At 42.6% G+C, this 144,179-nt stretch overlaps 2 protein-coding genes across 5 annotated transcripts in view; both read right to left on the bottom strand.

Moving 5' to 3' along the window:
- LOC112217359 (tyrosine-protein phosphatase non-receptor type 14-like) overlaps positions 1 to 52,120 on the bottom strand; it is a 103,162-nt gene extending 51,042 nt beyond the window's left edge. The window contains exons 1-3 of one of the 3 annotated variants that reach the window (XM_042300831.1): positions 51,653 to 52,120; positions 23,247 to 23,629; positions 9,271 to 9,446 (exon numbers count right to left, since the gene is read on the bottom strand). In XM_042300831.1, coding sequence (XP_042156765.1) covers positions 9,271 to 9,446; positions 23,247 to 23,420 — 350 coding nt within the window. In that variant the 5' untranslated portion in view covers positions 23,421 to 23,629; positions 51,653 to 52,120. Of the gene's footprint in view, positions 1 to 9,270; positions 9,447 to 23,246; positions 23,630 to 25,259; positions 25,705 to 51,652 lie in introns of those variants that run through there. The other 2 variants (XM_042300832.1, XM_042300833.1) reach the window with 2 other exon arrangements.
- Positions 52,121 to 56,235: 4,115 nt separating this feature from the next.
- Positions 56,236 to 117,713, bottom strand: LOC112218095 (spermatogenesis-associated protein 7). Of its 2 annotated transcripts, XM_024378694.1 has the most exons (11): positions 117,648 to 117,713; positions 117,453 to 117,528; positions 93,246 to 93,326; positions 93,098 to 93,145; positions 92,286 to 92,386; positions 86,082 to 86,317; positions 84,969 to 85,026; positions 84,718 to 84,779; positions 84,322 to 84,429; positions 80,898 to 80,952; positions 56,236 to 56,671 (listed from the first exon to the last, which is right to left on the bottom strand). In XM_024378694.1, the coding sequence occupies exons 2-11, from the start codon at positions 117,475 to 117,477 to the stop codon at positions 56,621 to 56,623; spliced, it is 825 nt and encodes a 274-aa protein (XP_024234462.1). In that variant the 5' UTR covers positions 117,478 to 117,528; positions 117,648 to 117,713; the 3' UTR covers positions 56,236 to 56,620. The 2 variants fall into 2 exon arrangements, with proteins under 2 accessions (XP_024234462.1, XP_024234463.1); XM_024378695.1 differs by lacking the exon at positions 117,648 to 117,713 and having other exon boundaries at positions 117,453 to 117,637.
- Positions 117,714 to 144,179: the final 26,466 nt, after the last annotated feature.

Raw genomic sequence — 144,179 nt, 5'->3', positions numbered from 1 at the left:
TGCAGTGTACTGCGGCGCAGCTAGCATGGTGCCGCAGAATTCTATGCCATGTTATTTAAGCGTGAACCTCTGGTACCAATAATGCTAATTAGTGCTACTTTGACCACCAGAGGGCATCTTTGAAAAGCATTTGATAGCCTTCAATAGTGGCTGTACTAGAGAATGCAGGCACGCGGTAGACCAGGGTTCAATTCCCCGATGGGGAGGAAGGAGTAGACTGTCCTTGTAAATAAGAATTTGTTCTTAACTGATTCCATGGGTGTTATTTCATAGTTGTGATGTCTTCACTATTATTCTACAATGTAGAAAATAGTAAAAATAAAGAAAAACCCTGGAATGAGTAGGTGTGTTATGGATCCATAACTAAATAAACATCGTCATTTTGAAAGAGTATTTGTATCATTATTTTATTAATGAAAGCATAAAGATGCCATTATTAGTTACATTGTTTTAGTTTGAACGTGCAGCCTGGCACTAAGAACAGCGGGAACGTTTCCCTAGTCAGCTCCATTATTAGTGCAATGCCCCTTACAGTGTTGCCAGCAATGCCCCTCCCCCTTTCTCCTCCTCCCTTCCCCATGGGCTAGGTCGGTCTTCTGTGCGCGGCTCTGTGGTCCATCCCGTGCCCCCTGCTCTCATGCCTTGAACCTCACGCACTTTCAGTGGATACAGCTGGAGAACGGCAAGGCAATCCCATTGTGCGCCACTCGGGAGCCATGTACAATATAACCAATATATATTGTCCTGCTAATAATAGGGTTAATAATATATCTGTGAGAATATCCAACATGATTTTTTTATCATTCTAAATTAATAATAATAATAATCGCTTTGTTTAAAAAATAACAATATTTTGGAGATGATTTTGTTTTCAAAAAAGGTAAAATTAGTGATAAAAAGACCATTCTTGAACATGGGGTAAGACATTGTTACTAATTTGTAAATAAAGCCAGTTTGATATTTAGAATAATTTGTTTTTGTTTTTAGAGGATGAGAAACCAAAAACCTACAATCATCTCATGGGTCTCCCAGTCGAGGGCAGCACGGTATTGAACCAGCATCTGTAGCAACCATTGCGCCACTCAGGCGCTGTATAACGTGACCGGTTGGGAGTGGCCTACAGTACTACAGTAAGACCAAAATAATCCTAACAAAATAAAATAATAACAACCTTAGTGTAACAGCAGTTTTAGTAAGTAATACTGAAGTCGTGCACAATTATCAGTTTCTATTTTGGTTTATGTCACCCATTCATTGTCAGTTAGAGACACAGTAGGACCCAAAAGCATAATCAGTGCTCTAACTCCCCCTTGTGGTGGTCTGGAGCAATGAAGAGATGACGCAGGGTACCGTACTAAACCACAAATGACCTCTATGTGCCGCAGCATAATCACAAAACATTTAGTTGACCAACCACTGTAGTTTCTTCTTCTTTTTGTTCTGTTTAAGTCACATGATTTCTCAATATGCAGTAGGTTTGCAAATCAGTTATGCAGCCAGGTTTGCCATTCCTTTAGCCACATCCCTCTCAACCATACAATTTGTCAATCAATCCACAAGGAATATAACAGTTTTTACAGTCATTTTCTGAATGCTTATAAGTAACTGGAGTACGCAATTTCGGAAATGTGTCAAGTGCAGCATCTGGTTTGAAGTGCAGCATCAGCCTTGAAATGCGTGGACAGAGTCCAGGAGCCAAGATGATTTGGATGGACTCTGTCATTCCCGTAAAGCATCTACTGTTTCCAGAAAGTTATATATAAAAGTTTTGCCAACAGAGCTACAGTAATCTTACAGTAATGCCAGTAGCCTGCTGAATCTTTCACAGCTGTGGCCCAACAATGGAACAGGGCCTGAAAACTTTCAGCGATAGTATCAGTTTTTTTACACTCCATTTACAGCAGTTCCGAGCTAGCCATCCAAATGTAGTTAGACCCCACATGGACTACAACAACATCAGCCCCCAGCATCTGTCGCAGAATGGTAGGAAGCAGGCTTGTAATGTCCTGTACTTGTGCACCAGGATAGCACAGGTATTTCCCGCCAAAACTGGAAGAGTCTTTCAAAAGCATATAAATACACTGAGTGTACAAAACACTAAGGACACCTTCCTATTATTGAGTTGCACACGCCCCTTTTGCTCTCAGAACAGCCTCAATTCGTCCAGCATGGGATCTAATGTTGAAAGCATTCCACAGGGATGCTGGCACATGTTGACTCCAATGCTTCCCAAAGTTGTGTCGATTTAGCTGTACCCTGTAGATCCCATCCTGGATGAATGTTGAGCATGAAAAACCCAGCGGCGTTGCAGTTCTTGAAACAAACCGGTGCGCCTGGCACCTACTACCATACCCTGTTCAAAGGCACTTAAATCTTGTGGGGCTCCCGAGCGGAGCAGCAGTCTAAGGCACTTCATCTCAGTGCTAGAGGCGTCACTACAGACCCTGGTTCGGTTCCAGGCTGTATCACAACCGGCTGTGATTTGGAGTACCATAATTGGCCCACCGTCATTATAGGGTTTGTCTGGGGTAGGCCGTCATTGTAAATAAGAATTTGTTCTTAACTGACTTGCCTAGTTAAATATATATATATTTAAATTGTGTCTTGCACATTCACTCTCTGAATGGTACACATACACAATCACTGTCTCAATTCTCTCAAGGCTTAAAAATCCTTATTTAATCTGTCTACTCCCCAATCTACACTGATTGAAGTGGATTTAACAAGTGACATCAATAAGGATCATAGCTTTTACCTGAATTCACCTGGTCAGTCTATGACAGCGATTTCCAACCCTAGTCCTCCAGTACCCCCAACAAGTACACATTTTCATTGTAACTGTCATGGCAGACTAGGTGTGTAGATAGGAATCAGGCGCAGAGAGCAGAGAGGTCCATCAAAGCCCTGTTGTTCCACCCCGCTCCTGCGGCCAAGGTCCCGGAACTCCAGGGCAAAGTCCTGCGCGCTCCTCGTCTCCTGTCTCAGGTGGAACAGCCGTTCAAACTCGGGGTAGTGATCCCTCGCCAAGTCTGGGCCATTCCACACTGCATTTGCCCACTTCAGGGCTCGCCCCGTCAGACAGGAGATGAGGACGCTCACGCTCTCCTCCCCTGAGGGAGTCGGACGGACGGTAGCTAGGTATATTTCCAGTTGGAGGAGAAACCCCTGACACCCAGCCACCGTCCCATCATACTCCCTGGGGAGTGCCAGACGCAGGGCCCTGGAGCCGGATGCTGAAGCAGGGGTAGGTGGTGCTGATGGAGGGGGCCCTCTCCCATCGGACCATCCTCTCCATCATTTGATCCATGGCGGACCCAATCCGGTGAAGAACGGTGGTGTGATGGAGGACCCTCTCCTCCATTGATGGGTGTTTTTGTAATCTATTCTGTAATTCTATTTTGGATGCAATCTGAATGGAATTGATGGAGAGAGAGAATGACTGGGAGAGAGTGCTCACGTATGCACTAATTTAAACTGGGCGGTTGGATTTAAAGCAAGACATTAGAGTGATAGGCTGTTTTAAAACTCTGCAGCTTCAATTTAAAAAGACGTTATCTTTACAAAAGTGACCTGGTCACGTTAGTTCATCTTTACAATTAAAAAATAAGGTTACCCCCAAAAGCCAGATGGAGATGTGTAAATTAGATGGAAAGTCAGATGGATATGTGTAAATTAGATGGAAAGCCAGATGGATATGTGTAAATTAGATGGAAAGTCAGATGGATATGTGTAAATTAGATGGAAAGTCAGATGGATATGTGTAAATTAGATGGAAAGCCAGATGGATATGTGTAAATTAGATGGAAAGCCAGATGGATATGTGTAAATTAGATGGAAAGCCAGATAGGTGGGTAAATTAGATGCACATTCAGTCATTATATTAATGTAGCATAGGCTGTGCTGCAGCAAATGTAGGTCTACCTGTTACAAGACAAAAAGTTCCCATGATGAGATATGTCTACATGCATTGTGAACTGCATTCCACACTGAGATGGGCTGTCTGTCCCCACTCTGAGCGTTGATGATTGATCACGCAGAAAGCAGAGAGAAGGCTGTAGAGAAGCCAGATTTAGACATCACATATCATTTAGCAGTTACATTTCATGTCATGCCGTTCATATAAATAATTTATTAGAATTTACTGGATTCCCACAGTTATTTATCACAGGAAATGGGAGTGGGTTTGGGTGGGAAATTTCTGTGAATCTCAGTAAACCGGTTCCTGCTATTCAACCCTAGTCTGTGCTGTCTGGGGTGTGTGGACTAGCTCTCTGAGCTCCACCATCTCTCTCTCCAGCTCTGTGGATTTATCTCTCTCAACAATAGAGGTGCAGTGCAGTAGTGGGTCTATTCAGTGCTATAGGTTGATTCTCCTTTTGGGGCTGCACGTCTGCGGGGCAATTTGCAGTGGGGGTGTGATTAGACTCGCTCAGGATGGGGGAGTCGTCACCAAGAGTGAGCTTCTCCTGCTGCGCTCCCTCTTTGATCCCATAAAAGTCCTGCTGAAACTGTTTGAGTTTGCCATGCACCATCCCTGTTCAAGCCTTGTACACGTTGGCAGAGGTTGTTTCAGTTTCATGGTCCTCAATGTCTAGTATTCTGAGTTTCCACCATGGAAATCTGTAGCATCTGTTGGATTATAGCTTAAAATATACTTATTCATGTTCAGAATTCATTGAGTACTTTACATGTATAAGAAATGTATATGTTGGAGTCAATGAAGGGTGAATAGGAACTTGCTGTATGGAAAGTTACTGAGTGAGACAAGGGGAAGTGTAGAAAGTTAATATTCTGTTCAAATGGAATATTTGGAAGGAGGCAAAGAGCAACAGTCTAGTTTCAGTTCCTGATAAGGCAGGTCAGTTGCTGAGGATCTAGGACCATGTGGGATGTGGAAATCAACTCGAGATAAGGTCAAGTTAAAGAGAGAAGACACTGCTCGGAGGGGGGCCACACACACATCTAAACCCATGAGGGTCCTATACTTAGGCAGGGCCATGACAATACCAGTAAGATGAACCTAACAACAGAGAAGGAGTGTCTATCTTAGACATGCAAGGAGATGACTGCCTAGTTGGAAGGTATACAGATGTACTTGTGTGACTGAGCTTTTCATAGGTTCTGAACAAACTGTGTAAAATCTAACACCTCTCTCTTGACAGAGGGGGAGTGTGCTCTTTTAGCACTGTGCCACGCCAGGGGAAAGGGTGGAAAATTAAGCTGCATATTTTCCCCTCTTTCTAACAATCAGCAAATAGTGTCTCTGAATTGTCCTTGAGGAGCTTCTTTATACACTTATTCCATGCAGTGTTCTTTTTTTTATATCTAAGGGGTACTGTACTGTGATGACCTCTGCAAGGGAGGAAGGTATGGAGCAGAGGTCATCAGAGGCCTCTGCATTTGGGTGGAGGAGGCTGTGATGCTCTGCTGCCTTTGTTGGGTTCAAGGGTTTCACACCTCTCACTTCACACCTCAGAGCAAATTGAAGTTGCAGCCGGGACGTCTGTGCTGTCCTAGCAAGCTTTGTAGCTTAGTAGCCTACAATTAGCATCAAGTCATTATATATAACAAAATATCTAGAGAGGTACAGAGGCCCATTATCAGCAACCATCACTCCTGTGTTCCAATTGCATTTTGTGTTAGCTAATCCAAGTTCATAATTTTAAAAGTCAACTGATCATTAGAAAACCCTTTTGCAAATATGTTAGCACAGCTGACAACTGTTGTTCTGATTAAAGAAGCAATAAAACTGGCCTTCTTTAGACTAGTTGAGTATCTGGAGCATCAGCATTTGTGGGTTCGATTACAGGCTCAAAATGACTAGAAACAAAGACCTTTCTTCTGAAACTCATCAGTCTATTCTTGTTCTGAGAAATGAAGGCTATTCCATGCGAGAAATTGCCAAGAAACTGAAGATCTCGTACAACGCAGTGTACTACTCCTTTCAAAGAACAGCACAAACCAGAATAGAAAGAGGAGTGGGAGGCTCCGGTGCACAACTGAGCAAGAGGACAAGTACATTAGAGTGTCTAATTTGAGAAACAAGTCCTCAACTGGCAGCCTCATTAAATAGTACCCACAAAACACCAGTCTCAACGTCAACAGTGAAGAGGCGACTCTGGGATGCTGGCCAGTTTCCCACAGCATGATGCTGCCACCACCATGCTTCATTCACTGTGGGGATGTTTTTCATCGGCAGGGACTGGGAAACTGGTCAGAATTGAACAAATGATGGATCGCGCTAAATACAGGGAAATCCTTGAGGGAAACCTGATTCAGTCTTCCAGAGATTTAGACTGGGACAGAGGTTCACCTTCCAGCAGGACAATGACCCTAAGCATACTGCTAAATCAACACTCGAGTGGTTTAAGGGGAAACATTTAAATGTTTTGGAATTGCCTAGTCAAAGCCCAGACCTCAATCCAATTGAGAATCAGTGGTGTGACTCAAAGATTGCTGTACACCAGCGGAACCCATCCAACTTGAAGGAGCTGGAGCAGTTTTGTCTTGAAGAATGGGCTAAAATCCCAGTGGCTAGATGTGCCAAGCTTATAGAGACATACCCCAATATACTTGCAGCTGTAATTGCTGCAGAAGGTGTCTCTACAAAGTATTGACTTTGGGGGGTGAATAGTTATGCACGCTCAAGTTTTCTGTTTTTTTTGTCTCATTTCTTGTTTGTTTTACAATAAACAATATTTTGCATCTTTAAAGTGGTAGGCATGTTGTGTAAATCAAACCCCCCCAAAAATATATTTTAATTCCAGGTTTTAAAGCAACAAAATAGGAAAAATGCCACGGGGAGTGAATACTTTCGCAGGCCACTGTACAGTTTTGTAATGATGTGCAAATAGTTCAAGTACAAAAGGGAAAATAAATAAACATAAATATAGGTTGTATTTACAGTGGTGTTTGTTCTTCACTGGTTGCCCTTTTTCTTGTGGCAACAGGTCACAAATCTTGTTGGGTCTAATTGTGTTGCTGTCCTGGGGCTGTAGGTTTATTTGGTGTTTTACGTTGTACACTGAGGATATTTTTGCAGAATTTTGCATGCAGAGTCTCAATTTGGTGTTTGTCCCATTTTGTGAATTCTTGGTTGGTGAGCGGACCCTAGACATCATAAGCATAAAGGGAAATGGGTTCTATAACTTATTCAAGTATTTTTTGCCAGATCCTAATTGGTATGTCAAATTTTATGTTCCTTTTGATGGCATAGAAGTCCCTTCTTGCCTTGTCTCTCAGGTCGTTCACACACACAAACACTCCTTCTCCGTCTCTTTCTCTCTCTTTCAATTCAATTAAATTATATTTATTGGCATGGGAAACATGTTTACATTGCCAAAGCAAGTGAAATAGATAATCAACAAACCCCACCTCTCTTTCTCACACACACACAAACCCCTCAATCTCACTCAAGCGCTGGTGTCCACTTCCACCACTGTCTGACACTGTTTTTCTTAGCTGAAGTTGCTTTGGACAAGATTCTCACACACACACACACACACACACACACAATCCCCCCTCCCTACCTTCCCTACACACACCTCTTGATGTTTTGATGGTAAGTTGAAAATGGCCTGTGGTGATATAGACCCATCTGTATCTGACCCCGAGAAATTCTACACAGAGGTCAAGTCCACTACGGCAACATCAGAGGGACACATTTCACCGACATCACAAGTCTGTCTGCCCCCTGCCAATTAACCTCCAGGCCTGGCTTTAGCGAGCTCAACAGAACATCTTTAAAAAGCCATGCAGCTTTTTACATATACAGGAATTTGGTCTAGTTTCCAGTCCAACTCTTCAAAGAGCCAGGCAGCTACTCTACTGTGCCTAAATCTAGACAAGCTCAATCTGCTCATCCAGAGCCACACACATCGAATGTCATTTCATAATGCCCCCAGGCGGATTCTAAAGCCTTTAGTGAAATGGTTGATCTTCTGCTATGCCTCTGTAGCATAAGATTCAATGAAACCACTCACAGAGAAAACATTTTTCTCTCAAATAGGGAGCAAACCACTTGCTACTGCAGCAGACAATACGCTAGACAAATTAGATTGCGGTTTCATGTCTCGTAGTAAACAGAGGGAGGAATGTGTGGTGTGTGTGTCAGTATGTGTTCCTATAACTAGGATCTGAGGCCTGTTTTAATAAGCATTCTCTCTCTGTCTGTCTAGACATTGTTATGATACCCACTGCCTGCCCTGCCACTCCAAACTAACAGTCAGTCCTCTGAAGCAGGCTCAACAACAAGCCTGGGTTATAGAGGAAACACAATAACACTACTTAACCAGTGTCTAGGGTGTGATACAACACCATCTAATAGAGGGTGTGGTATGGTACTGTCCTGTGGCCTGTCATGAGGCATGTGAGGCCTTGGAACAGGGACAGATAATCCGTATGGTATTGGGCCATGATAGAGGATAGAGGTAGAGTGTAAGGTATTAAGGTATAGGGTGTAGTGTATGTTACCTGGTGACCTACTCCAGGTGGGACACATTGAGCACATACAAAAAGGTACAGACCAGGGACAGTGGATGGGTATGGTATGGAGCCATGGTAGAGTGTTTGGTTGAGGGTGTAGGGTTTAGTGTGTAGGGTTTAGGCTGTAGTGTCACCTGGTGAACCAGAGTTCGATACTGCGACCAAAACAGCCACATTTGCGACCGTTTGACTTGGCAGTGCGACACACATTTTTAACTGGTCTCAAGGACGCCAGTGAAAGAATGACCTGGTCACGTTAGTCTTTGGTTCACAATTTTATTCAAACTGTAATACGCAATTGACCAAAAATAAACGGCATGGGAATGCCATGGGATGGCATGGGAATGCCCCTGTCTGTGTGTGTCAAGGTTCGATATCCGGGCCAGTCAATCATCCCCGTCAGTGGCCCATTTGTACCAGCGAAAAAAATATTGTAATAATGCTATTTTTTATCTAGGCTATATCATTGATTTTAAAAAACTGATTGATTCCAAAGCTGTTCGTTATGTCGATTATTTATCACACGCGCACAGCACACATACAGTATAGCCAAGATAATCTGTGAGGCAGAGAGAGCGCACAGATCTCGAACAGCTGGTTGATGCATGGAGCAAAGAACGACAGCAGTAGGAAAGACGTTCCAAGTTATGATATCTACCAGTAGATGCTAAGGCAAGAATGGGTTTCGGTTGCAGCGTTACCTGGTCACCTGCTCAGGCAGGAAACGTTGGGGTGAAGGGTTTAGTGTGTAGGATGTAGGGTTTAGGCTGTAGTACATAATGTTACCTGGTGACCTCCTGCTCAAGGCGTGAAACATTGGGGACGTAGAACATGACCCCGAAGAAGAGCAGTGGCTCGTTGCCAAACTTATCCAGCTGTTTCTTCAGAGGTTTCTCCAGCTCAACCCAGCGTTGGGACTGGGGCTGGGCCTTCCCCTGGAACCACAGGCCAAAATAATGGGTCTGGGGGGGGAGACAGAGGAAGAAAGTAATGATTACACATTACAGACATACATATCATTATTGCATCTGAAAGAGGGTTACCACAGAGACAGCAGCAGCATGTCGAGAAAGGTATGGTGGTCCTGCTTGAGATACAGTGCATTTGGGAAAGTATTTTTCTACATTTTGTTACGTTACAGCCTTATTCTAACATTTATTCAATCGTTTTTTCCTCATCAATCTACACACAATACCCCATAATGACAAAACAAAATCAGGTTATTACAAATTTTAGCAAATGTATATAAAAAAACAACTTAAATATCACCTTTACGTAAGTATTCAGACCCTTTACTCAGTACTTTGTTGAAGCACCTCTGGCAGCGATTACAGCCTTGAGTCTTCTTGGGTATGACGCTACAATCAATCAAATGTTTTTATAAAGCCCTTTTTACATCAGGCGATGTCACAAAGTGCTTTACAGAAACTCAGCCTAAAACCCCAAACAGCAAGCAATGCAAATGTAGAAGCACGGAGGCTAGGAACAATTTCCTAGAAAGGCAGGACCCTAGGAAGAAACCTAGAGAGGAACCAGGCTCTGAGGGGTGGCCAGTACTCTTCTGGCTGTGCCGGGATGAGATTATAACAGTACATGGCCAAGATGTTCAAACGTTCATAGATGACCAGCAGGGTCAAATAATAATAATAATCACAGTGGTTGTAGAGTGTGCAACAGGTCAGCACCTCAGGAGTAAATGTCAGTTGGCTTTTCAAAGCCGAGCATTCAGAGTCGAAAACAGCAGGTCTGGGACAAGGTAGCACGTCCGGTGAACAGGTCAGGGATCCATAGCCGCAGGCAGACCAGTTGAAACTGGAGCAGCAGCACGACAGGGTGGACTGGGGACAGCAAGGAGTCATAGACAGAGGCATAGTCCCAGGGCTCAGGTCCTCCGGAAGGGGAGGGAGAGGGAGAGAGAAGTAGAGGGAGCATACTTAAATTCACACAGGATACCGGATAAGACAGGAGAAATACTCCAGATATAATAGACTGTACCTACCCCCGACACAAACTATTGCAGCATAAATACTGGAGGCTGAGACAGGAGGGGTCGGGAGACACTGTGGCCCCGTCCGACGATACCCCAGGAAAGGGCCAACCAGGCAGGATACAAGCTTGGCACAGCTGTATTTGGGGAGTTTCACCCATTCTTCTCTGCAGATCCTCTCAAGCTCTGTCATGTTGGATAGGGAGCATCTCTGCACAGCTATTTTCAGGTCTCTCCAGATATGTTAGATCAGGTTCAAGTCCGGGCTCTGGCGGTGCCACTCAAGGACATTCAGAGACTTGTCCTCAAGCCACTCCTGCATTGTCTTGGCTGTGTGCTTAGGGTCGTTGTCCTGTTGGAAGGTGAACTTTCGCCCAAGCCTGAGGTCCTGAGTGCTCTGGAGTAGATTTTCATCAAGGATCTCTCTGTACTTTGCCCAGTTATTATTTCCCTTGATCATAACGAGACTCCCTGTAACTGAAAGACATTCCCACAGAATGATGCTGTCACTACTAGAGGTCGACCGATTATGGTTTTTCAATGCCGATACCGATTATTGGAGGACCAAAAAACCAGATAACGATTAAACGGCCGATTTTTGTGTTTTATTTGTAATAATGACAATTACAACAATACTGAATGAACACTAATTTAACTTAGTATAATACATCAATAAAATCAATTTAGCCTCAAGTAAATAATGAAACATGTTCAATTTGGTTTAAATAATGCAAAAACAAAGTGGTGGAGAAGAAAGTAAAAGTGCAATATGTGCTATGTAAGAAAGCTAACGTTTCAGTGCTCAGAACATATGGTGGTTTCTTTTAACATGAGTCTTCAATATTCCCAGGTAAGAAGTTTTAGGTTGTAGTTATTATAGGAATTATAGGACTATTTCCCTCTATACCATTTGTCTTTCATTAACCTTTGACTATTTGATGTTCTTATAGGCACTTTAGTATTGCCAGTGTAACAGCATAGCTTCCGTCCCTCTAGTTAGCGCGCGCTAACTAGCTAGTCATTTCACTTCAGTTACACCAGCCTCATCTCGGGAGTTGATAGGCTTGAAGTCATAAACAGTGCAATGCTTGACGCACAACGAAGAGCTGTTGGCAATGGCAAAACGCACTAAAGTGCTGTTTGAATGTTTACGCGCCTGCTTCTGCCTACCACCGCTCAGTCAGATACTTGTATGCTTGTATGCTCAGTCAGATTATATGCAACGCAGGACACGCTAGATGATATCATCAACCATGTGTAGTTAACTAGTGATTATGATTGATTGTTTTTTATAAGATAAGTTTAATACTAGCTAGCAACTTACCTTGGCTTACTGCATTCACGTAACAGGCAGTCTCCTTGTGGAGTGCAACGAGAGAGAGGGAGGTCGTTATTGCGTTGGACTAGTTAACTGTAAGGTTGCAAGATTGGATCCCCTGAGCTGACAAGGTGAAAATCTGTTGTTCTGCCCCTGAACAAGGCAGTTAACCCACCGTTCCTAGGCCGTCATTGAAAATAAGAATGTGTTCTTAACTGACTTGCCTAGTTATATAAAAATATTTAAAAATATATTTAAAAAAAAAAAAATTAAATTGGCAAATCGGGGCCCAAAAATACAGATTTCCGATTGTTATGAAAACTTGAAATCGGCCCTAATTAATTGGCCATTCCGATTAATCGGTCGACCTCTAGTCACCACCATGCATCACCGTAGCAATGGTGCCAGGTTCCCTCCAGACGTGACGCTTGGCATTCAGGCCAAAGACTTCATCTAGGTTTCATCAAACCAGGCTTGCGTTTGGTCGCTCTACAATAAAGGCCTGATTGGTGGAGTGCTGCAGAGATGGTTCTCCTTCTGGAAGGTTCTCCCATCTCCACAGCGGCAGTCCGGAGCTCAGTCAGAGTGACCATCGGGTTCTTGGTCACCTCCCTGACCAAGATTCTTCTCCCCAATTGCTCATTATGGCTGGGCATCTAGCTCTAGGAAGAGTCTTGGTGGTTCCAAACTTCTTCCATTTAAGAATGATGGAGGCAACTTTGTTCCAGGGAACCTTCAATGATGCATACATTTTTTGGTACCCTTCCCCAAATCTGTGCCTCGACCCAATCCTGTCTCGGAGCACTTCTTTCGATCTCATGGCTTAGTTTTTGCTCTGACATGCACTGTCAACTGTTGGACCCTATATAGACAGGTGTGTGTCTTTCCAAATCATGTCAAAATCAATTGATTTGACCACAGGTGGACTCCAATCAAATTGTAGAAACATCTCTTGGATGATCAATGGGAACAGGATGCACCTGAGCTCAATTTAGAGTCTCATAGCAAAGGGTCTGAATACTTATGTAAATAAGGTATTTCAAATCAAATACAAATACTCTCAGTACTCATTTTATTAGCTGTTCAGGAGTCTTGGGGGTAGAAGCTATTCAGGAGCCACTTGGACCTAGACTTGGCGCTCCGTTACCGCTTGCTGTGCGGTAGCAGAGAGAACAGTCTATGACTAGGGTGGCTGAAGTCTTTGACAATTTTTAGGGCCTTCCTCTGACAGTGCCTGGTATAGAGGTCCTGGATGGCAGGAAGCTTGGCCCCGGTGATGTACTGGGCCGTACGCACTACCCTGTGTAGTGTCTTGTGGTCGGAGGCCGAGCAGTTGCCATACCAGGCAGTGATGCAACCAGTCATGCTCTTGATGGTGCAGCTGTAAAACCTTTTGAGGATCTGAGGACTCATGCCAAATCTTTTCAGTCTCCTGAGGGGGAATAGGCTTTGTCGTGCCCTCTACACGACTGTCTTGGTGTGCTTGGACCATGTTAGTTTTTTGGTGATGTGGACACCAAGGAATTTTGGAGCTCTCAACCTGCTCCACTGTAGCCTCGCCGATGAGAATGGGGGCGTGCTCGGTCCTCCTTTTCCTGTAGTCCACAAACATCTCCTTTGTCTTGATCACGTTGAGGGAGAGGTTGTTGTCCTGGCACCACACGGCCAAGTCTCTGACCTCCTCCCTATAGGCTGTGTCATCGTTGTTGGTGATCAGGCCTACCGCTGTGTCATCGGCAACCTTGATGATGGTGTTGGAGTCGTGCCTTGCCATGCAGTCATGAGTGAACAGGGAGTACAAGAGGGGACTGAGCACACACCCCTGAGGGGCCCCGGTGTTGAGGATCAGCGTGGCAGATGTGTTGTTACCTACCTTTACCACCTGGGGGCGGCCCATCAGGAAGTCCAGGATCCAGTTTAAATCAAATCAAATCAAATCAAATTTTATTTGTCACATACACATGGTTAGCAGATGTTAATGCGAGTGTAGCGAAATGCTTGTGCTTCTAGTTCCGACAATGCAGTAATAACGAGCAAGTAATCTAACTAACAATTCCAAAAAAACTACTGTCATACACAGTGTAAGGGGATAAAGAATATGTACATAAGGATATATGAATGAGTGATGGTACAGAGCAGCATAGGCAAGATACAGTAGATGATATTGAGTACAGTATATACATATGAGATAAGTATGTAAACCAAGTGGCATAGTTAAAGTGGCTAGTGATACATGTATTACATAAGGATGCAGTCGATGATATAGAGTACAGTATCAACGTATGCATATGAGATGAACAATGTAGGGTAAGTAACATTATATAAGGTAGCATTGTTTAAAGTGGCTAGTGATATATTTACATCATTTCCCATCAATTCCCATGATTAAAGTGGCTGGAGTAGAGTCAGTGTCATTGACAGTGTGTTGGCAGTAGCCACTCAATGTTAGTGGTGGCTGTTTAACAGTCTGATGGCCTTGAGATAGAAGCTGTTTTTCAGTCTCTCGGTCCCAGCTTTGATGCACCTGTACTGACCTCGCCTTCTGGATGGCAGCGGGGTGAACAGGCAGTGGCTCGGGTGGTTGATGTCCTTGATGATCTTTATGGCCTTCCTGTAGCATCGGGTGGTGTAGGTGTCCTGGAGGGCAGGTAGTTTGCCCCTGGTGATGCGTTGTGCAGACCTCACTACCCTCTGGAGAGCCTTACGGTTGAGGGCGGTGCAGTTGCCATACCAGGCGGTGATACAGCCCGCCAGGATGCTCTCGATTGTGCATCTGTAGAAGTTTGTGAGTGCTTTTGGTGACAAGCCGAATTTCTTCAGCCTCCTGAGGTTGAAGAGGCGCTGCTGCGCCTTCCTCACGATGCTGTCTGTGTGAGTGGACCAATTCAGTTTGTCTGTGATGTGTATGCCGAGGAACTTAAAACTTGCTACCCTCTCCACTACTGTTCCATCGATGTGGATGGGGGTGTTCCCTCTGCTGTTTCCTGAAGTCCACAATCATCTCCTTAGTTTTGTTGACGTTGAGTGTGAGGTTATTTTCCTGACACCACACTCCGAGGGCCCTCACCTCCTCCCTGTAGGCCGTCTCGTCGTTGTTGGTAATCAAGCCTACCACTGTTGTGTCGTCCGCAAACTTGATGATTGAGTTGGAGGCGTGCATGGCCACGCAGTCGTGGGTGAACAGGGAGTACAGGAGAGGGCTCAGAACGCACCCTTGTGGGGCCCCAGTGTTGAGGATCAGCGGGGAGGAGATGTTGTTGCCTACCCTCACCACCTGGGGGCGGCCCGTCAGGAAGTCCAGTACCCAGTTGCACAGGGCGGGGTCGAGACCCAGGGTCTCAAGCTTGATGACGAGCTTGGAGGGTACTATGGTGTTGAATGCCGAGCTGTAGTCGATGAACAGCATTCTCACATAGGTATTCCTCTTGTCCAGATGGGTTAGGGCAGTGTGCAGTGTGGTTGAGATTGCATCGTCTGTGGACCTATTTGGGCGGTAAGCAAATTGGAGTGGGTCAAGGGTGTCAGGTAGGGTGGAGGTGATATGGTCCTTGACTAGTCTCTCAAAGCACTTCATGATGACGGATGTGAGTGCTACGGGGCGGTAGTCGTTTAGCTCAGTTACCTTAGTTAGGGAAGTGTTTAGTCCCAGGGTCCTTAGCTTAGTGATGAGCTTTGAGGGTACTATGTTGTTGAATGCTGAGCTGTAGTCAATGAATAGCATTCTCACATAAGTGTTCCTTTTTCCAGGTGTGAAATAGCAGTGTGGAGTGCAATAGAGATTGCATCATCTGTGGATCTGTTGGTGTGGTATGCAAATTGGAGTGGGTCTAGGGTTTATGGGATACTGGTGTTGATGTGAGCCATGACCAGCCTTTCAAAGTATTTCATTTCTACAGACGTGAGTGCTACGGGTCGGTAGTCATTTAGGCATTTTACCTTAGTGTTCTTGGGCACAGGGACTATGGTGGTCTGCTTGAAACATTTTGGTATTACAAACAGGGAGAGGTGGAAAAATGTCTGTGAAGACACTTACCAGTTGATCAGAGCATGCTCGGAGTACACGTCCTGGTAATCCGTCTGGCCCTGCGGCCTTGTGAATGTTGACCTGTTTAAAGGTCTTACTCACATCGGCTGCGGAGAGCGTGATCACACAGTCGTCTGAAACAGCTGATGCTCTCATGCATGGTTCAGTGTTACTTGCCTTGAAGCGAGCATAGAAGTTATTTAGCTTGTCTGGTAGGCTAGGATCACTGGGCAGCTCTCGGCTGTGCTTCCCTTTGTAGTTTGTAATAGTTTGCAGGCCCTGCCACACCGACGAGAGTCGGAGCCGGGGTAGTACGATTCGAAGCCAGTATAGTTCGATATCTGTTTTTTATATTTGATTAATTTGCACTATTTTTTTAAAAACTTGTTTTCGCATTGTCAGTTGGGGAATTGTGTGTAGATTGATGAGGAAAACATTATTTTAATCCATTTTAGAATAAGGCTGTAATGTAACAAAATGTGGAAAAAGTGTAGGGGTCTGAATACTTTCCGAATGCACTGCATCTGTTGTCTTGGGATGTTGTTGTGATTTGTTCTGGACAATGATAAGTAGAGGTCAGGTCATTTATCAATATTGTGTAGAAACTATTCTACAATACTACTTAAAAATCAGAATTTTAAATGTTTGTAAAAAATAACAATTTGTGGTTTATCAAACAATCCTATCCACGTCATGCGCACACCGGTAGGAGGTAAATGTTAATAAATATCCAAATGTTCTCAGCCTCAGTGCTCGTGAACGACCTTGGCTATTTGCATTTCAAAATGCCCCTAATTAACCATGAGTGAACAGGGAGTTAAAACCATCCCTTTAAAGACGGTGGGAAAATACAACGCCATGAAATAGCCTACAACGGCGCAACCAAAAAAACGAGGTGTCAGTGTAAGAAAAAAATTACGAGGTGCTAGTGTAACTGAATACAACCACAAGGTTTTATTAGGATTCAGTTGAGGTCAACCCCCCAAAAAAGAAATAATAAGCCATCCATCATTTAGGCCAACGTTGCTGTTCTGCAGAATGAACGAGTTGTGCATTCCACCTTGCCACCACATTGAGCAGTGTTTTTTGCGCATCACATAACCTATCACCAGCACCTCAAGAGTGGAAGCCTTTTCTGTTCACATATTTGAACTCTTTTTGGTATGGTGCTTTTATGGCTGTGTGTGTGCAGTCTATGGCTCCGTTCGCATTTCTGAACCAATTGATGGTAAAACAAACATCAATTGGTTCCCAAATTGATGTGCACTGGAATGTCGTGTGTTCTCTCTTTCGAAAGTAGGAAATAAATCCTCGCAAAGATCCTATATGATTGGTTTTGTGAAACAATATCTGATGAGCCAATCTGTACTTTCTGGAAAAAAAGTCCTACCGATCTTTAAAAAACGCACTGTGCAAAAAGCATTGTGTGACAAATCTGCCAACACAGCAAGATCAGCCATCTCTCTTTCCATTTCCATTATCTCAGTCTTTTATAGTATTTCAACAAAAGTTTCACTTTCACACGTGCCTCTAATTCAACAAATTACTGTACTTTATATGGATTATTATCGTAACAAATGCACTGACGTGGACAAAATATATCTAGCCTTTCAAGATGTTTCACGAATTCAAAGTGGATATACGATTAAATAGAAAAATAATTTCATCAAAACTCTCCCAATTTCAACATATATTTCCCAATGCTTGACAAGCAGCTTCTACCACTTGGCACTGTGCCTCTGCATGCTCATGGCAGTGCATACATTTCCGTTCATATTGATACATTTCACACTTTGTATTGAAATAACCCCACACATGGTTCACGCACAGATGTGTGTATACACATGGTTAATAAATGAGGCCCCAGGGGTGTCTAGTTGGACTTCAGTTGGATTGAGAATAGAATGTTCCAAATCCAACAGTACTGCTGTTGAAATAAATAAAAATACCTCTATGTGTGTGTGTGTGTGTGTGTGTGTGTGTTTAGCACACCTGTTTCTAAAGGCCAGGACCAGGTGCAAAGTAATTATTTGTTATGTGCGTCAGAGTGTGACCTTAAAGTAATTGTATGTGTGGAGTGTGTATGTGTCACCTGGAATCCTCAACTTTGCTGTATCGCTTTAGGTGATACACACACACTCACACACTTCACACGGAACACACAAGTCCACCCACTTCCACACAGCCTATTGAATTGAAATAAATTACATTCCAGATCCACGCAAAAGTATGTGACTACACCTTCAAATTAGTGGATTTGCCTATTTTAGCCACACCTGTTGCTGACATGAGTATAAAATCGAGCACACAACCATGCAATATCCATAGACAAACATTGGCAGTAGAATGGACTAACTGAAGAGCTGAGTGACTTTCAACGTGGCACCGTCATAGGATGCCACCTTTCCAACAAGTCAGTTCGTAAAATTTGGCTCAGCCGTTAGGAGCGACAATGGCTCATCCGCAAAGTAGAAGGGTACACAAGCTCACAGAACGGGACCGCTGAGTGTGCGCAGCGCGTAAAAATTGTATGTCCTCGGTTGCACCACTCACTTCAGAGTTCCAAACTGCCTCTGGAAGCAACTTCAGCAAAATAACTGTTCGTCGGGAGCTTCGAGAAATGAGTTTCCATGGCTGGAGCCGGTAAAGCTCCAGCCAATTGGACTCTGGAGCAATGGAAACGTGTTCTCTGGAGTGTTCTCTGGAGTGATGATTCACACTTCACCATCTGGCAGTCCGATGGACGAATCTGGGTTTGGCGAATGCCAGGAGAACGCTAACTGCCCCAATGCATGGTGCCAACTGAAAAGTTTAGTGGAGGAGGCATAACGGTCTGGGGCTGTTTTTCATGGTTCAGGCTAGGCACCTTAGCTCCAGTGAAGGAAATCTGTGCTTCCAACTGTGTAGCAACAGTTTGGTAAAGGCCCTTTCCTGTTTCAGCATGCACTCATGCACAAAGTGAGGTCCACACAGAAATTGTTTGTCGAGTTCGGTGTGGTAGAACTTGAATGGCCTGCACAGAGCCCTGACCTCAAACCCATCAAACACCTCTGGGATGAAATGGAAAGCTGACTGCAAGCCAGCCCTAATCGCCCAACATAAGTGCCCGACCTCAATAATGATTTTGTGGCTGAATGGAAGCAAGTCCCTGCAGCAATGTTCCAACATCTAGTGGAAAGCCTTCCCAGAAGAATGGAGGCTTTTATAGCAGTAAAGGGGGGACCAACTCCATATTAATATTCATGATTTTGGAATGAGATGTTCAACGAGCAGGTCCACATACTTTTGGTAATGTGGTGTACATACAGTTGAAGTCGGAAGTTTACGTACACCTTAGCCAAATACATTTAAACTCAGTTCTTCACAATTCCTGACATTTAATCGTTGTAAAAATTCCCTGTCTTAGGTCAGTTAGGATTACCACTTTATTTTAAGAATGTCAAAATAATAGTAGAGAGAATGATTTATTTCAGCTCTTATTTCTTTCATCACATTCCCAGTGGGTCAGAAGTTTACATGCACTGAATTAGTATTTGGTAGCATTGCCTTTAAATTGTTTAACTTGGGTCAAACATTTAACGTAGCCTTCCACAAGCTACCCACAATAAGTTGGGTGAATTTTGGCCCATTTCTCCTGACAGAGCTGGTGTAACTGAGTCAGGTTTGTAGGCCTTCTTGCTCGCACACGCTTTTTCAGTTCTTTCCACAAATTTTCCATAGGATTGAGGTCAGAGCTTTGTGATGGCCACTTCAATACCTTGACTTTGTTGTCATTAAGCCATTTTGCCACAACTTTGAAAGTATGCCTTGTGTCATTGTCCATTTGGAAGACCCATTTGCGACCAAGCTTTAACTTCCTGACTGATGTCTTGAGATGTTGCTTATTTTGTGAAGTGCTCCACCCTCCTGCAGCAAAGCACCCCCACAACATGATGCTTTCACCCCCGTGCGTCACGGTTGGGATGTTCTTCTTCGGCTTGCAAGCCTCCCCCTTTTTACCTCCAAACATAACGATGGTCATTATGGCCAAACAGTACCCTTTTTGTTTCATCAGACCAGAGGATATTTCTCCAAAAAGTACAATCTTTGTTCCCATGTGCAGTTGCAAACCGTAGTCTGTTTTTTTACGGCAGGTTTGGAGCAGTGGCTTCTTCCTCAGCAGTGGCTGAGTGGCCTTTCAGGTTATGTTGATATTGGACTCGTTTTACTGTGGATATAGATACTTTTGTACCTGTTTCCGCCACCATCTTCACAGGGTCCTTTGCTGTTGTTCTGGGATTGAATTGCACTTTTCGCCCAAAGTACATTCATCTCTAGGAGACAGAACGCGTCTCCTTCCTGAGCGGTATGACAGCTGCCTGGTCCCATGGTGTTTATACTTGCGTACTATTATTTGTACAGATGAACATGGCACCTTCAGGCATTTGGAAATTGCTCCCAAGGATGAACCAGACTTGTGGAGGTCTACAATTTTTTTTCTGAGGTCTTGGCTGATTTCTTTTGATTTTCCCATGATGTCAAGCAAAGAGGCACTGAGTTTGAAGGTAGGCCTTGAAATACACCCACAGGTACACCTCCAATTGACTCAAATTATGCCAATTAGCCTATCAGAAGCTTCTAAAGCCATGACATCATTTTCTGGACTTTTCCAAGCTGTTTAAAGGCACAGTCAACTTAGTGTATGTAAACTTATGACCCACTGGAATTGTGATACAGTGAATTAAAAGTGAAATAATTGTTGGAAAATTACTTGTGTCATGCACAAAGTAGATGTCCGAACCGACTTGCCAAAACTATAGTTTGTTAACAAGAAATTTGTGGAGTGGTCGAAAAACGAGTTTTAATGACTCCAACCTAAGTGTATGTAAACTTCAGACTTCAACTGTACATACACACACATACACACAGTCTCAGACACCCATCAATCACATACTCCTGGCGCTGTCAGGATGAGCTGTGGTGAAAGACGAGACACATCAGCAATGAAAGGAGAGAGAAAGAGAGCGAAAGAGAGAAAGATAGTTATTTTTTGACCATAGTCAAGCCTGCCGTGTAGGTGTAGTGTTTGGGTAGGTGGGGAAGAGAGGGGGTTAGATAGAGGTAGGGGGATAAATGGAGGGGAAAGGGGGTTAGACAGAGGCCGAAGCGGGGGTGTGACTGTACCCTGTATTTATGACATATCCGATGCCTGGGAAATATCACAACATTGTGTGAGTACGCACTACATTGCCTCTCTCACATACATGCATGCACAACGCAGGCATTCACACTTACACACACACACACACACACAGGTTCACACAGGCATACACATACATCTGTGTTTACAACAGTGAACAAACAAACATACACATACTTAACACTGCAGACCAAGCCCAAGTCTGTCTAAAATGGGTTAGAAGCTTTAACAAGCATTGTTAACTCTGAACTGGGCTGTAATGAGGAAAACCTCCATATAGGCCAGAACAGTCAAACAGGATGAGGAGGGGGAGAGAGTGAGAAGAAATTAGATAGTGTGAAAAGGAGGAAAGGAGGAGAGAGGAGAGAGAGAGAAAAGTTGCCGGGGTCAAAGAAAAGGAATAAAAAAAGAGAGTGAGAAAAGGAGGGAGGAAGGAGAGAACAAGAAAGGAAGGGAATGACAATAAAAACACAAGTTCAATCTCTAAACCAACAGATATTTATCATCGAATGACGAGGAGGAGGTGAGAGTTAGAGAGAGGGGGATGGAAGGGGGGAGGTGGGGGTAGTGGGTCTTGGGACGGGTATCTCTTTCTTCTGCAGTGGAGGACAAAGGGATGCTATGCTTCGTTAGAGAAAGACAAGAGCCCCTATGGAGAGACGGAGCGGAGGGCAGAGAAAAATACACAGGGCCTGCAGAGAGACGCGTGGCAGAGTTACACACACACAGTCCTCTGTCTCTGTCAAACACACACAACACCTACAGTGCCTTCAGAAATTATTCCCACCCCTTGACTTTGTCCACATTTTGTTGTGTTACAGCCTGAATTTAAAATGGATTCAATTGAGATTTTGTGTCACTAGCCTACACACAATACCCCATAATGTCAAAGTGTAATTATGTTTGATACATTTTTACAAATTAATAAAATATGAAAAGCTGAAATGTCTTGAGTCAATAAGTATTCAACACCTTTATTATGGCAAGCCTAAATAAGTTCAGGAGTAAAAATATGCTTAATTATTTGCATGGCCTCTGTGTGCAATAATAGTGGTTAACATGATTTTTGAATGACTACCCCATCTCTGTACCCCACACAATTATATGTCGAGCAGTGAATTTCAAACACAGATTCAACCTCAAAGACCAGGTAGGTTTTCCAATGCCTCGCAAAGAAGGACACCTATTGGTAGATGGGTTTAAAAAAAGCAGATATTGAATATCCCTTTGAGCCTGGTGAAGTTATTAATTACACTTTGGATGGTGTATCAATACACCTTGCACTACACAGATACAGGAGTCCTTCCTTACTCAGTTGCCAGAGAGGAAGGAAACCGCTCAGGGATTTCACCATGGTGACTTTAAAACAGTTACAGAGTTTAATGTGATAGGAGAAAACTGAGGATAGATCGACAACATTGTAGTTACTCCACAATACTAACCTAAATGATAGAGTGGAAAGAAAGAATCCTGTACAGAATAAAAATATTCCCAAACATGCATCATGTTTGCAATAAGGCACTAAAGTAAAACGGAATATAATGTGGCCAAGGAATAGGGAGTTTTTAGGGGGATACAAATAAACAGAATACAGCTTTAAGCACAGGAAACTTGGTTGTCTGCTTTCCAACAGACACTGGGAGACGAATGTACCTTTCAGCAGGACAATAACCTAAAACACTAGCTGAAATCTACAGTGGAGTTGCTTACCAAGATGACATTGAATGTCCCTGAGTGGCTGTATGGCAATGATCAACAATCAACTTAACACACCTTGAATATTTTTTTGAAAGAATAATGGACAAATGTTGTACAATCCAGGTGTGGAAAGCTCTTAGAGACTTACACAGAAAGACTCACAGCTGTAATCACTACCAAAGGTGATTCTAACATGTATTGACTCAGGGGTGTGAATACTTATGTCAATGAGACATTTCTGCATTTCGTATCCAATAATGGGGTATTATGTCATTATGGGGTATTATGTGTAGATGGGTGAGAAAAAATATTTAAATATATTGAATTCATTTTGAATTCATGCTGTAACACAACAAAATGTTGAACAAGTCAAGGTGTGCGAACACTTTCTGATCTTCAGCGTTGCGGATTGTGGACAGTATTGTGTGTGTGCTTGTGTACGCATATCTTTCTGTTTATGTGGAATCAACATAATGTACTGTAAGCTGTGGGAGAGGTGTGCTAGGGATAGAGAGATGAATGTAGTTGCAGAGCTAGTGTGTGTTTTTCCCCCCACCTCTCGTAGTTCCAGTCTCTGGGCCACGGCCTCCAGACATTCCTGCCCCGTACTCTCCACAGACAGAGTACACTCGATCACATTGTTGTCCAGCAGACGAATCCGCGTCACAAAGTAGTTCTTGCTTAGCACGTTGTAGCGCCGTGTCCGACGCAGCATCAGCCTAAACGGCATGGCTCAGAGGTCACAGTACGGTGAGAGGTGAAAGGTCACGAGAGAATGAGGGGGTGGGGCTTTAGGACGTTGATGCTGCTCTTCCCACCCTCGCGTGGCAGCCACACCCCAGGGTGAAGCAGTGCTCTCTGGGAAGGCGCTGGCCCATTCCCTGAGACGTCCGGAAGAGGAGAAAGAGGAGAGGTGGACTGGAGGAAGATCACTGGGAGCTGCAGGGAGAGATGGGAAAGAAGAAAGATTTAATATCAGAAAAAATATACCAGCTAAAATAACAATACAGGACAGTGCAGTACATGTGAGTGATTGAGCAGTTATAGATTCCCCTAGATGTCTTTTGATGTAACTCAAAAGCCCTGAACCAAAAGAACCCAAAATCTTTTAGGTGAGGGTAAGCTGCCTAAATAATTTAACACAAGTGAATGAATTTAAAGGACAGAACAGTAGATTGTCAAATAAAATCACTGAAATGGCACAACCAACTAGTAGAAGTACTGGTGCTTCAAGCCACGCAGCTGGCTTCTTTAAACCTCCATTTGAGAGTTGTTTGTGTCTGGGGGAAGATGTGAAGACATGGATGGATCAAGTTCAAACAGTAGAAAGAGGAATTCATGCGAGGCAGCAGCTGGCTTTGGAGGAACTAATGGAGCTTCTCTTCTCATATCTCCTGAGTGGGAGTCCTTTCCTTTTTATCTGGCTCAGCCAAAGAGGACAGCACACCAGACATTATACAGTGTAGCATTACATTATAGACACACGCGATCTCTACTCCAAATATAACTCTCATACACTAACAAACAATTCCTACAGCTTAGAAGTACATGTAGACTCCCTAACATGTGAATATTTTAGACAGAGTAGACACACACGTGCACACACACTTACACACACTTACACACTCAGTGTGTGGTTAAGTAGGGTTCAGAGAGTACTAGAATGGGAACCGTTTGAACAGTATGCCTGGATTAATGATCAGGTCTGGGCTTTCATGTTCTGTAGAAGAGCCTACCATCAGGAGAGAAAAAGGGCTTTGAAGTTGTTCAACACACACACAGACAGACAGACACACCAAGGTCTCCGTTATGAAAATGTGGTGCTGGACATTTGACCAGCAGAATTTTCATTTGAGAAATTTACCGGACCCACAGGCCTTTGCATAGGGTGCGTAACCTGATTAGGACGTTCCCTCGCGGTGCTCAGAATGACAGAAATCACTTCAGATGATGGTAATTATTCTTCACAGAACATGCACGTCGAGTACGCAATAATTGGTGTCCTTCTTACAGCGCACTTTGAAGATGTTAGAACAACTTTCCACATTTACTTTACCTCAGCCAACAAGACGAGTAACAAACAGCAAAATGACTAGCCCATGCATAAGCGGCACATGAGTTTAAAGTTTTGGGAAGCTAATATTCACCATCCACCTTTTTATAGAGCATCATCGCATTTGCTGACTTATGTAAAATCTCATATCCTGATAAAGGTCATTTTCTGTAAATTCAATGAATAAATAGTTTATATAAAATTACCACATGTAAAGGCCTATTTCTTATTACATTTTGAAATATACTCAACAAATAAAAAGGTACTTACTCATATTTGATTATTTCTCCTTTTATTTAGAACCTTGGCGCAAATGTTCAATTAAGCATGTAACAAAATATAAAATATGAATGTATAAAATCTAAAAAGGTAAATAGAAATCACTTCAACTATAGGTGAAAAACAAAATCAATATAGGCCGAAAATATATATATATATATATATTTTGGGGGGCTTGCCTGTTTTGCATGTTATTTTGGCATTAATACGTGTCACATATCAATTTGCATTTGGTACCTCGGGTCGAGTGTTATCACCAACTCATGAAACCCCAGTTTCTCGACCGTATAAATTGGGGCCATGTCTTTGCAGATGTAAGTTGTAACGGCAGCTGTTATCTCCTTCCATCTTTGTGATTCTTTGCCATATGGTGTGTTGCGGGCAAAAGCCTCTTGCAACGTCTGAGGTTTGTTTTGAGCACTCGACTGTACTTTTTTGGGTCTCATCCGTAGACTCTCTCTGTACTGTTTCACATGATTTTTGCGTAGGTGGTAAGAGGTTAGTGGTCTTTGAGCCTGTTGTCAGGACCGGCCTGCGGCAGAGGACGGTTTTCTGGTCCGTGTCAGACGTTTCATACCCTAACCACGTCCATGCGACTGAAGTAGCCCCTCTTTTAGGTACGAGCTCAGTGTCTCTGTGCACTGTGTCAAGTTCACTCTCCTCCATGTTTGTTTGTGTTGTAAATTTCCTTCCACACGGCAAAGCGTCGTCCAATTGGCGAAAAAAATTGCCGTAAAGAGTGATTTGCGACACAACGAAATAAACGATAGAGCATAATATGAAATGATAAATCAAATCAAATCAAATCAAATTTTATTTGTCACATACACATGGTTAGCAGATGTTAATGCGAGTGTAGCGAAATGCTTGTGCTTCTAGTTCCGACAATGCAGTAATAACGAGCAAGTAATCTAACTAACAATTCCAAAAAAAAACTACTGTCTTATACACAGTGTAAGGGGATAAAGAATATGTACATAAGGATATATGAATGAGTGATGGTACAGAGCAGCATAGGCAAGATACAGTAGATGATATCGAGTACAGTATATACATATGAGATAAGTATGTAAACCAAGTGGCATAGTTAAAGTGGCTAGTGATACATGTATTACATAAGGATGCAGTCGATGATATAGAGTACAGTATCAACGTATGCATATGAGATGAACAATGTAGGGTAAGTAACATTATATAAGGTAGCATTGTTTAAAGTGGCTAGTGATATATTTACATAATTTCCCATCAATTCCCATGATTAAAGTGGCTGGAGTAGAGTCAGTGTCATTGACAGTGTGTTGGCAGTAGCCACTCAATGTTAGTGGTGGCTGTTTAACAGTCTGATGGCCTTGAGATAGAAGCTGTTTTTCAGTCTCTCGGTCCCAGCTTTGATGCACCTGTACTGACCTCGCCTTCTGGATGACAGCGGGGTGAACAGGCAGTGGCTCGGGTGGTTGATGTCCTTGATGATCTTTATGGCCTTCCTGTAGCATCGGGTGGTGTAGGTGTCCTGGAGGGCAGGTAGTTTGCCCCCGGTGATGCGTTGTGCAGACCTCACTACCCTCTGGAGAGCCTTACGGTTGAGGGCGGTGCAGTTGCCATACCAGGCGGTGATACAGCCCGCCAGGATGCTCTCGATTGTGCATCTGTAGAAGTTTGTGAGTGCTTTTGGTGACAAGCCGAATTTCTTCAGCCTCCTGAGGTTGAAGAGGCGCTGCTGCGCCTTCCTCACGATGCTGTCTGTGTGAGTGGACCAATTCAGTTTGTCTGTGATGTGTATGCCGAGGAACTTAAAACTTGCTACCCTCTCCACTACTGTTCCATCGATGTGGATGGGGGTGTTCCCTCTGCTGTTTCCTGAAGTCCACAATCATCTCCTTAGTTTTGTTGACGTTGAGTGTGAGGTTATTTTCCTGACACCACACTCCGAGGGCCCTCACCTCCTCCCTGTAGGCCGTCTCGTCGTTGTTGGTAATCAAGCCTACCACTGTTGTGTCGTCCGCAAACTTGATGATTGAGTTGGAGGCGTGCATGGCCACGCAGTCGTGGGTGAACAGGGAGTACAGGAGGGGGCTCAGAACGCACCCTTGTGGGGCCCCAGTGTTGAGGATCAGCGGGGAGGAGATGTTGTTGCCTACCCTCACCACCTGATAGACAAACATCTATCGGCATAAGATATAAACTCATGTCAACTGCGTTTATTTTCAGCAAACTTAACCTATGTAAATATTTGTATGCACATAACAAGATTCAACCACTGAGATATAAACTGAACAAGTTCCACAGACATGTGACTAACAGAAATGGAATAATATGTCCCTGAACAAAGGGGGTCGAAATCAAAAGTAACAGACGGTATCTGGTGTGGCCACCAGCTACATTAAGTACTGCAGTGCATCTCCTCCTCATGGAAGGCACCAGATTTGCCAGTTCTTGCTGTGAGATATTACCCCACTCATCCACCAAGGTACCGACAAGTTCCCGAACATTTCTGGGGGGAATGGCCCTAGCCCTCACCCTCCGATCCAACAGGTCCCAGATGTGCTCAAAGGGATTGAGTTCCGGCCTCTTCGCTGGCCATTGCAGAACACTGACATTTCTGTCCTGTAGGAAATCACGCACAGAATGAGCAGTAGGGCTGGTGGCATGGTCATGCTGGAGGGTCATGTCAAGATGAGCCTGCGGGAAGGTTACCACATGAGGGAGGAGGATGTCTACCCTGTAATGCACAGCATTGAGATTTCCTGCAATGACAACAAGCTCAGTCCGATGATGCTGTGACACACCGCCCCAAACCATGACAGATCCTCCACCTCCAAATCGATCCCGCTCCAGAGTACAGGCCTCGGTGTAACGCTCATTCCTTCGGCGATAAACGCGAATCCGATCATCACCCCCGGTGAGACAAAACCGCGTCTTGTCAGAGAAGATCACTTTTTGCCAGTCTGGTCCAGCGATGGTGGGTTTGTGCCCATAGGCGACGTTGTTGCCAGTGATGTCTGGTGAGGACCTGCCTTACAACAGGCCTACAAGTCCTCAGTCCAGCCCCTCTCAGCCTATTGCGGACAGTCTGAGCACTGATGGAGGGATTGTGCGTTCCTGGTGTAACTCGGGCAGTTGTTGTTGCCATTCTATACCTGTCCCGCAGGTGTGATGTTCGGATGTACCGATCCTGTGAGGGTGTTGTTATACGTGGTCTGCCACTGCGAGGACGATCAGCTGTCCATCCTGTCTCCCTGTAGCGCTGTCTTAAGCATCTCAGGGACATTGCAATTTATTGCTCTGGCCACATGTTCAGTCCTCATGCCTCATGCCTCCTTATAAACACATTTCATGCAATTCTACTACACTTTATATGACTGCAGACATTAGAATAATCTTTTTAATACGACAAATTACAGGGTAGCCTACTCTTCTGACACTGACAATAAAAATGACGTATGTATAATAAGCCTACGAGAAGGGGAGACACAAATAGAATATGATGCCCATCTAAACTGGAGGAGGAAATTAATGTCCAAAAACAAACTTTTCAGGGGCACTGACCCAACAATGGACGTGCCGCCTATGAGCCTATGTCAATCTACCCTCTAACATAGTAGAAAAGTTGACATGTTCTATTGGTCAGCTTGTCGAGAAAGAAATAGCACAAACAGACTCTAGGACATTTGTGGGACGATAGATCCCAGATTCATACAAAGTACGTTGCAACAGATCAGCACATTTAGCTTAAAATATTGATAAACTATTCATTCTAAACCTTATTAGCGCACCAACAAGGCAGTAGGGTACGCGGAAATGTGCATTTGGCTACCAGACAATGAAAGAAAGCTGATAGAGAAATAGGCTAATGGTTTCAATGGCATATGGAAGTCTTTATAAAATAATTGCCTCCACAGATATGGTCAGATTTTGCTTGGGCTACTTTGAAGCAAGGTAAAACATGCCTCGTAAAATCTAGTAAAGCGTTCAGGTTTCAAACAATGAAGTCGCTATATGTTTTTAAAATACATACTGCCTCCAGCACATTGCACAGTGGTGTGTGATGTGTTGCTGAAGCCTGCCTTCCATTGCCTATGCATTTGAATGGCGAATGGGAAGCACACTTCAATTACCAGTTGAGAAATAAAAATATGATGTATTTTTAATCGTGGTCCAAAAACAATTTTTAACACCCGATTGCATTTAGAATTGTTGTACAATGATTGGGCTTATAAAGCCCAACCACTTTGCTACTTGGGGTGGCAGGTAGCCTAGTGGTTAGAGCGTTGGGCCAGTAACCGAAAGGTCGGTGGATTGAATCCCTGAGCGGACAAGTTAAAATCTGTCGTTCTGCCCCTGAACAAGGCAGTTAATCCACTGTTCTTAGGCTGTCATTGTAAATAAGAATTTGTTCTTAAGTGACTTGCCTGGTTAAATAAAAGAGCTGTCTGACAGATTCTCTGCTCAAAGGCTCTGTATCTGTATGCTGTGCATAAATAAATATAAATAACATACATAACCAATATACACAGGCACCAATTTAATTCCACTAAATTAGGCAAATTGAACAATAGACTGATACGCATGACCGGTCAAATGTCAAATGTATTTACATCAACTGGTATTTACAACCATGAATAGCCTAAAAATTATTATTTTGCAATGGGATTTTTTTCCTTCTTCCGGACAATTTTTTTGAATCCGTCAAAAGCCGGCTAACAGAAACCCTAAAAACACACACACATACCCCAGCTAGCACATTTGGTTTCTTGGAAGTTGTGGGAACATATGTTTTTGGTTTCACATTGGTTGTGGGAACAAAGCCATACATTTCCTGACCGGTAGAAGCGAACATTTTGTTGGTCTGGGAACAGAAATGATTGGTTATTTGGAGGTTTTTGAACGACTTCCTTAAACGTTTCAGTGAATGTTTCGATAAGACTTTTAATAACACTCCTAGCCTATTTTGGGTCAACTCTTTGAACAACAAACACTGATAGGACACTTGGAAAGGAATTTCCTTAAGCATTAATCATACAAACACAAGTATTATTTATTGTGAAACAGCATCAGTGAGATTCTAACCTGTCTTCTGTTCTCTGTCCATAGAATTTGTCCGCTGTGCCACCAGGATGGAGCTACAAGTCCATGTTTTTTTACTCATACAAAGCTGTTCATTTGAGTCTAGTCAAACAGACCCCATTTAAAAGGAAATAAGTACTCATTAAGATCAGGTGTGTAGAATTAATGGGAACGGCCAAAACACTTGAACATGATTAACTAATTCTACTGTGTTACTTTTTATGTTTACTTTATTTTGCAATTATTTTCTTAACTCTATTTCTTGAACTGCGCTGTTGGTTAAGGGCTTGTAAGTACGCATTTCACGGTATTGTGTGACAAATGTGACAAATACAATTTGATTTGAAGATAGAGGATAGAGGTATATGTATATGTTTTTAAATAACATCATTAGAACATTCTCTGAATGTTATTACAGTTTTCTTGTGTTTTTATGTAAAGTTTTCTTAATATTCTTGGAGCAATTTGAGAACATGACTTGAAATAAAACCATGAGGAAACGTTATGCTGAAGTACTGAAAGACCCACAGCAGGGAATTGTTTCTTACTGTAACGTTCTCTGAACTATTTGAGAACATTCCCAATGTCAAACCAGTTGGAGAATGTTTCTTACCAGCATTTGTATTAAATGCAACCATGTTTGAACTTTTAGGAAATTATATGTTAAAGTGTTGATATACGAAGTTCCTTCAATATGCTGAGAATGTTCCAAAGCCAAGCAACTATCTTGCAGCATTCCCAGTAAGATGTGGGAATGTTGAATGCAAAATAACCCTAGGACAAGCACACTCTCACCAATTTCGCTCTCCTCTATTTCATAAACAACACTGAAAGCATACTGGTAATGATTAAGTTAAGAGTTATTACATAGTTACCGCCTAGAGGTAATATCATATAGCTTAACACTTGGAGAGCCAGAATTACATGACTACTAGAATGGCCATGATATTCATTCTGACCTTTGATATTTCAATTGTGTAAATATTCCATAATAAATAATAAATTGTCAAATTAATGCATTTATTATGTTAAAATAGGTCATAAGAAACCTCAGGACACCAAATGTTAATTTAATGAGAAAGAAAATCTATTGATTGATCCAGAAGCGCATAGGCTGTAGATACTAAAATAAGACGATACTGTATTTTCTGACTATAAGACAACAGTTGCCTGCCCAACTAATGGCCCATCCAAACTACACCTAAACTATATTTAAACACATATAATCACACATGTATTAAGACAAGATTAAATTGACAACAGTCTGATGGGTGACAATAATGTCAATTGTCAAATTGAGAATGAAGAGACCAGCGAGTGTGCATTGGCATAGAAGTGAACAGATTGCGCCAGGTCGCAATTGTAAATGAGAACTTGTTCTCAACTTGCCTACCTGGTTAAATAAAGGTAAAATAAATAAATAAACGGAGCTTACCAAAAAGCACTTTTTCAAATAAACTTTTACAGGTCCATGCAGGCCAGATGTTTTGATAGCTATACCCTATCTAAGGTTTCTAATGAACTATCAAAATTGCTCAGCTGGGCTCTGTTTCAAAATATAACTTTCTGAGTACTGGCGACAATCAGCAACAGTCATTTGGGTTTAAATATCCTTTCTATTTTATTCTGTTATATTCCATTATATTATTACTGTAAAATATGTGTGTGTTGACTGTGGTAAGGCAGGGGAATACAAACATGTGATGTCTGCTAAATGACAAGTTGATTTCATTGGCATGGCGAAGCCATTTAGCCTCGGCTACTAAGCACAGATAAAAAAAACTAAAAACATGCTATTCTGTTCTTTTGAAATAAATTCTTAGTATCATGTTTTTAATTACCTATGCATATATGCATATTTATCTCAAAGTTCTGCTAGTGTAAAATACACAAATTTAGGAAAAGTCCATTACAAACCGTCCTAGTGTTACAAACCTAGAGTGTTAATGCTCCATGATGTAGACGGGCACTGAGATAACAACAACATAAGCATCACTAACAGTAGTGGGGAGCTGAGCTAGCATTAACATTAGCACCACTAACAGTAGTGGGGAGCTAGCATTAACATTAGCACCACTAACAGTAGTCGGGAGCTAGCATTAACATTAGCACCACTAATAGTAGTGGGGAGCTAGCATTAACATTAGCACCACTAACAGTAGTGGGGAGCTAGCATTAACATTAGCATCACTAACAGTAGTGGGGAGCTGAGCTAGCATTAACATTAGCACCACTAACAGTAGTGGGGAGCTGAGCTAGCATTAACATTAGCACCACTAACCGTAGTGGGGAGCTAGCATTAACATTAGCACCACTAACAGTAGTGGGGAGCTAGCATTAACATTAGCACCACTAACAGTAGTGGGGAGCTAGCATTAACATTAGCATCACTAACAGTACTGTTAAAGGCAGAGGCTGCGGTTCCAAAGGTAACCACCCTGTTCCGACCCCCTGGAAGTCTTTACCCCAGAGCTAAAAACATGTATCACATTCTGCACATGTGCTTCTTTAGCTGTACTTTACACACACACATTTTTGTGTTCACTGTTTTACTGGAAACGTCCATGCAGCATCTGCATACCAACCATTTGATCTCAATCAGTTTCATGGGGATATGCATTTAGATCTTCTTGTGTTATACAGTGTTGATTAGAAGTAGCCCAGTGTTGTTTTGAATAATGTAAAAGCAGATGGTGTTAACAAACTGTAGCATACCTGTGTTTTGTTTCAATCAAAGCACATATTCTGCCTAGAGGCGGGCTGTGGAGTTTTGGCATGATCATCCTAAAATGAGGTGTTTTTTGTCTTGCAGTATGTAACGTTATACTATGCTATTATCGGTTCTGTTATGTAGAATACCATCATTATGTGATCTTGCAGACATGTTTTTTATTTTATTAAACTAGCACCATTCTCTATTCATCACTGAAACTTGACAGTAGCCTGTTCTATGGGCAGACGAAGGAGTAGAGAAGAGACTGTGCATAAAATATAGAATCCTGCACATTTTTTTTCCAATTGTGAAGAGGCTTCCAGATAATTGGGAACTGCAACCAGTCAGTGGAATGAACTGGCCTCATGCAGGATTGATAGTCTAAAGGGCCCACAACACCAATCAAAATCCCCCAAACCTCCTGTAGAGAACTACAACCTCCCCTCCAGCCCAAAACAAAACATGCTGAGAAGTAGTGTCAACCAAGATCTCAGAGAGAGATGGAGAGGGAGACGGAGAGACAAAAAGGGACGAGAGAGACGAAAAGACAGAGAGTGAGAGAGAGAGACAGGGGGGGAGAGGGAGAGAGACAGAGAGGGAGAGTGCGAGACAGAGGGAAGAGGGAGAGAGACAGAAGAAAGAGAGGGAAGAGGGGGAGAGAGAGAGAGACAGAGAGACAGAGGGGGAGAGAGAGAGAGACGGAGAGACAGAGGGGGAGAGAGAGAGACAGAGAGGGAGAGAAGCGGAGAGACAGAGAGGGAGAGAGAGACAGTGAGGGAAGAGGGGGATAGAGAGAGTGAAGAGGGAGAGAGAGAGCGAGAGAGACAGAGGGAAGAGGGGGAGAGAGAGAGATGGAGAGACAGAGGGAAGAGAGGGAGAGAGATGGAGAGACAGAGAGGGAGAGAGAGAGAGTGAAGAGGGGGAGAGAGAGAGAGAGAGAGAGAGAGAGGGAAGAGGGGGAGAGAGAGCGAGAGAGACAGAGGGAAGAGGGGGATAGAGAGAGATGGAGAGACAGAGGGAAGAGAGGGAGAGAGATGGAGAGACAGAGAGGGAAGAGGGGGAGAGAGATGGAGAGACAGAGAGGGAGAGAGAGAGAGAGACAGAGAGGGAAGAGGGGGATAGAGAGAGTGAAGAGGGGGAGAGAGAGCGAGAGAGACAGAGGGAAGAGGGGGATAGAGAGAGATGGAGAGACAGAGGGAAGAGAGGGAGAGAGATGGAGAGAGAGAGAGAGAGAGACAGAGAGGGAAGAGGGGGAGAAGATGTGGGCTAGGAATTAAAAGGAGTGTAAAAAAGGCTCAAGTGAGCAAGGAAGAGAGAGAAGAAGGAGAGGAGGAAAGGGGGAGGAGGAGGAGAGACAGTGGGAATGTGTTGCTTCTTGTCTGGTCTCTGGCAGTGTGGTGCTGATACTCAGTTTGGATCCAAGCCCAGATTCCTCTCTACTCTGACTAGAAAAACAGAGCACACCTGACAGAAGTATGCGGAGGGATGGTGTGTGTGTGCGTGTGTGTAAGAGATAAAGAGAGAGATTGGAGGAGGTGGCTATATGGCCAATAGGTGCAGTATGAACTTCTGAACAATACATTTTAGATTTTTTTATGCTCTTTTGCACACCAGTATTTCTACTTGCACATCCTCATCTGCACATCTATCACTCCAGTGTCAATTGCTAAATTGTAATTACTTCACCACTATGGCCTATTTATTGCCTTACCTCCTTACTTCCTTTGCACACACTGTATATAGATTTTTTTCTATTGTGTTATTGACCGTACGTTTGTTTATCCCATGTGTAACTCAGTGTTGTTGTTTGTGTTGCACTGCTTTGCTTTATCTTGACCAGGTCGCAGTTGTAAATGAGAACTTGTTCTCAACTGGCCTACCTGGTTAAATAAAGGTGAATAAAAATATATATATTTAATCCAATAATGGGTTGGTATCACAACAACAAGCCCAACCTGACTGGGCAAAATGGATGGGGCGTTACACATTCCTTATCCTGGAATCCTGAATCTCACTGAGAAAACAAACACTTGCTATTGTAGCTTCTTGTTCATGTGTTTTTCACTATAATTAGTTAACAATGGGTGACTAAATCGGCCTTGTTTTCTGATTGGTGGACTTTGGTCTGTTAAGCACTGTGGTCACCGGACCTGAGCCACAGTCCTTCTGACCCTGACTGTGGCATGAGATTGGGGGAAGTGACATCAACAGCTGACAGTAAACCCCACTTAACCCAAACCACCATAGAAATGTTCTCACGCACACAGACCAGCTAAATCACTAGGGGATGGCAACTGATTAAGCAAACAAGCAAACACACATGTGCGCAGGCACGCACACACACACACACACACACACACACACACACACAGTAAACACACCCTTCAGAGGTTAGCCAAGGGGCCAGACAGCAGTTATTGCAATATAAAACTAGCAATCAACTGCATCATTTTGTCTGTGGTTGAAGATACACAGACAGACAATAGATTGAGACCAAACCTTCCCACTTCAGGCACAGCGTTACATAAACGCAGCCACACCATCCCCCTGCCAGCGGGTTTATCTTCGGCTCACATAAACAGCCTATACATTTATGAATTTGCACGTTGTAATTTTGCGGTGCCCAAAATGCAAGGGGTAGCAGAGGAAGACACAGAGAGAGCGAGAGTGAGTTGTTTTTTTGTTTCCAATATAGCAGTGTTTACTATGAAACCCTTCCAGAGTTTTTCCCTCTCTCTCTCTCTCTTTTTCCCGCTCCCACTCTCTGTGCTGGCTGGGAGACAGCTGTTCCTCTGTCAGTTTGATGAGAACCGCGAGGTGCCACTGTGGGGTGTCGCTCCAATGTAATAAAAGAGAGTAAAATCCTAATAAAAACAGGATGGGTGGGAGTTATCTCTTTCTCAGCTTGTTGTCTATCTGACCTCATGTTTAGAAAGATACACGAGAGTCATATACACATAGTCTTATCATTGACTCCTCTGCTGTTTAGTTTTCTGGAATTGAATGAGTCACAAACTAACCAAACTACAGTGAAAGGGGACATCCCAACCAGGAGCTACCATGATGCAAACCAAAAAGGCCCCAAAAAGATGCTAACAACTCTTTCCACTGGTTTAAATGTCCAGTATCGTCAAAATGTTGTATCATATTGTACAACAGCTGATGAAACTAACACTGTAAAAGTGTGAAAGAAATTGATCAGTGTTATTTCCTAAAAACGTTGCTGGTTGAATTTGCATGGGTGGCATGGTGACATCACCACAAGGTACATTAGTTAATAGACCAACAGCAACGAGTGTTCCAAACCTCTCTACCAATAACAGCTCATTTTCAGTTAGGGCCTATGGAGATGACCCTAACCAAAACATGCTCTTACAGAGTCACGTTAGCCTACACACCAGAGCAGACTAATATTACACAACCAAAACACCGGCCTGCTACACACTCAAACCTGCTTACATAGCACAACCAAAACACAGTATTACTGTCTCACTACACACCCAAACCTGCTTACATAGCACAACCAAAACACAGTATTACTGTCTCACTACACACCCAAACCTGCTTACATAGCACAACCAAAACACAGTATTACTGTCTCACTACACACCCAAACCTGCTTACATAGCACAACCAAAACACAGTATTACTGTCTCACTACACACCCAAACCTGCTTACATAGCACAACCAAAACACAGTATTACTGTCTCACTACACACCCAAACCTGCTTACATAGCACAACCAAAACACAGTATTACTGTCTCACTACACACCCAAACCTGCTTACATAGCACAACCAAAACACAGTATTACTGTCTCACTACACACCTAAACCTGCTTACATAGCACAACCAAAACACAGTATTACTGTCTCACTACACACCTAAATATTCTAGTCATACTGACACGCTGTCTACAGAATACTGCAAATAACAATCCTTTAATATTGGAAAACCAAAGCAGTGTCTTAAATGGTTATGATACAGACCAAACCCTGTACACTGGTTCTCTACAAGCAGCGAGGACAATTCATATTATCGTGTTTCACTGAACTTTGAAAAACAGGCAGACTCTGGGCAGCCCCCACGCATACTGATCTGTGGTGTGTGTGTGTTGGAAAATCAAGTCTGCAGAACAGAGACCATCTTGTCTAGGGCATATTTTTTTCTCCCCACTACTAGAGGCACACAGAGAAAGGCAGCAACAGCTTTTTGATGTTTGGCTTCCAGCGTAGCGTAACAGTGTAAAACACTGTGTAAAACACTCCCCCAACACCCACATATCAATCTACTGACCATAAATCATACTATCTGTCTGACAGACATCTTACAGCTGTGTAGAATACAATACAACTTTCTCTCCACCCGCAAGACAAAGACCGCCTGGAACGTCAACAAAGAACAACACTGTCCTATACCATGCTCATACTCAATCTAGTGACAGCACAAGTCTTTAGTAACTCCCATTACATGACAACACTTCAGTGTCAAATGAACAACACACTCACACACACATACACACTGTGAACTTACTACTGAACAATGTGTCCATACACACCAGTCGGCTATAACCTTATACACCAGAAAAAGTAAGGTAAACAGACCTATGATAATTGGACGGTCAACCATGTCAACTCCTTCAGGAATTAAACGCATCTTATCGGACTCTTTTTTTGTCTCCTCTCCAGATCTGTAACCTAATGCCACACACAGGGGCAGAGGTTATGATTTCTGTAGTCGCCAGCTATCAGGTTACCAGTAGTAAAACAACCCTATCATACACAGTGAAGAAAACTAGTGATCTTGTGTGGCTATTCAAAAACTCTGTTTGATGTATCATGATGGAAAACGCTAGTCACCCCAAAGTAAACAACACATCTTCCAAAGACCTCAATTCAGACACGTAATGTGGGTGTTCTGTCAAAGCAGGGCTCCTTTGACAATTCTTCTCTATTCATGCTCACACAAAAGAGGGAACAAAACAGCACTTTGTCACCTACTGTTAAAACCATTAGACGCAGGGCATTTGGAGTGAGGACGTAAATGTATCATGTGTAATTTAATCAATCTGATCTCTTGCGCTTCTCTTTCTCTCTCTCTCCCCGAGTCTCTCTCTGAGTCTCTCATTGTCTCTCTCTCTCTGAGTCACTCTCTCACTGAGTCTCTCTGTCTCTCTCTCTCTCTCTCTTTGAGTCTCTGTATCAATTCAATTCAATTCAAGGGGTTTATTGGCATGGGAAACGTGTTAACATTGCCAAAGCAAGTGAGGTAGATAATATATAAAGTGAATATATAAAGTGAAATAAACAATAAAAATTAACAGTAAACATTACACATCTCTCTCTGAGTCTTTCTCTCTCTCTGAGTCTCTCTCTGAGTCTCCCTCTCTCTCTCTCTCTCTTAGTCTCTGTCTGAGTCTCTCTCTGTCCCACGCTACACACGAGCACTTTAGCAAAACAAACAGGTTTAGTGCTTAAGTGCCCGTAGCTGGTCTGTCACTAGTTTAGTTTTCACGATGTGTTCTGCAACCCAACACACACACAGATGCTACGGTACCTCTGAGGACTACTGTTAACCACACATACAGACAGACAACCACAAGCCACCTCACTCAGATAAAGAACCTTCACTATTTCAGGTTCCAGTTTCTGCTGATTGTTCGTCAAAGGGTTGTGTTGAATCTGTCTGGATGCTCATTGCTGGTTGAAGTGCTCAAAAACCTCCTGAGAGAAATATGACTTCAACAAGTAAGGGGAAAGTTTAAGGACACATCACACACACACATTCCAGCAGACACGTGTGGACTCATACACACACACACTGTGTAACGGTTTTCTAGTGGTGATGAAAGAGAGTCGGACCAAACTGCAGCGTGTCGATTGCGATCCATGTTTAATATAACAAAAAACACGAACTTACAAAAACAATAAACGAAACCGAAACAGCCTATCTGGTGCAAACTAACAACGAGTACACATAGGACACTAAGGACAATCACCCACGACAAACTCAAAGAATATGGCTGCCTAAATATGGTTCCCAATCAGAGACAACGATAAGCATCTGCCTCTGATTGAGAACCACTCCAGACAGCCATAGACTTTGCTAGACAACCCACTAAGCTACAATCCCAATACCACCACCAAAACCCCAAGACAAACACACCACAATTACAAAAACCCCATGCCACACCCTGGCCTGACCAAATACATAAAGATGAACACAAAATACTTTGACCAGGGCGTGACAGAACCCCCCTAAGGTGCGGACTCCCGAGCACCTCAAAACAATAGGGAGGGTCCGGGTGGGCGTCTGTCCATGGTGGCGGCTCCGGCGCGGGACGTGGACCCCACTCCTTTAATGTCTTAGTCCCCTCTCCCTTCGTCCCTGGATAGTCCACCCTCGCCGCCGACCATGGCCTAGTAGTCCTCACCCAGAAACCCACTGGACTGAGGAGCAGATCGGGACTGAAGGACAGCTCGGGACCGAGGCAGCTCGGGACTGAGGGGAATTAATAGTTTAGCGGGAGTGAGAGAAAGCTCAGGAGTGAGAGAAAGCTCAGGAGTGAGAGGAAGCTCAGGAGTGAGAGGAAGCTCAGGAGTGAGAGGAAGCTCAGGAGTGAGAGGAAGCTCAGGAGTGAGAGGAAGCTCAGGAGTGAGAGGAAGCTCAGGCCGGTAAATAGATCTACCAGCTCCTGGCTGGCTGGTGGTCTCAGCAGATCCTGGCTGACTGGCAGATCCTGGCTGACTGGCAGATCCTGGCTGACTGGCAGATCTGGAAGAGTCTGGCTGACTGGCAGATCTGGAAGAGTCTGGTTGACTGGCAGATCTGGAAGAGTCTGGCTGACTGGCAGATCTGGCGGCGCTGGGCAGACTGGCAGATCTGGCGGCGCTGGGCAGACTGGCGGCGCTGGGCAGACTGGCGATGCTGGGCAGACTGGCGGCGCTGGGCAGACTGGCGGCGCTGGGCAGACTGGCGGCGCTGGGCAGACTGACGACGCTGGGCAGACTGGCGGCGCTGGGCAGACTGGCGGTGCTGGGCAGACTGGCGGTGCTGGGCAGACTGGCGACGCTGGGCAGACTGGCGACGCTGGGCAGACTGGCGACGCTGGGCAGACTGGCGACGCTGGACAGACTGGCGGCGCTGGGCAGACTGGGGGCACTGGCGGCGCTGGGCAGACTGGCGGCACTAGCTGCCCCATATAGGCTGACAGCTCTGGCGGCTTCTTACAGACTGACCGCTCTGGCGGCTCCGTGCTGACTGGCAGCTCCTTGCAGACTGGCAGCTCCTTACAGACTGACAGCTCCGTGCAGACTGACAGCTCCGTGCAGACTGACAGCTCCGTGCAGACTGGCAGCTCCGTGCAGACTGGCAGCTCCATGCAGACTGGCAGCTCCATGCAGACTGGCTGCTCCATGCAGACTGGCTGCTCTATGCAGACTGACATCTCTGGCTGCTTCATGCAGACTGACAGCTCTGGCTGCTCCATGTAGACTGGCTGCTTCATGCAGACTGGCAGCTCGGGCTGCTTCATGTAGACTGACAGCTCTGGCTGCTCCATGCGGACTGACAGCTCTGGCTGCTCCATGTAGACTGACTGCTTCATGCAGACTGGCAGCTCGGGCTGCTTCATGTAGACTGACAGCTCTGGCTGCTCCATGCGGACTGACAGCTCTGGCTGCTCCATGCGGACTGACAGCTCTGGCTGCTCCATGCGGACTGACAGCTCTGGCTGCTCCATGCGGACTGACAGCTCTGGCTGCTCCATGCGGACTGACAGCTCTGGCTGCTCCATGCAGACTGACAGCTCTGGCTGCTCCATGTAGACTGGCTGCTTCATGCAGACTGGCAGCGCGGGCTGCTTCATGTAGACTGACAGCTCTGGCTGCTTCATGCAGACTGGCAGCTCTGGCTGCGCTGAACAGGCGGGAGACTCCGGCAGCGCAGGAGAGGAGAAAGGCTCCGACAGCGCTGGAGAGGCGAGGCGCACTGTAGGCCTGATGCGTGGTGCTGGTACTGGTGGTACTGGACCGAGGACACGCACAGGAAGCCTGGTGCGGGGAGCTGCTACCGGAGGGCTGGGGTGTGGAGGTGGTACTGGATAGACCGGACCGTGCAGGCGCACTGGAGCTCTTGAGCACCGAGCCTGCCCAACCTTACCTGGTTGAATGCTCCCGGTTGCCCTGCCAGTGCGGCGAGGTGGAATAGCCTGCACTGGGCTATGCAGGCGAACCGGAGACACCGAGCGCAAGGCTGGTGCCATGTAAGCCGGCCCAAGGAGACGCACTGGGGACCAGATGCGTAGAGCCGGCTTCATGGCATTTGGCTCGACGCTCAATCTAGCCCGGCCGATACGCGGAGCTGGAATATACCGAACCGGGCTGTGCACCCGCACTGGAGACACCGTGCGCTCCACAGCATAACACGGTGCCTGCCCGGTCTCTCCAGCCCCCGGTAAGCACAGGGAGTTTGCGCAGGTCTCCTACCTGGCATAGCCATACTCCCTGTAAGCCCCCCCAAGAAATTTTGGGGCTGACTCTCGGGCTTCCATCCGCTCTGCCGTGCTAGCTCCTCATAATGCCGCCTCTCTGCTTTTGCTGCCTCCAGCTCGGCTTTGGGGCGACAATAATCTCCAGGCTCATTCCAGGGTCCTTTACCGTCCAATTCCTCCTCCCATGTCCATAACTCCAGGTGGTGCAACCTCTCCCACTGTAGCTGCTGCTGCTCCTGCTGCTGCTGCCTCTGTTGCCTCTTCTCCTTTTTCGGCTGCTCCTGCCTGTTGACACGCCGCTTGGTCCGTTGGTGGTGGGTGATTCTGTAACGGTTTTCTAGTGGTGATGAAAGAGAGTCGGACCAAACTGCAGCGTGTCGATTGCGATCCATGTTTAATATAACAAAAAAACACGAACTTACAAAAAACAATAAACGAAACCGAAACAGCCTATCTGGTGCAAACTAACAACGAGTACACATAGGACACTAAGGACAATCACCCACGACAAACTCAAAGAATATGGCTGCCTAAATATGGTTCCCAATCAGAGACAACGATAAGCATCTGCCTCTGATTGAGAACCACTCCAGACAGCCATAGACTTTGCTAGACAACCCACTAAGCTACAATCCCAATACCACCACCAAAACCCCAAGACAAACACACCACAATTACAAAAACCCCATGCCACACCCTGGCCTGACCAAATACATAAAGATGAACACAAAATACTTTGACCAGGGCGTGACACACTGTGGTTCCGGCATCTCAGATTCCCCAGACTGCCTGAGGGGCAATGAAGGAAGGAGTTGTGTTGGGATGGGATGCCTCACTGGACGATGCAACACACCCCTGGGTGCCCCTTTGTTACCTGACACACTAGCCATGTGTGTTTCTGTCTGCCTCGGAAAACCCACTCAGAAACGCTCTGTTAATAGTTTAGCCGTATCATGTTGCTCAGTTAGGACAATAGCTTTACCTCTCCTCATCTGTGCAAATGATCACACACACAAACACGCACAAACATACACACCACACACACACACAGATACAAGCAGCTGCAAGCAGATTGTAGAGCCAGACAGTCAGGGTCCTTGTTAGAAACGCATCTGCTGTTTCACTCTTCATTTGGTCTCTCTCTCTCTCTCTCTCTCTCTCTCCCTCTCTCGCTCTGGTGTGTGAGAACACTGAGACACTGACAAACACAGTGTTGAGCATTCACACTGAGGTGAGACTCAGACAGGGAGGGAGCAGGGAGCCACCTCAGCCTTGTTAATGTATGAGAGGGTCAAGTTAAGGGTTGACAGAGCTCTGTTAAAGATAAAGGAATGTGTTTATAGTGATCTATAGTGCACTGCATAGCAGATATAACTTACAAGAATGCACAATAATATGATACATACTGCTACTGTAGTTAGGCCTTGCTTAATGATAAAGTAGGTGTGCCCAATAATGTTTGTACCATGTTTTGTGCTGCTGCCATATTGTGTGGCTACCGTGTTGTTGTTAGGTTGTGTTGCTACCATGCTGTGTTGTCATGTGTTGGTGCCTTGCTATGTTGTTGTCTTAGGTCTCTCTTTATGTAGTGTTGTGTTGCCTCTCTTGTTGTGATGTGTGTTTTGTCCTATATTTATATTGTATTCATTTATTATTTCTAATCCCAGACCCCCGTCCCCGCAGGAGGCCTTTTGCATTTTGGTAGGCCGTCATTGTAAATTAAAAATTGTTCTTAACTGACTTGCCTAGTTAAATAAAGGTCCAAATTTAAAAAATAAACCAATAACAATGTGTGACAATGCGATTTCATGAAAAACACTTCAAGACTGGATATTCAAAAGAACCATTGGTGCCAGCGGTGATTAAGTAGCTAGCCATTAGGGACCATGGTAGTGGTGACCATTGGTGCCAGTGGTGGATTAAGTAGCTAGCCATTAGGGACCATGGTAGTGGTGGCCATTGGTGCCAGCGGTGGATTAATTTCAAACAAATGAAAATACAATTATTAGATAATGATCATGTAGTTACCCATTTGATTTGAATTCTACCTAATCCAAGAAAATAAGTGAACTGTAAAATTAAATAAACCCTAAACATAGACTTTGTGTGTGTGTGTGTGTGTATTTGCGTCAGGGTTTCTGTTAGCCGGAAATAGCCGTCTTTTGGCCGATGAAAAATTAGAAATGCCCTATAAATAGGCCAATTTTCCGGGAGAAGAAGAAAAAATCCCATTGCGAAATAATACTTCTTAGCCTATTCGTTGATGGACATACCAGTTGATGGAAATACATTTGACGAGTCATGCTTACTGGTCTGTAGGTTCATTTGCATCATTTTGTGGAATGAAATTGGCGTGTGTACAGTATACAGTATATTAGTTGTGTATCTTATTTATCACACCCGTAAAGCATGCAGACACAGAGACTTTGAGCAGATAAAAACGGTCAGGCTGCTGCTACAGCATCTTAAACAGCAAACATAGGCAACGGAAGGCCGGATTCATCAGCGCGGCACACACCACTTTGCAATGAGCTGGAGCCAGTAAGTAAGCCAGTAAGACTATTATTATTATTTTAAATATACTTAATTGTTTGAAACCAATGCAATGAATCAATGCAATATTAGCCCCTTTCAATGTAATATACCGAAAGAAAGCCAACTATGCAAGATTTAGAATGCAGAACTAACTGTGCACAAAATGTTCCTGTAGGCAGAGCGTATTGGAGTAGGATTCTATTGCATTGACAGGCATGACTCAGGCAGTACTCTACACAGACCGGTGCGCCATAACCAATCATAGCTGCAGTAGGCCTAAATGCAAATAGCCTTTGCCATATATGGATCTGTGCCATTCACTTTGAACTGGACTGTGTTTAGGCTACCACGGTCATGAGTAGATGCACTTGTTTTGAGATCTGCATGTAGCCACAAATGCAACTTTGGTTCATATTCTTCACTAGTTAGTGAGTTATTAGCCCAGTTATAGCTCATTTCTAGTCAACAATGGAGGAGTAGTTGCTTCCAACAAGAGCACAAAAACAACATTTTCAGCCACCTCCTCATCTGAAGAACAAGTGGATAAACAGGTTCACGTCAGGCCCTGCATGTTTTTTTCTAAAGTCTCATGGAATGTAGGCCTACATTGAACACCACACATTGACTGCTACTGTAGGCTGAACAATAGAGCAGCTATTTCCATGTTCAAAATATTATGGGATGTGTTTTAACATTTTTTTTGATGGAAGCCAATTTAGCAGACCTACATTATGATCAAATAGCCACAGCAGCCTACTTGGCCACTGTTAAAACTGTAACTTAAAGCGGGTACAGCCTCAGTGTTCACAGTAAACACGAGCCGGAAGTTGCACATCATTTTCACAATGTTCAAGTTTGCACTCAGCAGACCAGAAATTTGCTCAGTGCCACTGAACATTTGAGGGAACAACCCATGCTAGTTGTTGCGTATTAGAACTCCCCTCTTTCTACATTTCTAAGGGATATTTTAATCTCTGTCACATGAAACCGCTCGCATGTGCAGTGTGCTTTGACAAAGGTGTTTTCCATTACTGCCTTCTGTGCTTATAATGTGAATAAATAACAGTTTATCAACATTTTAAGCGAAACGTTCTGACCTGTTGCATCACTCATTGCCATATGAGTAAATGTGGAACGTTCTGACCTGTTGCATCACTCATTGCTATATGAGTAAATGTGGAACGTTCTGACCTGTTGCATCACTCATTGCTATATGAGTAAATGTGGACCGTTCTGACCTGTTGCATCACTCATTGCTATATGAGTAAATGTGGACCGTTCTGACCTGTTGCATCACTCATTGCTATATGAGTAAATGTGGACCGTTCTGACCTGTTGCATCAGACTCATTGCTCTATGAGTAAATGTGGACCGTTCTGACCTGTTGCATCAGACTCATTGCTCTATGAGTAAATGTGGACCGTTCTGACCTGTTGCATCACTCATTGCTATATGAGTAAATGTGGACCGTTCTGACCTGTTGCATCACTCATTGCTATATGAGTAAATGTGGACCATTCTGACCTGTTGCATCAGACTCATTGCTCTATGAGTAAATGTGGACCGTTCTGACCTGTTGCATCAGACTCATTGCTCTATGAGTAAATGTGGACCGTTCTGACCTGTTGCATCAGACTCATTGCTCTATGAGTAAATGTGGACCGTTCTGACCTGTTGCATCAGACTCATTGCTCTATGAGTAAATGTGGACCGTTCTGACCTGTTGCATCACTCATTGCTATATGAGTAAATGTGGACCGTTCTGACCTGTTGCATCACTCATTGCTATATGAGTAAATGTGGACCGTTCTGACCTGTTGCATCAGACTCATTGCTATATGAGTAAATGTGGACCGTTCTGACCTGTTGCATCACTCATTGCTATATGAGTAAATGTGGACCGTTCTGACCTGTTGCATCACTCATTGCTATATGAGTAAATGTGGACCGTTCTGACCTGTTGCATCAGACTCATTGCTCTATGAGTAAATGTGGACCGTTCTGACCTGTTGCATCAGACTCATTGCTCTATGAGTAAATGTGGACCGTTCTGACCTGTTGCATCAGACTCATTGCTATATGAGTAAATGTGGACCGTTCTGACCTGTTGCATCAGACTCATTGCTATATGAGTAAATGTGGACCGTTCTGACCTGTTGCATCACTCATTGCTATATGAGTAAATGTGGACCGTTCTGACCTGTTGCATCACTCATTGCTATATGAGTAAATGTGGACCGTTCTGACCTGTTGCATCACTCATTGCTATATGAGTAAATGTGGACCGTTCTGACCTGTTGCATCAGACTCATTGCTATATGAGTAAATGTGGACCGTTCTGACCTGTTGCATCACTCATTGCTCTATGAGTAAATGTGGAACGTTCTTCTAGCATCTTCAAAGTGCGCGTCAGAATTCAGCAAGAAGAACCGCACATTGTTGCATCCTCGACATACAAGTGCTGTTAATATGAATGACCATCATCTAAATGTGATTTCTGTCATTCTGAGCACCGTGCGTGGACGCCCTAATCAGGTTACACACCCAATGCATATGGGTCCGGTAAATTTCTCATATGTCTGGGAAATTAAAATGCTGCCGGTCAAATGTCCGGCCCCATATTTTCCTAACAGAAACCTGTGTGTATATTGGCATCAGTGCCCTGGTGTTCTGGACTGGAATGAACTGGTCATGTTCAGCGTTCCTGACTGCAGTTCCCATGTAAACAGAGCTGTCACCCTGACATGGACAGGAGGAGGAGGATCAAAGAGGATAAGTCTCAGTGACACTCGGCAGAGACGTTTTTCCGAACCTGGACCGCCGCACCACGACTCATCCTGTGCCACAGGAAACGGTCGCTGATGTCATGGAGAGAGTAGGGAGCGGATGAGAGGGAGAGATAAAGAGAGAGAAAAGGGGGGAGGCCAAGTGAGAAAGTGTGTCTGTGTATGTGAGAGAGAGAGAGTTGGAGAAGAGAGAAAGTTAACCCAACCGACACTACCACTACCTTCTTTCTAATGAGAGGATGAGAAAATGGAGAGAATGATAGAGGGACAGAGAACAGAGAGAGGGGGGCTGGTGAAACCCCTGTCACCCCTATCCCAGGCTCTTATCATGTTAGTCCAGTTGGTTGAGGGAGTGTTGGGGACAGAGGGAGGGAGGGAGCATCAACATGGAACCGTATCTGAGCAACTACCTCCAACACAACAGTATGGGACAGGCTGTGTCTACTGAAATTCAGCAGCCAACACTTTACAGCTAGATTTTCCATGCCCCCCCCCAACCACATCACACACACAAAAGCAGCATGTAGGCCACACATACGCACACACAAATGCAATAACCCACAAACACACACAGAAACATACTTGCACATTCATACACACACCCAACACAAAATAACTCACTCACCAAAAACCACTAAGTGTGCTTTCTCATGCCAAACCCTCAGTCAACATTCAACCTCCGAGGGGCTTCCCAACACAACACTATACAACTTTGCTGTGCCGCTTTCTCTCCTGTCTACTATTTCTCTCTGCAATACAGAGATACCTGTAGCAAGAAATGAGAATGATGACAGAAGAGGCTTTTGTGTGTGTGTGTGTGTGTGTGTGTGTGTGTGTGTGTGTGTGTGTGTGTGTGTGTGTGCGCATGTGTGTGTGAATGTATGTGAGTGAGTGTGTGTGTTGTGTACCTGACTGGCCAGAAGGGCGGGCTGTAGAGTGACTGACAGCTTCTATGCAGCAACAGGTGAGTGAAATGAGTACCTGGGATACAGAGGGACGGGTTGGGACATGTCTGCCTCTGTTATTGTCTGAGGTGAGGTGCTGCTGTAGAGCTGCCTTACACAACTCACAAACACAGCAGTACTATCCTCTCTGTACACTTCCCAAAGAATAAAATATAACAGGATAGAATGAAATCGAATAGCGCAGAGTGGTGCAGCAGTCTAAGGGACTGCATCACAGTGCTAGAGGTGTTACTACAGACCCGGGCTATGTCACAACCGGCCGTGAGAGGAGTCCCATAGGGCGGCGCACAATTGGCCCAGCATCGTCTGGGTTTGGCCGGGGGGGCTTGACAAGTAGGCCATCATTGTAAATAAGAATTTGTTCTTAACTGACTTGCCTGGTTAAATAAAAATAAATAAAGAATATGGCTGCACAGAAGTAGGTAACCCAAGCATACAGATATAGCTGCCTACTAGCAACATTCTTAAAGAGATTCTCCTGTGCTTTTAAAAAATACTTTTAAGCCAATAGTTTTGAATGTAGCGGTCACGAGAGCCAAAAGTGGTCCCCAAAAATTGCATACTACGCCACATACTCTGCTGTGTGTGCATCCTGCTAGCTGTCAATCAAATTGTGAGGGGCTGTGCTTCATTGGTTGAAACTCTAATTGCTAGGGGGCTGGCCCACGTGGGGCGTAGCACAGCTTTTAGTAAACAGTAGCTTTCAAAATAGGGATTTTGTGGCTAATTGAAGTAAAACAGTTATTCTGCTCATAGATTATGCATGTACAGTATGAAGGACATATTGACACATCCAGCCCAAAGCGGGAGGTTTAAAAAATACTTGCTAGTCACCAATGTTCTGGTGCATGTCTTTAAAGCCACTGACAGTCCAGCTCTTCAGCTCCTCTACCAGTGTTTAAAAAGCTGCTGTTGTGTATTCCCAGTCCACTTGTGCTAGCACCATATAATTTGCTCAGCATGCCATTGAGGTTATAAAGGCGACCAGATGTGTGTGTGGGGGGCACGCCTCCTGCAGCTATGCTATATATGCCATTACTGTACTCTCCTACTTTACGGTGGTAGTAATTCTAGGTGCATGTCCAAACAGATTGCTCTCACTCGCACACACCATTTTGAACACAGTGCTGGAGCCTTACTTTTTCCCAGCAATGTGCTAATGCTAATGTCATCACCATCACTAAAGAGTGGGAGACAGTGCTGGAGGCCCAGTCCCTTCTAGACAATTTCCTGGACAAAATGTTTAAACTTGGTGTAAACTTGGCAGTAGAAAACCTAAACAGTATATTTGACCTCTCAGCTTCCCTATCAAATCTAAAAATGTCAAGCAGACAACCTAAGAAAATGAGTAACAATGATTGTTTGATGAATAATGAAAAAATAATTTAAAAACCTAAGAAAGAAATTGAGAAACCTATCCAACCAAAAACATAGAGACCCAGAAAACCTGAGCCTACGCCTTCACTATGGTGAATCATTAAAACAAGACAGAAATACACTACGGAAAAAGAAGGAACAGCACGTCAGAAATCAGCTCAATGCAATTGAAGAATCTAACCAATTCTGGGGAAATTGGGGAACTCAAAACAAACAACGACACAAAGAGTTATTTATCCAAAACAGAGATATATCGATAAAACACTTCTCCAATCTTTTGGGCTCTATAACAAAGAACAAACAGAAAAACATACACATAACCTAATAAAAATTGTAGAATCAACTATTAAAGACTACTCGAACCCACGGGATTCTCCAAATACATTGAAGGAACTACAGGACAAAATACAAACCCTCCAACCCAAAAAGGCCTGTGGGGTTGATGGTAGCCTAAACGAAATGATCAAATATACAGACCACAAATTCCAATTGGCTGTACTTAAACTCTTTAACATCTTCCTCAGCTGGCATATTCCCCAATGTTGACTTGCCTAGTTAAATAAAGATAAAATAAAATAAAAAATACAATGTTTGGAACCAAGGACTGATCACCCCAATCCACAAAAGTGGAGCCAAATTTGACCCCAATAACTACCGTGGGATATGCGTCAACAGAAACCTTGGAAAAATCCTCTGCTTTATCATTAACAGCAGGCTTGTACATTTCCTCAGCAGAAACAATGTACTGAGCAAATGTCAAAATTGGCTTTTTACCAAATGACTGTACGACAGACAGTCGTATTCGCCCTGCACACCCTAAATGACAAACAAACAAACCAAAACAAAGGCAAAGTCTTCTCATGCTTTGTTGATTTCAGGGGCCTGCTATAGAAATTGATGGACAGTGGTGTTGGGGTAAAAACATACGACATTATAAAATCCATGTACACAAACAACAAGTGTGCGGTTCAAATTGGCCAAAAACACACATTTCTTTCCACAGGGCCAGGGGGTGAGACAGGGATGCCGCTTAAGCCCCACCTCTTCAACATATATATCAACGAATCAGCACCCGGCCTCACCCTACTAGAATCCGAAGTCAAATGTCCACCGTTTGCTGATGATCTGGTGCTTCTATCCCCAACCAAGGAGGGCCTAGAGCAGCACCTAGATCTTCTGCACAGATTCTGTCAGACCTGGGTCCTGACAGTACATCTCAGGAGGACAAACTAAACTAGAATGCTATTTGGCCCTAAACAGAGAGTACACAGTACCAGGATACCTGACCACTGTGACTGACCCAAAATTAAGGAAATGTTTGACTATGTACAGACTCAGTTAGCATAGCCTTGCTATTGAGAAAGGCCACCAAAGGTAGACCTGGCTCCATGAGAAGACAGGCTATGTGCACACTGCCCACAAAATTAGTTGGAATCTGAGCTGCACTTCCTAACCTCTTGCCAAATGTATGACCATATTAGAGACACATATTTCCCTCAGATTACACAGACCCACAAAGAATTTGAAAAAAATCCAATTTTGATAAACTCCCATATCTATTGGGTGAAATACCACAGTGTGCAATCACAGCTGCAACATTTGTGACCTGTTGTCACAAGAAAAGGGCAACACGTGAAGAACAAACACCGCTGTAAATACAACCTATATTTATGTTTATTTATGTTCCCTTTTGTACTTTAACTATTTGCACATCATTACAACACTGTATATAGACATAATATGTGGAACTTTTGTTAGTGTAATGTTTACTGTACATTTTTATTGTTTATTTCACTTTTGTCTATTATCTATTTCACTTGCTTTGGCAATGTTTCCTATGCCAATAAACACCCTTAATTTGAAATTGACAGAGACTGAGGTAGACATGTTTAAACAAACACACTTGCATACCCACACACACACACACACATGCAAACACACATGCATACAAACGCTTTTTCACATGCATCAACACTTGCGTGCACACAGTATTGGTTTCTTCATTATGTTATCTTCTTTTCAGAGGTCAGTAATGTGACATGCCATAGGCAGACAGTGATGTTGCCACCATGGAGCTGGCTTGTATTTCTATATGACGCTTGCATAGACCTTGGACTCGACACTTTCGTGGCCTTGCCTTGCCTGTTTCATCATCTGAATTCTCCACTTCTCTGAAAATGTGCTCTCTGGTAACTGCTATATGCATGGTATAACACAGCTATTGCAGCCTACATGGAGAGAAAACCAGACACACAATACGTTCTAAGCCTATTTCTAGCCTAGGCCTACCCAAGACAGCAGATGTTTTTGATGAGTTTTCGTTTTTGGAAGCAAACACAAAAGCGCATTGAACAGATGAACCCTTTCCCAATGCAGGTCGCGGCTTGCCCTGAAACCCCGCCGCGAGACCCCCTGGAATGTTCCCGTTTGGCTGACGAAAAAAAGTTGCTCTACGTGGACAGGCAGGCGAGGCGAACGCATATGGCCTTCACTTTGCCTGCACCCTGTATAAAACTACTATTTACATGGGTTAGCCTACCAAGCAAGCTTTTGACTTGGCTGAATGAAGAATAACCCATAAAATAGTATTGCGATTTTAACATGGTAACAAAGCGCCGTTATTTTATTGCACTAAAAGCGTTCCATTGAAAGGAAACAAATCAACAAAAAGCAGCCAATCGCTGGTAGAGACACCCACCGTATTTCCTTTGCTTACATGCCGAAATTGTGTCTGCGCTGAGGAAATTCTGCGAGCTCGACGGAGTGGAACGGCCTCCTCAAATCCGCAAAATTGAGTTAATCCTCAAAACAGTTTTATTCTCCATTTCCATTTGTCAAAATTCTGTCTGAAATTTTTAAAATTAAGTATTTTATTCCCGAATACACAAAATCTGTCGAAAAGGAGAATAAAGAAAAAACTCCAAAGGAACTTTACCCCTCAAGATGCGAGTCGTAGGCTATATCCTAGTCTTCAACTGAGTGAAGTTCATGAGCCCCAAAAGCAAAACAACATTCGGAAAAGTTATCCAAGTTGTGCCAAAAATATAAAAAAGTAGGTGTTCGACTTTCCCTTAGACCCTGGGTTTTGTGATATAACGTCGACTCCACAACTCCGGAGCAGCCGAGAGCAGCGCATAGGTTTAGATACGTAGCCTATGTCCCGTCCCTTCTGACATCACATCAAGGAATTTCAGGAATGCAAGGCTAACGGAGAAGTGGCGGCTCCTCGTTTAATGGTTTTAGGCGAGAGATGACTAAACAGGGAACAAAGGGGACCCGCTTATATATTTATGTCCTTTCGCCTTTGTTAGTAGTCTAGCCTATATAAAAAGCCTTTCTCCCGAACAATTCCTGCTACTTTTTCTCCTTCAATTCAACAAAGAAATGTATCTTAGGAAATGTAGTAAACTATAATTTATTTGGAACTTCTCTATTTTTTTATTTAATATTTCATAGGCATTAGCATTTTTTTCTAATCAACACATGTCCCAACATAATCTGATGAGAAATGGGTCGGATGCTTTAGTATCACCATTAACTAAAACTGACTTTTGGCGACTGTTAGTTTGAATTAGTAACCAAACTGCATCCTCTGGTGGCCATATCCTTTCTGGTTCAGATTGACTTTGAGGAAAGCAATAATATGATGGAAAACAAATCCTGATCATTGCCTTACCAAGCATATTCACTCAGTTTCAGTCATATAAACTACCTAGACTCTATTCATTGAGAATCAATTGAATTAATATATATATTTAAGTGCATTAAACAGCATTAGGTCTGTACATGCAGGCCAGACGCCAGAACGAATCAGTTGGACTTTATTTAATTTTTATAGGCGGGCCCGTTTTTATTCACGGGCCTCCTGTGTGCATGCACTTTACGATATGGACACATTGATAACTAACACCATGACCTTTGGTCATGTAGTGTAAATGAATGTAACCAAATGACGGTTAAAGAAGTAGGCCTACTGGTTACACATGTAATGTGAAATTGATCAAGCAATCAAAGTGCAAACAATTCAATGAAACAATGAATGTGCAAGAATTGATGGGAGACAGTGGAGCACATTCTGGAGAGCTGAATGCATGCATTCTGAAGAGAGACACCCATACCTTTGCCACACAACATTTGTAGTAATACTCAAAAGGAACCTTATCTTCACACATTTTAGATGCTTTTCACTGACTACCGCAACTCAATAATCAAGCCCTATATTGCCATGTGCGCTGCTCAAATTGCTGGCTTCCCAAATGGACATAGGCCAACGCATAAGCTTATGATCCTGTGTGGTAAACTCAAGCTCTCTGATAAAGTATTCTGAATGACTTTACTTAGACAGGAGTAATTATATAATTTTGGCAAAACATCAATTTACTTTAAGGGAAGCCAGCATCAGAACAGTGCACTATGCACCCGCCAACTTTCCTTTCTAAATTGCAAGTGGCTGAAACCAGAGATCTCAATATAATGACGAGATTATCATGTCTCTGCCCTAACAATGCGAATCGTTCCAAAGGCGGGAATGCAGGCGACAAGCTGAAGTTGGCATAGAAACGCATTGGGTTATTCAGGACAGATTTAGGCGAGAGTGATGCCTCTCGCTTTGCCTCTTCCTCTCTTCTGAAACTAGCAAGCGAAACAAGCGCGGCTCTTTCTTACTTTTTTTGTAGCCCATGTATCTGATGCTGTCTGGCCGTACTCCTTTTGTCCAGACAGCATCAGATACGGTCTACACATACGGATACGAAGGGGCGTTGTTTCGCTCGCTCGGATGCTTTATGTGAGATTGATGCGCCTCTGTTGGCGAGCACCTCGGTCAAACAAATGATCAATATTTCAATATTTTATTTGGACGGGCAAGGAGGTACGATAGGGAGGTCCTGCCCCCTAAGGCCCACCCATAATGCCATCAGTGACTACAATGAACATAAAACAACACACAGCTAACATTCACATTTTTTTTTCTAAAGATCAATTTCCATTGTTTTAGGTGGCAATTCATTTTGTGTGACATGCTGGTCATGTAGGCAACTTAAAGGTCCATTGCAGCCATTTTATCTCAATATCATATAATTTCTGGGTAACAACTAAGTACCTTATTGTGATTGTTTTAAATTATAATGGTAAAAAATAAACCAAAACTGCTTCTTAGCAAATAGCAGTTTTGCTGGGACTGGCTGGGAGTGGTCTGGGTTGGGTGGGGAAACTGAAAACTGAAAACAAACTGTTATTGGTAGAGAGGTTTAAAACTCTCTTTGTAATTGGTCTATTAACTAATTTACCACCTGGTGATGCCACCAGACAGGCCAGAACACCATCCCACCAAAACAGGTTGAAATTTCAGGTGGTCTTTTCAAACAGCTCTTACACTAAAAGGGCACTATCCTCATTTTCACAATTTCACAGGATTATTCCAACCTCATAATGTGGAAATATATATAAAACATAGGACATTTTATTTTTTAGGTGCACTGGGCCTTTAAGTAAGCATGGACATTTGGAACTAATACCCTGCCCTGAACTTCAGTCACTGTTACTAGCCGGCTACCACCCGGTACTCAACCCTGCACCTGTATTGTATATAGTCATTGAACACTGGTCACTTTAATAATGTTTACATACTGTTTTACCCACTTTATATCGATATACTGTATTCTAGTCAAGGCTCATCCTATATAACTACTGCTGTATTCACCTTTTCTATTCATGTACTGCCATACTTTCTATGCACACCATCATATACATATATATTTATATTCCGGACTCTGACATTGCGTGTTCTAATATTTCTACCTTTCTTAATTCCTTTCTTTTTCTTTTTTGGGTTTGCGTGTATTGTTTTGTGTTGTTTAGTATTGCTGCACTGTATGTGTACTTGACAAAAACAATTTGATTTGATCACACCCATGTACCTGCAGAGGGAGACAAAGCACTTATTTTCACTAGCTAGAAGACAAAAGAATGGTCTACCTCTGCTAACTACAGTCTATTTTGGTGTTAGGAGATAATTGCACATTTAGTTGGGAAGGTATAAAACTACTATGTGGAGTCCCAATCTGTATAATGTTTTGTAAATTCAACCAAAGTAGTACAGCAGTAGCCTATAGTTTATTGATCTCTACATGTCTTTGTGTGGTTAATCAAATTAAAGTATAGGCTATTTGTCATATGTACAAGATAATAATATAAACATATACCATGTGTTATTTACTCTCATTATTATTATAAACATGAAAAACGAACACATTGTCTGTTTATTATTTTGATTAGTAAATTAAGTTGGCCAACTCATCTCCTCAGCTTCCCAATGGAATATTTCTCCACATATTTCCCAGGTGTGTATACTGGGGATCTATACTGAGGTCTGGTTCCCCCTGGTTCATTTGGATCATTACTGAGTGCATAATTCTTGCCCCATTACGTGCAATGGTAATGGTTGACTCAACGCTTTAGAATGCTGGTCCTCTGTAGCTCAGTTGGTAGAGAATGGCATTTGCAATGCCAGAATAATTTGTTTGATTCCCGGGACCACCCTTACGTAAAATGTATGCACTTATGACTCTAAGTTGCTTTGGATAAAAGCATCTGCTAAATGGCATATATTATATTACTAAACAGAGGAAAAGAGAGGAGGAAAAAGAGGAGTGGAGAGGGCAGAGTTGAGGACAGGATAAAGGGGTTAAAAATGTCCTCTCACCACCCAGTAGACAGACAAGCCTCTGAGCCCTGAGAGCTAAGGGCAGTCCTCAGTGCCTGATTAAAACTCAAGAGAGAAGAGGATGTGTGGAGATGTGTCAAATACAGCTGGCAGGATGTTTCTTATTTCTCTCGCTCTTTCTCACTGTTGCTCTCGCTCTGTCTCTGTCTCTCTCTGTCTCTCTCTCAATTCAATTCAATTCAATTCAAGGGCTTTATTGGCATGGGAAACATGTGTTAACATTGCCAATGCAAGTGAGGTAGATAATATATAATAATATATCTCTCTCTCTCTCTCTTTGTCTCTGTCTCTTACTCTCTCTATATTTCTCCCTCTCCCTCTTTAAGTAAAGTTGAAGTGATGGAGTGACTCCAATCAAATACCATCTTACCTGTCAAGACCAAATAATTTGAATCACCGATTTTCAACTTTCTACTTTATTTTCATAATAAATGATTCAGAAATGATTCAGATATAAATCATTGAAATGTTTTGTTTTAGCTTCACATACTCCAATATTTCACACACATTAAGTACAAAGAATCAAAGATCATTCTTTAATGATTTTTTATTGTGCAGCAAGGGGTAAAATGCAGACATTTAGGCTTTATAGCCTTTGTACTTTCTGTGCGTTCAAACTGTTCTAAATAGCTGTTGAACACCTATTAGAAAGGAAATCTAGATAGCAATTTGGCTGAGCTCCAAAATAGTTTTATTAATGAAATTTGACTGAAGTATCATACAATAACAGACAACTCCACCCTGGTTTTAAACCCTGCAATCCAAAGGTCATTATTTCCATCCTCCAGTAGGCAGACATTCTCCCGATACAGGGTCAGATATTTGTCTTCTCTACTGCACTACATGCATTGTGTTAGCTGCTGATCCATGTTTAACTATGAGCCAAAAGGGCCGTCAAAAACACTGGTTTCTCTGCTCTGCCCGACGACAAGCCAGGGTGACTCAGGAGTTCAGGGAAGCTCTCAGTTCCTCAGTAAGCCTCCTCATCTTTACCTGTTAAGCAAGAAGATAAGAATATAAAAAGTATTCAGGATAAAAGGATAATTGAGAATAATGTGTTGAAATACCACCACAACATACAGGAAATAATCGATTTGGCTCTGAAGACATTAGTAATAACATGAATATCTCAGGATATTCCGAATTCTCTTTAATAAAAGCCAACTAGCCCACCGCCTCTGTCTAGCCTCTGGCAAATCCATCTGCACAGCTGGATTTGATTTGAGTATTTCAAAAACGTGAAACTCTGTCACATGCTAAACACTTATATTAAAGTGAGATTTGATTCAACTATAGTTGGCCAAAAACTCTTCAATCTGATTTAGAGTACATGCTTATACAGGTGAGTGTTTTGATGTAGTACACTAGTATCAAGGTATCACCTACACCCGTATCATGTGTACCGTCTAAAGAGCTATTATGGAGAGGCAGGTGCCACTTTGAGATCATCTGAGGCAGGAGGAATAGTGCCGATTGAAAAAAACGTGTGTGAAGCCACTAATCTATGTATCATCCTACATTCTTGGAAAAAAGGTGCTATCTAGAACCTAAAATGGTTATTCTGCTGTCCCCATAGGAGAACCCTTTGAAGAACCCTTTTTTGGTTCCAAGTACAATCCTTTTGGTTCCCGTTAGAACCCTTTTGGGTTCCATGAAGAACCATTTACACAGAGTGTTCTACATGGAAACCAAAAGTATTCTACCTGAAACCAAAAGCCGAAGAACCCCTTTGGAACCTGTGTAGTGAGAACATTAGTGTAGTCTGCCATACAGTGACTATTATCTGCCTTCTAAAAAGCGTGCAGTACCATGATACAGCTAAACCTGAAAAGCACCAGTTATGCTCAGAGGCTGTATATATCCAAGGCCTTTCCAAACCGAGAAACTGGCCATAAAATTACAACCAAAGGCATAGTTTTTCCCAGAAAATCTATAAAGTTCTAGTAAATAGTCTCACTGTTTCCTCTATTCACTGTTCATCCACTTTTGCAACACTCTGATGCACACACACACACACACGCACGCACGCACGCACGCACGCACGCACGCACGCACGCACGCACGCACACGCACACACACACACACACACACACACACACACACACACACACACACACACACACACACACACACACACACACACACACACACACACACACACACACACACACACACACACACACACACACACACACACACACACACACACACACACACACACACACACACACAGGGCTGTCTGTTTTAAGGACAATAAAAGCTAGGTTTCAGTTTTCCCTTCCCCACTCAGACCACTCCCAGACAGTCCTAGCTACATTATTGCTTTATAAATTGCTATTTACTAAGAAGACATTTTTGTAAATTTTTTATAATTTTAATTGGTAACAATCACTTTAAGGTACTTAATTTGAACCAGAAATGATTTGATATTGAGATAAAAATGTCTGCATTGGACCTTGAAATACAGATCAATCCAAACAGGAGAGAGAGAACACCATTATTACTGAAGGGGTCCAATCTCATTTTAGGGGTCCACACACACACATATGCACGCATGCGCGCACGCACACACACACACTCCCCCCTCTCTCTCTCTACTTTTCCCAGTTCCCCTTTTAATGTCAACCAAAACAACTTCGAAAATAGCCTTTTGTTCATTGCTATCTAATTAGTCTACAGCCGTGAACAGACCCAGTTGAACAGGCAACACATAGCAGCTTATAAAACAGCCTGTTGCACACAACAAAGCATCAACAGCTATTCCCTGCATGCAGACTAACTTAACAGTTACAATTGACTAATAACACGCTCATAAAATCAAAAAGAGATACTTAATTCACCCATAGGCCCTGGGCGGTTTGTGTGCTCATGTTTGATCTGATAAAGAGTTGGGAGAAGGGGTTTGAGTCATCCAAATAGACCATAATAGTGACTGGCTGGTCTGGAGTCCTCTCATCTCCTAGCACCGCTAACTGCTAATAATGGCTAACCACAGACACATGCCCCCAAGGTACAGTTAATACGTAAACCAGCGCTGGGCTACACACTAGATTAAAGTGTTCTGAATTAAATGAAACAGCTCCACTGGAGCTCCTGTTGCCTGATGTGACCTACTAAAACAGTTACAACAGTGTGCTTCCCTCCTGGTACCAAGGAGAGCTACAGTGTGGCCAGGGGTTTGTCCCAGCCTTGCCCTTTACCACCTGATTGAACTAGTCAACAAATCATCAACACTTTCATTAAGCTGAATAGCATCAGGTGTGTTAGACTGGGCTGGAACAAATGCCACCCACATCGGGCCGGCAGGGTAGCCAAGTGGTTCGAGTGTAGGACTAGTAACCGCAAGGTTGCAAATTCAAACCCCCAAGCTGACAAGGTACAAATCTGTCATTCTGCCCCTGAACAGGCAGTTAACCCACTGTTCCTAGGAAATAATAAGTTCTTAAACTGACTTGCCTAGTTAAATAAAGGTAAAATAAACCAAATAAAATTGGGGACCCAGCATGGAGAACAACATAGAGAGGTCTGTCTGTGTGATTTGAGTCTTTACCATCAACCATCAATCCCAAACATCACAACTCTAATGTATGTATTTTTCTCAAATAGAAGTTCCATGCGTCTTAGTGCCAGAGCATTTTTTAAATTAAATATGACGCTGAGTATCAGCCCCCTGTCAAGCTGTCACCCTGTGAAGCCAGTGTACAGACATCATGATCCATGGTGACAGGGCTAGAAGCTAAACTAGTGTACAGACATTATGGTCCATGGTGACAGGGCTAGAAGCTAAACTAGTGTAGAGACATTATGGTCCATGGTGACAGGGCTAGAAGCTAAGCTAGTGTACAGACCACAGGAGGTTGGTGGCACCTTAATTGGGGAGGACGGGCTTGTGGTAAAGGCTGGAGCGGAATCAGTGGAACTGTATCAAATACATCAAACACATGGTTTCCATGGTTTCCATGTGTTTGATGCCCTTCCATTTGCTCCTTTCCAACCATTATTATGAGCCGTTCTCCCCTCAGCAGCCTCCACTGGTACAGACATAATGCACCATGGTGACAGGGCTGGAAGCTAAGTCAGTGTGATGTGGTCCGAGTGATAGATGAGGCAGATGAAGCTCAAGGGTCTGAAGAGGAGCTGATTATCTCCCTCTCGTGCCAACAGTCACACCGATGCATTATGATGGGGGCCCATAGATAAGGGCCACATACTAGTCTCTAAGGGCCAAATGGTTGGAGATAAGGGTCTAATCCCCATCGTTAAAGGTCAAATACCTGTATCTGGTCAGTTGATGGATTTTATTCATTGTTCATGTTTTTAAAATGACAAAACTGTTCCATCTCCTGGTTTCATGCTTAACAGCGCTCTGAGCTATACAACTGACCTCCAGCGAGTATGTGTGTGTGAGTGCATATGCATGTTTTTGATTGGCGTGTGTTGGGTGTAGTTCATCCTCTGTCTGTGCATGAGTGGGTGTGTGCCTGTGTGTTTGTGTGTATGTGTGTGCGTGCGTGGACTAACACCATGCTGTGTCTGTCAGTTAGACAGGCTCCTTAGGATACATGTAGGTCACAGGAAACGCTGGGAAACGCTCTGAGCTGCCACCCACATAACCCTCAACCAGCGACAAACTCTCTCTCACACACCACACACACACACACACACACACACACACACACACACACACACACACACACACACACACACACACACACACACACACACACACACACACACACAGAGAGAGTCAGCTAACCGAAGATGGAGGTGAGAAAGGAGGGAGAGAGCTAGGAAAGGGGTGATGAGAGGAAAACAGTAGTAAAAGAGAGGAAGGGTTGAGTTTGGGAAACCCTGATATAGTACACTGTAAAACATGCAACTAAGAAAAAAATCCATGTACTGTAGCTTAAAGATGGAATCCTTATGAGGGGAAACAGCGGCACTGCCTGCCCCAGCACCTTAGTTATTGTTTTTATTTTGTGGATGAAACGGAGTTGGCTGGACTTAACTTGGTAAATTGGTGAGGTGACATGCAATTCTCCTCTAACGCAATGATTTGGCATAATGTGAGTAATGTAAATAATGACGTTTGCAACACATATTGCGGGCGTGATCACACAAGAGAATTTAGTTTGCTGAGACCCGCAACTTAAAATGTGTTGGCTTAAAATACATGTGCCTCATTAACATAATTCCCAGAGTGCCTTTCAGCCAGTTGTATTCAGAGGCTGAAATATGATGCATTACACGAGATATACCAAAAAAAGAAGTGAATTTGTTTTAACCATTAGTAAGATTGTTGTACCTGTTTATCTGGTCTGTGGTTAGTCAGGATATATACAGAACCAGTCAAAAGTTCGAACACACCTGCTCATTCAAAGGTTTTTCTTTATTTTTTTACTATTTTCTACATTGTAGAATAATAGTGAAGACATCAAAACTATGAAATAACACATGGAATCATGTAGTATCCAAAAAAGTGTTAAACAAATCAAAATATATTTTAGATTCTTCAAAGTAGCCACCCTTTGCCGTGATGACAGCTTTGCACACTCTTGGCATTCTCTCAACCAGCTTCATGAGGTAGTTACCTGGAATGCATTTCAATTATCAGGTGTGACTTGTTAAAAATTCATTTGTGGAATTTATTTCCTTCTTAATGCGTTTGAGCTAATCAGTTGTGTTGTGACAAGGTAATGGTGGTATACATAAGACAGCCCTATTTGGTAAAATACCAAGTCCATATTATGGCAAGAACAGCTCAAATAAGCAAAGAGAAACAACAGTCCATCATTACTTTAAGACATGAAGGTCAGACAATCTGGAAAGTGCAGTCACAAAAACCATCAAGTGCTATGATGAAACTGGCTCTCATGAGGACTGCCACAGGAAAGGAAGACCCAGAGTTACCTCTGCTGCAGAGGATAAGTTCATTAGAGTTACCAGTCTCAGAAATTCCAGTCCAAAGAATTGCTTAACTTCTTGGATATAGGGGGCGCTCTTTTAATTTTTGGATAAAAAAATGTTCCTGTTTTAAACAAGATATTTTGTCACGAAAAGATGCTCGACTATGCATATAATTGACAGCTTTGGAAAGAAAACACTCTGACGTTTCCAAAACTGCAAAGATATTGTCTGTGAGTGCCACAGAACTGATGCTACAGGCGAAACCAAGATGACATTTCAAACAGGAAGTGCCCCAGATTTTGAAGGCGCTGTGTTCCAATGTCTCCTTATATGGCTGTGAATGGGCCAGGAATGAGCTTACACTTTCTGTCGTTTCCCCAAGGTGTCTGCAGCATTGTGACGTATTTGTAGGCATATCATTGGAAGATTGACCATTTTACACTACATCTACCAGGTGCTCGCTTGGTGTCCTCCGTCGCAATTATTGCGTGTATTTTTTGCTTCCGAGGAGAAACCCAACTGCCACGAATGATTTATCATCGAATAGATATGTGAAAAGCACCTTGAGGATTGATTCTAAACAACGTTTGCCATTTTTCTGTCGATATTATGGAGTTAATTTGGAAAAAAGTTCGGCGTTGTAATGACTGAATTTTTTTTTCTTAGCCAAACGTGATGAACAAAAGGGAGCGATTTCTCCTACACAAATAATATTTTTGGAAAAAATGAACATTTGCTATCTAACTGAGAGTCTCCTCATTGAAAACATCCGAAGTTCTTCAAAGGTAAATGATTTTATTTGAATGCTTTTCTTGTTTTTGTGAAAATGTTGCCTGCTGAATGCTAGGTTTAATGCTATGCTAGCTATCAATACTCTTACACAAATGCTTGTGTAGCTATGGTTGAAAAGCATATTTTGAAAATCTGAGATGACAGTGTTGTTAACAAAAGGCTAAGCTTGTGAGTGAATATATTTCTTTCATTTCATTTGCGATTGTCATGAATAGTTAATGTTGCGTTATGGTAATGAGCTTGAGGCTATGATTACGCTCCCGGATACGGGATTGCTCGACGAAAGAAGTTAAAACCTCTTAAGCCTACCCCCTACTTTTTCGAACATTCTGTTAAAAATCGCGCAACATTTTGGCGTCCTGCTACTCATGCCAGGAATATAGTATATGCATATGATTAGTATGTGTGTATAGAAAACACTCTAACGTTTCTAAAACTGGTTAAATCACGGCTGTGACTATAACAGAACGTCTGTTTCATCGAAAAGCGCAGGAAAATCTGATCACTGAAAATGGAAAAAAATATCCATGTGCCACTTCAACCCATTGTTAAAGGTGAACCGTATTAAATGAGGCCGAGGTTGCAGTACCTACAGCTTCCACAGGATGTATAGAGTCTTCTCATTTGATTCGGATTTGATTCTTGGTAGAACCGACCAAAGGGAACCGATTCCCTCCGACCTCCAACTTGATGTATTGGCCCGGTGTTTTTCCGGACATTTTTTCCAGACGACCAGCTATCGAATTTACATCGCCTCCTGATGATTTTTATCGCTTATTAACGTGTACTAATACCTAAAGTTGCATTAGAAAAGTATTTCGAAGTGTTTTGTGAAAGTTTATCGTCGACTTTTTAACTTTTAAAAAATGACGTTACGTTATGAAACGCTATTTTTTTCCGTTTATCACACAGTCTTCATAGATCGATATCTAGGCTATATATGGACCGATTTAATCGAAAAAAAGACCCAGTATTGATTATGGGACATCAAGGAGTGCCAACAAAGAAGATGGTCAAAGGTAATGAACGTTTTATATTTTATTGTGCGGTTTGTGTAGCGCCGACTATGCTAATTATTTTGTTTACATCCCCTACGGGTCTTTTGGGGTGTTACATGCTATCAGATAATAGCTTCTCATGCTTTCGCCGAAAAGCATTTTAAAAATCTGACTTGGTGCCTGGATTCACAACGAGTGTAGCTTTAATTCAATACCAAGCATGTGTATTTTAATGAACGTTTGCGTTTTAACTAATACTATTAGCGTTTAGCGTAGGGCATTTGCATTTCCAGAGCTCTAGTTGGGACGTCTGCGTCTCAAGTAGGAGCAAGAGGTCAGACTTCTTTATACTACCCATCCCGCATGCGGGAGTGTAATCATCGCCTCAAACTAATTAGCATAACGCAGCGGACATAAATCTTCCTAGAAAATCTTCCTATTCATGAAAATCACAAATGAAATATATTGAGACACAGCTTAGCCTTTTGTTAATCACACTGTCATCTCAGATTTTCAAAATATGCTTTACAGCCAACGCTAGACAAGCATCTGTGTAAGTTTATCATGGCATAATGCTATGGCTAGGCTCTGCTAACATCAGGCAATATTTTCACGAAAATAAGAAAAGCAATCAACTTAAATCATTTACCTTTGAAGAACTTCGGATGTTTTCACTCAGGAGACTCCTAGTTAGATAGCAAATTTTCCTTTTTTCCAAAAACATTATTTTTGTCGGCGAAATAGCTCCGTTTGTTCTTCACGTTTGGCTGAGAAATCGACCGGAAAATGCAGTCACTACAACGCCAAACTTTTTTCCAAATTAGCGCCATAATATCGACAGAAACATGGCAAACGTTGTTTAGAATCAATCCTCAAGGTGTTTTTCACATATATATTCAATAATATATCCGTCGGGACAATTGGTTTCTCATAAGAAGCGATTGGAAAAATGGCTACTTGTGAACTTTACGCAAGATTTTCTGCCGGAGCCATCATGTGACCACTTGCTAAATGTGGTCCCTTACAGAGTTCAAATAACAGACACATCTTAACATCAACTGTTCAGAGGAGATTGCGTGAATCAGGCCTTCATGGTCGAATTGCTGCTAAGAAAGAACTACTGAAGGACACCAATAAGAAGAAGAGACTTGCTAAGAATCACGAGCATTGGACATTAGACCATTGGAAATCTGTCCTCTGGTCTGATGAGTCCAAATTTGAGATTTTTGGTTCCAACGGCCATGTCTTTGTGAGACGCAGAGTAGGTAAACCGATGATCTCCGCATCTGTGGTTCTCACTGTGATGGATGAGGAATTGTGATGGTGTGGGGGTGCTTTGCTGGTGACACTGTCTCTGATTTATTTTGAATTCAAGGCACACTAAACCAGCATGGCTACAACAACATTCTGCAGCGATACGCCATCCCATCCGGTTTGTGCTTAGTGGGACTATCATTTGTTTTTCAACTGGACAGTGACCCACAACATACATCCAGGCTGTGTAAGGGCTATTTGACCAAGAAGGAGAGTGATGGAGTGCTGCATCAGATGACCTGGCCACAATCACCCGACCTCAACCCAATTGAGATGTTTTGGGATGAGTTTGACCGCAGAGTGAAGGAAAAGTGCTCAGCATATGTGGGAACTCCTTCAAGACTTTTGGAAAAGCATTCCTCATGAAACTGGTTGAGAGTATGCCAAGAGTGTGCAAAGCTGTCACCAAGGCAATGGGTGGTTACTTTGAAGAATCTGAAATATAAAATATCTTTTGATTTGTTTAACACTTTTTTTGGTTACTACATGATTCCATATGCGTTATTTCATAGTTTTGATGTCTTCACTATGATTCTACAAAACATGTATTTAAAAAACTCTGGTCCATTAATTTAATCATGTCTGAATCTGGAAAGGAGTCAAATGGGACTCTAAGTGCACAATTGACATACATGTTTGAATTTTTATTTTTTTAAACAGTCGATAACAAAATAATTTCCATAGTTGAGCAATCATTTACAGTACAGTTTATCCAACTTACTCTGTATAGTTCAGCTGATGATATCCTTACATCCAAGTAGGGACGACGTAATCAAAAGTTGAGTCAAGGCATCCAGCTGCAATACGCTTTCTAGTTTACTTTGCAAATGTGTTGAGACAACTCAGGAATGCATGTTATTAACAGAACTTTCTTGACCTAAAGTTGAAAAAACTAGAAATTGTGTTGCAGCTGGTTACAATGATTTTTCAAGTTGACTCAACTTATTTGTATTTATTTTTACAGTGGCAGCCATCTTCTGCTTCCTATCCTTTAATTGGGTGAAAGAGAGGACAAGGGTAGGCATTTTGTCAGTAACCCTGAAGAAAAGGTTTTCACAGCAGGGCACTATATAGCCGAAGGTTTAAAATATAAATTAACAGAGAGACTAATAGGTCAACAACAAAAAAGAGCTCTGAGATGGATTGAGTTGTCCTGTGTGGTCTGAGTAGGTCACCAGGGGAGTGAGGCCTCCAGACCTTAGTTACTGATTTCCGATAGCAGAATAAAAGACAGATGTCTTCCTACACTGAGGTGATGGATAACTGTGACGTCATTTGTATGTGATGCATACACATTGAATATAGAGAGGGGGTAGACAGCATACCTAATGTCCAGCACTTCCTAGAGGCAGGCACGCACGCACACACGCACACACACGCACACACACACACACACACACACACACACACACACACACACACACACACACACACACACACACACACACACACACACACACACACACACACACACACACACACACACACACACACACACACACACACACACACACACACAGAGAGAGAGTACACAGTGGCAGAATACCTGTGACTGACCCAAAATGAAGGAAAGCTTTGAATATGTACAGACTCAGTGAGCATAGCTTTGCTATTGAGAAAGGTCGCCATAGGCAGACCAGGCTCTCAAGGGAAGACTGGCCAGGTGCACACTGTCCACAAAATGAGGTGGGAACTGAGCTGCACTTCCTAACCTCCTACCAAATGTGTGACCATATTAGAGACACATATTTCCCTGAGATTACACAAACCCACAAAGAATTAAAATCTAATTTGGTAAACTCCCATATCTATTGGGTGAAATAACACAGTGTGCAATCACAGAAGTACGATTTGTGACCTGTTGCCACAAGAAAAGGGCAACCAGTGAAGAACAAACACCACTGTAAATACAACCCGTATTTACGTTGATTTATTTTTTACTTTTTTACTTTAACTATTTGCACATCGTTACAACTCTGTATAGAGACATAATATGACATTTGTAATGTCTTTATTGTTTTGGAACTTTTGTTAGTGTAATGTTTACTGTTAACCTTTTATTGTTCATTTCACTTTTGTTTATCCATTTCACTTGCTTTGGCAAGGTTAAGGTATGTTTCCCATGCCAATAAAGCCCCTTGAATTGAACTGAATTGAATTGAGAGATTAGTTGTTAGACTGCCTCACCCTCCGCTGAGTATAATGAAAGGTTAGTAGAACCACCATCCTCAGGATACACTCTAAAAAATGGGTTTTCGGCCATCCCCATACGAAAAGCCTGTTTGTGTCCAGGTAGGATGCTTTTGGTTGCAGGTAGAATCCTCGATGAAAAGGGTCCTACATGGAACCCAAAAACGTTCTACCTGGAACCAAAAAGGGTACTTCAAAGGCTTTTTTTCTAAGAGTGTAGCCTAGAGCTGCAGAGTCAATCTTCCCAGGCTAGGTTAGAAACACGGAACCATTCAAATGGCTTCATGCCTCCTCCAGCTCCACAGCTTAACACAACGCTGTTGGGAAAAACAACCGGTGACAAGCAGAGGAGGGCCAGCATTATAAATCTGTAACAGCTGGAGAGGAGGGATAAGAATGTAGATTTATCCCAGTTTATAAACCTCAACGTTAATCCTTACTCTTAATAACATACGCATGATCTAATTTCTTTCTATAATAGAGGGATGTGAGTTTACTTGGCATCTGTACCTCGTTAGCCTGATTTCCCCATTTTTGCACCCATTTCAGGGAGGTAGAATATATAGAGAGCTTTCACTGTGGACTCCATGGAGTTGTATGACTGTTATTACTGACAGTGTGTGGTGTGTGTGTGTGTGTGTGTGTGCGTGTGTGTGTGTGTGTGTGTATGTGTGTGCGTGTGTGTGTGAGTGTGAGGGGTGTTATTGAAGTGCAGTGTCCTTTCCCTATCACATGCTGGCATCCTAAGGGGTGGGTAGGTGGTGTGAGAACGAGATAAGATCAGGTAACATATCCCCTTGGGTTTCTGAATGAGGGTTCATCTTGATGTCTCTATCTCTATATATGTGTGTGCGTGATTCCACTGAAACTATTTGTTAGCCAGACCCATCACGCTTGCACAGCAACAAAATAAATTACACCTCATTCCCTCCAGGCCTACTGTGTCCACATGTCTGTGTGTTTCTGAGATTGAACCCCTTCAGCAACAAAGGTGTTCTCTCTCCTGTTATGACATATCTGTATTTAAGAACATGGAGAACTCAATATAATCTTCCCCACTCCCATTCACTTGCTTCGTTAAGTAAACGGACAGCCCAGGGTATCGTGTGTGTCTGTGTAGGTCAGAGGGTTACCGAAGGATAGAAAGATAGAGTTGAGTGAGAAGCAACAGACAAGCCAGGGTGTGTTCATTCCTGTCTAAACAGAATTCAATCAAAAGCACCGTTGTTAAGAAGTGGATTTCACTGTCGACAATGTGTCTTGTAAATTTCCCTGATGTTCTTCGAGATCGCATTCATTAAGGCGCATTCATCAAGGCGCAAGTGTAAATTAGACTCCCCTCTCTCTCTCTTTCTCTCTCTGCCTACACTCTTAGAAAAAATTTGCTATCTAGAACTCTCTCTCTATATATATCTCAAACACACACACACACACACACACACACACACACACACACACACACACACACACACACACACACACACACACACACACACACTCTAAAATGTTACTCTCAGGAATAAGAGTAATGTTGCCTGAGCCCCAACATCCCACAGATAAAGTACCATAGCAAATATTGGTCTCTTAAATAATATTCCCAGAACAATCCCTGATTATGGATGCGTGGTAGTGTAGGATCAGCACAAACGCAGTCGACACCTCATCTATTTCAAATACAATTTTATTTGTCACATGCACCGAATACAACCATGAAATGCTTACTTATGAGCCCTTAACCAACAATGCAACGTTGTAAAAAAGAAGTACAAAATATTTGCTAAATAAACAGAAAAAACTATCAACAAAATAATGTACAGTAACAAAAACGAGTCTATATACAGTGGGGCAAAAAAGTATTTAGTCAGCCACCAATTGTGCAAGTTCTCCCACTTAAAAAGATGAGAGAGGCCTGTAATTTTCATCATAGGTACACTCCAACTATGACAGACAAAATGAGAAAGAAAATCCAGAAAATCACATTGTAGGATTTTTTATGAATTTATTTGCTCCACTGTTGAAGGAGTACCCGGTACCGAATCAATGTGCACTGGTACGGGTTTATCGAGGTAATTGAGGTAATATATACATGTATGCATGAGTAAAGTGCTCTGCCTTCCTTTTCCTGTAGTCCACAGTCATCTTCTTTGTCTTGCTCACGTTGAGGGAGAGATTGTTGTCCTGGCACCACACTGTCAGGTCTCTGATCTCCTCCATATAGGCTGTCTCATTGTCGTCATTGATCAGGCCTACCATCGTTGAAGGTCAGCGTGGCGGATGTGTTGTTGACCACCCTCACCACCTGGGGCAGCCCGTCAGGAAGTCCAGGATCCAGTTGCAGAGGGAAGTGTTCAGTCCCAGGGTCCTTAGCTTAGCGATGAGCTTTGAGGGCACAATGGTGTTGATTGCTGAGCTGTAGTCAAAGAACAGCATTCACACATACAGTTGAAGTTGGACATTTACATACACCTTAGCCAAATACATTTAAACTCAGTTTTTCACAATTCATGACATTTAATCCTAGTAACAATTCCCTGTCTTTGGTCGGTTAGGATTACCACTTCATTTTAAGAATGTGAAATGTCAGAATAATAGTAGAGAGAATGATTTATTTCAGCTTTTATTTATTTCATCACATTCTCAGTGGGTCAGAAGGTTACATACACTCAATTAGTATTTGGTAGCATTGCCTTTAAATTGTTTAACTTGGATCAAACATTTCGGGTAGCCTTCCACAAGCTACCCACAATAAGTTGAGGGAATTTTGGCCCATTTCTCCTGACAGAGTCAGGTTTGCAGGCCTCCTTGTTAACACACGTTTTCAGTTCTGCCCACAAATGTTCTGTAGGATTGAGGTCAGGGCTTTGTGATGGCCACTCCAATACCTTGACTTTGTTGTCGTTAAGCCATTTTGCCACAACTTTGGAAGTATGCTTGGGGTCATTGTCCATTTAGAAGACCCATTTTGCGACCAAGCTTTAACTTCCTGACTGATGTCTTGAGATGTTGCTTCAATATATCTACATAATTTTCCTCCATTTGTGAAGTGCGGCAGTCCCTCCAGCAGCAAAGAACACCCACAACATGATGCTGCCACCCCCGTGCTTCACGGTTGGGATGGTGCTCTTCAGCTTGCAAGCATCCCCTTCTTTCCAGCAAACATAACGATGGTCATTATGGCCAAACAGTTCTATTCCTGTTTCATCAGACCAGAGGACATTTCTTCAAAAAGTACGATCTTTGTCCCCATGTGCAGTTGCAATCCGTAGTCTGGCTTTTTATGGCGGTTTTCTTCCTAGCTGAGCGGCCTTTCATGTTATGTCGATATAGGACTTGTTTTACTGTGGATATAGATACTTTTGTACCTGTTTCCTCCAGCATCTTCACCATGTTCCTTGCTGTTGTTCTGGGATTGATTTGCACTATTCACACCAAAATACATGAATCTCTGGGAGACAGAAAGCGTCTCCTTTCTGAGCGGTATGACGGCTGCGTGGTCCCATGGTATTTATACTTGCGTACTATTGTTTGTACAGATGAACGTGGCACCTTCAGGCGTTTGGAAATTGCTCCCAAGGATGAACCATACTTGTGGAGTTCCACAATTTTTTTTCTGAGTTCTTGGCTGATTTCTTTTGATTTTCCCATGATGTCAAGCAAAGAGGCACTGAATTTGAAGGTAGGCCTTGAAATACATTCACAGGTACACCTCCAATTGACTCAAATTATGTCAATTAGCCTATCAGAAGCTTCTAAAGCCATGACATAATTTTCTGGAATTTTCCAAGCTGTTTAAAGGCACAGTCAACTTAGTGTATGTAACTTCTGATCCATTGGAATTGTGATACAGTGAATTGTAAGTGAAATAATCTGTCTGTAAACAATTGTTGGAAAAATGACTTGTTTCATGCACAAAGTAGATGTCCTAACCGACTTGCCAAAACTATAGTTTGTTAACAAAAAATAGGTGGAGTGGTTGAAAAACGAGCTTAAGTGTATGTAAGCTTCCGACTTCAACTGTATGTGTTCCTTTTGTCCAGGTAGGAAAGGACAGTGTGGAATGCAATAGAGATTGCGTCATCTGTGGATCTGCGGTATGCGAATTGGAGTGGGTCCAGGGTTTCTGGGACGATGGTGTTGACGTGAGCCAAGACCAGCCTTTCAAAGCATTTCATGGCTACAGATTGGAGTGCTACGGGGCGGTAATCACTTAGGCAGGTTACCTTGGTGTTCTTGGACCCTGGGACTATTCTGGTCTGCTTGAAACATTTAGGTATTACAGACTGGGTCAGGGAGAGGGTGAAAATGATAGACACTTGCCATCTGGTCAGTGCATGCTCTGAGTACGCATCCTGGTAATCCATCTGGCCCTGTGGCATTGTGAATGGTAACCTGTTTAAGGGCTTACTCACATCAACTATGGAGAATGTGATCACACAGTCGTTCGGAAAAGCTGGTACTCTCATGCATGATTCCGTGTTGCTTGCCTCGAAGTGAACTTCAAATGCTTTTAGCTCGTATGGTTAGCTCGCGTCACTTGTCAGCTCGTGGCTGGGGTTCCCTTTGTAATCCGTGATAGTTTACAAGCCCTGCCACATCTGAGCGTCAGAGTCGAGTAGAATGATTCACGTCTCTGTGTGTGGAGTAAAGGTGTTCTAGAGGTTTTTTTTCTCTAGTTGCACATGTTGGTAGAAATTAGTTAAAACGGATTTCAGTTTTCCTGTATTAAACCTCTTAAAGATCTCTACAGATCGGCGTCTCACCCTCGGGATGTTTGAGCTAATGTGCGCTAATGTGATTAGCATGACGTTGTAAGTAACAAGGACATTTCCCAGGACATAGACATATCTTTATGCGCAGAAAGCTTAACCTGTTGAGTGTAGGGGCAGTTGATGTTTGGATGAAAAACGTACCCAGATGAAACTGCCTATTTCTCAGGCCCAGAATCTAGAATATGCATATAATTGTCAGATTAGGATAGAAAACACTCTAAAGTTTCCAAAACTGTCAAAATATTGTCTGTGAGTATAACAGAACTGATATTGCAGGCGAAAACCTAAGGAAAATCCAACAAGGAAGTGCCTAAGAGAAACGAATCTCCCTGTTCCATTGCATGCCTCCATTTAAAGGGATATCAACCAGATTCCGTTCCCTATGGCTTCCACATGGTGTGAACAGTCTTTAGACATAGTTTCAGGCTTTTATTCTGAAAAATGAGCATGAAGGATCACATCGTGTCAGTGGATGGCTGGGTGCCAGCAGAGTTTTGCATGCACAACAGCTTGGAGCAGACATTTTCTCTCTGATTTGATTTGATTTGATTTTCTCTCTCTCTCCTATTGAAAAAGCTATGGTCCGGTTTAAATATTATTGATTATTTATTGTAAAAACAACCTGAGGATTGATTATAAAAAACGTTTGACATGTTTCTATGAACTTTACGGATACTATTTGGAAATTTAGTCTGCCCGTCATGACCTGCACGAGTCTGTGTATTTCTGAACAAAACGCGCCAACCAAATGGAGGTTTTTGGAGATAAATCTTTATCGAACAAAAGGAACATTTATTGTGTAACTGGGTGTCTCGTGAGTGAAAACATCTGAAGATCATCAAAGGTAAGTGATTCATTTGATTGCTTTTCTGACTTTCGTGACCAATCTACTTTGCTGCTAGCTGTTTGTAATGTTTTGTCTGCTGAGAGAGATGTCCTAACGTAAACGCTTGGATAGCTTTTGCTGTAAAGCTTTAAAAAAAAAAATGATCAGACACGCCAGGTTGATTAACAACAAGCTAAGCTGTGTTTTGCTATATTGCACCTGTGATTTCATGAAAATTAAATATTTTTTGTAATTTAATTTGAATTTGGCGCTCTGCAATTCAGCGAATGTTGACGAAAATGATCCCGCTAATGGGATGGGTGCGCCAAGAAGTTAAATTCTTGTTAATCTATCTGCACTGTCCAATTTACAGTTGCTATTACAGTGAAAACATGCTATTGTTTGAGAAGAGTGCACAGTTATGTACACTCCCGTTTAAAAGTTTTTGAAAGAAAGGCCATTTTTTTGTCCATTTAAATAACATCAAATTGATCATTGTAGTCATTGTTAATGTTAATGCAAGAGAAAGGCCATTATCTGACTTAGGACTATAGGCGCAATTTAGAATTTGGCCACTAGATGGCTGAAACTTAACACAATGTGGAAAAAGTGAAGGGGTCTGACTACTTTCCGAAGGCACTGTATATAGACTCTGCATAAGTGTTATTCACCAAGGTCAAAAAGCCAGATGTCTGTTGAGAATGCGTCGACGAGTGGAAAATCCACCTTTACCCTCTGTTCTAATGGCGAACGTGCCATCACTGCATAATAAACTGGATGAGCTCTGTTCAAGACTATCCTATCAATGGGACATGAACAACTGTAATATCTGATTTTTTTACAGAGTCATTGTTAAACAAGGACATTGATAATACACAGTTAGCTGTATTTTCTGTGCATTGGCAAGACAGAACGGCAGCCTCCGATAAGATCCGCTGATGCGTGGTCTGTAATATTAAGGAAGCCTCAAGGTTTTGCTCTCCTGAGTTAGTGTACCTCAAGCTGTAGACCACGCTATTTACCAAGATGTTTTATTTTTTAAATTCTACGTAGCAGTCTATTTGCCACCACAAACCGATGCTGGCACTAAGACCGCACTCAATGAGCTGTATAAGGCCATAAGCAAACAAGAATATGCTCATCCAGAGGCGGCACTGCTAGTGGCCGGGGACTTTAACTTAAGGATCAATTTTCGCCTAAAATGACATACCCAAATCTTATAGGCCTGTAGCTCAGGAGCTGAAGTAAGAATATGCATATTCTTGATACCATTTTAAAGGAAACACGTTGAAGTATGTGGAAATGTGAAATTATTGTAGGAGAATATAACACATTCGATCTGGTAAAATATAATACATTTCTGTTCAAAATGTTGTATCAAGTCTGCCCAAATATGCCTAATTGTTCAGTATATACACTACTGTTCAAAAGTTTGGGGTCACTTAGAAATGTCCTTGTTTTTGGAAGAAAAGTACATATTTTGTCCATTAAAATAACATCAAATAGATCAGAAATACAGTTTAGACACTGTTAATGTTGTAAATGACTATTGTAGCTGGAAATGACTGATTTTTAATGGAAAATCTACATAGGTGTAAAGAGGCCCATTATCAGCAACCATCACTCCTGTGTTCCAAGGGCACATTGTGTTAGCCAATCCAAGTTTATCATTTTAAAAGGCTAATTTATAATTAGAAAACCCTTTTGCAAATATGTTGGCCGAGCTGAAAACTGTTGTTCTGATTAAAGAAGCAATAAAACTGGCCTTCTTTAGACTAGTTGAGTATCTGGAGCATCAGCATTTGGGGGTTCGATGACAGGCTCCAAATGCCCAGAAACAAAGAACTTTCTTCTGAAACTCGTCTGTCTATTATTTTTCTGAGAAATGAAGGTTATTCCATGCAAAAAATTGCCAAGAAACTGAAGATCTCATACAATGCTGTGTACTACTCCCTTCATAGAACAGCGCAAACTGGCTCTAACCAGAATAGAAAGAGGAGTGGGAGGCCCCGGTGCACAACTAAGCAAGAGGACAAGTACATTAGAGTTTGGAAAGGCACACACATGTCTATATAAGGTCCCACAATTGACAGTGCATGGCAAAAACTAAGCAAAAACTAAGCCACGAGGTCAAAGGAATTGTCCATAGAGTGCCAAGACAGGACTGTGTTGATGTACAGATCTGGGGAAGGGTACCAAAACATTTCTGCAGCATTGAAGGTCCCCAAGAACACAGTGGCCTCCATCATTCTTAAATGGAAGAACCACCAAGTGGTGGTTGGAACCACCAAGTCTCTTCCTAGAGCTCTGACAGAGGTCTAGAGTTCCTCTGTGGAGATGGGAGAACCTTCCAGAAGGACAAACATCTCTGCAGCACTCCAAAAATCAGGCCTTTATTGTAGAGTGCCCAAACGGAAGCCACTCCTCAGTAAAAGGCACATGACAGCCCACTTGGAGTATGCCAAAAGGCAACTAAAGACTGTCAGACTATGAGAAATAGGATTCTCTGGTCTGCTGAACCCAAGATTGAACTCTTTGGTCTGAATGCCAAGCGTCACGTCTGAAGGAAACTTGGCACCATTCCTACGGTGAAGCATGGTGGTGGCAGCATCATGCTGTGGGGATGTTTATCAGAGGCAAGGACTGTGAAACTAGTCAGGATTGAGGGAAAGATGAACAGAGCAAAGTACAGAGAGATCCTAAGCACACAGCCAATACAATGCAGGAGTGGCTTCGGGACAAGTCTCTGAATGTCCTTAGGTGGCCCAGACAGAGCCCAGACATGAACATCTCTGGAGAGAACTGAAAATAGCTCTGCAGCAACGCTCCCCATCCACCCTGACAGAGCTTGAGAGGATCTGCAGAGAAGAATGGGAGAAACTCCCCAAATACAGGTGTGCCAAGCTTGTAGCATCATACCCAAAATGACTCTATGCTCTAATTGCAGCCAAAGGTGCGTCAACAAAGTACTGAGTAAAGGGTCTGAATACTTATGTAAATGTAATATTTAATTTTTATTTAAAAAATATGTTTTTTTTTGCAAAAATGTCTAAAAACCTGTTTCTGCTTTGTCATTATGGGGTATTGTGTGTAGAATGATGAGGGGCGGGAAAACGATTTAATCCATTTTAGAATAAGGCTGTAATGTAACAATATTAAATGACGTGGAATAGACATTTGATTTGACGTCTGTCCCAAGTGGGAAGCCCCCATGGAAGTTGTAAAAAGGAGAAATATGCCAATAGGAAGCAATTCTAGGAAGGTAAAAAAATAAAATAATGGATAGAGTTCCTGTTGGCAACATCTTGACAAATTGAAAACTTTTTTTCTCTCCCTTTTTCCCTGTGATAAAATGGATTTCAAATGAGTGAATTTGAATAAATTTAAACCTGTTCTACTGGTGGCATGGAAGCATTTCGGATCAATTTCATTTCAGTTTTTCAGTTTTTTAAAAAAAGTTTGGAGACTTTTCCTCCCTTCCCTGACAGCTAAAACATCCCATTCAAAGAAAAGGTATTTAGGGATGTCAGGGGTGTGACCAATCATGATGGCCATGACTTTAAAGCTATGCTTCTAATTGAGGGCTGAGTAATTGATTTTGTGACTTATTAGTTGTTCAGTTGAATTAGTTTGGATGTCCTTTCTGAACCTGCTGTTTTCACTCTGATGTGGTCGCACAGGGGATGTATGATAAACTGGATGTTCTGTTATCATAGAAAAATGACAGACTGACTTTGGATACATTGGTTTTGTATGTGAAGTACAATCTCCATTAACATTTTTTAGGACAAGGAGTTTTTACACACACCTTTACTCCCTACCCCTACCCCCAACCTCAACAAACACACTCACACAGAGTTAAGACCGTGCACTAAATTAGATCAAGGCTGCTGATTGAATCAGATGGCTGCTATTTCTGTCCTAGTCAATGATCCTGTACTCATACACACCCTCAGGTCAACGGCACCTCAGGGACACCGTGACCCAGAGGGACACACTCACACGGACACACGCACACACACAGACACACACTCTGACCCCAAAAAGACCCTGAACCACAGGTTCACTGGGCAGGATTTCTAAGACAGGGACAAATGATCAGCAATATGTTTCCCCAGGACCAGTAAAGCCTCAAGTACTGAATTGTCTGGAAAATAGTTATTCATTTTCTGCAGGAAGACTATGGCTATTTGAAGACAACATGTTGATGCACAACCTATAACATTTGATGTTGTTGGTTTGGTTGGTAAACAGCTCAATACAAAATCCAGGGTAATAATGTAGGATAAAACTGTGGGAGGTTTGCTCGCATAAATCATTAAAGAATGTAATAGTGCACCATATGGAAAAACAAATACAACTCATAAAAACACAAATCCCATGAGACTGGCACAGGCAGCACAAATAAACACACCTCCCCATCTTAAAGTGAACACACCTCCCCATCTTACAATAATCTCTCGTGGATAGATTCTCGGAGGCATGTAGAATTATGTGATTACGAGCAGAAATAGTTCCTGTTTTAGGGTTTTCAGCTTTGATTATTTGGACAAATCAGGATTGGGCAAAGATGGTGCTTAAACTGGTGCGTGATTTTCAAATCCTTGTGAGGATGATAAACGGTGTCCACTAGATTCCACAGCCACAAAGTAAAAATGGCCTATATCATAAAAATTCAGGAAAACAAGAATTGTACTTTTGGGTAACTAAGATTAGGGGTACAGTAAGGCTGTGTATATAGGGATAAATGCTATAGCTCCCATCCACCAGACAGAAGTGCTGAATAAATGTTTTATGAACACAGCATTCCCGTTTTCTCTCTCTACCGCTGACGTAAGTGTTGCACATGTTCTTCTCCCGGCTTTCCACTGGAATTGATGTATTATCCATACAGGGTCATTCATTTATCTTTCTCTGGGACCGACTGTCTTCCCTTGTCTTCTCTGTATGATTACGGAGGAGAGATAAGACATGGTCGTCAGCGAGAGAGAGAGAAAGAGAGGGAGAAAGAGCAATGGGGAGAGAGAGAGGGAGAGGGGGAGAGAGAGAGACTAACACAGGGCAAATGGGGTGAGTTCTTTACTACACTCTTAGAAAAAGTGTTCCAAAGTTCCAGGGTTCTACCTGGAACCAAAAGGGTTCTTCAAAGGGTTCTCCTATGGGGACAGCTAAATAACCTTTTTAGGTTCTAAAAAGCACCTTTTCTTTCTGAGTGTACTGACAAGCAACAGGAGCCAACCAGGACCAAGTAGCTCACTCTCTGTCACAAAACATGGGGCCAAGCTGGGCCAAGTGTTACAGTGGACTATTTATCACAAAGAACACAGAGAGGGATGACGGGCAAGGCAAAATAGAAGGAAGTGATGCAGTCCAGTAATATACTACTGACACGTGTAATACGACCAAACAGGGCCGCGTATCTCTTACACTCTGGCTCAAAGAATAAGGCCAACTAGCGCATTGTCAAACAAGTATCTCGCGTTCTGACTACAAATAGGTCTATCTAGACATCTAATTTCTAACTGGAAGAATGGGCAAACACAGAGCCAAGCGCGTTAGCTCAATATTTATCACAAACATGTTTAGAACAGGGTCAAGTGGCTTTCTTTCTCTCCTTCAGGGCTAAAAAGGCCTTGTAGCTCACTGTTTGTTTGCTGCCAACTTCGAACAGGTATCCCACGTAGAAGAGATTTCCAGTCAGTGGGATCAACTAATAATAAAATAACGAATAAAGAATGAGTCAACAACAAAGTACATGCCTAAACAGGGCAGTAGCTTGCTGTCATATGATCACACAGAAAATTGTGTGTGTGTGTGTGTGTGTGTGTTGATGCTGACTTGGCTCTGTCACGCAGAGAAAAGTAAACAGTATTAGCATCGGAGACAAGACAGGTGCCCTGGCAAGTGTGGCACAGCATGGGACAACAGTGACACAGTGAAGAAACTGTCCCTGTTAAAAAAAAAAAAAGATAGGATCTCTGCCTGCTCGCTAATTAACCCTGTCTACTCACGCACAACACGCAGGCACGCATAACCACTTCCATCTGTTTCAAACTAGCCATTCCAAATCAATTCTCCAGTTTTAGTTTTGTTTGGTTTTATTTACTCCCTGCGTGTTTCACACTGAAGACAGGGATAATTATTGATTTGAAACAGTGGCAGATAGTGCAGATGTTTCACTGTTCCTGAGGGACTCATGTGGAGCCAAACCAACTGTTCTGGTCAGACGGCTCACAACACATTTAATCTAACTCACAAAACACACACACACACACACACACACACACACACACACACACACACACACACACACACACACACACACACACACACACACACACACACACACACACACACACACAGACAGACAGACGGGCTGGTAAAACAATAAGTAAAGTCTGCATATACTACCATGTTAGGCTCTGACTCCTAACCTTAGATAAGCATGCACAACGTTCATGTAAGTTATTGGTAGAGACAATAAATTCCACATACAGTTCCAGTCAAAAGTTTGAACATACCTACTCATTCAAGGGTTTTTCTTTATTTTGACTATTTTCTACATTGTAGAATAATAGTGAAGACATCAAAACTATAAAATAACATATGGAATCATGCACTAACCAAAAAAGTGTTAAACAAATCAAAACATGTTTTAGATTTTAGATTATTCAAAGTAGCCTTGATGACAGCTTTGCACGCTCTTGGCATTCTCTCAATCAGCTTCACCTGGAATGCTTTTCCAACAGTCTTGAAGGAGTTCCCACATGTGCTGAGTACTTGCTGGCTGCTTTTCTTTCACTTTGCAGTCTAACTCATCCCAAACTATCTCAATTGGGTTGAGGTCGGGTGATTGTGGAGGCCAGGTCATCTGATGCAGAGCTCCATCACTCTCCTTCTTGGTCAAATAGCCCTTACACAGCCTGGATGTGTGTTGGATCATTGTTCTGTTGAAAAACAATGATAGCCCCACTAAGCGCAAACCAGATGGAATGGCATGTTGCTGCAGAATGCTGTGGTAGCCATGCTGGTTAAGTGTGTTTTGAATTCTAAATAAATCACCGACCTTGTCATCAGCAAAGCACCCCCACACCTCTTCCTCCATGCTTCACAGTAGGAACCACATATGCATAGGAACCACACAGGAACCTCACAAAGACACAGCTGGGACAGATTTCCACTGGTCTAATGTCCATTGCTTGTGTTTCTTGGCCCAAGCAAGTCTCTTCTTATTATTAGTATCCTTTAGTGGTGGTTTCTTTGCAGCAATTTGACCATGAAGGCCTGATTCACACAGTCTCCTCTGAACAGTTGATGTTGAGATGCGTCTGTTACTTGAACTCTGTGAAGCATTTATTTGGGCTGCATCTTCTGAGGCTGGTAACTCTAATGAACTTATCCTCTGTAGCAGAGGTAACTCTGGGTCTTCCTTTCCTGTGGCAGTCCTCATGAGAGCCAGTTTCATCATAGCACTGTTTTTGCGACAGCACTTGAAGAAACTTTAAAAGTTCTTGAAATGTTCCAGATTGACTGACCTCCATGTCTTAAAGGATTGATGGACTGTTATTTCTCTTTGCTTATTTGAGCTGTTCTTGCCATAATATGGACTTGGTATTTTACCAAATAGGGCTATCTTCTGTATACCTTATCAAAACACAATTGATTGGCTAAAACGCATAAAGAAGGAAAGAAATTCCACAAATTAACCTTTAACAAGGAACACCTCTTATTTGAAATGCATTCCAAGTGGCTACCTAACGAAGCTGGTTGAGAGAATGCCAAGAGTGTGCAAAAGCTGTCATCAAGGCAAAGGGTGGCTACTTTGATGAATCTGAAGTAATAATTACATTTTGATTCATTGAAAACATTTTTGATTACTACATGATTCCATATGTATTATTTCATATTTTTGTTGTCTTCACTATTATTATCGTAAAAACAAATAAAAACCCTTGAATGAGTAGGTGTGTCTGAACTTTTGACTGGTACTGTATGTATCTCAAGTTAGCCTAGTCTGAAACAGATTTTGATACTGCACTGGCATACAAAATGAGAGTAAGCAAATGAGAGTAAGCACTAAATTACACAGCAAAGATGTGAGGAGTTTGTAAGACAGGTGTTTGATAGAGTTGTGTGTGTGTGCGTGCGTGCGTGCATGTGTGTGTGTGTGTGTGCGTGCGCGCGCGCGTGTGTGTGTGTGTGCATGCAGTGCTTAGGCAGGAGCTCACTGGAGCTGAGTACCGGCACCTAAAATGTTCTACTGTTTGAGCTCCTGTTCCTCTTATAGAATATAAGCTCATAAGTATTGCTGAGCTCCTGCACCTAAATATAAACAGTACCAACACCCAAAATGAGTACCGGGAACCTATTTCAGTCCCAGTCAAGCTCTGTGTGTGTGTGTGTGTGTGTGTCTTTGCACTAACCTGACTCAGGTCGTGTCTCCATGTCATCTGCCAGCTGAAGACGGACTCCAGAACACTTTGGGAAAAGAGAGAGCATCACTTTTGACACTTATAGTTACCTATTTGACAGTCATACTCAGTGGCCTACTTTGGAATTTACAACACAATCTCAAATTCAATTCAAATGTAACACTTCAATAAGTAAAAAGTCTGAGCAGTAGCATAGCGTATTTTCACGGGGCCCCCCGCAGGGTGACAGCGGGGACTGCGAGGCACTGGTGGGACGCCTTGAATGAAGAGTGAACTGTGCTGCCTGCATGCCAGCAGATGAACTGCTAAACCCCCCCCCCCTGTTGACAAACCCCTTCCTCTGCTCCAACAGAGTTCCTCTGTGGAGAAACTTCCCGAAGGACAACCATCTCTGCAGCACTCTACCAATCAGGCCTTTATGGTAGAGTGGCCAGACAGAAGACACTCCTCATTAAAAGGCACATGACAGCCCGCTTGAAGTTTGCCAAAAGGCACATAAAGACTCTCAGACCATGAGGAACAAGATTCTCTGGTCTGATAAAACCAAGATCGAACTCTTTTAGCCTGAATGCCAAGCGTCATGTCTGGCGGAAGCCTGTCACCATCCCTAAGGTGAAGCATGGTGGTGGCAGCATCATGCTGTGGTGATGTTTTTCAGCAGCAAGGACTGGGAGACTAATCAGGATCGAGGCAAAGATGAATGGAGCAAAGTACAGAGAGATCCTTAATGAAAACCTGCTCCAGACCACTCAGGACCTCAGACTGGAGTGAAGGTTCACTTTCCAACAGGACAACAACCCTAAACACACAGCCAAGACAATGCAGGAGTGCCTTCGGGACAAGTCTCTGAACGTCCTTGAGTGGCCCAGCCAGAGCCCGGACTTGAACCCGATAAAATATCTCTGGAGAGACCTGAAAATAGCTGTGCAGCAACCTGACAGAGCTTGAGAGGATCTGCAGAGACGAATGGGAGAAACTCCCCAAATACAGGTGTGCCAAGCTGCTTGTAGAGTCTTCTTGGGTATGATGCTATGTTGTAACCGCTGCCAAAGGTGTTTCAACAAAGTACTGACTAAAGGGTCTGAATACTTATGTAAATGTTATATTTCCATTTTTTTTTTAATTACATTTGCAAAAAATTCAAAAAACCTATTTTTGCTTTGTCATTAGAAGGTATTAATGTGTAGATTAATGAGAAATATGTGGAATAAGACAAAGGGTCTGAACTTTTCGAAGGCACTGTATATACAGTATCAGTCAAAAGTTTGGACACACCTACAACTTCAAGAGTTTGTCTTCATTTTTACTATTTTCTACATTGTAGAATAATAGTGAAGACATCACAACTATGAAATAACACATATGGAATCATGTAGTAACCAAAAAAGTGTTAAACAAATCAAAATATATTTTCTATTTCAGATTCTTCAAAGTAGCCACCCTTTGCCTTGATGACAACTTTCACACTATTGTCATTCTCTCAACCAGCTTCATGAGGGTGTCACTTGGAATGCATTTCAATTAACAGGGCTGCCTTGTTAAAAGTTAATTTGTGGATTTTCTTTCCTTCTTAATGCGTTTGAGCCAATCAGTTGTGATGTGACAAGGCAGGGATAGTATACAGAAGATAACCCTTTTTGGTAAAAGACCAAGTCCATATTATGGCAAGAACAGCTCAAATAAGCAAAGAGAAACAACAGTCATTAATTTGATTTAATTTAATTTAATTTAAGACGTGAAGGTCAGTCAATTCGGAAAATCCATAAGTTCATTAGTTACCAGCCTCAAAAATTGCAGCCCAGATGAATGCTTCACAGAGTCCAAGTAACAGACACATCTCAACATCAGCTGTTCAGAGGAGACTGCATGAATCAGGCCTTCATGGTCAAATTGCTGCAAAGAAACAACCACTAAAGGATACTAATAATAAGAAGAGACTTGCTTGGGCCAAGAAACACAAGCAATGGACATTAGACCAGTGGAAATCTGATCACTACTAAAGGATATTTGGGAACTCCTTCAAGACTGTTGGAAAATCATTCCAGGTGAAGCTGGTTGAGAGAATGCCAAGAGTGTGCAAAGCTATCATTATTGCAAAGGGTGGCTACTTTGAAGAATCTGAAATCTGAAATATATTTGATTTGTCGAACACTTTTTGGTTACTACATGATTCCTTATGTGTATGTCATAGTTTTGATGTCTTCACTATTATTCTACAATGTAGAAAATAGTACAAATGAAGAAAAGCCCTTGAATGAGTCGGCGTGTCCAAACTTTTGACTAGTACTGTAAGCTTCAATTTCCTCAGAGTACACATCACTGACGAACTGAAATGGTCCACCCACACAGACAGTGTGGTGAAGAAGGCGCAACAGAGCCTCTTCAAACTCAGGAGGCTGAAGAAATTTGGCTTGGCACCTAAAACCCTCACACACTTTTACTGATGCACAATTGAGAGCATCCTGTCGGGCTGTATCACCGCCTGGTACAGCAACTGCACCGCCCGCAACTGCAGGGCTCTCCAAAGGGTGGTACAGTCTGCCCAACGCATCACTGGGGGTGGGGGGGGGCAAACTAACTGCCCTCCAGGACACAGGAAGGCCAAAAATATCTTTAAGTACAACAACTACCCGAGCCACTACTTCTTCACCCCGCTATCATCCAGAAGACGAGGTCAGTATATGTGCATCAAAGCTGGGACCTATAGACTGAAAAACAGCTTCTATCTAAAGTTCACCAGACTGTTAAATAGTGAACAGTAACATCTTAGAGGCTGCTGCCCTATATACATAGACTTGAAGTCACTGGCCACTTTAACAATGGAACATTAATAATGTTTGCATATTTTGCATTACTCATCTCAAATGTATATACTGTATTCTATTCTATTCTACTGTATTTTAGTCTATGCCGCTCCGACATTGCTCGTCCAAATATGTTTACATTCTTAGTTCCATTCCTTTACTTTAGATTTGTGTGTATTGTGTGTATTGTTGTGAAATTGTTTGATATTGTTTGAAATTGTTAGATATTATTGCACAGGCACAAGCATTTCACTACACCCACAATAACATCTGCTAAACACGTGTATGTGACCAATGCAATTTGATTTGATATACAGTATATTTTTTATTAGTATTCTTTTAATGCTTGTTTATTTTTCTTTTCAAGAGGTTTTGAGATTCTTTCTGTAATGAAAAGAGCTATAGAAGCTGAACAAATTATTATTATTATGAGGTTGAGGAAGAAATTTGAGTTTCAAAACTTATGTCCTGTCATAAAAAATACGGCATATGACCTGTACATACTGTTTGCCATCTGGGAGGCCCGCTCTCCGAGGAGACTCCAAAGCTTGTCGGCCCTCCCACCTTACATTCATGGAAATGTAATGGAAAACATGAATGTAACGTTTCACCTGTCAGAGTAGAACCCGTAGCGTAAAATATCATTGGTCACATCTTCCAAGAACTGTAGATATTTCCCCTCCTCTTCCTCCTCATCGCCCTCTTTCTCCTCTCCCTCCCTAGGGAATATGAATAGAATTCCACACAATCAATACAGTGGATTGGAAATCTGTACATTTTCAGTATTCATGTATATTGATATCAGCTTAATGTAACGGGATACAACTCAGTGTCTTCTACTGTCTTTCAGGTGTCTTAACTTCAATACTCCATATACAGATGGACCTCTTTCTGCTATGGGCATTAGCAGCTCTTCCATGCATGTCTGGGCTACATACACTATTACATTACATAACTGTGTAAATTATTCATGTAAATTATTCATTACTTATTACTTATTATCTAACCTGCCACCTTGATCGGCTCCTGTGTTTGCCGCACTGTATTTCATAGACCACTGTGCAGGATACTAGAAAGGGTAGAAGGGGTAAACACCTTAATGATGATGGTGCTATGCAGGTACGCCACAATGCTATGTCTGGATCATTGACCTTATATCAACATGGGGTCAATCAAGCTCTTGTAGATATAAGGTGGTGTGTGTGGTTATGTAACGCAACGGTAACATAAAACACAGGTGCTTCCTGGTTGACCTGACCTTGTGACCATGGCAACTACCCCCAGAGGTATTCTGTGATGAAGAGGGATGCTTCTTCCTGTCAAGAGGGAGAGGAGGAAATAGACAGATGGAAAACAGATGGAGATAATGAAGATGACGGGGGGGCTAATCATCATTGTCAGGAGAGTCAGGACAGATTCCTGCACAGGAATAGTGATGAGCCATTGAGAAAACCAACAGGTACCAACAAGTTCCGTCTGTTTATGTGTTTATGATTGAAAGTGAGTGTGTGTTTCCTTAATCCCTCACATTTAAAAAAAAATCCTCTGGGTCTGTGTGAAGGAGTGGCCTTCACTAAAGACATTTCAACGCGTATTTATTCCAAGTATTTTTTAGAGCAAGATATGTTTGTGTATGTCCTTATTTCATTGTCATTTATTAAACATTCCATTTACTAAATATTTTCCATCGTTTTCAACCAATTGCGATCAGGTGTTCATTGTTAAGTTTCTTGTTTTCTATTGGTCCAGCAAATGGAAGTGGTTAATTGACAAAGGTGTTTCCGTACAGTAATTGGGTCACCTGCCATCTTAAAGAAGTTTTGCCAGATTGTTTGTCAGTGGAATGTCTTTTAACTATGGTGAGCCATGTCTGTGTTAGGTGCCAGTTTCATGTGGTTTTTAACTTGCTCTGCTACTGCAGTTCTAAATAAAGGACTTTGAACTGTTTTTATTCTCAGTCCTTTTTATTAATTTTAAGTGTTTAGCAGCTAGCTCTCTCTGTCTGTTTAGCATGAAGCTTATCGCCCACTGCATGTAGATGATGGGCCTAATAACGACAACACGCTGCAAGCATTCTGGACTGGCGTTTGCATTATGATAATAATTGTGCATGCATTTGTCTTTATCTCTTTTTCTCCCTCGCTCTTTCTTTTCACTCTGTAATTAATGCATTCTACTGCCTCTAACTATTAGGATTACGGAACAATGTGTTTTTATTAGATATATTTTAACGCTGCTGCAAGCGTTCAATACCTCTATAATTCAATGGACTCAGAGGTGTAAGGCATATGCTTGTTCTCTTTTATAATCATGGCTTATGTACATTTATATTTTACAGCAGCAATGGTCTCCTAAAAGCAGTTAGCATCACCTCTCAGTCTGTCCCTTCTTCTGGCCTGGTGGTGGGGTGTAGTAGCGATACTGAGACAGGAAGGAGTCATGCTGGTTCCTGTGGGTCCTGGGGGTGAAAGGTTGCTGGCCGACCCTGTGGAACACCCCTGGGTGTCTGTCCAGGACGTCCCCGCTGTAGGTCCTTTGAGCTGGGCTCTGGTAGGGCCCCTGGGCCTGTTGATGATCCCTAGAGGTGAGGTGGCCAGGCTGGGGTGCCTACAGGGAGAAGAGGAGCGTCACTTTGTCTTGGAATAACTCATACCTGAAATGTCACGACGAGTTGTTTCATTTTATTTCATTACTGTATGTCATACCACTCTTTTTATATGGGGAAGGTCAAGGTGAAGTAGTTCCAGTCAGACAGGTTCTCATGGGTTTGTCTGGTCTGAGACATTTGTCAATTATGATGGTTTCATTCTATAGTAGGCTATAAATGAAATGATGTATACTGTACAGTAACACTTTAAAGGACACACCAAGGGTGGCCCGAGGGTGAGCTTTGAAGTGAACTAAAGTCGTTCTGTATAATCCTCACTATGGGGGTGGCAGCTTCCTCATCTATGTGGCCTGATACACAGGCAGAAAGATACTCACTCATTCTCTCCCTCTCTCTCTCACTCACTCACACACACACACACACACACACACACACACACACACACACACACACACACACACACACACACACACACACACACACACACACACACACTCAGCAGAAGGTTTGTAGCGTGGAGCTATCTATGGATATCGATGCACGATAACCACAACCGTGCTCAATCAACGTGTTCAGCGTGGTCACCTATCATACCGTCAAACACTCGCTTGCATGGTTGAACGGTCACTGTCATCTGGTCAGCTCTGTTTGCACGGAACGCTGTATGGTCATTACATAGCACACTCAATTTGTCATGCTGAGTGTAAAGATGGCTACTAAGGTTGGATTCCAGTATGATGGTGACGACATTTTCTGAGCCTTTCTGACCCTAGAATGTCTGAAAGGACTAGTATGGCTGGCTACAAGTCATTGTTGTAAATGAGAATGTGTTCTCAACCGATATATAAAAATGAATTTCATTCAGGGAGGAAAATGATGGCAAGTATTCTCTCAGATCTGCAAGGGCGTAAGGACATCAAGGAAAGCAAGTTATCAGAACAGAATCAAGCCGACTCTCACAGTTGAGTCACTAAATCCCTTCAATCTAGTGGATGAGCTAACAGTCCCACAGGAAGACATAGAGAGAGAGAGGGAGAGATGGATTGAGGGTGAGTAAGTGTGAGAGAGAAACACCAGACCACTGCACAATCACAGCATTATCAAACTATAAAGTGATCCTATTTGATTCAACACAGCTAACAGAGGAACTTCTTGATATGGTCTCTAAAAGACTAATAACAAAGAAAGCGGATTGTTAGTCAGAACGAATAACAAGGATGATACCAGGAGAGAGGAGGCGAGAACTGCATCGCTTTTACGTCTTTAATTTAAATTTTAACCTGCAACATTGAGCACTTCCCCTTCCATTCTGCATCGTCTGCATGGGACTTCAAGACGCTACCGTACTATAGGGAGATGATTGTGCAGGACACGTAATGATGCTGTTGCATGTTTTAATGTTGACCTCAGCGTACTGATGTGTGCTCAGGGACTTGGAAAGGGTTTGTGTGTGTGTGTGCGTGCGTGCGTGTGTGCGGGGACTTCGGCTTAAGAACAGTGAGCATATATAGAGTGGGGAGAACAAGTATTTGATACACTGTTGATTTTGCAGGTTTTCCTACTTACAAAGCATGTAGAGGTCTGTAAATTTTATCATAGGTACACTTCAACTGTGTGAGACGGAATCTAAAACAAAAATCCAGAAAATCACATTGTATGATTTTTAAGTAATTCATTTGCATTTTATTGCATGATAAGTATTTGATACTTCAGAAAAGCAGAACTTAATATTTGACACAGAAACCTTTGTTTGCAATTACAAAGATCATAAGTTTCCTGTAGTTCTTGACCAGGTTTGCACACACTGCAGCAGGGATTTTGGTCCACTCCTCCATACAGACCTTCTCCAGATCATTCAGGTTTCGGGGCTGTCGCTGGGCAATACGGACTTTCAGCTCCCTCCAAAGATGTTCTATTGGGTTCGGGTCTGGAGACTGGCTAGGCCACTCCAGGACCTTGAGATGCTTCTTACGGAGCCACTCCTTAGTTGCCCTGGCTGTGTGTTTCGGGTCGTTGTCATGCTGGAAGACCCATCCACGACCCATCTTCAATGCTCTTACTGAGGGAAGGAGGTTGTTGGCCAAGATCTTGCGATACATGGCCCCATCCATCCTCCCCTCAATACAGTGCAGTCGTCCTTTCCCCTTTGCAGAAAAGCATCCCCAAAGAATGATGTTTCCACCTCCATGCTTCACGGTTGGAATGTGTTCTTGGGGTTGTACTCATCCTTCTTCTTCCTCCAAACACGGCGAGTGGAGTTTAGACCAAAAAGCTCTATTTTTGTCTCATCAGACCACATGATCTTCTCCCATTCCTCCTCTGGATCATCCAGATGGTCATTGGCAAACTTTAGACGGGCCTGGACATGCGCTGGCTTGAGCAGGGGGACCTTGCGTGCGCTGCAGGATTTTAATCCATGGCGGCGTAGTGTGTTACGAATGGTTTTCTTTGAGACTGTGGTCCCAGCTCTCTTCAGGTCATTGACCAGGTCCTGTGGTGTAGTTCTGGGCTGATCCCTCACCTTCCTCATGATCATTGATGCCCCACGAGGTGAGATCTTGCATGGAGCCCCAGACCGAGGGTGATTCACCATCATCTGGAACTTCTTCCATTTTCTAATAATTGTGCCAACAGTTGTTGCCTTCTCACCAAGCTGCTTGCCTATTGTCCTGTAGCCCATCCCAGCCTTGTGCAGGTCTACAATTTTATACCTTATGTCCTTACACAGCTCTCTGTTCTTGGCCATTGTGGAGAGGTTGGAGTCTGTTTGATTGAGTGTGTGGACAGGTGTCTTTTATACAGGTAATGAGTTCAAACAGGTGCAGTTAATACAGGTAATGAGTAGAGAACAGGAGGGCTTCTTAAAGAAAAACTAACAGGTCTGTGAGAGACGGAATTCTTACTGGTTGGTAGGTGATCAAATACTTATGTCATGCAATAAAATGCAAATGAATTACTTAAAAATCATACAATGTGATATTCTGGATTTTTGTTTTAGATTCCGTCTCTCACAGTTGAAGTGTACCTATGATAAAAAAATTACAGACCTCTACATGCTTTGTAAGTAGGAAAACCTGCAAAATCGGCAGTGTGTCAAATACTTGTTCTCCCCACTGTATTATACGGAGATGAGATGCATTCACAGGCCACACAGAGAATGCAATTACAGGTTCATCATTATGACAGTATGTCAGCAGCCTATCTCTCTATGCTTCTCACCTATTCTCATTAAATGTACTTGTGTTTCCTTAACTCCGGCACCTGATTACTTTTACTTTGGCAGTGGATTTTGTTCAGTCATCTGCAACGATGGAAATATTTTTCAGATTTTGCAACCTGTTTTTTTGCAAATCGGTAACAAACCGATTGGAATAATGAAAGGGAATCGCAACATGTGTGTAGAAATGTATCTCGCTTATGAAGTTCTTGTAACTGAAACGTCAATGAGATGTGAATGCACATTTTTGTGTCATAAAGTTCCACATCTGTAATAAAGTATAAGACTAACTTATTTGAACCATCAGTCATCTACATTTAAAGCTAGTGACACTCACAGACTCCATAAGAATATGCAACAATATATGGTGTGTCACGACTTCCGCAGAAGTCGGCTCCTCTCCTTGTTTGGGCGCCGTTCGACAGTCCACGTCACCGGCTTTCTAGCCATCGCCACTCCATATTTCATGTATCCATTTGTTTTGTCTTGTTCCCTGCACACCTGGTTTTCATTCCCCAACCAATCCATATGTATTTATTCCTCTGTTCCCCATCACATGTCTTTGTGTAAGATTGTTTGTGTTACGTGTATTTTGGAATAGTGGATATTCTTACGCGCATTACTTTTTGTCTATGTTCCGTGTTTGGGCACATTTGATGTAACTTTGTGCTGTCATTTTGGACGGGAATAAATAGTGCGCCTGTTCACTACACTCTGCTCTCCTGCACCTGACTTCGCCTCCAATACAACACTCCTAACATGGGGGGTCTTGTGTACTGTACAGTGTATATGAAACATTCCATATGCTCAATTTCAATCCCAACCAACTGATTGAAGGACACAAGAAGCAGATTGGAAGGGACTCTGCAGGGATTGGTGGATGACTGACATGAGTTGAATGACGTAAGATGGCAATGTGCTTAATCCCCGAAGAGAACCCAAAGGTAAAGGGCTATATATATATATATTCTTGAAAATGTTTAGACCCAGCCAAGTAGGCAACACCTACAATTTATATTAAAATGCATCCCGTGATTGGATTGTTGGCAGTGCATTCAGTGAGATTAGATGTTTCTGACTTGGTGTATACAGTTGAAGTCGGAAGTTTACATACACTTAGGTTGGAGTCATTAAAACTCGTTTCTCAACCAGTCCACAAATTTAATGTTAACAAACTATAATTTTGGCAAGTCAGTTAGGACATCTACTTTGTGCATGACACAAGCAATTTTGCCAACAATTGTTTACAGACAGATTATTTCACTTATAACTCACTATCACAATTCCAGTGGGTCAGAAGTTTACATACACTAAGTTGACTGTGCCTTTTTAAACAGCTTGGAAAATTCCAGAAAATGATGTTATGGCTTTAGAAGCTTCTGGTAGGCTAACTGACATAATTTGAGTCAATTGGAGGTGTACCTGTGGATGTACTTCAAGGCCTACCTTCAAACGCAGTTCCTCTTTACTTGACATCATGGGAAAATCAAAAGAAAGACAAAAAAATTGTAGACCTCCACAAGTGTTGTTCATCCTTGGGAGCAGTTTCCAAACGCCTGAAGGTACCACGTTCATCTGTCCAAACAATAGTACGCAAGTATAAACACCATGGGACCACGCAGCCGTCATACCGCTCAGGAAGGAGACGCGTTCTGTCTCCTAGAAAATGTACTTTGGTGCGAAAAGTGCAAATAAATCCCCAACAACAGCAAAGGACCTTGTGAAGATGCTGGAGGAAACAGGTACAAAAGTATCTATAAACACAGTAAAACAAGTCCTATATCAACATAACCTGAATGACCGCTCAGCAAGCCACTGCTCCAAAACAGTAATAATAAAGCCAGACTGCACAGCCAACTGCACATGGGGACAAAGATTGTACTTTTTGGAGAAATGTCCTCTCGTCTGATGAAACAGAAATAGAACTGTTTGGCCATAATGACCATCATTATGTTTGGAGGAAAGAGGGGGATGCTTGCAAGCCGAAGAACACCATCCCAACTATAAAGCACGGGGGTGGCAGCATCATGTTGTGGGGGTGCTTTGCTGCAGGAGGGACTGGTGCACTTCACAAAATAGAAGGCATCATGAGGTAGGAAAATTATGTGGATATTTTGAAGCAACATCTCAAGACATCAGTCAGGAAGTTAAAGCTTGGTCGCAAATGGGTCTTCCAAATGGACAATGACCCCAAGCATACTTCAAAAGTTGTGGCAAAAAAACGTGTTTGACCCAAGTTAAACAATTTAAAGGCAATGCTACCAAATACTAATTGAGTGTATGTAAACTTCTAACCCACTGGGAATGTGATTAAATAAATAAAAGCTGAAATAAATCATTCTCCCTACTACTATTCAGACATTTCACATTCTTAAAATAAAGTGGTGATCCTAACTGACCTAAGACAGGGAATTCTTACTAGGATTAAATGTCAGGAATTGTGAAAAACTGAGTTTAAATGTATTTCGCTAAGGTGTATGTCACCTTCGACTTCAACTGTACATGGAAAAGGGGTATTGGGACTGGATGGAGATCGGTCCATGGGGACCACTATTGTATTTATCTCGATGATGATGCATTTAGATAAAAACCAAATGTAATACCAGGTGTAGACATAATGCCTGCGGTCAACTTGGTCCATCGTGAACGATTTGAGAAGTTGTTTTGAAAAGCAGCTGTTAGCCAGGTCTGAGGATATCTGGGCCATGCATGTCTGGTGTTAGATAAGGGACTAGACAGACGAGTCTCACCCTGAGAGCTGTGTGTACACTGGGATTGGCTGGGTTTGCATGGTGGTCATTCTGGTCTCCTGTCCTCTGTCTGGATCTCTCTCTCCTCTGCCAGTCACAGTCTGTGGCATAGACAACAACAATATTATTACATTTGAGAGTTCTACCAAATAGAAGTCATCTATTCACAATCATACTGAAGTGATGACCCAATCAACATATCATGAGCCAAGGCGTCCCAAGTATACTTGGGATAAGTGCACTCACATCAGTTCAGGGAATGTCACTCCCAAATGGCTGATTTCATAAAACTTAGGAATTACAAACGTGAAACAAATGTGTAAGATAAAGTACATACCATCATTCTCTAGAGATTTCCTCATAAGTGTGTGTTGAAAGTGGACATCCCTACTCGATCCTCTCTTAAATCAACTACCAACAAGCTAATGCTGCTTGAGAGTGTCTACAATGTAGCATCTGTGGGAATATACGTATGAGCAATTTTAGCCCACATTGTCTCAGAGAGGTCCTGACTCCGCCAGTGGTAGAGACCGCTGCATTAGTGACAGGGTTGTGAACACCACACCAGAACTACACTAATCGGACAGAATGTCTCCTCCGCTGGTTCTAAATGACTTCTGGCGAGGAAGCAGAGAAAGGAGATATACACTTTAGAGAATTCTAAAGTTGATCTGCTCTTGAACCCGGTGTGACGTTGCCATCTGTTTGACTCCTCTGCAGTCCTACCTACTTAGATTCAGTATGTATATTTACTGTATATATGTATATTTAAGATGGCACATCAGCCGTGAGGTTATTTCAAAAGCACTTACATTTGATACTGGTGAGGAGAGATCTGGGCAGGGAGGAGTCCACACAAGCTGAAAAACATAATAGAACAAGACCGTGTGTTTGTGCTGACCAGCTGTTCTGTTTTGCACTGTGCGTGCTGTAGTGAGGGTGAAACTGTGAGTACTGTACCTTTAGCAGAGAGCAGCGCTCTGTAATGGGCATCCATTTTTTCTCGAATAAGGAGTAGGGTTGAGTATTTACAAGTGGACCCTGTATATTGAAAAAGAAACATAATGGTAAGGCAATGACAGAGGAATGGGGCTCTCTGTGTTGCATCTTGGTTCAAATAAGGAGCCAATTCAACTATATGTGACACTGCTTTAGTCTAATTTGGGTTAAGCTGGATGGTGTACAGGTTTAATTGGGAGACCAGGGTTTGATTATCCACTAAGGCACAATGTTCTCAGCTATCCCCTGAAATGGCTGTGTCACATTTCCCTTAAACCAAGGTAATGCAGGGTGAAAAATAAACATTGTATAACAGAAGATCTCTCTCTCTCTCTCTCTCTCTGTCTCTCTCTCTCTCTCTCTCTCTCTCTCTCTCTCTCTCTCTCTCTCTGTCTCTCTCTCTCTCTCTCTCTCTCTCTCTCTCTCTCTCTCTCTCTCTCTCTCTCTCTCTCTCTCTCTCTCTCTCTCTCTCTCTCTCTGTCTCTCTCTCTCTCTCTCTCTCTCTCTCTGTCTCTCTCTCTCTCTCTCTCTCTCTCTCTCTCTCTCTCTCTCTCTCTCTCTCTGTCTCTCTCTGTCTCTCTCTCTCTCTCTGTCTCTCTCTCTCTCTCTCTCCCTCCCTCCCTCCCTACCTCCCTGGCTACAACGCAAGGCAAGTTTTTAAAAAAGGGACTGAATACATGAACAGGACAGATTTCAATTACTGGGCCGTGTGTGGAAAACACAAAATGACCCACTTACAGGAGAAAGGAGCTGTTATTTACAGAAAGAGAGAAAGACAAACAGAGGATCCTGACATGCCGCTGAGTCACGCAGGGGATACGGATCTGAGATGGGGGAGAGGAATATGTGGTGGAGGTAGAGAGTGGCAGTAGTTTGGGGGAGCTATAACTACAGCCATGTGTGATGAGTTTCCTTGCATATAGATACCTGTTGTGATGAATAGCCACATACCTCAACATACATGCCAAAAACTAGGTGTTAACTAGGCTTTATTTTAGGAAGTGTAACAACTCCGTTTGTGGAGGTGTGTGTCAAGTCTGGTAGTGGTAACCAAGAGTCAGGAGAAGCAATTCAGTTCTCAAATGGGAAATTATTAAAATCTTAAAGAGTGACTTCCCCTAAAAAACAACTAATCCCTTTGAAAACAGCCTATGTGGCATTGATATGATATGAGTCAGAAACATTTTTATTCTAGTATCAAAATTGACTACAAATTTTGGTCATAAAGTCAGTCTCGTGTAAAATGAAATTTGGAACCTCGGCGTCACGGCGAGTAGATAAAGGTTGGGTTTGGATTACAATTGTGCCAACAAATCATATCCCCTTTTGCCAAGCTCTACGAACCCGAGCTACTACGTGGAATAGGTGCTTGGAGTTTGTCGGTCCCCAAATCTGCACCAGTAACGCTAGCTTGGTGGGCAACGACCGGTGGTGGTGAGCATAACCAGAGATACTGAAATATAATGACCTCTCTGTCAGTGTTGTGTATACATGGATGCCAAGGGAGCCAGGCTTCCCCCCCAAAATGTACCAATAAAAATATAAAAACAAAATTATTTATCTTTCATCTCTCTGTATCTCATCATTTTCCTTCAATTCGCAAGAGGCTGAATGTATCTCATGGGAGAAAGCATCAGAGTAAGTGAAACAGCGCCCCTCTGTCTCTCTACGTCTAGGCCATTTATCTGATGCTGTCTGGTCCAAACGAGTATGACATTGTTGCCACCCATAGCATTGAAGGCAAACGAAGCCAGCAAGAATCTGGCCTCTCTTGCCTAGGACAACAAAAAATAAAAGCGCGTACTGTATGACAGAGTGATAGACAGTTTCGCCAACATAAAAGAAAGGAGGATAGCATTGGCGTTTCTCTACAAGTAGTGTGAGTCAACATGATTTTCTACCCATACACACGCACGCACACACGCACACGCACACGCATGCACGCACGCACACACACACACACACACACACAAAGAAATCAGAACCATGGACAGCCACATCATATTTAGCTTATGTTGATTGAACTAAATTGTTATCTTTTAGTTGTCACTGTATTAGACTAAGCAGAGGTGATTTGATGACATTTTGAAGTTGAAAAGGTGCTGGAGGCAGCTCCTGTTTTCTTTGCTACTTGGGGTAACTCTGTGGTTCTAAAACACTAGTTGTTTAGTGGTCCAAAACTTTCGGGAAATCTTTACTTGCTTGACCATACTCCAATGACGCAGGCTAGCTAATGTTTTAGTTAATGTTAGTATAGCTAGCTAGATACCTCATTACAACTTAGTTAGGTCATAACTCATACAAGTTTGTGTATTGTCTAGATACTGCTGGTTTTGTAATGTTATCATTTGATAATGGTAGCGAGGCAGGCTAGCTAACGTTAGCTAGCTAACGTTAGCCTACAACTCAGATTTGCAATTTAGTTCGTAGCTCATATAAGTTTATTCTGTATTGAACAAATTATGGATGCAGCTATGGCGGTAGCTAACTTATGAGTCTGACTAATACAGTGAACTAGGAGAAAAAAACATAATGGCGTCCCCAGCCTGAATCTAATCCAATACAGGGTTACAGTCCGTCTACATCTGATAAGCATCAAATTAGGGTTTCCACTAGTTACCACAACCAGAAGGTCACAATTGTTTATGTCATAAAAATCCATAAAAACAAAAATGTGCTTTTTGGTCTTCATTTAAGGTTAGGGTTAGACATAAGGTTAGCAGTGTGGTTAAGGTTATGGTTAGGTTTAAAATCACATTAAAAAATATGATTTTTTTAATGACTTTGTGGCTGTTGTAACTAGCAACGACCTAGAATTAGCTTGAACTGAGTTACTGCCCTGATGACAGAGACGGCTTCATCAACAACCGTAATGTGTGTTATGTAAAAAGTTGTATAAAGAAATATCAGGTTTGAGAAACAAGTAGGTTAATACCCCAGCCAAGCAGATACAACTAGTTGAGTCATTTTGATTGTGAAGTCTTTCAAAAATCTGTCTCCTTTCTTTAGAACAAAATGCAATTGACCACCTGGCTGTCTATTGTATCACCCTGTCACAGGCCCTCCCAGTCAACACCACGTCATGAGATGAGAAAGTATATTGTTTACAAGGATTTCCTGCTACAATTGTTCGAGAGATGTTCAGTTTGCAGCCGAACATGCAACATGTAGAATACCAGCAAGGGGACCCTCAGCATCACCAGACATGCCCTCACTGTGAGCATAGCAATAAATGGAACTGGGAGGACACTTGAATCAGGTTGGTGACATTTGACCTGGTCAAAGGTCAAAACAGTTTCGAGTTTGGCCCATTTCACCTTCATAACCTAACCTGGTGGAACCACCCTGATCGCTGTGTTTACCTTTTCTCTTCACACACATATCAGGATATCTGAAGTGAAATAGAAGGGTGAATGCAACGATCAGGTTGGTTCCACCATGCTAATCACAACCACCATTTATAATGTAATCCGTGCTCTGTGTGTGTGGTTGTGTTTGACAAACTAGTATCTTTGATGAGGGGCCAGGAGCTGATCTACGCTGCCATGCCCATCAATGGGATGCAGGCAAAGACCTTACCTCCAGCCTCAGCGCTTGCCTGCTCACCAAAGGTCATAGATGGGGAGACCAGGATTAGGTAGGTTAAATCGGACCTTTTCAAACTTCAACATAGTATATGTTTGTTTGTCAGATATCACCTATCCTAATTGCTATTGGTAATAGAACAGCGACAGTGTATGTGTTCACAGATTTGCCTATGGAGCCAACACTTGGATACTTGCAAGATGATGTGATGGAGTCCAGACTGACAGACATCTTTGATGTCTCTAAATGGAGAGAGACCTGGCACTTGGAATTATAATTTTACTAGACACAGCTTTTATTTGTTCAGGTGGGCCTTCGAGCTTCAGCAAACAAAGGAAAGGAGGAAAGGAATAATTCAAAATTGCATTCGTATTTACAGATGGCATTCAAGTTTGTTATTAAGCTACGTGAAAGTTCACATGTTCCAGAATGCATTTCTGCTATGTTTACATTCAAAATGCATTTCTGCTATGTTTACATTCAAAATGCATTTCTGCTATGTTTACATTCAGAATGCATTTCTGCTATGTTTACATTCAGAATGCATTTCTGCCATGTTTACATTCAGAATGCATTTCTGCTATGTTTACATTCAGAATACATTTCTGCCATGTTTACATTCAGAATGCATTTCTGCTATGTTTACATTCAGAATACATTTCTGCTATGTTTACATTCAAAATGCATTTCTGCTATGTTTACATTCAGAATACATTTCTGCTATGTTTACATTCAGAATACATTTCTGCTATGTTTACATTCAGAATGCATTTCTGCTATGTTTACATTCAGAATACATTTCTGCTATGTTTACATTCAGAATGCATTTCTGCTATGTTTACATTCAAAATGCATTTCTGCTATGTTTACATTCAGAATACATTTCTGCCATGTTTACATTCAGAATGCATTTCTGCTATGTTTACATTCAGAATGCATTTCTGCTATGTTTACATTCAGAATACATTTCTGCCATGTTTACATTCAGAATGCATTTCTGCTATGTTTACATTCAGAATGCATTTCTGCTATGTTTACATTCAGAATACATTTCTGCCATGTTTACATTCAGAATGCATTTCTGCTATGTTTACATTCAGAATGCATTTCTGCTATGTTTACATTCAGAATGCATTTTACATTCAGCATTTCTGCTATGTTTACATTCAAAATGCATTTCTGCTATGTTTACATTCAGAATGCATTTCTGCTATGTTTACATTCAGAATGCATTTCTGCTATGTTTACATTCAGAATGCATTTCTGCTATGTTTACATTCAGAATGCATTTCTGCTATGTTTACATTCAGAATGCATTTTACTGCAGAATGCATTTCTGCTATGTTTACATTCAGAATGCATTTCTGCTATGTTTACATTCAGAATGCATTTCTGCTATGTTTACATTCAAAATGCATTTCTGCTATGTTTACATTCAAAATGCATTTCTGCTATGTTTACATTCAGAATGCATTTCTGCTATGTTTACATTCAGAATGCATTTCTGCTATGTTTACATTCAAAATGCATTTCTGCTATGTTTACATTCAAAATGCATTTCTGCTATGTTTACATTCAGAATGCATTTCTTCAGAATGCTATGTTTACATTCAGAATGCATTTCTGCTATGTTTACATTTCAAAATGCATTTCTGCTATGTTTACATTCAAAATGCATTTCTGCTATGTTTACATTCAAAATGCATTTCTGCTATGTTTACATTCAAAATGCATTTCTGCTATGTTTACATTCATTTCATGCATTTCTGCTATGTTTACATTCAGAATGCATTTCTGCTATGTTTACATTCAGAATGCATTTCTGCTATGTTTACATTCAGAATGCATTTCTGCTATGTTTACATTCAGAATGCATTTCTGCTATGTTTACATTCAGAATGCATTTCTGCTATGTTTACATTCAGAATGCATTTCTGCTATGTTTACATTCAGAATGCATTTCTGCTATGTTTACATTCAGAATGCATTTCTGCTATGTTTACATTCAAAATGCATTTCTGCTATGTTTACATTCAGAATGCATTTCTGCTATGTTTACATTCAGAATGCATTTCTGCTATGTTTACATTCAGAATGCATTTCTGCTATGTTTACATTCAAAATGCATTTTACATTCAAATGCATTTCTGCTATGTTTACATTCAAAATGCATTTCTGCTATGTTTACATTCAGAATGCATTTCTGCTATGTTTACATTCAAAATGCATTTCTGCTATGTTTACATTCAAAATGCATTTCTGCTATGTTTACATTCAGAATGCATTTCTGCTATGTTTACATTCAGAATGCATTTCTGCTATGTTTACATTCAAAATGCATTTCTGCCATGTTTACATTCAGAATGCATTTCTGCTATGTTTACATTCAAAATGCATTTCTGCCATGTTTACATTCAGAATGCATTTCTGCTATGTTTACATTCAAAATGCATTTCTGCTATGTTTACATTCAAAATGCATTTCTGCTATGTTTACATTCAGAATGCATTTCTGCTATGTTTACATTCAGAATGCATTTCTGCTATGTTTACATTCAGAATGCATTTCTGCTATGTTTACATTCAGAATGCATTTCTGCTATGTTTACATTCAGAATGCATTTCTGTTTATGTTTACATTCAGAATGCATTTCTGCTATGTTTACATTCAAAATGCATTTCTGCTATGTTTACATTCAGAATGCATTTCTGCTATGTTTACATTCAGAATGCATTTCTGCTATGTTTACATTCAGAATGCATTTCTGCTATGTTTACATTCAGAATGCATTTCTGCTTCATGCATTTCTGCTATGTTTACATTCAAAATGCATTTCTGCTATGTTTACATTCAGAATGCATTTCTGCTATGTTTACATTCAAAATGCATTTCTGCTATGTTTACATTCAAAATGCATTTCTGCTATGTTTACATTCAAAATGCATTTCTGCTATGTTTACATTCAGAATGCATTTCTGCTATGTTTACATTCAAAATGCATTTTACATTCAAAATGCTTTCTGCTATGTTTACATTCAAAATGCATTTCTGCTATGTTTACATTCAAAATGCATTTCTGCTATGTTTACATTCAAAATGCATTTCTGCTATGTTTACATTCAAAATGCATTTCTGCTATGTTTACATTCAAAATGCATTTCTGCTATGTTTACATTCAAAATGCATTTCTGCTATGTTTACATTCAAAATGCATTTCTGCTATGTTTACATTCAAAATGCATTTCTGCTATGTTTACATTCAAAATGCATTTCTGCTATGTTTACATTCAAAATGCATTTCTGCTATGTTTACATTCAAAATGCATTTCTGCTATGTTTACATTCAGAATGCATTTCTGCTATGTTTACATTCAAAATGCATTTCTGCTATGTTTACATTCAAAATGCATTTCTGCTATGTTTACATTCAAAATGCATTTCTGCTATGTTTACATTCAAAATGCATTTCTGCTATGTTTACATTCAAAATGCATTTCTGCTATGTTTACATTCAGAATGCATTTCTGCTATGTTTACATTCAGAATGCATTTCTGCTATGTTTACATTCAAAATGCATTTCTGCTATGTTTACATTCAGAATGCATTTCTGCTATGTTTACATTCAAAATGCATTTCTGCTATGTTTACATTCAAAATGCATTTCTGCTATGTTTACATTCAAAATGCATTTCTGCTATGTTTACATTCAAAATGCATTTCTGCTATGTTTACATTCAAAATGCATTTTTGCCATGTTTTCGTTGAAATGCCTCTCCTGTGAAGTAGTGACGTGCGACAAAAGCATAGCTTCCTGAAACTGGTCACATATCACCAGTGCTTAATTTGTAAATCAGGAGGTCCCAGAACACAGAATGCAATGTTTACATTCAAAATGCATTTCTGCTATGTTTACATAGTGAGCGTGAGAAGTGGTCGGGGGGGGGTGAGTATCGGGGGCCCTGAGGTACGAGAACACATTGAGAAACACGTAGCAGTGCAGCAGACAGAGTAAACAGCGAAGTAGCCTACTATCTATGGCTGTGACACAGACAGCACTCTGTGTCACTGAGGTGCTGATTCATTCAAAGCATTTTAGACGTTACTGCAGTTATGACCACATATTTTAGTATAGCTGCGGGGCTCACGCAAGTCCCAATTTCCTATAGCCTCATTTTCCAGACATCAATGTACAGGAACACTTTTAGATGACACTGAAGAACACCCGCAACATGCATATGCACACATACTCAGCTGTGGAGCTTACAAGGCCCACATGTAATATATTACAACAAATATCACAATATCGGAATTTAACTTAAAATAAAATAAATCACATCAGAACACACATGATAATATATAGGCCTCCTGCCTATGTGATCATATGAAGCACGTATTCAAATTACCTTCACAGTACAGAACAAGTGTGTAAAGAAAAAAGAATCCTGTCTTAGTTTTTAAAACCTCCCACAATGACTCTCCCCATGTCAAGTCCATTTAACTCATGAGAGTCAATTTCTTGCTCAAAGCCATGAGCGGGCATGTGCCTGTGATGTTTAGCCTTCTCCTAAGGCTGTTCTCAAGACTCTAGCTGTCGCGTCTATTTTTTTATTTTGAGTGGTAACTATAACCTGGTGTCCTCTCTAGCCTCGTCTACAAGGCTTGCTGCCACCAAATGCACCTTGGTTTGGGCATGTTCAAAACCCATTTTTTCTGAGGGCTCTTTGTTGTTATTTTGAGGCATAGGATGGTAAATTACTGTACATTCCACCCACTCTTTTGCTAGTTTAATCCCTCCAGTCATTTCTAGACTCAAGCCCAACTTTCAATTCTGCATGACAAGCCAAGGGTTATACGTTTGCTTGTTCTTGTACTGCAAATTGCACCTGCTCCGAGCACTTCGTCGGGGGATGCCCTGCCCCCCAGCTCCCCGTCTCCCTCTCCCGCTGAGTCTGACTCCTCGCTAGTAGGCTTACTAGCTAGTGGGGGTGCCAGTGGTGATGCTGAACTGGTGGGATTAGCATCGTCATCAGGAACAGTTTGCCACACTCCTCTCCTCCGGCACTGACAGTTCTTTGGCTCGTTCTGGGTTCGATTCATCATCTTCCTCTGGATGTCATCAACATCTGTTGCCTTTTCTTATAAATGTTTTGTTTCCTACGATTCAAATTCAGTAGGGAGAGAACTAGCCTAGGCTACGTGACGTGATTACGTAGGGACCTCTTCACTAGCTGAATCCCCCTACCAAGACCTGTGTCAAGATCAATTACTTTCCCCACCGGCCCTCCCCAAAACCTCTATGTACTAATAAGACAGCAGGTCTGGAATCATTGTGGCAGGATAAGATGATTACACACACCACGCTTTTACATGATGTTCTTTCTGGGGTCGGGAGTAATAACAGGGTTCAACTTGATTTAACGCTGAACGCTTTTGTTAGAAAGTCTACAATGCGAACAGTTAAACAATTAATAATTATGCAGCGAGAGGTAGCGGATCCAGACAAATAGGTGCCGGAACAAACAAAGTCAAATCTGAGAGGTGCTGTTCCGTCAAGGTCCGGCTCAAATTGAAAACTGCATATCACTCTGATCTATTCAAAGCTTCCTCCGGCATCTCACCATACATCCACATGTAGTTATTGAATTCAACATGCAGGAGGTTTGTTTGTTGTGATTGAGTGGGGGAAGCAGCTGCGGGCAAGGATCTGACAGATGTATGTGTCTTGGTGGTGGCAAGGACACACACAAGAAACACGCACATCAGACCACATCCCCAAGCCAACTCACGTTTGGCTTCTGTCATGATTGGCAGCATTTCTTGAGGAGCAAGACCAAAAAAAATGAGGCCAGCGGGTGCAATTACCCTTTAATAAGGCTTAACAGTTCCCAAAAGAAAGTACTCACTCTAACATGACAAACTCTCCAAATCAGACTCTGGCCCTTTAAGGCAACAACGGAAGTAAACTTAAAGGTCCAATGCAGCCGTTTAAAAAAAATCTAAATGTCAAATCATTTCTGACTAACAATTAAGTACCTTACTGTGGTTGCTTCAATGGTCAAAAAGAAACAAAAAGCAGCTTCTTAGCAAAGAGCAATTTCTCAAGCAAGGATTTAGCTAGGACAGTCTGGCCGTGGTCTGAGTGGGGAGAGGAAACTGAAAACGATCTGTTATTGGTTAGGAACTCTCTTTCTTATTGATCTATTAACTAATTTACTGTCCAACTTGCACTCATTGGAGCCAATTACAAGTACTGGAGTATCTGAAAAAGGCTTTGAAGAAGCATCTGTGAATAGGCAACCAGTGCAACAAGTGCCTCTGGCTGCTGGTAAGCTTTCTTGACATGGGCATACATTTTTGCCAACACATTGCTAACCTTTGTTTAACCAACTAAACAGCTGCTAAACAGCTGCTTACTTTCTAGCTAAAAGTGTTTGGAGTTACCTTTCTAGCTAAATCAGGCTCAACCACCCACAGGACCGCTACAGGTACTCAAGGTAATTAAAGGTATGATTTTATCTTAACCACCGCGGAATTCCAATAGTGAATGTTATGGCTTTTTGCGCCATGCATTTGAGCTACCGAAAGCTCTAATTAAGATACTGTATGTCAATAAAATACCATGTTTAGACAGTGAATGGGGAGGTTTCCATCGATAGGTAACCATTTTCTTGGCTGCCATGAGGCCAGCCAGTTATAATCGATTTTCCTGCAAAGACAGATCCATTTTGGATATACTCATTGAGTATGGAATATGTTTAGAGAATTGTGGAGAGCATTTTGGAGATGAGTCTCCAGAATTGGGATACCTCAGGGCACTCCCAGACCATATGAATAAAGGTCCCGGGAGCACCCTTAGGGCATAGAGAGCATTTCGGGGTTGGATGTATTTTCATTTGGAACCATCTGGAACCATCGGACTACTGCATTTGGGACAGGAGGGCATCTACCTCCAGGGGGCCCCTGAATGCCCCAATATTTCATTTTTTGGGGTGGGGAAACAGCTAAAAGCAGTTTTATAATAATGTTATTCTACACATTTTGTCATGCAGCTGAGAGATAGTTTTCTGCAATTCTAGTGAAAAAATTGCTGTTTTATAGCTGATCTCATGCTATTCTACACATTTTGCCATGAGGATGAGAGAAAACTGTGCCATTTTAAAGCAAATGTCCTGCTTTTCTACACATTTTGCCATTGCTTATGACATGTTTATATGCTATCTAGGGGACCACAACCTCCAGGGAGCTTGGAAGTCGGGGCCCAGCGGCACGTGCCCTGTGTGCCCGTTCTGGAATCTGGTCCTGGTCTCTGCGGGTATGATAAGATCGGTGGACAAATTTTTAATGGATGTTTTGATGATTAGGATTTCTAAAAGAGAGAATTAAGTTAGACCATACAGTTTGTCAGTTAACGTCTAAAAGTCAAAGTCATTGGGGGAGGGGGAATATTTTAAGACGGTAAAAACATGGATCACATGGATCAACATGGAACCCCTTTAGGTATCGCCAAAAATATGTAATTTTTTGGGGATAAAATATTGAATTTCTTCTTTACTACTATAGCCCATAGAAACGCATTGAATAACACATTCAGAAATAGCTAAATAGACATGGGATATTATATGCATCTAAAAAGTAGAAAATAAGCAACAAATAATGTCTGTTTACATAAATTATGTTTCACAATTGGGTTATCAAATGTTTCAAAGTAATGAAATGGGTTATCTTCTGTACAAATGATGAGTCTGTGAAAGCTGTTGCCACTGACAGGTGAAGGTTGCTGGCTGGATACTTGCCAACATGTGTCTGACTGTTGCATTCATAGGAACGCTCACAGCGAAGGAATATCTGCATGATGCTGATGAGGGCCCCCCTGCTGGTCTTCTCTATGCTGCATGTTCGGCTGCAAACTGGACATCTATCGAATAACTGCAGCAGGCAATCTTATGAAGTGGTGACATAAGAGGGCCTGTGTCAGGGTGATACAATAGACAGCCAAGTGGTAAATTGCATTTTGTTCTAAAGAAAGGACAAAGATTTTTGCTTATGCACTTCACAATCAAAATGACTCGACGAGTTGTATCTGCTTGGCTGGGGTATTAACCTACTAGTTTACCAAGACTGATATTTTTAATACAACTTTTTACTTTTTACAACACATTACCTATCGTTGTTGAGGAAGCTGTCTGTGTCATCAGGGCAGTAACTCGGTTCACGATCAGAGGCCTCATGATGGCGTGTTCTTTTCATAGGAGTTGAAGGAGACTGGCAACAACAGAGGATGTGTCACAACGGTGCTTGTGTCACATGACACACTTTTATTCTTGCCTGACAAGCTGTGAAAATAATTTTGGAGGTCACTAAACCATTGCAATCACATTGCTGGACACACCTTTACTCCTTCTGGCACGTCCCGGCACCCATTCATGACCAGGAGATCAGTCTGGCACCATACTGTGTACTTTGTCTAACAGAAAAACAGGGTCAACGATTGTTCCCATCCCTCAATTATAAGCATAGCTCGAGATTTAACGTAATCTCTTTTGGAAGTTAATTCTATGTTTTACAGGTGTTGACTGACTGGCACCAGATTGGATTTAGATTCAGGCCAGTGATGCCGTTACACTAAGCAACCAACTGTGGCATGTTTTGCTATGGCTCTGGGTTGGTTTGAATTTGTTGCTGCTAGTTAGTATACTGTTGTAGTCAGACATGAGTTAGCTAGTACCACCATAGCTGGATCCAATATTTATTTGTGCCCTAGACATGGGTTGCACCTCGGTGGCTAATGTGACTGTTTTGCAGAGGTGTGGACTCGAGACACATATGATGACTTGCAACTCGACTTTGACTTTAACACCAATGACTCGTGACTTAACTTGGACTTGAGCCTTTTGACACCGACCTGACTTGATACCCTCCCCAAGCTCAAATATGAAAAATGATGCTATTAAAAAAGTGTGCATCGCATCAACTATTCATTTAACAGATTACAGTTTGAATCGGACAGCAGCCAATCAAATTGTGCCAGCTGAGAAAAAGTTTGTGGCAGTGAGGAGGAATGTCGGCAGGTGAATTCAGATGGAGCCCTTGGAAAGATGATAGCCAAAATTATTATTTTTCGGATATAAAGAGGATGCTCAATCAACAAACAATGGATTGCTACTTGCAAAACATGCGGGAAGAAAATGACAGATATAGGCGCAACAATTTCCAACTTTGTTCGACATTTGAAGCTGCACAAAGAACGGTAAGTCGTGGCTAATACAGCCGACAGCTATATATTTATAAGTTTACTAGCGTAGCATGTAGGCTAACATAACGTTAAATCAATGGGCCTCCACACAGTCAGTCAGTGCGGGAACGTGATCATTGCACCAAAGATTGAGCTACAACTGGCTAGGTAGTTCGTAGCCTAAATCCTGCCTGATGTTACTGCTGTTCCTAAAATCATTGACATATGTTAGCCTACTGTAATACTGCAACCACACAGAGAGTGTGTGTGTGTGTTAAGGTTGGGTGATTGTGTACAAGCCTACATTGCCCGATTGCGCCCCATAGCGATCCTCAATAGTCCATCACTACGGGCTTTCTCACTAGTCTTTCTCATGGCTACCCATGTATTTCCATGGATATATCATATTTATATGGAAAGTAATAAATATATACAATGGGGAGAACAAGTATTTGATACACTGCCGATTTTGCAGGTTTTCCTACTTACAAAGCATGTAGAAGTCTGTAATTTTTTTATCATAGGTACACTTCAACTGTGAGAGACAGAATCTAAAACAAAAATCCAGAAAATCCCATTGTATGATTTTGAAGTAATTAATTAGCATTTTATTGCATGACATAAGTATTTGTTCATCTACCAACCAGTAAGAATTCCGTCTCTCACAGACCTGTTAGGTTTTCTTTAAGAACCCCTCCTGTTCTCCACTCATTACCTGTATTAACTTCACCTGTTTGAACTCATTACCTGTATAAAAGACCCCTGTCCACACACTCAATCAAACAGACTCCAACATCTCCACAATGGCCAAGACCAGAGAGCTGTGTAAGGACATCAGGGATAAAATTGTAGACCTGCACAAGGCTGGGATGGGCTACAGGACAATAGGCAAGCAGCTTGGTGAGAAGGCAACAACTGTTAGTGCAATTATTAAAAAATGGAAGAAGTTCAAGATGACGGTCAATCACCCTCGGTCTGGGGCTCCATGCAAGATCTCACCTCGTGGGGCATCAATGATCATGAGGAAGGTGAGGAATCAGCCCAGAACTACATGGCAGGACCTGGTCAATGACCTGAAGAGAGCTGGGACTATAGTCTCAAAGAAAACCATTAGTAACACACTACGCCGTCATGGGTTAAAATCCTGCAGGGCACGCAAGGTCCCCCTGCTCAAGCCAGCGCATGTCCAGACCCGTCTGAAGTTTGCCAATGACCATCTGAATGATCCAGAGGAGGAATGGGAGCTTTTTGGTCTAAACTCCACTCGCCGTGTTTGAAGGAAGAAGAAGGATGAGTACAACCCCAAGAACACCATCCCAACCATGAAACATGGAGGTGGAAACATAATTCTCTGGGGATGCTTTTCTGCAAAGGGGACAGGACGACTGCACCGTATTGAGGGGAGGATGGATGTGGCCATGTATTGCGAGATCTTGGCCAACAACCTCCTTCCCTCAGTAAGAGCATTGAAGATGGGTTGTGGCTGGGTCTTCCAGCATGACAACGAACCGAAATACACAGCCAGGGCAACTAAGGCGTGGCTCCGTAAGAAGCATTTCAAGGTCCTGGAGTGGCCTAGCCAGTCTCCAGACCTGAACCCAATAGAACATCTTTGGAAGGAGCTGAAAGTCCGTATTGTCCAGCGACAGCCCCGAAACCTGAAGGATCTGAAGAAGGTCTGTATGGAGGAGTGGGCCAAAATCCCTGCTGCAGTGTGTGCAAACCTGGTCAAGAACTACAGGAAACGTTGATCTCTGTAATTGCAAACAAAGGTTTCTGTACCAAATATTAAGTTCTGCTTTTCTGATGTATCGAATACTTATGTCATGCAATAAAATGCAAATGAATTACTTCATACAATGTGATTTTCTGGATTTTTGGTTTAGATTCCGTCTCCCATAGTTGAAGTGTACCTATGATAAAAAATGACAGACCTCAACATGCTTTGTAAGTAGGAAAACCTGCAAAATCGTCAGTGTATCAAATACTTGTTCTCCCCACGGTAGTTATTTTTAAAAGTGTTCATGATTTGAGTAAATGTTATATACTAACTATTACTCCCTTTTAAAAATATGAAATGGTATTACATTTGATGAAGAGCACATTATGACTTGTTTCAGACTCAAAACTCAAAGTTTAGGACTTGATACTTGACGGTCTTGACTTGAGACTTGACTCGGACTTGCCTGTCTTGACTTGAGACTTACTTGTGACTTGTAAAACAATGACTTGGTCCCACCTCTGCTGTTTTTTCTAAATTACACAAACTTAGAGAGTCATCTAAATATAGTGACGTTGCTAAAGTCGGCAAATAATTAGTAGGAAACCACTTTGCTATTTTATGATGGTGTCAAATTTACTTTAGAGAAATGGTAATGTTGCCATCACTGTTACTCGCAAAGTGTGTAATGTTAGCTATATACAGTGGTCACCTCAATCTTAGTTAGCTGGCTAAAGTTTTTTTAAATAAAAAAATAAAAAAAGTTAACAAACAAATATCAACTAACAAAAGAGGAATGCAAACAAGAATACATACAAACGATTTACATTGCCAGGAATCCTAAGCAAATAAATAATATTAATTAATAATACAAGTTTTAATTGCCATTTTGTTTTTCATTTTAGTTAAAGTAGTGCCATATTGTTTGAATTCATTTATAAAGTGAAGAATTAGACCATATGCATTTGTGAATATGAAGTTGACCAAATATTATTAGCAGTTGAATTAAATATACTACATCTTTATCAATGTCAGAATTTCTGAAATAAATCATTACATCAGTACCATTAAATTGTACAACTTGTCCTGTTTTCTTTGTAACAAAGTTATGTATTTTAATCCCAAAAATTCTACTATAAATACAGATTAAAAAAAACAAATGATAGATGGTCTCCTTCTCCATTCTACAGAAATCACAAAATATAGTCAATATTCAGCTTGAATCTTTCCAAAACATGTTTGACAGGATAAATGATATTTACCATTTTAAATGAAACTTCCTTAACCTTGTTACTGATAAAATATTTGACAGGAATGTTCCATGCTTTCCTCCTTTGTATATATCGCCATAGATATTTAACCAAAAAAATCTTGCTGAGGGAAGTGTAGTATCACAAACAATATTCCTAATCTGTTTTTTACTACATTTATCTTTGAGGATATTAATATTGCCAATTAATATATTTATATGTAAATCTATGTTACTTGCATCAACCACAGAGGAATTTAAAAAAAATTAAAACCCTGTTGGAATCGCATCAAAAACAAAAGTTATGGCTAAAGTTATAATGCTTCTAAACTCAATCCGGTGACATCACAATCATGACAAAAGGTTTTCCTACTAATTATTTGCCTTGTTTATTATTATTTGCCAGAAACCAGTCCCCTGGGTTTAGGCTGGTTCTCAAAACACCATAAGCTCGCATGGCGAAGTGAAGCTGTAAATAAAAGAAGAAGGATTTGCCCGGTAAATTAAAAGTTGTTTGTAAATCCTGAAATACACGGAGCCCTCCCTCATCAAGGAACATCAGCTAATATATGTACAGCCTTGTCGCTCCACCAGTGGAAGGATATAGTATGTGAGTATATATAATACGTGATTGTGCCAATTGGTTTTGGATAAATTTTCGGTGGTCCCTTACATAGAGAGGACTGTGTTATTAAGGCGCCAAATTGTTTTGGGGAGTATCTCAAGGAGACGTTGGAGTTGACCAGATCCTGTGCAAATATACTAGGCACTCCTCTATGGGACGCCAAGCAACCTGAGCATCTCGACCAAACCATGTGGAGAGAGGGCGGAGAACAAATTACCAGAAATAATACCACAAATTTGGAAGGCTTTGGCCGCTTTTTTGCCTTTGCAGGGTCAACTATGGATTGGATTGTGGGTGGATATCATCTCCCAGGTATCTAAACTGTTTTACTACAGGGGTACCAAGTGTTACCATTGGATAATCTCCCATATCAATTATAGTTAAAAGGGCAGACTTGACCCAATTGATTTCATTGCCTGAAATTTGGCTTAATTCATTAAAGATGTCAAAAATATGAGGGAGAGAATGCTGGGTGTTTTGGGGGATTAGCAGTATATTGTCCGCATATATGTAGATGTAATCCTTGGTGTCCTGTATAATGATTGGTTTGTGAATAGTGGATTGGCGGACTGTCTAGGCAACAGGCTCCAATGACAAGGCAAATAACAGAGTAGAGAGTGAACAGCCTTGCCGCGTGCCACAGGATAGAGCGAAATGGAAGGAGCAATTGTTGCCCGTCAACAAGGGAATGTTCCATTATCATTCACCTGATGATAAGACAAGACATGAAAATGTTTTCTTTGCTTACATATGATGGGGGATTCCTGGGTCGCTGCCTGGGAGGCGATCCCTGGGCAAGAAAAGGTTGAAGACACCTGCTCTACTCTGAGAAGTAGGTTGAAGGAGGTGATAAAGCAAAATAATCTGTTAAGGAAAAGAGCCTTGCGCTAAAAAAGAACAGTTCTGTGACGATAGAACAAGACTCTGCAGAAACCCTAAGCCCCAATTGGATGAAGTCAAGCTGCTCAAGGAGGACACCTGCTGGGCATTCATTGAGAATAGGAAGGCTGGTGAGGAGGCACAGACGCATGGAGGTGAGAAGCTCCTCCCTCTCAATAACTAGTTATCATTTGTGTCTCACAGAAAATGGCAGTAACCCCGACCCATGAAGAGGGTGAACCAGGGTGAGGCTGAATACCAGCCTTTGATGTATGACCCTCTAGGTCCAGGGGTGTACCTCAATGGCTTTGGGTCAGATTGCCCTCAAGCGAGAATGCTCTAGGGGCATTGGGCACTACAACCCACAGGTTGGAGCTTCGGTCGGAGGTGTGCGAGGACACGAGGCGTGTAGGGATGGGAAAGCCCTGCTTTTGTCCCCATCTGGTGGCTAGGTATGGCAGCTCTCCACAGTGACTTAATTGACTGCAGTTGCACACCCCTCAGGTGCTCACACACCTCCCACCTCAGCTTCAACTTGTGGGTTGTAGTGGCCAATGCTCCAAGAGCTGCAATTAGAGCAGCAGCAGCAGCACAAAGGCTATGCAGTGGTATTCAAATGGGTGAGAGAGAGATCTTGAAGGAGCCAAAGCTCTGTTGCGGTCATTAGACCAGCCAGAACATAACCCCAATATGATAAGGTTTGAAGCTCTGTCTGCCCTGGTTGAATAATATATTCCCCAGTACTTAAGTTTACTTTAGGTATTGTCTCAAAGGGCCAGTGTTTGATTTGGGAGTATTTACCATGTTTGAGTGAACTTTATTTTGGGACATGAAGATTCCCCAAACTAACTCTTAAGCCTTATGAGTTAATATATCTCCATTTGCGAACTGGAAATTAGTCTTGGTTCAGAATTCAGAATTCTCCAAGCGGTCGGGTAGGCTGTTTGGAGTGTTTATCCGACCCCCACTTTTAAAACCAAAGTTGCACCCCTGATGTGGTGTACTGATGACTAGAGGAGGTTCTGTCTAACCCTATTGGTCTTGACATAATCTTGTTACTTCCCAATTAACATTTTTTTAATGGTGATAGTCTCTTAATAGCTTCAATAAAAAAGCTTGATGATTGATGATCAAGCTACTATATTCTAGTAGGTTACACCAAAATCTCAATGGCCACATCTTTCAAAGTGATAGTAATGAAACTCAATCCAATTGAATATAATCAATGATTTATTGGATAATTAAGTATTGAGTTTCAATTTAAAGAGGAACCCATCTAGGGACAATCAGGAAGGAAACGTTTTCAATTCACCTGAGCCAAACCCTCTCCGCCATCCCTCTCCCCCATTGATCAACACCGCTTCCCCTCCAAATGTCAATCAATTAAAATGAACAGAACGAAGTGATCTTTCCTACAAGTGAATCAGTCAGGACATTTTTTGTTGTTCATGCATTTGCCACCATGCTTCAACTTTCTCCTATTCAGCTGGCCAGAACTCATCCATAACGTTAAGGAATTATCAACATCTCCATCATCGGCACAGTAGTGTGGAGAACAGCCCAGTGATTATTTATGGAGATGTTGGGCCAACGTGTCAATAAGGGCTGATATTTAAACCTCAACTTTTTTGTGAAGAACAGATCAGAGGGACACAGCAGGGAGCCAACTAGCTGGGGCTCTGCCTGATTGTCTGCTAAATGCAGTTTTGATCTGCGGATAAATCACTTCTTTCCCTTGTTCACATTTAAAGGGATATCAAATGGATGCTGGCATTTGCACAAGAATGAAATTCTGCGTGATCACACAGTCGTCCGGAACAGCTGATGCTCTTATGCATGCCTCAGTTTTGCTCGCCTCGAAGCGAGCATAGAAGTGACTTAGCTCGTCTGGTAGGCTCGTGTCACTGGGCAGCTCGCGGCTGTGCTTCCCTTTGTAGTATGTAATAGTTTGCGGGGCCTGCCACGTAAGATGAGCATCGGAGCCTGTGTAGTATGATTCAATCTTAGCCCTCTATTGATGCTTTGCCTGTTTGATGGTTCGTCGCAGGGCATAGCAGGATTTCTTGTAAGCTTCCGGGTTAGAGTCCCGCACCTTGAAAGTGGCAGCTCTACCCTTTAGCTTAGTGCGACTGTTGCCTGTATTCCATGGCTTCTAGTTGGGGTATGTACGTACAGTCACTGTGGGGACGACGTCCTTGATGCACTTATTGATAAAGCCAGTGCCTGATGTGGTGTACTCCTCAATGCCATCGGAAGAATCCCGGAAACATGTTCCAGTCTATGATAGCAAAACAGTCCTGTAGTTTAGCACCTGCTTCATCTGACCACTTTTTTATAGGCCGAGTCACTGGTGCTTCCTGCTTAAATCTTTGCTTGTAAGCAGGAATCAGGAAGATGGAGTTGTGGATGGATTTACCAAATGGAGGGCGAGGGAGAGCTTTGTACGCGTCTCTGTGTGTGGAGTACTGGTGAACTTGATTTTTTTCCCCCTCTGGTTGCACATTTAACATGTCGATAGAAATTTGGTAGAACTGATTTATGTTTCCCTGCATTAAAGTCTCCGGCCAATAGGAGCGCCACCTCTGGGTGAGTGGTTTCCTGTTTGCTTATTTCCTTATACAGCTGACTGAGTGCGGTCTTAGTGCCAGCATCTGCCTGTGGTGCTAAATAAATAGCCAGAAAAAGTATAGCTGAAAACTCTCTAGGCAAGTAGTGTGACCTGCAATTTATCGCAATATACTCTACTTCAGTCAAGCACAATCTAGAGACTTCCTTAGATTTCGTGCACCAGCTGTTGTTTACAAATATGCACAGACCGCCCCCCTCATCTTACCGGAGTGCACTGTTTTATCTTCCTTGTGCAGAGTATATCCCGCTAGCTGAATATCCATGTCGTCATTCAGCCACGATTCCGTGGAACATAGGTTATTACAGTTTTTGATGTCCCGTTGGTAGGATATTCGTGATCGTACTTCATCTAGTTTATTGTCCAATGATTGCATGTTGGCGAGTAGTATTGACGGTAACGGCAGCTTTCCCACTCGTCTTTTCTGGGTCCTCACCAGGCATCTGGCTCTTTGTCCTCTGTACCTGCGTCGCTTCCTCTTGCAAGTAACTGGGATGTTGGCCCTGTCGGGTGTTTGGAGAATATCCTGTGCGTCTTGCTTGTTGAAAAAAATCTTTGTCTAATCCGAGGTGAGTGATCGCTGTCCTGATATCCAGAAGCTCTTTTTTGCCGTAAAATACGGTGAAAAAAACACATAAATAGCACAATTGGTTGGGCGCCTGTAAAACTGCTGCCATTTCTTCCAGCGCCATTTTGTCTTGTAGGAACTGGCATGAGGATAGTTTATATAAAGATATAAGAACGATATTTGCATAGGATGTGAACCAGATCATAACTTGTGTACGGTGACCTCAGAGGGACAGGAGTGAGTAGACTTAGGTAATGTATGGGCAGGTTGGCATTTATTGGTTGGCATTTACCTGGAAGCCACTAGCTAGCATAGCCACAAAGTCATTAAATCTGATTTTAAACCTAACCTTAACCCTGATCTTAACCAAACTGCTAACCCTTATGCCTAACCTTAAATTAATACCAAAAAAGCACATTTTCGATTTCATGAATGTTTACGATATAGCAAATTTTGACTTGGAAGCAGGCCCATCTAGTGCAAATCACTCAGTTCTGCCTCCAGGGCAAGATTCATAACAATAAATGGCAACCTACAATGTATTGTGGCTAAAACCATTACTTAGAGATTCACTAACTAATGATCATCTGACCATCTCGAATCCCACCGTACCTTCTCCGCTGTGCAATCTGGTTTCCGAGCCGGTCACGGGTGCACCTCAGCAACACTCAAGGTACTAAACGATATCATAACCGCCATCGATAAAAGACAGTACTGTGCAGCCGTCTTCATTGACCTTGCCAAGGCTTTCGACTCTGTCAATCACCATATTCTTATCGGCAGACTCAGTAGCCTCGGTTTTTCTGATGACTGCCTTGCCTGGTTCACCAATTACTTTGCAGACAGAGTTCAGTGTGTCAAATCGGAGGGCATGCTGTCCGGTCCTCTGGCAGTCTCTATGGGGGTGCCACAGGGTTCAATTCTCGGGCCGACTCTTTTCTCTGTATATATCAATGACGTTGCTCTTGCTGCGGGCGATTCCCTGATCCACCTCTACGCAGACGACACCATTTTATATACTTTCGGCCCGTCATTGGACACTGTGCTATCTAACCTCCAAACAAGCTTCAATGCCATACAACACTCCTTCCGTGGCCTCCAACTGCTCTTAAACGCTAGTAAAACCAAATGCATGCTTTTCAACCGATCGCTGCCTGCACCCGCATGCCCGACTAGCATCACCACCCTGGATGGTTCCGACCTTGAATATGTGGACATCTATAAGTACCTAGGTGTCTGGCTAGACTGCAAACTCTCCTTCCAGACTCATATCAAACATCTCCAATCGAAAATCAAATCAAGAGTCGGCTTTCTATTCCGCAACAAAGCCTCCTTCACTCACGCCGCCAAGCTTACCCTAGTAAAACTGACTATCCTTCCGATCCTCGACTTCGGCGATGTCATCTACAAAATGGCTTCCAACACTCTACTCAGCAAACTGGATGCAGTCTATCACAGTGCCATCCGTTTTGTCACTAAAGCACCTTATACCACCCACCACTGCGACCTGTATGCTCTGGTCGGCTGGCCCTCGTTACATATTCGTCGCCAGACCCACTGGCTCCAGGTCATCTACAAGTCCATGCTAGGTAAAGCTCCGCCTTATCTCAGTTCACTGGTCACGATGGCAACACCCATCCGTAGCACGCGCTCCAGCAGGTGTATCTCACTGATCATCCCTAAAGCCAACACCTCATTTGGCCGCCTTTCGTTCCAGTACTCTGCTGCCTGTGACTGGAACGAATTGCAAAATCGCTGAAGTTGGAGACTTTTATCTCCCTCACCAACTTCAAACATCAGCTATCTGAGCAGCTAACCGATCGCTGCTGCTGTACATAGTCTATTGGTAAATAGCCCACCCATTTTCACCTACCTCATCCCCATACTGTTTTTATTTATTTACTTGCTCTTTTGCACACCAATATCTCTACCTGTACATGACCATCTGATCATTTATCACTCCAGTGTTAATCTGCAAAATTGTAATTATTCGCCTACCTCCTCATGCCTTTTGCACACATTGTATATAGACTCCCCCCTTTGTTTTCTACTGTGTTATTGACTTGTTAATTGTTTATTCCATGTGTAACTCTGTGTTGTCTGCTCACACTGCTATGCTTTATCTTGGCCAGGTCGCAGTTGCAAATGAGAACTTGTTCTCAACTGGCCTACCTGGTTAAATAAAGGTGAAATAAAATAAAATAAAATCATGCTGAAACATTGTTTAACAGCAGTAATGTAATGTATACAGTATTATAATGCTAATGTTATGCATAATGATTAGCTCTACAAACACTAGCTACAAACCCACACAAACCTGCCCACCGTCTCTCTTGGCAACCATAGCCCCACACACAGACAACAACACACATATCCACCCACACACACACTCAATAACCCCAATGCACACGCACACATGCATTCACACGCACACACACACACACACACACACACACACACACACACACACACACACACACACACACACACACACACACACACACACACACACACAAACGAAAACAAACAGATATATGTCTGTAGTCATTGTTATTGCTTGCCATTCACCCTAACAGACCTCTGTGATACTTTGGCATTAGACTGGATTAGGTGCAGCCACTGGAAATGGTCTCCATTGGCACCAGAATAAACAACATAACCTTGGTAACAGTGGCACTGACCGATAATTGTCTGATTATTGTGAAAAGCAGTTCGATACGTAAACAGAATGTGTTGGATTAACACAGGTATTTTATATCTCCACATTGCTGAAGCAAATCCTACACAGGATTATTCATATTTTGGTCTCGATTAGATGTAAACCAAAGAGTAGATAGCCAAAAATGAAATCATACAGTGTAGAACACTGCACAAGTAATGGGGCAAGGTAAATGAGCTATTATGTGAACATGAGAACATGAAGTGTGTGTGTGACTCCTATAAAACAGATTCCCTGCACATTTGGATCTCTGATTCCTACTGTGTGTGTGTGCTTGGCTTGCAGCCGTGCTTGTGCGTGCAAGCTATAGTGACGCGAGTGATGAGGAACTGTTAGATCTAACACACCTACACCAGTTGATTCATCTAACAGATGTGTGAAACAATGAATGTTTGAAGAGAATGATGATATAAAAGGACAAATAGATAGATGACCTGTTTGTGTACGTGAAAAAAAAAACACAATTTGAAGTGCTACAATAATTACATCGCGTTTCAAGCTATGCAGAATTCACGGTATGGTACGGCACTGTAACATGTTTCAGATCACAAGCTGGAATGCATAACAGCGTAGGCATTTCAGTGGTGCACAGATTGTCAAACTGGGTGTCAAGGACATGAGTGTCCCTCCATGTTGAAATTGGAAAGCAACATTTCACAGCAGAGAGATTTCACGTCACTACATGGGATCAGAACAATGTTAATGCAGTATATGGTCATGCACTTGTGACACTAGAGTCATTTCATGTATTGTATGTGAATATGATTAGGCTTGTGTTGCCTTCATCTGTCATCTACCTATAGTGCAGTGCATGCTACAAGTAGATGCCGTACATTCACTGATGGTGCTGAATATTCACTCTAATTACAAGATATTATTAGCTGAGCCAGAAGCACTTGACTGAGTTGTCAGTCAGTCTAATGGCACCGTTTTTAGAAAGACGGAGTGACGGTTTCCCACTGACCTCTGTGTTGGACTATCATCTCCATCTGCTCCAGTCAAGGGAGAAGGAAATGATCCACAATGAGACGTGTCTAGCCCTGACTCAAACACAAACACAAATACTCAATGTTGAAAGGACAGCACAGAAAAAAATATAACAACTGAGGTATTGTACTGACTTGAATTCAAACAGGACATCAGGTACACTGCTACTCACAGCTCAGGTGTATTCAGGTGAGACTGTGGGGTATGGCATCACCAACTCCATGAGGACTGTGTCAGCCAATAAATAATGAATGTTTTGTAGTGAGTATTGTAGGTTGCCATGGGCTGCAAGGCTCCAAAGGGAAATAGCTGACCAAGGGGATTGTGGGTATGTGAGTATTGAGTTGTGTTATTTTTTTAAAGCCTACTTATAAAGCAAATGGCATGAAGATTATCAGGTTAATTTGCTATAGGCTATGTAGAATTCCAAAAGAAAAACTATACCTCATGTCTTTTGGTTTTCACAAGGTTGTGGCCCATAAGGCTCTAGCCCATAGAAATTCCAGTATCTGTTTGATATAAAGAGTTAAAAGAGACAGTGTTAGCTATTTTATGTTGTTGTTAGTGTGTAGCATTCTTAGGTCTAGTGTGAAAAGTGGGGTTTCGTGGGGACATAGATCTGAGAGGCCAAGCCCCTCATGTGCTCCTCTCATTTCAGCCCCGTATTGATTAACCTGTCACAACTCATGACAGCTGTTTGTGAAGCACTAATCTGGAGGGAGATTGGAAGGTTAACAAAAAACACAGTCCAACTTCTAATTCAAAAACCTGGAGGAGATGGATCTCTCAAAGACAGACGATCAGGTTTGTGTGTGTGTGTGTGTGTGTGTGTGTGTGTGTGTGTGTGTGTGTGTGTGTGTGTGTGTGTGTGTGTGTGTGTGTGTGTGTGCAAAATAATCTTCCTTTGCCAGGTGAACATCTGCTACTTAGTGTCCTTACTGCACAGCCAGCCAAGGCAGAGAGAGTGAGCTAGCAGACTTAACGCTTTCCTCACTAAAACATGTGTGTATCGGAGTGGGATTTGATTAATTATACATTTTTGGTTACACAGACTTATGTATCATATGTATCTCGAAAATACAGTGCATTTGTAAAGTAATCAGACCCCTTGACCTTTTTCACATTTTGTTCCATTACAGCCTTATTCTAAAATAGATTATTCTCTCATCAATTACAGACAATACACCATAATGACAAAGCAAAAACAGGTTTTTAGAAATTGCTGCAAATTTGAAATATCACATTTACATAATTATACAAACCTTTTACTCAGTACTTTGTTGAAGCACCTTAGGCAGCGATTACAGTGTTGAGTCTTCTTGGGAATGACGCTACAAGCTTGGCACACCTGTATTTTTGGAGTTTCTCCAATGCTTCTCTGCAGATCCTCTCAAGTTATGTCAGGTTTGATGGGGAGCCTCACTGCACAGCTATTTTCAGGTCTCTTCACAGATGTTCGATCGGGTTCAAGTACGGGCACTGGCTGGGCCACTCAAGGACATTCAGAGACTTGTCCCGAAGCCACTCCTACATTGTATTGGCTGTGTGCTTAGGATCTCTCTGTACTTTGCTCTGTTCATCTTTCCCTCAATCCTGACTAGTTTCACAGTCCTTGCCTCTGATAAACATCCCCACAGCATGATGCTGCCACCACCATGCTTAACCGTAGGGATGGTGGCAGTTTTCCTCCAGACGTGACGCTTGGCATTCAGGCTAAAAGAGTTCAATCTTGGTTTCATCAGACTAGAGAATCTTGTTTCTCATGGTCTGTGTCCTTTAGGTGCCTTTTGACAAACTCCAAGCAGGTTGTCATGTGCCTTTTACTAAGGAGTGGCCTCTGTCTGGCCACTCTACCATAAAAGCCTGATTGGTAGAGTGCTGCAGAGATGGTTGTCCTTCTGGAAGGTTCTCCCATCTCCACAGAGGAACTCTGGAGCTCTGTCAAAGTGACTATCGTGTTCTTGGTCACCTCCCTGACCAAGGCCCTTCTACCCCTATTGCTCAGCTCTAGGTAGTTCCAAACTTCTCCCTTCTCCTTTTAAAAATGATGGAGGCCACTGTGTTCTTGGGGACCTTCAATGTTGCAAGCATTTTTTGGTACCCAGATCTGTGCCTCGACTTAATCCTGTCTCGGAGCTCTACAGACAAAAGTAACAAAATGTAGAAAAGTTAAGGGGTCTCAATACTTTCCAATGAAGTGTATGTGCTCTTGAGTTTCGAGATTGCCCTCTAAATTGCCTCTCAAGGGATTAATAAAACCATATTGAATTTAATTTACTTTAAAGATATGGACCAAAAGGGCAAAAGTTTCATCCATTTGACTTGGGATTGACATATGGCAGGTTTGATGAATGGATGATGTGTAAGACCCACCACAGGGAATATCATTATTCCAGATATCTCCCTTCACCCTTCCTGGAGGGATAAGAGGAGGGGAGGTCTCATGGTTATCTTCTCCCTCAGACATACATCCCCCCCCTGGGAAAGCTTCCTCATATTCCGAGGAACAGGATGTGTCAGTGCCTCCAAAACGATCCCAGAGACAGCAACAGGAAAAGACGGAAGGTGCAGAGTCACGAGCATAAAAACAAACCGAGCAAATGGAATGATACATGACATAACCTTCTGCCATCAATACACAGCTGCATCTGGAAAATAACACAATATCTTTCAACACTTTCAAGGTTCTAAGTGATACACAAATAACCATATTATTCATATGTCTGTTGGGTTGGAATTCAATCGGTAAGTTGGTTCACAGTGTTGGAAAAAGTACCCAATTTTCATACTTGAGTAAAAGTAAAGTTACCTTAGTAGAAAATGACACAAGTGAAAGTCACCCAGTAAAATACTACTTCAGGAAAAGTCTACAAGTATTTGGTTTTGAATGTACCTAAGTATCAAAAATTAAATGCAATTGCTAAAATATACTTAAGTATCAAAAGTAAAAGTATAAATCATTTTAAATTCCTTATATTAAACAAACCAGACGTCACAATTTTTATTTTTAAATTTACAGGGGCACACTCCAACACTCAGACATAATTTACAAACAAAGCATTTGTGTTTAGTGAGTCTGCCAGATCAGAGGCAGTAGGGATGACCAGGCATGTTCTCTTTATAAGTGTGTGAATTGGACCCTTGTCCTGTCCTGCTGTCACATTCTGACCTTAGTTCCTTTGTTATGTCTTTGTTTTAGTATGGTCAGAGCGTGAGTTGGGTGGGTTGTCTATGTTCGTTTTTCTATAATTTGGGATTTCTGTGTTCGGCCTAGTATGGTTCTCAATCAGAGGCAGCTGTCAATCGTTGTCCCTGATTGAGAATCATACTTAGGTAGCCTGGTTTCACTTTTGAGTGGTGGGTGTTTGTCTTCCGTGTCAGTGTTTGTTACCGCACGGGACTGTTTCGTTTATTCACGTTTATTGTTTTGTTCCAGTGTTCTGTTGAGTTTGATGAAACATTATGGACACTTACCACGCTGCGCATTGGTCCTCCGATCCTTCTCGCTACTCCTCCTCCGAAGAGGAGGACGAGATCCGTTACAGAAACACCCACCACCAAAGTACCAAGCAGCGTGGTAACGGGCAGCAGCAGCAGTGAGATCAGGACTCCTGGACATGGGAGGAGATTCTGGACGGCAAGGGACCATGGGCACAGCCGGGAGAATATCGCCGCCCCATGGCAGAGCTAGAGGCAGCGAAAGTCGAGAGGCGGTGTTATGAGGAGGCAGCACGGCAGTGCGGCTGGAAGCCCGAGAGGCAGCCCCAAAAATTTATTGGGGGAGCACACGGGGAGTGTGGCGAAGTCAGGTCGGAGACCTGCGCCAACTTCCTGTGCTTACCGGAGAGCAAGAGGGACTGGGCAAGCACCGTGTTATGCGGTGGAGCGCACGGTGTCCCCAGTACGTGTGCTTAGCCCGGTGCGGTACATTGCAGCGCCTCGTATCTGCCGGGCTTGAGTGGGCATCGAGCCAGGTGCCATGAAGCCGGCTCGGTTCATCTGGTCTCCAGTGCGTCTCCTCGGGCCGGTGTACATGGCACCAGCCTTACGCATGGTGTCCCCGGGTTCGCCAGCACAGCCCAGTGCGGGCTATTCCACCTCGCCACACTGGCCTGGCTACGGGGAGCATTCAACCAGGTAAGGTTGGGCAGGCTCGGTGCTCAAGAGCTCCAGTGCGCCTTCACGGTCCGGTCTATCCGGTGCCACCTCCACCCACCAGCCCTCCGGTGGCAGCCCCCCGCACCAGGCTGTCTCTCTGTCTCCTCCCTACAGGTGCTCCCGCCTGTCCAGCACTGCCAGAGTCCCCCGCCTGTCCGGCGCTGCCAGAGTCGTCCTTCACTCCAGCGCTGCCGGAGTCTCCCGCCCGTCCGGCGCTGCCAGAGTCTCCCGTCCATTTGGGACCCATTGCTAGGGTCCCCAGTCTGAGGTCGGCGGCGAGGGTCGCCGCTCGAAAGAGTCCACGGAGACAAAGACTATGGTGGGGTCCACGTCCCGCGCCAGAGCCGCCAGCGCGGACAGACACCCACCCAGACCCACCCCTTTTGCGGCCAGAGTCCGCACCTTTTGGGGGGGGGGGTACTGCCACGTTCTAACCTTAGATCCTTTGTTATGTCTTTGTTTTAGTATGGTCTGGGCGTGAGTTGGGTGGGTTGTCTATGTTCGTTTTTCTATCATTTGGGATTTCTGTGTTCGGCCTAGTATGGTTCTCAATCAGAGGCAGCTGTCAATCGTTGTCCCTGATTGAGAATCATACTTAGGTAGCCTGGTTTCACTTTTGAGTGGTGGGTGTTTGTCTTCCGTGTCAGTGTTTCTTACCGCACGGGACTGTTTCGTTTATTCACGTTTATTGTTTTGTTCCAGTGTTCTGTTGTGTTTGATGAAACATTATGGACACTTACCACGCTGCGCATTGGTCCTCCGATCCTTCTCGCTACTCCTCCTCAGAAGAGGAGGACGAGATCCCTTACACCTGCTTAGCATTCAAAATGTAAAGAGTACTTTTGGGTGTCAGAAAATGCATGAAGTAAAAAGTACATTGTTTTCTTTAGGACTGTATTGAAGAAAAAGTCAAAACAATAAATAGTCAGAAATATACACAGTAAAGTACAGATCTAAAAACTACTTAAGTAAAAATACTTTAAAGTACTACTTAAGTACATTACACTACTGTTGGTTAATTTAATACAGTGCATTCCTTCCATTACACTAATAACCTTTAGGTATTGTCCTGGGTTGGCCAGGGTCAGGCCTTGTTATGTCCCAGCTTTGGCCACTCCTAACAGGGTTATGATAGGGACAGAAGTCTGGAGCAGTGCTGATGGCAGGCGGTTGATAATTTGTATTAGAATTTCAGGGTGCGTGTCTCACCCATATGCCAACACAATAGGGTGATACATGTAACTCTAAAAAATACTAATATACCCTGATGCTAGTAACACACACACAAACAGTCAGAGAGAACTGAGAATATTACATTACCAACAATCAAGTGTAAATTCCCCACCCCTGCTCCATGAAATCTGGCACAGTCTAAATTGAGCTGTGATTCGTAGCTCACTTACGCTTCCGTGCCCAGATTCAAAAACACTTCTTACATAAAGACTTTAGAACCTCCATTAAGAAAAGTTCACAAGTTCATAAGATAGTTTGGAAGTGCAATTCCTCAAACCTTTCTTAAGAATTTATGATTTACTTACCTCAAATATCTTCTTACGGACTTCTTAACTATCTTATTAAGATGATTCTTGCTATCTTAACCGAGCTAGTGGGCAATCATGTTTCTAAGCATATTTCTTATTGACATTACTGGTCTAAAATAAATCACTTTTTGGGAACAGTCCTCAAAACTGTTGAACGACATATTGATCCTCTCAGATGAAACTGAATCGGATAAACAACAATTTATAGTCCTTGCTGCAAACCAGCAACAATATATATATATTCTCATGCCGTGGAAGGATGAATCCCAACCAACCTTCCAACAATGGCTTAATTTTAAAATCTAGGGTCTGTTTATTGATTCTCTTCCCTCCCTGTAATGACCTTATTGCACCTTTCCTTATCTTTTCTTTTTATCAAACCATCTCTCTTCCAACATACTTTAATGAAAATATATATTTTCCTTCATTAATTATACAATACTTCATTAATTAATTGAACAATGTTAGCTAACCAAATCTCACGTTAACAGCTTTAAGAATATAGTAGAAGTACAGCACTGTTCCAAGAAGAAAGAGAGCTGAGGTTTAAGAGGCAGAACACAAAAACAACACAATAAACTTCAACATCCATTTACACCAGCTGATAAATTAGCTTTTTAAATTCCAAAGCACTGCGAGTATTGATGTATCTACCCCATACAGGCATGTGTTTGAAAATGTGAAAGGGATTTGATGGCACTGTGAGAATGTGAATTATATACACTATCAGCACTGTGAGTGTGTGTGTATGTGTGTGTATGTGTGTGTATGTTCATTGAGTATATACGTACACACATTCAATCTAGTGTGCATTTATTTCAGTGGGTTGTTCATGATGAGATAGATTTTTAAGTGTTCAGTGCACTGAGCGGGAGATAAAAGACCGTCAACTGTGAAGCTGAAATTATTCTTTTTGAACTAAGTTCTCTTTCAAACCTAGTGACTGGAACACTCAGGACATCAAACACTCACACACAGTAGCGGTACTGAAACACATACATTAAAGGGGCAATCTGCAGTTGTTACATACATTATAATAGAATGATACAGTGGGGCAAAAAAGTATTTAGTCAGCCACCAATTGTGCAAGTTCTCCCACTTAAAAAGATGAGAGAGGCCTGTAATTTTCATCATAGGTACACTTCAACTATGACAGACAAAATGAGGAAAAAAATCCAGAAAATCACATTCTAGGATTTATAATGAATTTATTTTCAAATTATGGTGGATAATAAGAGACTTGTCCCGAAGCCCCTCCTGCATTGTCTTGGCTGTATACTTAGGGTCATTGTCCTGCTGGAAGGTGAACCTTTGCCCCAGTCTGAAGTCCCGAGCACTCTGGAGCAGGTTTTCATCAAGGATCTCTCTGTACTTTGCTCTGTTCATCTTTGCCTCAATCCTGACTAGTCTCCCAGGCCCTGCCTCTGACAAACATCCCCACAGCATGATGCTGCCACCACCATGCTTCACCGTAGGGATGGTGCCAGGTTTCCTCCAGATGTCACGCTTGGTATTCAGGCTAAAAGAGTTTGGTATCATTGGTTTCATCAGACCAGAGAATCTTGTTTCTCATAGTCTGTGTCCTTTAGGTGCCCTTTGGCAAACTCCAAGCGGGCTGGCATGTGCCTTTTACTTAGGAGTGGCTTCTGTCTGGCCACTCCTCCACAAAGGCCTGATTGGTGGAGTGCTGCAGAGATGGTTGTGCTTCTGGAAGGTTCTCCCATCTCCACAAAGAAACTCTGGAGCTCTGTCAAAGTGACCATAGGGTCAGCTCCCTGACTAAGGCCCTGTTACCCCAATTGCTCAGTTTGGCCTGGCGGCCAGATCTAGGAAGAGTCTTGGTGGTTACAAACGTCTTCAATTTAAAATTGATGGAGGCCACTGTGTTCTTGGGGACTTTCAATGCTGCAGAAATGTTTTGGTACCCTTCCCCAGAACTCTGCCTCGACTTAATCCTATCTCGGAGCTCCATGGACAATTCCTTCGACCTCATGGATTGGTTTTTGCTCTGACATGCACTGTCAACTATGGGACCTTATATAGACAGGTGTGTGGCTTTCTAAATCATGTACAATCGCATTTACCACAGGTGGACTCCAATCAAGTTGTAGAAACATCTCAAAGATGATCCAAGAAAACAGGATGCACCTGAGCTCAATTCTGAGTCTCCTAGAAAAGAGAATGAATACTTATGTAATGAATCCTTAAATAATGTATTTCTAAAAACCTGTTTTCGCGGTCTCATTATGGGTATTGTGTTTAGATTGATGAGGATTTTTATTTATTTAATCTATTTTAGAATAAGGCTGCAATGTAACAAAATGTGGAAAGGGGGAAGGGGTCTGAATACTTTCCAAATGTACCGTATGTAAAACGGTTTACAAAATGATGGCACATTTAAGGTAGTTGTCATTCTTAGCACTGAAATTTGAGCAGTGAGGTTAATTTCTTCCCACTCTTTGCTCTTTTCCTCAGGTTGAAGCACATTGCTAACCCCCAGAAAGATGCAAAAAACTTGGGAACCACCCAGCCACCAGGAAAATCATCTTGTTCTTGGAGTTTATTCACAAGGTTAGATAGAGAATAGCATGTGTGGATCTATTTCTATCATGCAGAATTGTAGCTAAGCATGTAACCTGGGAAGCTCATTCAATAATACAGACATGGGTGATTTATGTGCCAGGGGACTAAACTGTGCAAGAAAAGATGAAATTACATTTTTAGAGAACGGTTTGTCAGAAGAACACCACTCTGCTCACTCAGAGGTCCCGTCCAAGTGAACAGACATTGGTTCTGTAATGCTATGCTAGGCTATCGATAAACTTACAAACGCTTGGATTGCTTTCGTTGTAAAGCATAATTTCAAAATCTGAAACGACAGGTGGATTAACAAAAGGCTAAACTGTGTTTTGCAATATTGCACTTGTGATATCATGAATATGAATATTTTTTAGTAATATTATTTCACTGTGGCGCTATGCTATTCAGCGGTTGCTGATGACAATTATCCCGGTACTGGGATGGGTAGCGTCAAGAATTAAGCACCACCGCATATGTTCAATTGGTCAGATTACCAGAATATAGTTCATTTCCCCCCACCTTCTGATGTTCCCAGAATCTCTATGTTAACCAAGGGATTTTCATATTTCACATCAGTAGGGTAGAGAGAGGAAAACGGGGGGGAAGAGGTATTTATGACTGTCATAAACCTACCCCCAGGCCAAATCAAATCAAATCAAATTTTATTTGTCACATACACATGGTTAGCAGATGTTAATGCGAGTGTAGCGAAATGCTTGTGCTTCTAGTTCCGACAATGCAGTAATAACGAGCAAGTAATCTAACTAACAATTCCAAAAAAACTACTGTCATACACAGTGTAAGGGGATAAAGAATATGTACATAAGGATATATGAATGAGTGATGGTACAGAGCAGCATAGGCAAGATACAGTAGATGATATCGAGTACAGTATATACATATGAGATAAGTATGTAAACCAAGTGGCATAGTTAAAGTGGCTAGTGATACATGTATTACATAAGGATGCAGTCGATGATATAGAGTACAGTATCAACGTATGCATATGAGATGAACAATGTAGGGTAAGTAACATTATATAAGGTAGCATTGTTTAAAGTGGCTAGTGATATATTTACATCATTTCCCATCAATTCCCATGATTAAAGTGGCTGGAGTAGAGTCAGTGTCATTGACAGTGTGTTGGCAGTAGCCACTCAATGTTAGTGGTGGCTGTTTAACAGTCTGATGGCCTTGAGATAGAAGCTGTTTTTCAGTCTCTCGGTCCCAGCTTTGATGCACCTGTACTGACCTCGCCTTCTGGATGGCAGCGGGGTGAACAGGCAGTGGCTCGGGTGGTTGGTGTCCTTGATGATCTTTATGGCCTTCCTGTAGCATCGGGTGGTGTAGGTGTCCTGGAGGGCAGGTAGTTTGCCCCGGTGATGCGTTGTGCAGACCTCACTACCCTCTGGAGAGCCTTACGGTTGAGGGCGGTGCAGTTGCCATACCAGGCGGTGATACAGCCCGCCAGGATGCTCTCGATTGTGCATCTGTAGAAGTTTGTGAGTGCTTTTGGTGACAAGCCGAATTTCTTCAGCCTCCTGAGGTTGAAGAGGCGCTGCTGCGCCTTCCTCACGATGCTGTCTGTGTGAGTGGACCAATTCAGTTTGTCTGTGATGTGTATGCCGAGGAACTTAAAACTTGCTACCCTCTCCACTACTGTTCCATCGATGTGGATGGGGGTGTTCCCTCTGCTGTTTCCTGAAGTCCACAATCATCTCCTTAGTTTGTTGACGTTGAGTGTGAGGTTATTTTCCTGACACCACACTCCGAGGGCCCTCACCTCCTCCCTGTAGGCCGTCTCGTCGTTGTTGGTAATCAAGCCTACCACTGTTGTGTCGTCCGCAAACTTGATGATTGAGTTGGAGGCGTGCATGGCCACGCAGTCGTGGGTGAACAGGGAGTACAGGAGAGGGCTCAGAACGCACCCTTGTGGGGCCCCAGTGTTGAGGATCAGCGGGGAGGAGATGTTGTTGCCTACCCTCACCACCTGGGGGCGGCCCGTCAGGAAGTCCAGTACCCAGTTGCACAGGGCGGGGTCGAGACCCAGGGTCTCGAGCTTGATGACGAGCTTGGAGGGTACTATGGTGTTGAATGCCGAGCTGTAGTCGATGAACAGCATTCTCACATAGGTATTCCTCTTGTCCAGATGGGTTAGGGCAGTGTGCAGTGTGGTTGAGATTGCATCGTCTGTGGACCTATTTGGGCGGTAAGCAAATTGGAGTGGGTCAAGGGTGTCAGGTAGGGTGGAGGTGATATGGTCCTTGACTAGTCTCTCAAAGCACTTCATGATGACGGATGTGAGTGCTACGGGGCGGTAGTCGTTTAGCTCAGTTACCTTAGCTTTCTTGGGAACAGGAACAATGGTGGCCCTCTTGAAGCATGTGGGAACAGCAGACTGGTATAGGGATTGATTGAATATGTCCGTAAACACACCGGCCAGCTGGTCTGCGCATGCTCTGAGGGCGCGGCTGGGGATGCCGTCTGGGCCTGCAGCCTTGCGAGGGTTAACACGTTTAAATGTCTTACTCACTTCGGCTGCAGTGAAGGAGAGACCGCATGTTTCCGTTGCAGGCCGTGTCAGTGGCACTGTATTGTCCTCAAAGCGGGCAAAAAGTTATTTAGTCTGCCTGGGAGCAAGACATCCTGGTCCGTGACTGGGCTGGGTTTCTTCCTGTAGTCCGTGATTGACTGTAGACCCTGCCACATACCTCTTGTGTCTGAGCCGTTGAATTGAGATTCTACTTTGTCTCTGTACTGGCGCTTAGCTTGTTTGATAGCCTTGCGGAGGGAATAGCTGCACTGTTTGTATTCAGTCATGTTACCAGACACCTTGCCCTGATTAAAAGCAGTGGTTCGTGCCTTCAGTTTCACACGAATGCTGCCATCAATCCACGGTTTCTGGTTAGGGAATGTTTTAATCGTTGCTATGGGAACGACATCTTCAACGCACGTTCTAATGAACTCGCACACCGTATCAGCGTATTCGTCAATGTTGTTGTCTGACGCAATACGAAACATCTCCCAGTCCACGTGATGGAAGCAGTCTTGGAGTGTGGAGTCAGCTTGGTCGGACCAGCGTTGGACAGACCTCAGCGTGGGAGCTTCTTGTTTTAGTTTCTGTCTGTAGGCAGGGATCAACAAAATGGAGTGGAGGCCAACGTCATGACACAGTGTATAGCTGGGTTTACCATAGTTTTTCTGTTGCACTACTTACAGTAGACTACATACAGCAACTATGCTAGTTTCCAGTGACCATCCTAGTTTCCCTGCGATCTTGCACAGTATGTAGCTGGGTGGACAATTTCCTGAGGTGCTTGCCGCTGGAATTGGCAGCTTGTCACAGGCCCAAAGGCCAAAGTGAGAGTGGCAAGTGGAGTCCCCATGAGCACTGAATACAGTGCTGGAAGGCTACGTAATTCTGATGTTGGTCCACTGCTATAATACTGGCTCCTCAATCGTCTCAGGGCCTTCTAGTGTTCAAGCGCTGGTTGACTGAATGTTTCCCAATGAGTTCAGGTGAAGGAGTGTCAACCTACACCCAAACCCCTCATTCTGGCCAAGTGCACTGTCTGACAGACATTTGAACCGGCCCTTACATTTGACAGCATATGCTCCTCCAGCGGCTGCAGGTGAGCTGGGTGCTTTTCCCCCCAAATGTGCTCTGCCTGGGTCAGGGCCTTGGACAGTTACATTGCACAGACACAGACAACATGGCAGTCTGATTGGCTATTCATTTGCTATGGTGAGAGAGTTCTGGGCTGAGCCTATCGATACAACAACACTATTACTACAGCATATCGTCTGGCCAGCCAACCTCTGCCGTCTGCTGTAGTGGAAAGTCTACATGATACATACATCGTGGGCACTGCTCCGAAGAGTTCCCTTCAATTACATTTACGCCTCGGCCAGTTGGGCATTATCTAGCACCTTTTTCTAGGTACAATCAAATCATTGTTACCCCCAACTATGACTGCCCTGAGCTCAGTCCTATGGGGCTTTGCCCCCTGTCTGGCCCTTACCTAGTTCACCAATGAATCTGGGATTGTGATACGTTGTCAGATTTGAAAAAGGCATTACGGCGAAAGCATACCATGTGATTATCTGAGGACAGCGCCCCACATCAAAATACTTTTCCAACCAGCACTGGCTTCACAAAAATCACAAATAGCGATAAAATAAATCACTTACCTTTGAAAATCTTCCTCTGTTTGCAATTCCAAGGGTCCCAGCTACACAATTAATGTTAATTTTGTTCGATAAAGTCCTTCTTTTTATCCAAAACGTCTGTTTAGTTGGTGCCATTGATTCCAGTAATCCACTCCTTCAACATGCATACAAAGGATCCAAAAAGCTACCGGTAAACTTCGTCCAAGTCAAACAGTGTTTCTAAACAATCCTCAGGTGCCCTAATATGTAAATACACTATAATATTTCAGACGGAAAGAACAGTGTTCAATAGAAATGAAAATAATGAAGAGAGCTCCCTCGTTCACGCACGCCAGAAGTCTACCTGTCCTGATGAGAACACCTTGGATAAACTACAAGTACTTGATCGTTTTTTAAGAAACAAGCCTGAAACACTTTCTAAAGACTGATGACATCTAGTGGAAGCCATAGGAACTGCAATCTGGGTTCTATTTTTTTGTATATCCCATAGGCTAGCATTGAAAAGGCCTGTGACCTCAAAAAATAAAATGTTCTGCATGGATTTTCCTTGTGTTTTCGCCTGCCATATCAGTTGTGTTATACTCACAGACATTGTTTTAACAGTTTTAGAAACTTCAGAGTGTTTTCTATTATATGCATATCCTAGCTTCTGGGCCTGAGTAATAGACAGTTTACTTTGGGATTGTCAGTCATCCGGAAATTCAGGATACTGCCCCCTAGCCTTAAGAAGCGCATTTTACCATGGCAAGGTGACTGGGAATATGGCAGAATACAAACAGTGTAGTTATTCACTCCGCAAGGCAATCAAACAGGCAACACATCAGTATAGAGACAAGGTGGAGTAGTAGGGTCTACAGACAATCACAGACTACAAAAGGAAAACCAGCCACATCGCCGACACCGACGTCTTGCTTCCAGACAAGTTAAACTCCTTCTTCGCCCACTTTGAGGATAACACAGTGCCACCAACACGGCTGTGGGCTCTTCTTCTCTGTGGCTGACGTGAGTAAAACATGTAAACGTGTTAACCCTCGCAAGCCTGCCGACCAAGAAGGCATCCCTAGCTGCATCCTCAGAGCATGCGCAAACCAGCTGGCTGGTGTGTTTACGGGCATATTCAATCTCTCTCTATCCCAGTCTGCTGTCCCCACATGCTTCAAGATGGCCCCCATTTTTCCTTTCCCCAAGAACGCACAGGTAACTGAACTACATGACTATCGCCACGTATCACTCACCTCTGTCATCATGAAGTGCTTTGAGAGACTAGTCAAGGATCATATCACCTCTACCTTACCTGCCACCCTAGACCCACTTCAATTTGCTTACCGTCCCAATAGATCCACAGACAATGCAATCACCATCACTCTGCACACTGTCCTATCCCTGGACAAGAGGAATACCTATGCAAGAATGCTGTTCATTGACTATAGCTCAGTATTTAACACCATAGTACCCTCCAAGCTCATCATGTAGCTGTGACCTAGGTCTGAAACCCGCCCTGTGCAACTGGGTCCCGGACTTCCTGACGGGTTGCCCCCAGGTGGTGAAGTTAGGAAACAACACCTTCACTTTGCTGATCCTCAACACTGGGGCCCCACAAGGGTGCATGCTCAACCCACTCCTGTACACCCTGTTCACCCATAACTGTGTGGCCAAGCACGCCTCCAACTCAATCATCAAGTTTGCAGACGACACAACAGTAGTAGCTTGATTACCGCCTACAGAGAGGAGATGAGGGCTCTGGGAGTGTGGTGCCAGGAAAATAACCTCTCACTCAAAGTCCACAAAACAAAGGAGATGATCGTGGACTTCAGGAAACAGCAGAGGGAGCACCCCCCCTATCCACATCGACGGGATCACAGTTGAGAAGGTGGAAAGCTTCAAGTTCCTTGGCATACACATCACTGACAAACTGAAATGGACCACCACAGAGAGCCTCTTCAACCTCAGGAGGCTGAGGAAATGTGTCTTAGCACCAAAAACCCTCACAAAATTTTACAGATACACAATTGAAAGCATCCTGTTGGGCTGTATCACCACCTGGTACGGCAACTGCATTGCCCGCAACCGCAAGGATCTCCAGAGGGTAGTGCGGTCTGCCCAACGCATTACCAGGGGCAAACTACTCGCTCTCCAAGAGACCTACAGCACCCAATGTCAAAGGAAGGCCAAAAAGATCATCAACTATATCAACCACCCAAGCCACTGCCTGTTCACCCCACTATCATCCAGAAGGCGAGGTCAGAACAGATGCATCAAAGCTGGGACCGAGAGACTGATAAACAGTGTCTATCTCAAGGCCATCAGACTGTTAAACAGCCACCACTAGCACATTAGAGGCTGCTGCCTATAGACATAGACTTGAAATCACTAGCCACTTTACGTAATGGAACACTAGTCACTTTGATAATGTTTACATATCTTGCATTACTCATCTCATATGTACAGTATTTACTGTATTCTATACTATTCTATTGTATCTTAGTCACTTTAAGTTTACACATCTTGCATTACTCGTCTCATATTTATATGCTGTATTCAATATTATTCTACTGTATGTTAGTCCATGCCGCTCTGACATCGCACATCCATATATGTATATATTCTTAATTCCATTCCTTACTTAGTTTTGTGTGTATTGGGTATATGTTGTGAAATTGTTAGGGATATTACTTGTTAGATATTACTGCACTGTTAGATATTACTACTGCCAGAGTTTTATACGCAGTAGAGGATCTGCAGGTAGACATTATTTATTTAAAAAAATATATATATAATATGTCTTCATGGGATAGCTTATAGGGAAACTGCAAGCTCAGCAAAATAGTTAAATTACGTTTGGCGACATTTGAAGCTGTGATGTAATCTTCACAATTGTATGCAGGCTTTCCTGTGTGCAAACTCCAATAAACCTGTACCATCTCTGTTCTTGCATTAAGTAGTCTAGAGTTTGCATACCTTATGGTAAACTGACACCAGCACTGTAGGCTCTCTCTCTTTCTTATTTTCTTCTCCATCCTTTCACCAGAAGCCTGCCAAGTTACTTCTTCCTTCAAAGCTCTTCTTTCCAAGAACATTGTTGAAAATTGTGATTGGCTAACCTACTCTAGCATCTAAGTATGTTGGCTTAATTTATATTTGTTGTAACTCAGATAGATGTGGCTCAGTTGGTAGAGCATGGCACTTGCAATGACAGTGTCATGGGTGCAATTCCTATGAGGGACCAGTATGGAAATAAGATATATATGGACTCGGTACTGTAAATCACTTGGGATCAGAGCATCTGCTAAATTACTTAAATGGAAATATGACTACACTAAAAAATAATCTATAATGCTGTCAGAATCATTATGCTTATGTAAACTAGCCTTTCTTAAGGAGGTGTATGCCTGTCAATGTTGCCAACTAATTTTCAGGGGAAGTTGCTAGAGGCAGGTCGATTTGTTGCTAAATGACGTTGTGATGACATCATTACATAATAACGTAAAACTGCATCCTTATGTAGAATACGCAATAACGTTACTCCAATTGAGTGGCCATCTCGGAACTTAACTGAAATAATGATGTGTGCGCTAGGCAGCTCTCTCCAGGTTGTTGTGCTGCTTGGCTGGCTAGCTGCTTAATGGTTTCCTCCAGATATTGCCATTGTTCTCGCTCGCGCTGCAGTGCACACTGCCACCATCAGCTGTGTGTCTCCGCCAGTTCCAGAAAGTCCACTCCTTGCGTACATACTGTAAATATGATGAATCATAGATTGGCAAGGAAATCCTCTTCATCTTCACTGTCCAACTGCATTGTCACGGAGCTGGAACCAGCAGAAGACGATGGACTGGCCTTAAAGCTGTACGCTGCTGTGGTGCCAAACTGCTGCAGAACTTCACTTGGTAGTTTATGCTGGGAAAAGGTATCACCAGCCAGCTTCAGTCCATACCGCACCAGGAGTATGGAGCTGAGAGTGTGCAGTGACATTCTATTTCTTAACTTTGACTTGACCCCACTCATTTGGCTGAACAGCCGTTCAACCTCCGCATTTGAGTGTAGCAAGGAGAGGGCAGCGAGTGCAGCTTTGCACAGTTCTTCAAATGGTTTTGACCCGGAAGAGTCAGTGTAGGTATTCACTTCACTCCAAAACTCGACTGTATTTTCAGTTGAGTCCCACCTAAACAGATGGATGTTTCTCCATTGGGAAACAATTTGATCATTTGTTTGGGGCTGGTTCCCCAGTGCCTCAGATACTTTAATCATTTCAGTGGTGCCTTTATTGTGCTTTAGCGTTTCCTTAACATTGAACAAGGCCATGTGTCGCAAGGCTTCAAGGTTGTCTGGGAGCCTTGCTTGCAGCTCCTTACTTAAAGCAACAATGTAGTTGATGCACTGTCTCTGAATGACCTTTTCGTCCGCAAGACTGAGTTGTGTCATGGAAATTTCCTGTATTACCAAATAATGAGAGAGCAAACCACACACAAGTTAGAGTTATATTATAAAGTCCATCTTTAATTATATGAGCTTCACCATAGCCCTTTTTGAGTGTCTATAAATTAATTCTCTGAGAGTCCTTACAAAACAATTCTTAGTATCATTTATAGCCAAGACACACCCCTCTCAACTCACATGACAAATAACAGATCTTAGGAACATTACAAAGGAAGACTTTACTTGAGAGAGGAGTACCCCATAGCCAGACAGCATTAGCTATAAATTATCATTCAGTTTGGTCTCTTAGACAAGGTTCTAATCTCGTTCTTGGTACCATTTAGGACCAAAACATTACCTCATCCAATGGCATATATCAATTGTCAATTCCAGATACTCCCATCTCAAATACTCTCCCTCTTGGACAAGCTCACCGAGACAGTGAGCCTCTTAGGTCATATACTAGATCAAGCTAAGGGCAACCTCAGAGGGGACATACAATAGTTACAGACACATTCCTATGAGAAGACAAGCCTCCATTCTGTCCTCCTCCCCTTCTGATATTATTCATAGCATCACATGGTTTAACAGATACATTGACATATGAAGACAAGCCTGACCTCTCCCCTCTCTGGGCCCCTAGTGACTAAGCCCTGGGAGAAGAGAGAGGAAAATGCAACTGCCAACAGTATTATCCAAAAGAAAACATCCTAATGACAAATATCTCACATAAGCATTATTATGTAAATAAAACATCTTATTTATCAACGTTACCTAACTAATTCTGATTCTGCTACCACAGTTGGTACACCGTGCTCTCAAAAAGGTACCCAAGGTATGGTGTTGGATAGTGATGTCCATCAATGGCATCCTTCAGGACATCAATTTTTGCCATAGGGTTGACTACTCTGCTGCAAATTGATGTTAAGAGGTGTACCAGATTCCTTTAAAATCTTGTGCATCCAGCAGTTGTCCACTTTCTTAGCCAACTGTGGTAATATAGACTGCATTGCAGGGTTGTACGGTTTTGATTTCTTTATCAAATCAAATCAAATCAAATGTATTTATATAGCCCTTCGTACATCAGCTGAAATCTCAAAGTGCTGTACAGAAACCCAGCCTAAAACCCCAAACAGCAAGCAATGCAGGTGTAGAAGCACGGTGGCTAGGAGAAACTCCCTAGAAAGGCCAAAACCTAGGAAGAAACCTAGAGAGGAACCAGGCTATGTGGGGTGGCCAGTCCTCTTCTGGCTGTGCCGGGTGGAGATTATAACAGAACATGGCCAAGATATTTAAATGTTCATAAATGACCAGCATGGTCCAATAATAATAAGGCAGAACAGTTGAAACTGGAGCAGCAGCACGGCCAGGTGGACTGGGGACAGCAAGGAGTCATCATGTCAGGTAGTCCTGAGGCATGGTCCTAGGGCTCAGGTCCTCCGAGAGAGAGAAAGAAAGAGAGAAAGACAGAATTAGAAAGAGCACACTTAAATTCACACAGGACACCGAATAGGACAGGAGAAGTACTCCAGATATAACAAACTGACCCTAGCCCCCCGACACATAAACTACTGCAGCATAAATACTGGAGGCTGAGATAGGACGGGTCAGGAGACACTGTGGCCCCATCCGATGATACCCCCGGACAGGGCCAAACAGGATATAACCCCACCCACTTTGCCAAAGCACAGCCCCCACACCACTAGAGGGATATCTTCAACCACCAACTTACCATCCTGAGACAAGGCTGAGTATAGCCCACAAAGATCTCCGCCACGACACAACCCAAGGGGGGGGGGAAAGAGGGGAACCGGCCAGGCAGAGACAGCAAGGGCGGTTCGTTGCTCCAGAGCCTTTCCGTTCACCTTCCCACTCCTGGGCCAGACTACACTCAATCATATGACCCACTGAAGTGATGAGTCTTCAGTAAAAACTTAAAGGTTGAGACCGAGTTTGCGTCTCTGACATGGGTAGGCAGACCGTTCCATAAAAATGGAGCTCTATAGGAGAAAGCCCTGCCTCCAGCTGTTTGCTTAGAAATTCTAGGGACAATTAGGAGGCCTGCGTCTTGTGACCGTAGCGTACATGTAGGTATGTACGGCAGGACCATCTCAGAGAGATAGGTAGGAGCAAGCCCATGTAATGCTTTGTAGGTTAGCAGTAAAACCTTGAAATCAGCCCTTGCTTCGACAGGAAGCCAGTGTAGGGAGGCTAGCACTGGAGTAATATGATCAAATATTTTGGTTGTAGTTAGGATTCTAGCAGCCGTATTTAGCACTAACTGTAGTTTATTTAGTGCTTTATCCGGGTAGCCGGAAAGTAGAGCATTGCAGTAGTCTAACCTAGAAGTGACAAAAGCATGGATTAATTTTTCTGCATCATTTTTGGACAGAAAGTTTCTGATTTTTGCAATGTTACTTAGATGGAAAAAAGCTGTCCTTGAAATGGTCTTGATCTGTTCTTCAAAAGAGGGTACAGAGTAACGCCGAGGTCCTTCACAGTTTTATTTGAGACGACTGTACAACCATTAAGATTAATTGTCAGATTCAACAGAAGATCTCTTTGTTTCTTGGGACCTAGAACAAGCATCTCTGTTTTGTCTGAGTTTAAAAGTAGAAAGTTTGCAGCCATCCACTTCCTTATGAAGTGAAACACATGCTTCTAGCGAGGGCAATTTTGGGGCTTCACCATGTTTCATTGAAATGTACAGCTGTGTGTCATCCGCATAGTAGTGAAAGTTAACATTATGTTTTCGAATGACATCCCCAAGAGGTAAAATATATAGTGAAAACAATAGTGGTCCTAAAACGGAACCTTGAGGAACACCGAAATTTACAGTTGATTTGTCAGAGGACAAATGGTTTATATGCTTTGCTGTAGCACAATGTCTTTTGATGTCATACATTTTTGCAAGCATATCTGATTTGCAGTACACACAATATGCCTGTAAAAAATCCTCTGAGGAGGAGGAGTAGGAGAGGTTGGACCAATGTGCAGCGTGGTAAGTGTCCATAACGTTACTTTATTTACAAGAACACTAAACTACAAAATAACAACGTGAAATACCGAAACAAACTAAACAGTCCTGTGTGGCACAAACACTAAAACGGAAAATAATCACCCACAACTCAAAAGTGAAACCAGGCTCCCTAAGTATGGTTCTCAATCAGGGACAATGATTGACAGCTGCCTCTGATTGAGAACCATACCAGGCCAAACACAGAAATCACAAATCATAGAAAAAGGAACATAGACAACCCACCCAACTCACGCCCTGACCATACTAAACAAAGACATAACAAAAGAACTAAGGTCAGAACGTGACAATGCCTGACAATCATCCCCAATTACTGGCTTCAGCCACCCTTTAAATTCAGGTACAGACTCCCACTCTTTTCTGTACTTCTGACTGTATAATTTTGATTGAGACATGTTGATTGATGTTGTACGTTCTGTTCAAGATAAAACATTTGTGACCAACTATAGTCATTGGGGTTGTCTCGCCGAATGCACACTACTGCTGCTGCAGTCAACCAACAATGATTTGAAATTTGCTGAAATTGATGCTGGCCTGCTGCTGCCTATGCACGAGCTGAGCGCCTGCTGCTGACCTCATTCACAATGCACTTTTGCAGCCAGGCAGGTGTGTTGTAACTGAGTGTGTGACAGAGAAAATCGTTTTGTGTCATTTAGAGGGAAAATGTGTGCATTTTAGCAATTTGAGTCACTTTTCAAAAGTTGCTAAAAGTTCAAAATACATTTTTAAAGTAGCTAAATTTGTTGCTAGGTTCTGTTTGAAAACAAAGTTTCCAGGGTAGTCTGAAAAGTTGCTAAATCTAGCAACAAAATTGCTAAATTGGCATCACTGATTGCCTGTGTGTGCATTATTTCCCTCACAGTGGGTTTTAACCAAGGCAGTGATTCGATTTAAATTTGCATAAAGTAGAGCAAACGTTCTGCCATTCCACAACCAGGGTACTCCCCGCTCACCATTCCACAACCAGGGTACTTCCCGCTCACCTTTCCACAACCAGGGTACTTCCCGCTCACCTTTCCACAACCAGGGTACTCCCCGCTCACCATTCCACAACCAGGGTACTTCCCGCTCACCTTTCCACAACCAGGGTACTTCCCGCTCACCTTTCCAAAACCAGGGTACTCCCCACTCACCTTTCCACAATCACTCGCACATGTCGCTTCGTACACTTGTTGAAAATTAATTGGGGCGGAACTTTTCCTGTTGAATTTGTTGTTGGTGAAAATCCTACATCACCATACAAACTGATTTCAGAGGGTCACGAGGTTGCCTCGTAGTAACCACGTCATGTCATCTCGACCCAGATAATTCCCCCTCCACAAGGCCCATTGCGCTTCTGCGTTCCATCTGTTTTTTTCCCCGCAATATTACAATAGATTACCATAGTAATAACAGGCATTAATGCGACCGCCAGTAATGCTATAATCTGATTATTACTCACATGCCTGTACAACGGTACCCGTTTAGATTCAAGCTTTGTCCTGACTCAAGACACCAGGTTGTTTTATTCTATGTCTCTTCAACATACAACCATACCATGATCCTCCTCATATCAGATCACTCATCTGTGAATAGCTTGAAGGCAATTATCCAGAGATGTGACTATTTTATAAATCTAGTTGACCTGGACCATAATGGCCTATTTGATGGATAGAGAGAGGCCTTGAAATGGACCCTTAGAACTCATCCAGCTGATGCCATCAGGATACCATAATCTTCCATCAACCCATAAAGGCCATCAATTCAGCTGTAAAACAGGCCATAATAAGGGTCAAATTAGCCATAGCCCAGCGAATCAGAGCCTAAGTCTGACACATCACAATACAGACAGTCAGGAATAAGTGAGCAACATCAATACCCAATCAAGGCCTAAATGTGTACAATTAATAGCCAATGTCATTGTCAAATCACAAATGTTAGTGATAGCTCATCAAAGCAGTATTGAGAGAGAGCAGTTACAACACATACCCAAAGCAAAGCCAAACAAGTATCAACACATAAGACAACACAGTACAGATAGCAGCCTGAGTCACACAGCTCTCCAAGTCAAGCTCAGAACTTAGCACCGCTAAGCACTGTGTGGCTCACAAAAGACAAACAGCAGACTGTACTGTAGCAGATTGTGACAGTCTCAGTGTCTACAGTTGAAGTCGGAAGTTTACATACACCTTAGCCAAATACCTTTAAACTCCATTTTTCACAATTCCTGACATTTAATCCTAGTAAAAATTCCCTGTCTTAGGTCAGTTAGGATCACCACTTTATTTTAAGAATGTGAAATGTCAGAATAATAGGAGAGAGAATGATTTATTTCAGCTTTTATTTCGTTCATCAAATTCCCAATGGGTCAGAGGTTTACATACACTCAACTAGTATGTGGTAGCATTGCCTTTAAATTGTTTAACTTGGGTCAAACATTTTGGATAGCCTTCCGCAAGCTTCCCACAATAAGTTAGGTGAATTATGGCCCATTCCTCCTGACAGAGCTGGTGTAACTGAGTCAGGTTTGTAGGCCTCCTTGCTCGCACACACTTTTTCAGTTCTGCCCACAAATGTTCTATAGGATTGAGGTCAGGGCTTTGTGATGGCCACTCCAATACCTTGACTTTGTTGTCCGTAAGCCATTAAAGGTAGAACGTTTGCAGCTATCCACTTCCTTATGTCTGAAACACAGGCTTCTAGTGAGGGCAAGTTTTGGGCTTCACCATGTTTCATTGAAATGTACAGCTGTGTGTCATCCGCATAGCAGTGAAAGTTAACATTATGTTTTCTAATGACATCCCCAAGAGGTAAAATATATAGTGAAAACAATAGTGCTCCTGCTTATTATTACTGCCACTTTTAGTGAGTTTGGTACACATCCGGTGGATAGAGAGCCGTGTATTATGTTCAACATAGGAGGGCCAAGCATAGGAAGCAGCTCTTTCAGTAGTTTAGTTGGAATAGGGTCCAGTATGCAGCTTGAAGGTTTAGAGGCCATGATTATTTTCATCATTGTGTCAAGAGATATAGTACTAAAACACTTGAGTGTCTCCCTTGATCCTAGGTCCTGGCAGAGTTGTGCAGACTCAGAACAACTGAGCTTTGGAGGAATACGCAGATTTAAAGAGGAGTCCGTAATTTGCTTTCTAACGATCATGATCTTTTCCTCAAAGAAGTTCATGAATTTATTACTGCTGAAGTGAAAGCCATCCTCTCATGGGGAATGCTGCCTTTTAGTTAGCTTTGCGACAGTATCAAAAATAAATTTCGGATTGTTCTTATTTTCCTCATTTAAGTTGGAAAAGTAGGATGATGGAGCAGCAGTGAGGGCTCTTAGATACTGCACGGTACTGTCTTTCCAAGCTAGTCGGAAGACTTCCAGTTTGGTGGAGCAGCAGTAAGGGCTCTTAGATACTGCACGGTACTGTCTTTCCAAGCTAGTCGGAAGACTTCCAGTTTGGTGTAGCAGCAGTGAGGGCTCTTAGATACTGCACGATACTGTCTTTCCAAGCTAGTCGGAAGACTTCCAGTTTGGTGTAGCAGCAGTGAGGGCTCTTAGATACTGCACGATACTGTCTTTCCAAGCTAGTCGGAAGACTTCCAGTTTGGTGTAGCAGCAGTGAGGGCTCTTAGATACTGCACGATACTGTCTTTCCAAGCTAGTCGGTAGACTTCCAGTTTGGTGTAGCAGCAGTGAGGGCTCTTAGATACTGCACGATACTGTCTTTCCAAGCTAGTCGGTAGACTTCCAGTTTGGTGTAGCAGCAGTGAGGGCTCTTAGATACTGCACGATACTGTCTTTCCAAGCTAGTCGGAAGACTTCCAGTTTGGTGTAGCAGCAGTGAGGGCTCTTAGATACTGCACGATACTGTCTTTCCAAGCTAGTCGGAAGACTTCCAGTTTGGTGTAGCAGCAGTGAGGGCTCTTAGATACTGCACGATACTGTCTTTCCAAGCTAGTCGGAAGACTTCCAGTTTGGTGTAGCAGCAGTGAGGGCTCTTAGATACTGCACGATACTGTCTTTCCAAGCTAGTCGGAAGACTTCCAGTTTGGTGTAGCAGCAGTGAGGGCTCTTAGATACTGCACGATACTGTCTTTCCAAGCTAGTCGGTAGACTTCCAGTTTGGTGTAGCAGCAGTGAGGGCTCTTAGATACTGCACGATACTGTCTTTCCAAGCTAGTCGGTAGACTTCCAGTTTGGTGTAGCAGCAGTGAGGACTCTTAGATACTGCACGATACTGTCTTTCCAAGCTAGTCGGAAGACTTCCAGTTTGGTGTAGCAGCAGTGAGGGCTCTTAGATACTGCACGATACTGTCTTTCCAAGCTAGTCGGTAGACTTCCAGTTTGTGTAGCAGCAGTAAGGGCTCTTAGATACTGCACGGTAGTGTCTTTCCAAGCTAGTCGGAAGACTTCCAGTTTGGTGTAGCAGCAGTGAGGGCTCTTAGATACTGCACGGTACTGTCTTTCCAAGCTAGTCGGTAGACTTCCAGTTTGGTGTAGCAGCAGTAAGGTCTCTACGGTACTGCACGGTACTGTCTTTCCAAGCTAGTCGGAAGACTTCCAGTTTGGTGTAGCAGCAGTAAGGGCTCTTAGATACTGCACGATACTGTCTTTCCAAGCTAGTCGGAAGACTGCCATTTCCGTTCCAATTTTCTGGAAGCTTGCTTCAGAGCTCGGGTATTTTCTGTATACCAGGGAGCTAGTTGCTTATGACAAATATTTTTTGTTTTTAGGGGTGCAACTGCATCTAAGGTATTGCGCAAGGTTAAATTGAATTCCTCAGTTAGGTGGTTAACTGATTTTGTCCTCTGACATCCTTGGGTAGGCTGAGGGAGTCTGGAAGGGCATCAAGGAATCAAAGATAATGAATACAAGGTAAGATGTTTACTACAAACACTCAGGCTTGGTTCCAATACTCCCTGTATCCTTTACTTTCATGGCCACCTAGAATTAAGAAGGCTAGAGGGGTTTTAAACCATAGTGATATCACACATCATGTCAATTGGTATTTGTGATGATGTGGGAGAGCACACAAGGAGAGATATACTGTAGCTTTTAAAATCCATTGAGACACAAACCAAGCTCAGATAGAGATTGTCAATGATCACTTAAAACCCAAGTACCTTTATTTAAGAAGAAGTATTGATTCATGAGTGAGTACTGTCCATACCTCAAATGTAGTGCAACATGGGTGCATCTGAACATATTAGAGTGGGCCACAGACTCCCGACATGACCAGTGAGTGTAGCCAGCAGAGGTACACCTGAACGTGGGTCACATCAACTACCTACGGTCCAAAATCATAGTATGGAAATATGGTAATTATGTGTTGAAAAATAGTCATGTGGTTTCATTAAATATAAGCACTAATGCATACACATTCACACCTGCAGACTAATGAATATACATGGGGGAAATGACCGATTTGAAGACTTGTGTACGGTGAAAAATAAAAAGAGTCAACTTTGAGGATGTGGAGTGAGAGAAAGATAGAGGGGGAAGGTAGAGGAGTGAGAGGAGGGCTCAAGTCACACAGAACATTGATTATTGGATTTCTCTTGAGGAGAAGGGGACAGCGGGCAATTATATATTTTGTCAGTTTAAGCACAAATGGGATTTTCAATAAGTCCTTTTGAATTGAACCAGAGACTATATCTGTGAACTTTTCCCAAACAGATGATACAAGATCCGGCCTATGCACCTGACGTAGAGCACAAGATAATACTTGCTAAATCAGGGTTGTTCAAATAGACCAGAAAGAGAGCCAAGAACCATATCTCGGGGGACAACACCATAACTGGGCCTCTTTCTTAAGCACAATGCAAAAACAAAACATTTTGACAGGTAAGCCTGTGCAGGCTCTTAGACACCGTGAGAGATAAAGGGGGTGAAGTGAGTGAAGCTGAGTTATGTGCAGAATGATTAAGAAACACACACACATCCTCCCAGATGTGAACCTGTCTTACTCCATCACTAACCATTAAGACTAGCTGGCCATAGACATAAACAGAAAATACATATATGACAGAATGTCAAAATTAAGTGTTAGGGCGATAACCTCTGATTAAGTCATGTACTTTGGCCTACATTAGCCCTGCATAACATAGAACATGCAATGAATAGATAGAAAACTATGTTGAATAAGTAATGTGACCTTTTACCCAGCATTACTGAAGGAGGAGGTAGCAACACAGCACATTCTAACTGATACTCTAGGATGTTGTTCCTTTGATGGACACAGTAGACACCACAGAGAAGGATACAGGCAAAGCAGAAAGACCAGTACTAGGATGCAATTAAGCTCTTCAAAGGGATGAAGAACACAAAAAAACTGTCATACTGTACATTTTTCAGATAAAGAACCCGTCTTTGAGTTCTCACGTGGGTTCGAACTCCAAGCACGCTAGAATTGTGAGCGCCCGTCTTCATTATAACCCCATATGAGTTAGGTCAATTTGGCACATCCAGTGCATTTGCCACGCAGCCGCTCGCCAGCGGAAGCACATAATCTGAAAGGGATGTATGCGTTCTTCCCCGGGCACTATGTCTGGAAAGAACTGGACGGATTTCTTGGAACCATGTGTTCCTCTCCGATCTCCCGCTATGGTTTCACGCTCCATCTTCGCGCACCATTAAATGGTAACGCTGCGTACTGACAAATATTTAATTGGGAGTTTATAAACTGGACCAAAACGAGAGCAGAGAGTAAGAAGACTTTTATGTGGGAAGTACGCCTCCCCAAAACCATGTGGAGAATTGCGACCCTTGATGCACCGAGCTCTCATCACGGAGAGAGGAGAATTTAAAACAGTAAGATATTTA

Source organism: Oncorhynchus tshawytscha, linkage group LG18 (genome assembly GCF_018296145.1).
Source record: "Oncorhynchus tshawytscha isolate Ot180627B linkage group LG18, Otsh_v2.0, whole genome shotgun sequence".
Taxonomy (NCBI): domain Eukaryota; kingdom Metazoa; phylum Chordata; class Actinopteri; order Salmoniformes; family Salmonidae; genus Oncorhynchus; species Oncorhynchus tshawytscha.
Note: the sequence above shows the minus strand (reverse complement) of the source record. Positions and strands in the feature narration are given on the sequence as shown.

Bases quoted from the DNA above. Each gene is read 5' to 3' on its own strand.
- LOC112218095 (XM_024378694.1), bottom strand. From the start codon at position 117,477: ATGGAGATGATAGTCCAACACAGAG. The intron at 92,387-93,097 runs GTAAGTGCTTTT...TCTATGCCACAG, and splicing joins TCTCCTCACCAGTATCAAAT to ACTGTGACTGGCAGAGGAGA. The intron at 80,953-84,321 runs GTGAAACGTTAC...CTTTTCCCAAAG, and splicing joins TACGGGTTCTACTCTGACAG to TGTTCTGGAGTCCGTCTTCA.